Source organism: Rutidosis leptorrhynchoides, chromosome 4 (genome assembly GCF_046630445.1).
Source record: "Rutidosis leptorrhynchoides isolate AG116_Rl617_1_P2 chromosome 4, CSIRO_AGI_Rlap_v1, whole genome shotgun sequence".
Taxonomy (NCBI): Eukaryota; Viridiplantae; Streptophyta; class Magnoliopsida; order Asterales; family Asteraceae; genus Rutidosis; species Rutidosis leptorrhynchoides.
Genome location: NC_092336.1, coordinates 353,198,699 through 353,342,877, shown reverse-complemented (window position 1 = coordinate 353,342,877; position 144,179 = coordinate 353,198,699). Strand labels below are relative to the sequence as shown.

Below are 144,179 nucleotides of genomic sequence, written 5' to 3'. Positions count from 1 at the left end.
ATTCTATTATGCTTAAGAAATTTTAGACCATTGTGGAATGTTAATACGTCACCCATTCGAGTCGCTCAATTGGATGAGCTGTCTGAACGTGTATGCCTGTAGTCAGACTGCACGAGCGTTGGGGGTAAGGGACGTTGCTATCTATTCAGAATCTTCAAGCCTAACGCAGTACCCAGTGACATGTCTTATGACATGGGCATTTAGGACCAGTGTAATGAATACAAGGCCTCTGCCTATTCATGAGCCAGCATTCCATAATCTCGGCAGAATAACTGATGAAATCATAGCATGCACTCATTTTAACCTTATCTGAATTACGAATTTTATCGCATTTACTTTATCTGTCTTATAAATTAGAAAATCCCAAAATTAAGTAACCACTACTCCTTCATAACTATCTTAGGCTTAAATATAGGTTTGATTCTACTGATATCTCAAAAATACGACTCTAGGTCGTACTTCCCTTACTCATGCTAAGGAGTAGTACGATTTAGGCCCCGCTAAATATAAATTTAAAACAGTACCACCCCCTTGGTGGTTGATTCTGGCGTGTTGCGGCCCGACGACACCGCACAAATAAAACCGTCCGTTTCGACCGTATCAAGGGGGAGTCTAGTTTTTTGGTGCCGCTGCCGGGGAACTGGTATCAGGCAATACTACTCTCTATCAAACTTATTTACAAGCATTTAGTGGTGCCTAAGAAAGAGAATTATACACGGACTTGGTTTTTAGATTTTCCGAACAGTCTCCAATTATATTGGGACCAAAAGGATCCTGCCTATCCATAGTAGGCCTGGCCACTTGGTTTGTTGAATAATTCGTGCGGAGCTCTGTTATCGAAATATCAGGGAATCAGTAGCCAGAACCAAAAACATATTCAACCATAGGATAGTTAGTTAGTTAAATTAGATTACCTTAGACTAAGACTATTTTAGATTAGACAACCTTAGACTAGTTAGCCTACCTTAGATTACTTTAGAAATTTAGTTTATTTGCTAAAAATTAAAAACAAAAAGGCATACCCAGTGTATGACCCAACCCCGATCTAGACCAGGGCCATTGTTATTCATACTTGATCCAGACGCAATAATCTCTAAAGTACGCAAGGAAGCACGAATCAGAAATCGAATGGCGTTACGCGTTACTTTAGAAGAAAATACCAAACCCTCGATTGAAGGTCGGGGAGGACCGATCAGATTTCCAGAGATTCAAGGACACTCGTTCGAGTTAAAACATCACATAATCCATCTCATCCAGAATAGCTGTCAGTTTCATGGATTACCGAATGACGATCCTAATTCTCACCTTGATAAATTCATATCTCTTTCAAACTCCTACAAACAGCCAGGGATATGACAAGATATAGTCCAGCTATACTTGTTTCCCTATTCTCTCACTCATCATGCTCAAACTTGGTTCGAAGGACTGGAAAAAGATTTCATCACGTCATGGACGGAGATGGCTACTAAATTCCTAACCAAATATTTCCTTCCTTCTAAACAAACCAAGCTAAAGAATGACATCATTAACTTCAAACAAAGTTATGATGAATCTCTTTACACTACATGGGAGCGATTCAAAACCATGCTGAAGAAATGCCCTAATCACCAGCTAGAACGGACAGCCCAAATATGTACCTTCTACAATGGTCTTACGGTAAATCATAGGATGACGATCGATGCAGCAGCTCAAGGGAATCTGATGAACCAAACCGCAGACGAAGCATGGGAATTTCTCGAGAACATGACAATGCATCATCATGACTGGAACAGTGGTGAAACAACTTCATCATCTGCCCCACTCTCTGCACTTAACAATCAAACGAAGGCCATCAAATCTCTCACAGATAAGAGGGAATCTCTTGCTAAACAACTCGGAGAATTGAAGATGCAGCCGCAGCAGGTCGACCAAACTCAGGCTTGTGTTAATTGTACCAACCCGCAACCTACTGAAGAATATCAAGTTGAGTACAAAAACCCTGACGGTTCAGTCTGTTACGTTCAATACCCAGCTCGTCCACCAAATCCTGGATTCAATCAACAACCTAGGGTTAATCAATTTCAATGAAGCAATCAACCTTTTCGCTATCACTATCTACCTTATCCAGCCCAACAATCTCAATTGACCTACGATCAACCACTTCCACTTACTGGTTCACCGGTCGAGGAAAATTCCCCTACCACCCAGATTACAAAAGCAACTAACCCCACTCTCAGAGCTGATGATCAGTTGACTCAGTTCATTCAAGGACAACAACAGCTAAATCAGAGAACTGCGGCCAGACAATATCAGACGGAGATACTAATGAGAAATCAATTGGCTCTGCTCAAAAGTCTAGAGACACAGCTCGGACAGTTATCACAACGCCTTGAAACCCGACCGCAGGGAAGGTTACCAAGTAATACTATCCAAAATCCCCACATAAAAGAAGCAAAGCAAATGGATTCCGTAATCCCAGAGGAAGAACCACGGAGAAGGTCAGCTAGGCTCAAGAACAAATCGACATATACTCAGAAGCTGACCCCTGAAATTCCAGTTCATGTACCCTATCCTGGAAGGCTACAAGAAGAACCATCCAAGCTTGATTCCTTCAAACTTGATGGAAGATTCCTGGACACTATGTCTAAAGTCCCCAACCAGAAGAGATACATCTGAAGGCTTCTCTCTACAAAGGAAAGGATACTAGATTCTAACAAAATTCCACTGAGTGAAGAATGCTCTGCATTACTCAGAAACTCTCTACCACCAAAGCTAGAAGATACGGGCCGATTCATTTTCCCGTGTTCAATCTACCAATCTGGAACCATTCATGCGCTAGCAGATTTAGAAGCAAGTATCAACCTAATCCCCTACTCTCTCTACAAGAGATTAGAGTTAGGAGACTTGTCACCAACTAAAATGACAATCCAACTTGATGATCACACCATTCGATATCCATAGGGCATAGTTGAGAACGTCTTGGTGAAAGTCAAAAAATTCTTGTATCCTACAGATTTCGTAGTAATGAATATCAAGGAAGACTACACACACCAGTAGTGTTAGGAAGACCTTTCATGAATACGGCTAAGACTGTCATTGATGTGTACAATCAAACATTGATCTTACGATCACATGGGGAGAGCGTTACCTTCAAAATTGACCGACCAACCGATCTTCCTGGACAGGCAGAGATGTTTGCTATTTCCACAAGACGGATCACTTCCAATGACGAGTCTTCACCACCGGCCGACGATATCGAGATGGGTGTCGAATCACAGCCTGTAGACGACCCAAAAACGGAAGAAGAGGATCCCAGCGAAGAAATAGAGGAAGAGGAGGAATCTGAAGAGGAAGAGGAAATGGAAGACGTAAACGAAACTGCGACAATACCACTCTGAGCATTAAGTGTCATGAATAATTAATGAGGCTTGATAAGGAAGATCACAGTTTAATCATTCGCTTAAAGAAGAAGACTGGCAAGGCTGAGGTTAAGGATATAGAAATTGATCCTGCAAGTATCAAAGTGGAGAATCAGAATACTGAAGAAATCTGTCCATCAGACGCATCCTCAGAAGAACAATATACCGATGATGACGAGGAAGAACAACATGAAGACATTCTGAATAACTCACACTCTCCAACTGAACCAGATTAAGGGGAGCCAGACTCTTCTTCAGATCAGATTCCGGTTATATCCACACACACAGACATGATAACCTTCATCAATGATACTGATGAATTTGAAGATATTCTCGAAGCCATCCAAAAATCAACAATTGATTTTACGCTACGCTTAATGGAATGAATTATGGCTATCCGAGAAGAACACAACCTCTATCTCCAAAGAGAAGACAATGATGTTGAAATCCTAGAAGAACGCATTCAAGACTTTATCAATTCTCTTCATGATCATATCTACCAAGAAGAAAGGCAACGAGAGCACAATTCAGTTGTTCGCACTATTCTTGAGACAAGATTCTGCCGAGATCAAAAGATCATTTACTCTAAGGTTTATAATGCCTTAGTCGGATCTGCACTTCCATTCTCAGCAAACCAACGAGCACTACTGATTTGCAAATGATCGAGGATATTCACAGCCTTTTCGCTCTCTTGGAAAGAGATAATTTCGAAAGCACACCAGACAGGCTAGTGATTTACCTAACAATTGATCACCATGCTGATCTGATTATCAAAGAGTTACGAGACGCTGTTATGGAGGAAGTAAGGCAAAACAATCCGTTCTCTCATCTTGAACCAGATTGAGTCAACATTGCCACCTATGTTACGAAGCAGATATTACGTATCTTCCACGAATCTACAGATCCTAGTTTCACATTTAAAGCTGGATGTCGGGAGATATACTCAAAGACGGTGACATTAATGCTCGGGTCAAGATTGCTGTTCACTTCTTTTCAGCTTCGTCATTTAACAAATCTGTGCAAAGCTACAGACTCTTACTGTGGAGATCACCATTCCGAAGACTTCAAAATTCTAAAGATACAGTTTCTAACATTGTTTGAAGACCTCCGAAATGAGCATCCCATCAGAGAAACAATTACCACTAGCACTGCTTCTATGATTGACATTCATGGGTCAACTAGCAGAGCCGTGGATCACATTCTCATCGGACTTCAAGACTTATCAATAGCAGAAACTGTGCACTACTTATCTTTCAGAAGATCTTCAAGAGAAGTACCGGACCTTCTACCACTATTGTTCCAACACTTTCTCAGAATTTACCTGCCAAGACTCACATTCCCTTGAGAAGACCAAGATTACAACCATCAGCAAGGAATGTTTGCTTTTTAAAGCGTCGCTACGGTCGAGCCAACGACCTTAAACAAAAGCGCTCTCAGGAGGCAACCCGTGCAATAAAGTAGAGTAGAAGAATAAAGGATGACAAATGAGCCAATCAATAAAAGACGCAAGGATTGAAAACCAGCCGCATCTGCTAGGGGTATTTCTTTCTTTTCGCTACTAGCTCAAGATTCAAACTATGCCACATTCTATCTTATCACTAAGTGTGCGTTTCCAACCCAATTAAAAACACTAGACAAATACTCCTAAATATTCAACTAAAACCCCTAAGTGTGGGATACACTAGGAACATTGAGGACAATATTCGTCTAAGTGTAGAATGTTGGTATAATCTTTTTATGCTGTATTAAAATAACCCATTACAAAGATTTCAAGTCCTTAAGCCAAATTTTAAAAAAAAAAAAATTGCAAAAGAAAGCCTTTTCGAAAAAGTATTTTTGAAAACCTTAAATGTTTGTCAATAAAAGTAAGGCTTAAGTTAGGTGGAAATCTTGTTAAGTTGAACCAAATCTCTAATATAGCATTGCATGACTAAGGCATTATCGACCTAAATTGATTATGGTGAGGCACCCCAAATAAGACCAGCATTCATTTTTAATGTTTTACTATTTTCCGTTAAGAGTGCCAATGTCTGTACTCAGAATCAGAACTTGCTTTAGATCTACATTTCCGAGCAGCGAAACGTGATTCGGTTATAATCAGAAGAGCTAGCCATTTGTCAAAAATAAGCCTTTCGCACCTCCACTACTTCTACTCCACCACCACACCCACATCATCTTTACTATTACTTGAAAAATCCAAAAAATGAGATTCCTTCCGAAAACCCGATATTATGAACCTCTCAAGTATCATTTTTACCGGCAAAAAGTTTCTCGAGATGAAATCTCCAAAAAAAAAATAAAAAAAAAAAAAAAAAATATTTCAAAGTTCTGAAAAAAGGATCAGAACTTAATAAGAGAAATGTCGAAGAAAACTTGACCGAAAATGATTATCAAATGAAGAAAAGTTCAAAAGTGCTTCTCAAACACTTCAGCACTCCTATCTATCCAAATAAAAGTCTGTATAAAGATTGCATTACCCTTTTTTCTCACCCTTCAAAAACAACTTAACTACCACTCCAAAATTCCTTTTCCATCATTGAAAAATGACCTAGAAGCTAAGATTACTACCGTTCTCGCATTAGCAGCAAGGATTTGAGTCTTTATCAAGTCTATGACGATGGGTGCAGCATGACTGGCTATGAGTGAATTCATTTCTTAGATCTATAGGGAACCCTAAACACTTGTGTGATGTGAGTGACCCGTGAAAGCTAGCCTATGTCATGTAACCTCCTCGCATGCTTGCAGAGATAGTTTCAATCATAACATAGATGACTCACCTTATCTTTTTGCTCTTATAATAAAAGCAAACCGATTAAGCTATTAGAAAAGAAACTCTGAAAATATTCTTAAGGAAATGAGAGTTTGCTTGAGGACAAGCAAAGTCTAAGTGTGGGATATTTGATATCGGCTAAAAAGTCACGTTTTCACCCCGGTATTAAGGCCTAAAAACAAGAAAGATTCGAACTTTGTCGGCAAAATACCCACTTCATCGGTTAGAATTGAAGAACAAGTAATTACGAAGACGGTGCAACAAGAATTAAGAGAATCGAAGCTAAAACAAAGATTCTAGAGCGAAAATGGTGAAAGACAAGAAATCAAGTTACGATCCAAGGAATCAGCAAACCAAACGGGCTGCCAAACGGCCTGCCAATGTGGCAACGGCCTCGTTAAACGGCTTGCCTTAGCAAACGGGCCCTGCAAACGGCTTGCCAAATGGCCTGTCAAACGGCCTGCCAGCCGTTTGCAGGCAAATTTTTTGCTTATTTAAAGGGTCTTTGTCATTCATTCCAACACACACTTCAATTCACTTCTTTCTCTCTCTTGTACAATATTAGTCATACTCTCAAGGCCTTCAACTCCGTGCGGAAAACCTAGTACCCGGAGAAAAACGCTGAAGATTGTATTAGGAGCGGTCTGGAGTCTTGAAGTTGTCACTTTTGTATTCGGAACTCGTTTAATCTACTGGTACTTCTATCCCTTATCTTTATATATTGTCTTCTATCATTATGTTCTATGATATTGTTGCCATGATTAGCGAGAAGTTATCTTTAGTGTACGTTATGATGTAAGCAGTTATAATGCCAAAATAAAGTTATGGTTTGTGTATAGTTGAAATGCTTTTAGATTATGCTTTAAACTCAATCGCTTTTCCAACTAATAGAACATAGTTATTGGCTCTGTTATTGGGAAGTCGCGAACCCCGATTCAGAATACACTATCTGTGTCACCCCTTGGTAAGAAAAATCTATCGGATACAACGTAAGATCGACTGAGACACACCGGTTATAGTAAGTCTATCAAGCTTTGGATTCCGACTAAGGACTCTTTCGTAGTGAAACATCTGACTAGACCCTTAGTACATTGTCGATCCCAGACCATGATAGTGTAGTCACCAAGCATATAAACTTCATACGTGCATGCTGAAGTACAGCGGTTGTTGTAAGCTGTACTTCTGCTAAGTAAGGCCATGGAACCCGGTCAGTGTTGATTAGTACACTGCACCATAATGCGGTCTCAAGCATTGCACCCCGTTTGAAGGATTCTTAGTTAATTAAGGAACTGTTTGTTTAGACACATAAAGGATTGGACTGTTAGGATAACCGAACGTGTTCATGGAAGTCAGCTTGACTTGGCCATGGTGTTCTTTTTGGTTGAACTCTTTGTAAGATCCTAAATATCTTTTAAAACCAATCATTAATGAAAGCATTGAAACACATCACGTCTCTCGGATATGGTAAACCATGTATTCTATTATGCTTAAGAAAGTTTAGACCATTATGGAATGTTAATAAGTTACCCAACCGAGTCGCTCAATTGGATGAGCCGTCTGAACGTATATGCTTGTAGTCAGACTGCAAGGGCATCGGGGATAAGGGATGTTGCTGTCTATTCAGAATCTTCAAGCCTAACGCAGTAACCAGTGACATGTCTTATGACAGGGGCATTTAGGACCAGTGTAATGAATACAAGGCCTCTACCTATTCATGAGCCATCATTCCATAATCTCGGTAGAATAACTGATGAAATCATAGTATGCACTCATTTTAACCTTATCTGAAGTACGAATTTTATCGCATTTACTTTATATGTCTTATAAATTAGAAAATCCCAAAATTAAGTAACTACTACTCCTTCATAACTATCTTAGGCCTAAATATAGGTTCGATTCTACTGATATCTCAAAAATACGACTCTAGGTCATACTTCCCTTACTCATGTTAAGGAGTAGTACGATTTAGGCCCCGCTAAATATAAATGTAAAATAGTACCACCCCCTTGGTGGTTGATTCTGGCATGCTGCGGCCTGACGACACAGCACAAATAAAACCGTCCGTTTCGGCCGTATCACCACCTCACACCAAATCAACGATCTTTAGTTTCACACACAATTATCAAAGTAATATAAGTTACAAGCCAAATTATAAAATTGTTTCATAAATCACGATGGATATTCGTGACCACTTAACCCTGACGTGCCGAGGTTCTTTCACCTTCACAACGTGTGATCGAGTTGCGTGAAGTTCCCTTTAGAATATGCCATTCTTTGTACTTCTTGACACTGAACTGGGTCATCGGAAGCTTCTCAAACCCATCTAAGTCAACCTTTAAGAACTTCGCAAGTCGAGTTACATAGTGACCACAAACATTTGGGAGCTTCGATTTGTCTCCAATTGCATCAAAGATGTAGCTTGCAACGAGGTTAGGAACATGAACATGCTTTCACTTGTGAACCCTATGAACTAACCATATATCGAGCATTGTCATCTTATCCTTGTCCTCCATGCGGTGGAAAACTGTATTTACAAAGAACCTATGAATACATCTAAGCTTAGGACTAGAAAGTGCGCGAGGCACTCGGTTGGGGGTGAGACACGTGCTTGCTTTTAAACAGTTTTACGCTTTAGACACAAGTGCTCAAACTATAAATGTGCTGCCATGCTATGTTTCATGCTAAATATCTGCCATGATATCGTTAGTTGCTATGCATAACGCAAACTTAATTATTGTGAGTAAGCCTATTGAGAGTAACGTCTCTATCCAGGTGACCGTTGGTCAATGGATACATAATAATGATTAAATGACACGAACGAACAAAGTGATATGGGGTAAATTTGTTTAGTTTCGATATCATACACTTCAGCACTACTTTCAATTGATGTGGATATATCAACTATTTTATAACTAAATCTTGTGGTCTAAAAACATTGGTTAATATCGATAAACCTATGAATTCACTAACCATTCTTGGTTGACACTTTAAGCATGTTTTGTCTCAGGTGATGATTGCTAAACTCTACTTGCTACTTGGTGCTATGCTGCTATGGAGTCGCATTTATATTTACATTATTTCATTTAAACAATTACAATTTATATTTTAGATTTTCATTTGTAGTGACAATTAAATTCCGCTACTTTAATACATATGGTTTTTAATAAAAAGTCTCATTTAGAGTCGTTCTCGCTTTTACACTTGTGTTTTGGTATTGGTTAGTCACAGGTCCCCCCGTCCCTTTTAGGGGGTGTGACAGGTTGCGGTCATTTCATCAAGAAACTCAGCATGGCGTGTCTCGATAATTCTCGTACTGTGAGACATGCAATAAAATCGGGAACCCTTTGCTCGTTCTGGGCACCCAATGAAGAATCAACTAATGGTTTTTTAGTCTAGTTTTCGTGATTGAGGATTGTATATCTTTGCTTCAGTTAGACATCCCCAAACCTGTAGATAATGTAAGCTAGGTTTCCTTCATGTCTAAATTTCATATGGTGTTTTTGTAACAGACTTTGAAGGAACTCTATTTAGGATGTGAATAGCCGTTTTCAATGCCTGAGTTCAAAGAAATTCAAGAAGGTTTGAATTTGCTAACATACTTCGAACCATATCCATAAGAGTGTGATTTCTCCTCTCAGCTACACCATTTTGATGAGGGGTACCCGGCATGGTATATTGGTTAATGATCCCATGATCTTTGTAAAATTCAAAGTAACACCCGAGAGCTTGACTAACATCTGTATGTGTACCATAATTTTCACCTCCGTTATCCGATCTCACTACTTTAATTTTTCGGTCAAGTTGATTTTCAACTTCCGCTTTAAAAGTTTTGAACATATTAAGTGATTCATATTTTTCATTAATTAAGAACAGGTACATGTAACGAGAGTAATCATCAGTGAAGGTAATGAATGATTTATGACTACCAATGCCCAAAGGAAAAGGTCCATATATGTCAGTATGTACAAGTTCTAATAATCCAGTACTTCGAGTGGCACCTTTCGTATTCCTTTGGTCATTTTTCCCTTTATGAATTCTATACAATTTCCAAAATTCTGAGAAATCAACACGAGGTAGAACTTCATCTTTCACGAGTCTAGTCATCATGTCTAGTGAAATATGGCCTAAACGTTTATGCCATAACTTTGATGTGGTTTCTAGATCTCGTTTTCTCCTATTTTGAATTTTATTCTAATTAATGTTGTATGATAATAGAAATTCCGAAAATTGATTATCTAAGCATAATTTAAAGAGGTTTCCCTCAAGATAACATGTTCCAACAACACGGAAATTTAAACTAATATACACTTTATTGTATCCAAACATAATTTAAAATCATCAATAATTAGTTTAGATACATATATTAAGTTTCGAGTCATGCTCGGTACATAAAGAGTTCCATGAAGATTTAAACAAAAGCCACCTTCAAAAATTAATGAAAAGGGTTCCTAGAGCTTCAACATTTAAATCAACTCCATTCCCGACTTTAACCGTTTGTTGGTTTCTTTCCAATCTCCAGATTATACGGAATCCCTGTAAAGAATTAGCAACGTGTACCATGGATTCAGAATCAATCCACCATGAATTAATAGGGACATTAATATTAAAAGTTTCATTAATCATAAAAGATTCAATATACCTTTCGTTGTTAACCATTCATTGAATTTCGGACAATCCCTTTAAATATGCCCATTCTTATGGAAAAATTTGCATTTTGGACCGCCTTGGAACTAGTACTTGCACCTGTTTTCAGGACTTTATTTGGAGTATGATTATTTACACTTAAACCTTTGCACTTCCATGAGCCCTTTCTCTTTTTAGAGTTTGTAGTAGTAATGTGAGCGACATCAGGTTTTTCTACTTTAAGGCGTTCTTCCTCTTGCACACACATGGCAATCAATTCGCTCATTGTCCATTTCTCCTTTTGCGTATTATAATTGATCTTTAAAGGACCAAATGACATAGGGAGAGATGTCATAATGAAATAAACTAAAAAACCTTCACTGATTTCCATGTTCATGCCTTTCAGTTTGTTCCTCTACGGAGTTTAAGTATACCTTTGCATTCTCAGAGTCAGGAATGGCTCCTCGAATAACAACGGATATGGAGTTCTTAATGATCATGAGAGATATGCGGTTGGAGCACTGATATGGCCAGAACGGACGGTTTTTTTATGCGGTGTCGTTAGGTCGCAACACGTCAGAATTAGCTATCAAAAGAGTAATAATGGTTTTATCATTTATATTTAGCTGGGGTTTCCTAGCTATAACTTACCTACTTGTCTTCCTTTTAACGAGTAAGTGGTAAATATAACTCAGGTTCGTATTTTTATATGTTTGCTCAGTAATGTGGGATGAAAGTGCCTATATAGTTAACCCTAGTTGACAAGTGGTGATTGTAGTGACCTGAACTTTTCCATGATTATATATTAAATGAAAACTATATTTACATGATTAATGTTTCCAACATGTTAAGCAATCAAACTTGTTAAGACTTGATTATTTGAAATAGGTTTCATGTAGACAATTGACCACACAAGTTGACCGGCGATTCACGAACGTTAAAACTTGTAAAAACGACATGATGATATATATATATATACATATCATATATATATATATATATATATATATATATATATATATATATATATATATATATATATATATATAACATGAAATTATGATAAGCAAATATCTCATAAAGTATATTAACAAAGAGTTATATTCATAAAATGAGACTAATAAGTTAAGAAACTCGAAACGATATATATAACGATTATCGTTATAACAACGTCTTACTAAATACATATGTATCATGTTAAGATATTGTTACACTATATTTAACATGATAAGATGATAATTATATATATCATTAAGTATGTTAACAAGGAACTGCATATGTAAAACAAGACTACTAACTTAAGAATTGCGAAACGAGACATATATGTAACGATTATCGTTGTAACGACATTTTAATGTATATATATATCATATTAAGATATATTCATACATCATAATATCATGATAATGTAATAATTTTACATCTCATTAGATATAATAAACAATGGGTTAACAACATTAAATGAGATCGTTAACTTAAAGGTTTCAAAACAACACTTACATGTAACGACTAACGATGACTTAATGACTCATTTAAAATGTATATACATGTAGTATATTAAGATATATTAGTACACTTTTGAAAGACTTCAAGACACATATCAAAGTACTTCTACTTAACAAAAATGCTTACAATTGCATTCTCATTCATTTTCATCAACAATTCTACTCGTATACACCCGTATTTGTACTCGTACAATACACAGCTTATAAATGTATTTACTATTGGTATATACACTCCAATGATCAGATCTTAGCAGACCTTGTGAGTCACCAAGACATGTGGGAACCATCATTTGGTAACTAGCATAAAATATCTCACAAAATTACAAACTAATGGAGCCTATATGGAGACCCCTAAAATCACGTCCACATGCACCATCCATAACACTTTCATTTCTTAATTTTTATGCATCAAATTACTCTCTCTCAAGTTTTCTATCATTTTTCTAAGTGTTCTTCATCATTTTCTTCATAATCTAGCTCAATCTAACTCAAACTAGTTAAGCTAGATCAACATACAAAACAACTACTCAAGAAAACTTCAAGAACACTTTCAAGTTTGCAAGTCTACTTCCAAGCTTTCTAATCCATTCCAAGTAATCATCTAAGATCAAGGAACCCTTGTTACTTACAGTAGTTTATCATTTTAATTCAAGTTAATACTCATATTCAAACTTTGATTCAATTTCTATAACTATAACTATCTTAATTCGAGTAGAAAATCTTACTTGAACTTGTTTTTGTGTCATGATTCTACTTCAAGAACTTTCAAGCCATCCAAGATCCTTTGAAGCTAGATCATTTATTTTCACTTCTAGTAGGTTTACCTACTATATTTAAGGTAGTAATGATGTTCATAACATCATTCGATTCATATATATATAACTATCTTATTCGAAGATTTAAACTTGTAATCACTAGGACATAGTTTAGTTAATTCTAAACTTGTTCGCAAACAAAGTTAATCCTTCTAACTTAACTTTTAAAATCAACTAAACACATGTTCTATATCTATATGATATGCTAACTTAATGATTTAAAACCTGGAAACACGAAGAACACCGTAAAACCGGACATACGCCGTCATAGTGAAACCGGGGGCTGTTTTGGGTTAGATAATTAAAAACTATGAAAAAATTTGATTAAAAAGTTGTTCTTCTGGGAAAATTATTTTTCTTATGAACATGAAACTATATCCAAAAATCATAATTAAACTCAAAGTGGAAGTATGTTTTTCAAAATGGTAATCAAGACGTCGTTCTTTCGACTGAAATGACTACCTCTTACAAAAATGACTTGTAACTTATATTTCCGACCATAAACTTATACTTTTTATATTTAGTTTCATAAATTTCAGTTAAATATGAAACCATATCAATTTTATTCACTCAAAACGGATTTAAAACTAAGAAATGATGGGTAAAACAAATTGGTTAAATATGGTTAATTTGACTACGGGATGAATTTACAAAAACCTATACTAACCATAACTTAACTAAATTATATTGTATTATACATGTAGTCTAACATATAGTATGTAACCTTGATAGATCATAGACACATATACAATATTTTGACATATCATATCGATGTCATCTATATATATTATTTGGAACAACCATAGACACTCTATATGGGGTAATGTTCGAGTTAGCTATACAGGGTTGAGGTTGATTCCAAAATAATATATATACTTTGAGTTGTGATCAAGTCTGAGACTTGTATACATTGGGTCGTGGATTGATTCGAGATAATATATATTGATTTATTTCTGTACTAATAACTGTGGACAACTAATTGTGGACTACTAATGTGGACTGTTAACTTAACAAACTTAAATCGTTAAAGCATAATAAAATATGTTGTGAATATATTTCGATCATACTTTGATATATGTGTATATATTGTTATAGGTTCGTGAATCGACCCATGGCCATGTCTTATTTTCCGACGAAGTAATAATCTGTGAAAGTGAGTTATAGTCCCACTTTTAAAATCTATTATTTTTAGGATGAGAATACATGCAGTTTTATAAATGTTTTACAAAATAGACACAAGTGATCGAAATTATATTCTATGTTGAATTATCGAACCGAATATGCCCCTTTTTAGCTTGGTAGCCTAAGAATTGGTGTTTATTATAATTGCCACCAATTGACGCGAATCCTAAAGATAGATCTATTTGGCCCAACAAGCCTCATCCGAGTTACGGATGTTTTAGTACTTCGATTTATCATGTCCGATGAGAGTCCCGGAATGATGGGGATATTCTATATGCATCCTGTTAAGGTCGATTACCAGGTGTTCATCATATGAATGATTTTTATGCAGATTGCATGTTATTGAAAAATGGAAATGGAAATCTTGTGGTCTATTATTATGATTTGATAAATATATAGGTTAAACCTTTAACTCACCAACAATTTTGTTGACGTTTTAAGCATGTTTATTCTCAGTGGATTATTAAGAGCTTCTGCTGTTGTATGCTAATTTAAGGACAAGAATTGGAGTCAACATGCTTGTAATATATTGTTTAAAAACTGCATTCGGAGATTTAAATCAATGTGTAATACTATTGTAAACCAATATGTAATGTTCGTGTGTAAAATGTTATCTTTTAGATTATCATTACTTGATAATCTACGTTATGGTTTTTAATTATCAATAAAGGTTATGGTTTGTTTTAAAAACGAATGCAGTCTTTGAAAAACGTCTCATATAGAGGTCAAAACCTCGCAATGAAATCAATTAATATGAAACGTTTATAATCGATATGAACGGGACATTTCAGTTGGTATCCGAGCATTGGTCTTAGAGAACCAGAAATTGCATTAGTCTGTCTTATCGAGTTTGTTAGGATGCATTAGTGAGTCTCGACTTCGACCGTGTTTTCTTTAAAAACGATTACTTAACATTTTTGTTGGAAACTACATATTGTTAACAGGTAAATATTATGTGATATATTAACCTCTTAACGTGTTTGATATTGTGTGATAGATGTCTACCTCTAGTACAAATTCCATCGACTCACCTAATAATAATGAAGAGTCGAATATATATTGGGAAGATTCACAAATTCTTGAAGAGGAACCGGAAGAACAAGAGGTTCCGGAGGAGGAAATATTAGGAACCACAGAAAATCAGATAAATAAAAGAAAATCCTCAACCAATGGACCAAAGTTAAAAATGGCCAATGGTGTTTCCGCCGAGGAAGCAAAATATTGGGAAAATTACCAATTTTCTGATGAATCGGATCCCGATGAGGATTCCGATGATGTATAGAAATTACCCCGACCCAATTTGAAAAAGCAAAAGAAAATAATATGGGAAAAGGCATCAAAATAGAGAAACCTAATTCCAACCCCGATGAACTTTATGTTAACATGAAATATCCTGATGGGAAATACCGTCAACACCCGTATTTCTTAAGTTTTAACTATAACCCGGGGACATCTAAGCCACCAGGCTTTTCTAAACCATTTGTGAAAACGACGGCTCGTATTAGGGGAGCACCATATATCCCTAGGAAATTAGCGAAACGAACCAAGTCCGAAGAGGAAGAAACAAGTGAGTCAAAATGAAGAGTAGTAACCATGATGTGTAATATATGTATTGAAGTGTGCTTGTACTTTTATGTTATATGTAAAAATTGCTTGTATTGTTTGTTAATTATCTTTTACGAATATAATCCTCGTCTATTTTACAGTATAAAAACACACAATGGACGTTAAGGATGGACAACCGAATATTTTAGAAGGCCTACCCGGGGACATGATTGATGAAATCTTGTCTAGAGTCGGTCAAAATTCATCGGTACAATTATTTATGGCGAAATTAGTTTGTCAAATATTTGAAAGACATTCCAGGCATGCCTTAGTTTATAAAAGGCTTTCCTTTGAAAGATGGGGTATATCACATTGGGGAGATTTTATGTTACATCGTGGTTACTTTAAAGCATTTGTAACGACCCAACCCTCGTTATACCAAAATACGACCCAAAAAAAATTTGTTTCAATACATCTGGACGGCGTCTAGCATTCTGGATGGCATCCAGCTGTGAAGGCCAGGACGGCATCCAAACTTTTGGGACGGCGTCCCAATGAACTACCAAAGACTGATCTCCGTGCTCAACTTACATGAGCAGAAAACCCGCTTCCCGACACTTTCGGACGAAACCCTTTTTACAACATGTTAACATAATTAAACTAAGAAGTTTCCACTATAAAACCAAGTTTTACAACATCGGGCCCCCATCGGCCGTTTTACGAGTTTCGTTCAAAAGTACAAGTTCGACCATAAGTGTTTAAGTTCCAAACGACACCTAGAGCATGTTGTTTGGGGTTAAACTACCCACATCTTGGCCCAACTTCAAAAGAAAAACATTCCAAATGCATCCCCTATCAAAACAAAGCGGGAGGCCACTAATCCAACCGAACACCCTTACCCTTGTCCACGCCGAAACCTAAAAAGAGTAAACAACGAGAGGTAAGCAAAACGCTTAGTGAATGCAATAATTATACATATACAAATATAACTTACTTACTTGCAACACTCACCCCAATTCCGCATACATACTAGCAATATAATTAGCATACCCACTTAATGTATAACGCTAAGTCCCCGATAACGCAAGCTAGTATAACAATAGCATATAACAAAAGCAATATAATATGCTACGCCACAATACACAAACATTGATGTTCACAACATCTAATAGTATTCGAATTCCAAGGCTAGCCCAACGAATGGTATCGTCAACATCAAACTTAATTCCCATTCGTCCTAATAATTGTGGTATCATCAACATCGAACTTAAACCCACATATGAGGTATCGTCAACATCGAACTTAAACGCTCATCGAATTTCACTACAATAGCGGTATGGCTTCGTCAACATCGAACTTTAAATCCATACTTGAGGTATCGTCAACACCGAACTTAAACCCTCATCAAAACGAACCAACAATATACTCTAGGATATGGTATCGTCAACATCAAACTTTAACCCATACCCCACAAGCAAATAAATCATATACATACATATATAATTATTCCACTCACCTTAACGATTTGGTGACGATTTTATACTTCCGAATGCTTCAAAGCCGAGTACCTAATACAATAAGTACTCAATCAACACACACACACTAGTTGGACTAATCTCCAACAACTTACTCATGTGCATTTAATGACTTAAATGCATTAAATGCCCATTTACATCAAAATCGACCATTTAAGGTCAAGACCATCATAAATCACTAAAAGCTAGTGATTAATGTCCAACTACACTAACTAATACACATTTAGGGTATTTCATACCCTTCTTCCCACTAGGTCAATCGTTACTCATTTGATCATTTTAAAGCCAACACACCCATTTCGGGTCATCCACTAACCCACATAACACCCATTCATTTAATAACTAGGTGTGCTAGTAATTAACTAACCAATTATGACTCATAAACTCATTTATCATTTCAAATCCCTAGGTTAGCAATTCTTGAGTCCTCATGACTCGATCTTACCCAAGAACACCCAAAATCACCAAATATGGGTTTTATGTTCTTCATTTACCCAAACCCTAACCCATACATAAATCAAAGTAAGGAAATCCAAGTTAGAACATACCACTACAACCAAAACGTAGCTAGAGAGGAGATGAACAACTTTATAACTCGAGCTAAGACCCAAAACTAGCTCCTTCTTCCTTTACTTGAGCTTTCTCACACAAGAATCTCACTCTCTCTCTAAACTTGAAGTGGAAGAGGATAAGGTAGATAAAAGTGAAGTAAAAGCACCCACCAACTGACCCTTGGAGCCTTAAAGTCGTTCCCCAAGTGAAATTACGAAGATACCCCTTTAAAATATCTAAAAACAAGGCAGCAGGCCCGCCAGTACATCTGGAAGGCGTCCAAATTACTGGACGGCGTCCAAATTACTGGACAGCGTCCAGCTCTTCACAATGGGATGGCGTTCCACCATTTTAGACGGCGTCCCAATCAACAGGAAAGTCAGGATCTTACAACTCTCCCCCACTTGAACCGGATTGCATCCTCGCAATCCAAGCCGCATGATAAGAGGGAAGATACACCAACACAAACTCTTCGGGCTTCCAAGTAAACTCGGAACCTTTACTATGACGCCATTGAACCTTATAAGTTCTCACCACTTTATTCCTTAACCTTTTCACCTTTTCGTCGAGTATTGCAATCGGCTCCTCAACATACTCTAACTTATTGTTTAACTCAATTTCGTCTAGTGGCATCCACGAAGAATCATCCGCAAGACACTTACGGAGATGGGAAACATGAAATGTATTATGGATCCCCGCAAACTCTTCGGGTAATTTCAAACGATGCGCAACTTCGCCAACACGAGCCAAAATCTTAAATGGCCCAATAAACCGAGGAGCTAACTTTTCCCGTTTTCGAAACCGGATAATTCCCTTCCATGGTGAAACCTTAAGCATCACCATCTCACCTTCTTGGAACTCAATCAATCATCTACGTTTATCGGCATACGACTTTTGTCTATCTTGAGCCGCTTTCAAATGAGTCCTAATCATCTCAATCTTGCTATTCATCTCTAAGACCAAATCGGTGCTCCCGATTTCTCTTTGACCCACTTCACCCCAACAAATTGGAGTTGGACACCTACGTCCATAAAGCATCTCATAAGGTGGCATCTCGATACTAGTATGATAACTATTATTATACGAGAATTCCACCAATGGTAAGTGCTCGTCCCAACCACCACCGAAATCAATAATGCACGCCCGTAACATATTCTCCAATGTTTGATTCGTACGTTCAGTTTGACCGTCCATTTGAGGATGGTACGCCGTGCTCATTCTCAATTGTGTACCCATATCTTCATGAAACTTATTCTAAAACCGAGATGTGAAACGAGTATCTCGATCCGAAATAATAGATATAAGAACCCCGTGTCTCGATATCACTTCCTTGATAAATATTTTAGCCAAAGTCTCTGAAGATATCATTTCCCGAATGGGAAGAAACAAGGCACTTTTCGTCAACCGATCAACTATCACCCAAATCGAATCAAATTGGGTTCTCGCCGTCTTGGGTAGCTTTGTAATGAAGTCCATGGTAATGTGCTCCCATTTCCATTTCGGGACTTCCAACGGTTGTAACTTACCATACGGCTTTTAGTGCTCGGCCTTAACTTGCAAACATGTGACACATTGTTCAACATACTTTACAACATCACGTTTCATGCCCGGCCACCAATACTCTTTCTTCAAATCAAGATACATTTTCATCGCGCCCGGGTGAATGGAATACCTTGACTTATGTGCTTCATAAAGTAGCACTCGTCGATGATCACCCATTTTAGGCACCCACCCTCTTCCTTGAAAAGATAACAAACCATGCGGACCTAAGGTAATAAACTCCGTTTGTCCCATGATTCATTCCTCATGCTTATTGTTAACAAAAGCTTCGATTTGAGTCTCGCCAAGCTTTACAAGAAAATCGTTAGTAATAATCATGTGTAACGATCCTACTCATATCGCCGGATGTTGACTCTTCCGACTTAACACATCCGCGACCACACTCGCCTTACCCGGATGATAAAGTATTTCACAATCGTAGTCTTTTACCACATCCATCCATCTACATTGATGATAATTCAAATCTTGTTGATCAAAAAGATGTTTTAAGCTCTTGTGATTCGAATAAATCGTGCATTTGACATCGTACAAATAATGGCGCTAAATTTTCAACGCATGAACAACCGCCGCCAACTCAAGATCATGAGTCGAATATCTCGTTTCATGTTCCTTTAATTGTCGAGAGGCGTAAGCGATGACTTTACCTCTTTGCATTAGAACACACCCGAGCCCATTTAAAGGCGCATCACAATAAACCGTCATGTCTTCTACACCTTCCGGCAACACTAAAACCGGAGCTTGACATAACTTCTCTTTTAACAATTGGAAAGCAATTTCTTGCTCGTTTTTCCAATTAAATCTCGCGTTCTTTCTCGTTAATTTCGTCAATGGAGAAGCGATCTTAGAAAAGTCTTGGATAAACCGACGATAATAACTTGCCAATCCGAGAAAACTTCGGATTTCCGTAGGCGTAGTCGGTCGTCCCCAACTCTTCACCGTCTCAATCTTCCCCGGATCTACTTGAATACCATCCTTGTTCACAATATGGCCAAGGAATTGAACTTCCCTTAGCCAAAATTCACATTTGGAGAATTTTACATACAACTTCTCCTTCCGCAACGTCTTCAACACACCACGCAAATGATGTTCATGTTCCTTCATACTCTTCGAATAGACAAGTATGTCGTCAATGAACACAATCATCGACTTGTCCAACATAGGTTGGCACACTCGGTTCATAAGATCCATGAATGCCGCTGGTGCATTCGTAAGACCGAAAGGCATAACTACAAACTCAAAATGCCCATAACGCTTTCGAAAGGCCGTTTTCTCAATATCTTCCTCACGGACCTGCATTTGGTGATAGCCGGACCATAGCTCAATCTTAGAGAAATATGTTGCACCTTGGAGTTGGTCAAACAAATCGTCAATCTGTGGCAATGGATAACGATTCTTTATCGTCACTTTATTCAACTCCCGATAATCGATGCAAATCCGCATACTACCAACCTTCTTCTTCATGAATAAAATCGGAATGCCCCATGGCGAAGCACTCGGTCAGATAAAACCCTTTTCAAGTAGTTCTTGGGTTTGATTTAACAACTCCAGCATCTCCGTTGGTGCTAAACGATAAGGAGTTTTAGCAATGGGAGTAGCTCCCGGAACCAACTCAATGCGAAATTCAACTTGTCTTTCCGCCGGAACACCCGGTAATTCATCTGAAAAAACGTCTTCGAATTCACTAACCACCAGAATTTCACGAATGGATGGTGGCCCTTCATGAGTATCAACTACATGAGCAAGAAAAGCCATGCCACCACTAAAAAGAAAATGACGTGCCCGTGCATAAGTGCATAATGGCACAAGTCTTCTCCGTCTCTCGCCATGAATAATTAGCTCTCCCCCACTTGGGGTCTTCACACGAATAGATTTTTCATGGCATGCAATATCGACTCTATGACGATCAAGCCAATCCATACCAACGACAATATCGAATTCACCCAAGGTCATCGGGATAAGATCGATTTTAAACGTTTCGAAACCAAACACAATTTCACAATCATTATAAACAACAACCCCTAGCACCGTCTTACCATCCGCTATTTCAACTTCTACCAGATGACTTAACTTAGCTAGCGGTTTATCAAGCTTAGAAACAAATCTTGGAGAAACAAACGATAAGTTAGCACCACTATCAAATAGGACCCTTACCGGATTAGAGTTAACCATGAAAGTACCTGAGACAACTTCATTGGATTGCTTGGCTTCATCATTAGTCATCAAATAGTTTCGCCCCCGAGCCGTACCCGCCGCCTTCTCTAGCCTTTTGACATGATCGGTGTTCAAATCGGGACACTCCAACTTTCGGTATCCTTCTTTGTTGCAATTAAAACAAGTGAGCTTGTTTGTTGAAGGAGGCTTTGTACAATCTCGAGACAAATGACCACGTACCCCACAATTGTATCAAGTAGGGATAAAGTTCCCGAAACCACCCTTCTTCACACTATTCACACTTTTGGAACACTTTTTGCTTTTCTTGTTGGAAAAATTCGAATGACTCGAACCTTCAAATTTTCTCTTAGAGAAAGAGAAATCGCTTTGCTTTGGGAGTTCCGGTTTGAAGCCCAGGGCTAACTCAAACAATTTCTCAAAAGACTTAGCCATTCCCCGACTAATCTTACGCTTTAACTCATCGCTTAGTGTACGATAAAAATCTAGCATCAACTTGTGATCATCGCCAACATACTCCAGACAAAAATGAGTCTTTGCCAAAAAGGTCGACTTGAGGGTAACCAAGTCCATTGAACCTTGTCGCAAATTATGCAACTCGTCCTGGATTTTATCAAGGTCGGAAGGAGTTCGGTATTCTTTGAAAAATTCTTTTTTAAACTCTTCCCACGTCAAACTCATGCATTGCTCTTCACCATAAAACTTAATTTTATCGTCCCACCACAACTTGGCCTCTTCACGTAACATGCTAGAACCGTATCTCGTCTTTTTCTCGGGAGGACACTCCACGGTACGGAAAGCCCCCTCGATGTCGGAGATCCAACATGTGCTTTTCAATGGATCCCTCACTCCATTAAACATAGGAGGTTGAGCATCCTTGAAATTTTTGTAATGGAAGTCTCGCCTTCCATATCCACCATTACCATCACCCCCTTCACCCCGAGGATGAATGTTTCTAGCTTCTAATGCCTCTTCAATTCCAGTGTTCATTCGCTCATTGATTAGATCGGTTACTTGCCCATCAACCGATTCTTGGAAAACCTTTCAGACATCGTCATGAAATTCCGCTCTTTGCTTTTTAATGATGGCCTCAACCTTGGCCGTAAACTTGAGGTCCTCGCTCGTACCTCCTTCATTGGTGTCGTGTCCATTTCTCATCTTCATTCTATAAAACGGAAATAGGTTAAACGACGAACGAAAAGACACGTCACATATACATATTCACCTCACCGCCCCATCTTGCTCAACAATCATCGTACATCGCTTGTTTGACACGATTTGAACCCGTAACAATGGTAGCTAATCATTGTTACGCGAGCACGTCACGTTAACTTGCTAGTACAACATCTATCTCGCTTGATGATTGCAAAATACAACATAAAACAATTTGTGCAAAGTTAGTTCACATAAACCTAAGCACTAACCCATCCCGGTCCGACCCGTCTCCTACAAGTCCCGCATAACGTGCATACACAATAAAGTCTAAGTCTAGGCACATATCTCAAGTCGCCTAAATCTCTTAGACCATGCTCTGATACCACTTGTAATGACCCAACCCTCGTTATACCAAAATATAACCCAAAAAAAATTTTTGTTTCAATACATCTGGACGGCGTCCAGACTTTTGGGACGGCGCCCCAATGAACTACCAAAGACTGATCCCCGTGCTCAACTTACATGAGCAGAAAACCCGCTTCCCGACACTTTTGGACGAATCCCTTTTTACAACATGTTAACATTAAGAAGTTTCCACTATAAAACCAAGTTTTACAACATCGGGCCCCTATCGGCCGTTTTACAAGTTTCGTTCAAAAGTACAAGTTCGACCATAAGAGTTTAAGTTCCAAATGACACCTAGAGCATGGTGTTTGGGGTTAAACTACCCACATCTTGGCCCAACTTCAAAAGCTAAACATTCCAAATGCGTCCCCTATCAAACCAAAGCGGGAGGCCACTAATCCAACCGAACACCCTTACCCTTTTCCACGCCGGAACCTAAAAAGAGTAAACAACGAGAGGTAAGCAAAACGCTTAGTGAATGCAATAATTATACATATACATATATAACTTACTTGCAACACTCACCCCAATTCCGCATACATACTAGCAATATAATTAGCATACCCACTTAATGTATAACGCTAAGTCCCCAACAATGCAAGCTAGTATAACAATAGCATATAACAAAAGCAATATAATATGCTACGCCACAATACACAAACATTGATGTTCATAACATCTAATAGTATCCGAATTCCAAGGCTAGCCCAACGAATGGTATCGTCAACATCGAACTTAATTCCCATTCGTCCTAATGAATGTGGTATCGTCAACATCGAACTTAAACCCACATATGAGGTATCATCAAAATCGAACTTAAACCCTCATCGAATTTCACTACAATAGCGGTATGGCTTCGTCAACATCAAACTTTAAATCCATACATGAGGTAACGTCAACACCGAACTTAAACCCTCATCAAAACGAACCAACAATATACTATAGGATATGGTATCGTCAACATCGAACTTTAACCCATACCCCACAAGAAAATAAATCATATACATACATATATAATTATTCCACTCACCTTAACGATTTGGTGACGATTTTATACTTCTGAATGCTTCAAAGCCAAGTACCTAATACAATAAGTACTCAATCAACACACACACACACACTAGTTGGACTAATCACCAACAACTTACTCATGTGCATTTAATGACTTAAATGCATTAAATGCCCATTTACATCAAAATCGACCATTTAAGGTCAAGACAATCATAAATCACTAAAAGCTAGTGATTAAGGTCCAACCACACTAACTAATACACATTTAGGGTATTTCATACCCTTCTTCCCACTAGGTCAATCGTTACTCATTTGACCATTTTAAAGCCAACACACCCATTTCGGGTCATCCACTAACCCACATAACACCCATTCATTTAATAACTAGGTGTGCTAGTAATTAACTAACCAATTATGACTCATAAACTCATTTATCATTTCAAAACCCTAGGTTAGCAATTCTTGAGTCCTCATGACTCGATCTTACCCAAGAACACCCAAAATCACCAAATATGGATTTTATGTTCTTCATTTACCCAAACCCTAACCCATACATAAATCAAAGTAAGGAAATCCATGTTAGAACATACCACTACAACTAAAACATAGCTAGAGAGGAGATGAACAACTTTATAACTCGAGCTAAGACCCAAAACTAGCTCCTTCTTCCTTTACTTGAGCTTTCTCACACAAGAATCTCACTTTCTCTGTAAACTTGAAGTGGAAGAGGATAAGGTAGATAAAAGTGAAGTAAAAGCACCCACCAACTGACCCTTGGAGCCTTAAAGTCGTTCTCCAAGTGAAATTACCAAGATACCCCTTTAAAATATCTAAAAACAAGGCACCAGGCCCGCCAGTACATCTGGACGGCGTCCAAATTACTGGACGGCGTCCAGCTCTTCACAATGGGACGGCGTCCCACCATTTTGGACGGCGTCCCGATCAACAGGAAAGTCAGGATCTTACAGCATTAAATGCGGGGAACACAAATGCAATTTTACGCTACGGGTTGAGAGCCTATTTTGACTCCACATATCCCAACATAGGACTTCGTTCTTTAGAAAGAGCTTCCAACATGAAACTTAGAGAAGCATGTTATGTTTACGGGTAATTGATGTTCGCTTCTCACCAAATTGAGAAAAAGAACATCAGATTGCAACTGCTAAATAAAACATTCCCACAAGTGACGGATTCGGTAGTTGGGGTGAGAAACAAGGTTTTTAGATTGTTACGGGGCTGTTGGGCATTACGTAACCCTCGTCCTTTTGACAACGTTACAACATTCTGCCTAGCCAACGGTCACAACGGTTATTTTCCACAAGACCAAGGATGGAAAATAATACTAGTAAAACCCAAATGCATGACTTGTTTCTGGACTTATGAATTACGTGTCTTTATTACCTTTTCTGAATGACTTGCGTATTAACTAGAATTGTCTTCGCAACTGCCTTGTATCAAAGTTATTGTGTGCTATCCTTCATGCGTTATGTAAAATAGTGGTATTGTAAATTTGTAAAAATATTGTATAAAAGTTTGAACGCGAAATATTATTGTATTTAGTTTTTCATATAGAATCGTAGTAGTTGAATTGTATAGTAGCTACTAAGTATGAACTTAACGGGTAGGTACTACCCGAATTAAAACTATAAAACGCTAATATGAAGAAAAAGCTTTTATAAATAAGTTCATATTATGCTACGAAATACTATTGACTATTCTTAAATTCTATATGATTAACTCAATTCTTTTGGCTATTTTTGAAGGAAATGGCACCGACGACTCGTCAGAACTTGAACATGAATGAGGAAGACTTCCGTGTTTTCCTTGCTGCGAACATAGCCGCAGTGCAGGCTGCAATGCAAAATAATAACAATAATTCTGGTTCTAGCAGTGGAACTAATTCCACAAGAAATCGTGTAGGATGCTCCTACAAAGAATTCACTGCATGTAAACCTTTGGAATTCGATGAAACCAAGGGTCCAATCGGATTAAAACGGTGGACCGAAAAGGTTGAATCGGTGTTTGCCATAAGTAAATGTACTGAAGAAGACAAAGTAAAGTACGCTACGCATACCTTCACAGGTACTGCGTTAACATGGTGGAACACCTATCTCGAGCAGGTGGGACAAGATGCTGCTTACGCACTACCGTGGTCAGCATTCAAGCACTTGATGAACGAGCAGTACCGTCCCAGAAATGAGGTCAATAAGCTCAAGGTAGAGCTTAGAGGATTATGAACGCAAGGTTTCAACATCACCACGTACGAATGACGATTCACAGAGTTATGCCTATTGTGTCCAAGAGCGTTCGAAGATGAAGAGGAGAAGATTGATGCATTTGTAAAAGGGTTACCAGAAAGGATTTAAGAAGATGTGAGTTCACACGAGTCCGCCTCCATACAAAAGGAAAGTCGAATGGCTCACAAACTCATAAATCAGATTGAGGGAAGGATTAAAGAATAGGCGGCCGAAGAGGTTAACACGAAACAAGTTAAGAGAAAGTGGGAGGAAAACAGTAACAAGAGTTACCAATACAACAATAACAACCACAATCGTAACAACTATCCCAACAACCGCAACATCAATCGCAACAACAACAATCGCAATCACAACAACAACTACAACAAACGTCCCAACAACAATAACTTCACCAAACGTTCCAACAACAATAACAACCAAAACAATCCCAATAGCAATCTCAATAGCAACAATGACAACAATAATCAAAGAATTCCATGCTATAGGTGTGAAGGATATCATCCGGGTAAATAGTGTGAAGTAGTATGCATCAAATGTAATAGGAAGGGTCATGGTGCAACGAGGTGTGAAGCTTACGGACCAAGGACTAAAAGAACAGATAATGCCCACATTATTTGTTTCGGATGCGGGAAGAAGGGTCACTACAAAACTATGTGCCCAAATCAGGAAAACAATAATGGGCAAAGCCGTGGAAGAGTTTTTAACATTAATGCAGAAGAAGCGCAGGAAGACCCGGAGCTTGTTACGGGTACGTTTCTTATCAATGAAAAACCTGCTTACGTTTTATTTGATTCGGGTGCGGATAGAAGCTATATGAGTAGAGATTTTTGTGCTAAATTAAGTGGTCCATTGACGCCTTTGGATAATAAATTTTACTCGAATTAGCAAATGGTAAATTAATTACAGCAGATAAAATATGTCGGAATCAAGAAATTAAACTGGTTAGCGAAACATTTAAGATTGATTTGATACCAGTAGAGTTAGGAAGTTTTGATGTGATAATCGGCATGGATTGGTTGAAAGAGATGAAAGCAGAAATTATTTGTTACAAAAATGCGATACGCATTATACGCGAGAAGAGAAAACCTTTAATGGTGTACGGAGAAAAGAGCAACGCGAAGTTAAATCTTATTTGTAACCTGAAGGCGCAAAAACTAATAAGAAAAGGTTGCTATACTGTTCTAGCACACGTCGAGAAAGTCAATTCCGAAGAAAAGAACATCAATGATGTTCCCGTCGCAAAAGAATTTCCCGATGTATTTTCGAAAGAATTACCGGGGCTACCTCCACACCGATCTGTTGAATTTCAAATAGATCTTGTACCAGGAGCTGCACCAATAGCTCGTGCTCCATACAGACTTGCACCCAATGAAATGAAGGAAATCCAAAACCCATTACAAGAACTTTTAGAGCGTGGTTTCATATGACCAAGTACATCACCGTGGGGAGCTCCTGTTTTGTTTGTCAAAAAGAAGGATGGTACATTCAGGTTGTGTATTGACTACCGAGAGTTGAACAAACTTACCATCAAGAACCGTTACCCACTACCGAGAATCGACGACTTATTTGATCAACTACAAGGCTCGTCAGTTTATTCAAAGATTGATTTACGTTCTAGGTATCATCAAATGCGGGTGAAGGAGGATGATATTGGGAAGACTACTTTCAGAATGCGTTACGGTCATTATGAGTTTATGGTTATGCTGTTTGGATTAACTAACGCACCAGCTGTGTTCATGGACCTCGTGAACCAAGTGTGTGGGCCATATCTTGACAAGTTTGTCATTATTTTCATCGATGACATACTTATTTACTCAAAGAATGAACAAAAGCACGGAGAACATTTGAGAAAAGTGCTCGAATTGTTGAGGAAAGAAAAATTGTACGCTAAGTTTTCAAAGTGTGCATTTTGGTTGAAAGAAGTTCCATTCTTCGCTCACATAGTAAACAAGGAAGGTATTCAGGTGGATCCATCAAAGATTGAAACCGTTGAAAACTAGGAAACCCCGAAAACTCTGAAGCATATACGCCAATTTTTAGGACTGGCTGGTTACTACAGAAGGTTCATCCAAGATTTTTCCAAAATAGCAAAACCCTTGACTGCATTAACGCATAAAGGGAAGAAATTTGAATGGAAGGATGAGCAGGAGAAAGCGTTTCAATTGTTGAAGAAAAAGTTAACTACGGCACCTATATTGTCATTGCCTGAAGGGAATGATGATTTTGAGATATATTGTGACGCCTCAAAGCAAGGCCTCGGTTGTGTATTAATGCAACGAACGAAGGTAATTGCCTATGCATCCAGACAATTGAAGATTCACGAGCAAAATTATACGACTCACGATTTGGAATTGGGCGCTGTTGTTTTTGCATTAAAAACTTGGAGGCACTACTTATATGGGGTCAAAAGTATCATATATACCGACCACAAAAGTCTCCAACATATATTTCATATATTTAATCAGAAACAACTGAACATGAGGAAGCGTAGGTGGATTGAAATGTTAAATAATTACGATTTTGAGATTCGTTACCACCCGGGGAAGGCGAATGTGGTAGCCGACGCTTTGAGTAGAAAGGACAGAGAACCTATGCGGGTAAAAGCTATGAATATAATTATTCATACTAACCTTACTACTCAAATAAAGGAGGCGCAACAGGGAGTTTTAAAAGAAGGAAATTTGAAGAAGGAAATACCCAAAGGATCGGAGAAACATCTTAATATTCGGGAAGACGGAACTCGATATAGGGCTGAAAAAATTTGGGTACCAAAGTTTGGAGATGTGAGAGAAATGGTACTTAAGGAAGAACATAAAACCATATACTCAATACATCCCGGAGCAAAAAAGATGTACAAAGATCTCAAGAAACACTTTTGGTGGCCGGGTATGAAAGCCGATCTCGCTAAATACGTAGGAGAATGTTTGACGTGTTCTAAGGTAAAAGCTGAACATCAGAAACCATCGGGTCTACTTCAACAACCTGAAATTCTAGAATGGTAATGGGAAAACATTACCATGGATTTCATTACTAAATTGCCAAGGACTGCAAGTGGTTATGATACTATATGGGTAATAGTAGATCGTCTTACCAAGTCAGCACACTTTCTACCAATGAGAGAAGATGATAAAATGGAGAAGTTAGTACGACTATACTTGAAAGAAGTTGTCTCCAGACATGGAATACCAGTCTCTATTATCTCATATATGGATGGGAGATTTATTTCAAGATTCTGGCAGACATTACAACAAGCATTGGGAACTCATCTAGACATAAGTACTGCCTATCATTCACAAACCGATGGGCATAGTGAAAGGACGATACAGACTTTTGAAGACATGCTACGAGCATGTGTTATTGATTTTGGAAACAGTTAGGATCGACATCTACCGTTAGCAGAATTTTCCTACAACAACAGTTACCACTCAAGTATTGAAATGGCACCATTTGAGGCACTTTATGGTAAAAAGTGCAGGTCTCCGATTTGCTAGAGTGAGCTGGGGGATAGACAAATTACGGGACCGGAGATAATCCAAGAAACTACTGAGAAAATCATCCAAATTCAACAACGGTTGAAAACCGCTCAGAATCGGCAAAAGAGCTACGCGGACATTAGAAGAAATGATTTGGAATTTGAAATCGGTCACATGGTCATGCGTAAAGTAACACCTTGGAAAGGCGTTGTTCTTTTTGGAAAACGGGGAAAACTAAACCCGAGATACATTGGGTCATTCAAGATTATTGATCGTGTTGGACCAGTAGCTTATCGACTTGAATTACTTCAACAACTTGCCAATGTACATAATACTTTTTATGTCTCGAATCTGAAGAAATGCTTAGCCAAAGAAGATCTCACTATTCCTTTAGACGAAATCAAGATCAATGAAAAACTACAATTCGATGAAGAACCCGTCGAGGTAATGGATCGTGAGGTTAAAAGACTTAAGCAAAATAAGATATCAATTGTTAAGGTTCGATGGAATGCTCGTAGAGGACCCGAGTTCACCTGGGAGCGTGAAGATCAGATGAAGAAGAAATACCTGCATCTATTTTCAGAAGATGCGTCAACACCTTCAACAACTTAAAATTTCGGGACGAAATTTATTTAACGGGTAGGTATTGTAGTGACCCGAACTTTTTCATGATTATATATTAAATGAAAACTATATTTACATGATTAAATGTTTCCAACATGTTAAGCAATCAAACTTGTTAAGACTTGATTATTTGAAATAGGTTTCATGTAGACAGTTGACCACCCAAGTTGATCGGCGATTCACGAAGGTTAAAACTTGTAAAAACGACATGATATATATATATATATATATATATATATATATATATATATATATATATATATATATATATATATATATATATATATATATATATATATATATTTAACATGATATTATTATAAGTAAATATCTCACAAAGTATATTAACAAAGAGTTATATTCATAAAATGAGACTACTAAGTTAAGAAACTCGAAACAATATATATAACGATTATCGTTATAACAACGTCTTACTAAATACATATGTATCATGTTAAGATATTGTTACACTATATTTAACATGATAAGATGATAATTATATATATCATTAAGTATGTTAACAAGGAACTGCATATGTAAAACAAGACTACTAACTTAAGAAATGCGAAACGAGACATATATGTAACGATTATCATTGTAACGACATTTTAATGTATATATATCATATTAAGATATATTCATACATCATAATATCATGATAATGTAATAATATAACATCTCATTAGATATAATAAACAATGGGTTAACAACATTAAATGAGATCGTTAACTTAAAGGTTTCAAAACAATACTTACATGTAATGACTAACGATGACTTAACGACTCAGTTAAAATGTATATACATGTAGTATATTAAGATATATTAGTACACTTCTTAAAGACTTCAAGATACATATCAAAGTACTTCTACTTAACAAAAATGCTTACAATTGCATTCTCATTCATTTTCATCAACAATTGTACTCGTATACACCCGTATTCGTACTCGTACAATACACAGCTTATAAATGTGAGAACCATAATTTGGTAACTAGCATGAAATATCTCACAAAATTACAAACTAATGGAGCCTATATGGAGACCCCTAAAATCACGTCCACATGCACCATCCATAACACTTTCATTTCTCAATTTTTATGCATCAAATTACTCTCTCTCAAGTTTTCTCTCATTGTTCTAAGTGTTCTTTATCATTTTCTTCATAATCTAGCTCAATCTAACTCAAACTAGTTAAGCTAGATTAACATACAAAATAACTACTCAAGAAAACTTCAAGCACACTTTCAAGTTTGCAAGTCTACTTCCAAGCTTTCTAATCCATTCCAAGTAATCATCTAAGATCAAGGAACCCTTGTTACTTACATTAGGTTATCATTTTAATTCAAGGTAATACTCATATTCAAACTTTGATTCAATTTCTATAACTATAACTATCTTAATTCGAGTATAAAATCTTACTTGAACTTGTTTTTGTGTCATGATTCTACTTCAAGAACTTTCAAGCCATCCAAAATCCTTTGAAGCTAGATCATTTCTTTTCACTTCCAGTAGGTTTACCTACTATATTTTAGGTAGTAATGATGTTCATAACATCATTCGATTCATATATATAACTATCTTATTCGGAGATTTAAACTTGTAATCACTAGGACATAGTTTAGTTAATTCTAAACTTGTTCGCAAACAAAGTTAATCCTTCTAAATTAACTTTTAAAATCAACTAAACATATGTTATATATCTATATGATATGCTAACTTAATTATTTAAAATCTGGAAACACGAAGAACACCGTAAAACCGGACATACGTCGTCGTAGTGAAACCGGGGGCTGTTTTAGGTTAGATAATTAAAAACTATGATAAACTTTGATTTAAAAGTTGTCCTTCTGGGAAAATGATTTTTCTTATGAACATGAAACTATATCCAAAAATTATGGTTAAACTCAAAGTGAAAGTATGTTTTTTAAAATGGTCATCAAGACGTCGTTCTTTCGACTGAAATGACTACCTCTTACAAAAACGACTTGTAACTTATATTTCTGACTATAAACTTATACTTTTTCTGTTTTGTTTCATAAATTTTAGTTCAATATGAAACCATAGCAATTTGATTCACTTAAAACGGATTTAAAACGAAGAAATGATGGGTAAAACAAAATTGGTTAAAAATGGTTAATTTGACTACGGGGTGAATTTACAAAAACCTATATTAACCATAACTTAACTAACTTATATTGTATTATACATGTAGTCTAACATATATTATGTAACCATGATAGACCATAGACACGTATACAATGTTTTGACATATCATATCGACGTCATCTATACATATTATTTGGAACAATTATAGACACTCTATATGCGGTAATGTTCGAGTTAGCTATACAGGGTTGAGGTTGATTCCAAAATAATATATATACTTTGAGTTGTGATCGAGTCTGAGACTTGTATACACTGGGTCGTGGATTGATTCGAGATAATATATATTGATTTATTTCTGTTCTACTAACTGTGGACAACTAATTGTGGACTACTAACGTAGACTGTTAACTTAACAAACTTAAATCGTTAAAGCATAATAAAATATGTTGTGAATATATTTCGATCATACTTTTATATATGTGTATATATTGTTATAGGTTCGTGAATTGACCCGTGGCCAAGTCTTATTTTCCGACGAAGTAATAATCTGTGAAAGTGAGTTATAGTCCCACTTTTAAAATCTATTATTTTTAGGATGAGAATACATGCAGTTTTATAAATGTTTTACAAAATAGACACAAGTGATCGAAATTATATTCTATGTTGAATTATCGAACCGAATATGCCCCTTTTTAGCTTGGTAGCCTAAGAATTGGTGTTTATTATAATTGCCACCAATTGATGCGAATCCTAAAGATAGATCTATTTAGCCCAACAAGCCTCATCCGAGTTACGGATTCTTTAGTACTTCGATTTATCATGTCCGATGAGAGTCCCGGAATGGTGGGGATATTCTATATACATCCTGTTAAGGTCAGTTACTAGGTGTTCATCATATGAATGATTTTTATGCATATTGCATGTTATTGAAAAATGGAAATGGAAATCTTGTGGTCTATTATTATGATTTGATAAATATATAGGTTAAACCTATAACTCACCAACAATTTTGTTGACGTTTTAAGCATGTTTATTCTCAGGTGATTATTAAGAGCTTCCGCTGTTGCATGCTAATTTAAGGACAAGAATCGGAGTCAGTATGCTTGTAATATATTGTTTAAAAACTGCATTCGGAGATTTAAATCAATGTGTAATACTATTGTAAACCAATATGTAATGTTCGTGTGTAAAATGTTATCTTTTAGATTATCATTACTTGATAATCTACGTTATGGTTTTTGAACCTTTATTGATAAATAAAGGTCATGGTTTGTTTTAAAAACGAATGCAGTCTTTGAAAAACGTCTCATATAGAGGTCAAAACCTCGTAACGAAATCAATTAATATGAAACGTTTATAATCGATATGAACGGGACATTTCTGTAACATCCCGCGTTTTTCCGTTAAATTTATTTTAACACCGTCTTTTTTTTTTTTTTTTTTTAAAATAATATCTTTCGTCATTTAATTTGGCATCTTTCGTTAACTAACGTTCATAATATCCTCGTTATTTAATTATAAAGTCATCCGTTACTCGAACGTTTTTAAAATATTCGTTGGGTTAATTCCCGCACCCGCTTTGAAACTCGAGGGACCGAGATTGCCAAATGGGCAAACTAGTTGACTAGGTCAACTAGTCAACCCACTTACCACATCCATTCATTTCATCTCCACCTCCCACCTTCATCCTCCTCTTTCTCTCTACTTCCCATTTTTGAACTCAAAACCCTCAAACATAAAATCATCATCTAAATCCGATTGGAGAAGCAAACATCAAAACAAATTACATTTTCGTGATCCTCTCTTCATCTTCTACATTTTGATACCAATATCATCAAGTTTGGGTAACATTTCTAAAACTCTAGATTTCTCTAAATTCGTGTTTTTGACTTGAAATGGTGTTAGTTAGTGTCTATGGCTCATTGTGATGTCGTGTGTGTAATTTATATGCTCGATCTCGTTGTTTTTGGTGTAACTAGTTCAATATAAAAATTACTTGCTAAATCCTTGATTTTGGATGATCAAATGTTGTTAGATTGTTAAAGTGCATGTTTTAAAAGTGTTACTAGTATCATTAGCTTCGTTTTGATGTATAGGTTGATTAAGGAAACTCCAAGAACATGATTAGTGATTTTGTGAACTTGGATTAGGGTTTGATAAGCTTTAGATGAACTTTTGATGCACCAAATGCTATGAAATATTGTAGATAAGAATTTTGTTGCAATGTGTGTATGATTACCTTCGAAACGGCATATCATACATGTAAATTGGTTGCCCGAATCATAAAATGCGTTTTAGAACTTGAAACTTTGATTATGAACGTTTAATGCGGTTTTTGGTTGTTGTTAGTGATGAATTGCTTGATGAAATGTGCTTAGTTGTTTTCCTTGTCAAATTACCTTTCTAATGATATAGGTTATGCGTTTTAAGTGTTTTCGGTGCATGAAATGTGTTATATTGTATTTTGGTTCGTGACTTGGACCATTTTTCTGCAAACTACATGATTCCCAGGTATTGCGCGCCGCGCATTTACCCGCGCGCCGCGCAGAATCAGAGATCCCAGATGTTTGCCTTCTTGGTTGGGTTCTGACCAGAAATTGCACTTGGGTGCGCGCCGCGCAACCTAGTGCGCGCCGCGCAAAAGCCCCAGGCCACTCTCTTTTGTTTTTAAATGTCACAAAAATGTTTCCGCTTAACTAAAACTCCGTTTAACATGAAACTTGACTATTAGACTCTTATATGACTTCTCGTCTTGGGAAAATTGTCGGATACCCGACCCGACCCCGTTGACTTTGACTTTGACCAAGTTTGACTTTTAGTCAAACTTAACCAAACGATTATACAATCGTTCTAACATACTTAACTACTTGTATTGTGCATGAAACTTGACAAATTGATTCACATGCTATATTAATCGAGTCGTAACGAGCCATAGGACTAATTGAACATCTTTGACCGTTTGTGTTTACCGTTATTGATACAACCTATATGTTTAGGTCAAGACTAGCCTTGTCTTTGCACGCGTTTACTCGTTGAAGTACTTTATTAACTCTCGCGCTCAAGGTGAGATCATAGTCCCACCTTTTCAACAACTTTTATACTTTTAAATCGTGGGCTGAGAAAACATATACTTTGTTACATCTTGTACTACTTACTTTTATGTTTTGAACACAAGTGTGAAAACAAACATTCCACGTGCGAGTTAGAACAAAAATGCCTCAATTCGATTATCATTAGTTACACTTGCAGGGTGTAAGCGAGAACTTATATTGTGTGGCCATACGGGTTTAACAAACCCTCATTCGGACGGTTCGCTACCGTTATATGGATGAAATATATTTTTGTGTTTTAGTGTGGGTTCTAGCACTGTGTGATGGGGTAACGTTGGTTAAGTTTTGATAATTGAGTGCTCGCGTATAACAACACTTTTGGAATGCAAATGATTTGGATAATCTACGTTATGGAAATACAAAATCTTGTGGTTCAAAAACAACGTTTAATACTTACTAAACCTATGATTTCACCAACGTTTTCGTTGACAGATTCTTCTATGTTTTCTCAGGTTATGAATGCTTAGTGATACATGCTTCCGCACTCTTTTGATACTTGCTTGGATGTCGAGTATACATGCACTTTGGAGCATCTTTTGAACTTATTTAAACTGTGTCGCATAGTTTTCATTTGTACTTATAACGTTGTAACTTAACTTGTGGTCAATTATCTTTGTAAACTTTGAAACAATCTTTACACTTGAATGGATGCGACATATTTTGGGTCAAACGTCTGTTTTAAAGACTTATGACCAGGTAATGGGACCTACGTAGTCGACGCCGTCACTTGACTATTTGTCGGGGTCGCTACAAGTGGTATCAGAGCCTTGGTTGTAGGGATTTAGAGTTCATTTGTGTCACCCCGAGTCATAGGGTACATAGGTGAATCTAGACTACAACCGGCATATAGACTGAAGTAGGAATTACTTGACTATTTGTGCATTCATACTCGAACTCTTCTATCATATCTAACTCGTATTCGATCTTGATCTTACGTTGATAAATTTTGTTGACGCGCCACCTTGACTTTATGAGGTAATGTTAAATGCACATGAGAATCAGGGTAATATAATTTCCGGGATTATATTACGGTGATTCATATGGACATTCCGACATTATGACATAAAGAATTTAAGGCGAGTCAAGGAAAATTTTCTCTACATCATCATTCCCTATCATGATTAGTATTATTGAGAATACTAATCAACGATATTCTTGTGTCTTGAAGGAACAATGCCTCCCCGTCGCGGGCCACGTAATGAAACTTCCGAACAAGCTTTTCAACGCATGATAGCCACCGCCATAGGTGCGGCTATGGCTAGTATCTCCTCCGACATCAATAACAACCACAACCACAACAACCATGGAGCCGGTAATTCAAACGAGGGTTGCTCCTACAAAACTTTCATGGGGTGCAAACCTCACACCTTCGATGGGACCGGAGGACCGGTTGTGCTCACCCGATGGTTTGAACAAACAGAAGCCGTTTTTAGCATAAGCGGTTGTCGGGACCAAGACAAAGTCAAATATTCCACCCACACTTTTGCCGGTATCGCCCTCACATGGTGGAATACGTATGTGCTGTCGGTGGGTATCGATGAAGCTCACACTCTCTCATGGGCCGACTTAAAGAAAAAGATGATCACTGAATACTTCCCGCGCGAAGAGACCCGTAAGCTCGAACACGAACTAAGAACTTTAAAAGCGGTCGGGAATGACCTAAAGGCATATAATCAACGATTTTCTGAGCTATCCTTGATGTGCCCAAACCTCGTGACCCCCGAACCTCTAAGAGTTGAACTTTACATGGATGGTCTTCCCAAGAGCATCAAACAAGGAGTAATGTCATCCAAACCCAGTAATCACCAAGAGGCCCTGAATATGGCCCGTCAATTGATCGAAACGGTAGACGAGATTGAAGTGCCGGCACCTAAAGCCGAGGATGAGTCGGGTGACAACAAAAGAAAATGGGAAGCCCCCCAATCGAGTAACTACAACAACAACTTTTCCAAGGAACCTCTCACCCCCGTCGGCAAGAAAAGTTATGCCGGGACACGACCTTTTTGCAACAAATGCCACAAGCATCATTTTGGTGAATGTGGCAAGCTAATTTGCCATCGGTGCCAAGGTAGTGGTCATATTGCCAAGTATTGTGGAAGTACCGCCCCCGCCACTCAAAAGGGGCCCGACGCACCAAAGCCGAGTATTTGCTACAAATGTGGCCAATCGGGTCATTTTAGGAATGAATGCCCAAAGAATAAAGCAAAAACCAACGCGCGCCGTTGAACTTACAACATCGACACCTAGGATGCCCGAGACGATGATGGACTAGTCACGGGTACGTTTCTTCACAACAAACCGTATATTTCATACTTATTCGATTCGAGTACCGTTAGACGTTTTATAACCAAGGATTTGACTCGTGCTCTTTATATTCCACCTCTTTCCCCCAAATACTACTTAGACGATTTAAGCGACCAACGGAAAAATATTGTGTGCCTATAAATATTATCGGAGGATATACGTTAAGAAATTGAACTCGACACCAATAGAACTAAGGAACTCAAAACCTATTCATTAAGGAGAAATTGTTGCCCTACATTTATGTATAGATTATTGTGAACTAAGAAATTTTCGGTTGGAAACCGATACCCTCTCCCTCGCATCCATGACCTCATGATTATTTGCACGAATCCCGTATGTTCCAAATCGACCTCCGTTCCGGTTATCATCAATTGGGGGTTAAGTGAGACGATGTCTCCTAAGCCATTTCCGAACTCGCAACGTTAGTTGTAAATCTCTCTTAGTACCGTTTGATTTATTTAGGACTCCGTCCGTATTCATGAACCTCCTAAACCACGTATGCAACTTATCTAGACAAATCTGTTATCGTATTTATAGATGACATCTTAACTTATTTAAGTAAAGAAGAAAAACGAACAACATCACCATCTTACGCTCGAACTTTTGAGAAAAGAGCAACTTTATACCAAATTCTCCGAGTGAGAATTTCTGTTGAACGAAGTCCAATTTTCTAGACCATGATGTTAATGGTCAAGGCATTACAATCAATCTCGAAATCAAGCCACATGTAATCAGGAAACTCTCCCAACTCAGACTTGTATTCGTAAAATCTTAGATCTCGTCTATTTTTACCGAAGATTCATTTCTGACTTTTCTCGTGTTACACGACTTTTAAACTCGTTAACTCACTAAGGAAAACTTTAAACCTCTCCGTGTTCGAACCTTGAGCGTGATTCTTCACACCAACAATTCTAGTTAAAATCGTATAGCAACAGATGGAACTCAAACATGGAAATATTTCTACTTGAACGCCGAAAGGCATACTCTCTCGTCTCAAAAATCAACATAACTAAAATTCGTTATTTTGCACGAAGAATTCGAATCCTAAATTGTGGATCCGATCAATTTTCTCGTCATCCCGTACCACACTACCTACCTCTGTTATTTCACCGTCACCGTCTAATATTACTGGAATTTAAGATAACACACAATCCAACGATACTTCACTCTTCTTTGACTTAACGCCCTTGTGTTTCTGATAATCGGTCAACTATTATTCAACCCCGAACTATACAACTACGTGTACTACCTCGTTTCTCTTTCAGACTTCAACTTTTGACAACTAGAGGCACGTTATGGCAACCCCGAGATGTAAGCTCATCCTATTCTAAGTCCTCATTTCACTCCTATCTTTATCGCTCGCATTTCCGTTTAAGGAAACTCCTTGTAACATTTCTCCATGGATAGAGAAACTCTTCATATTACAATAGTATTCGCCACGAGGGTGAATAGTCTTAACGAACATATTTCGAACCCTAACTGACTGGTTCAAACATATCTTAAGAGATTCTATTCCAGTACGGTGTATCTTCGTCATTTATCCTGTATCGAAATACTCGTTTCACTTCTAGTGTTACAAGAAACCTTGGGAACTCGCTTAGACACATGTACCGCGTATCTCCCACAACCGACGAACCGAGCAAATGTACGATTCAATCTTGGAAAGACATGTTACAGACTGGTATTGTCACCTTTAGTAGTTCCTCTTACAACGACAGCTATCACTCGTATATTAACGCCGCACCTCCGAAACCCTATATGACCGCAAATGTCATACCCCTGTTCATTTAACCAAAGCATGTGGCAAGCAAATCACCGAATCCGAACCCCATCAAGAAACAACAATTGAGATCGTTCAAGTCCGAGAAGGGCTCGAGATGACCCGTAGTCGCCAGAAGAGTTATACCAAACTTAGATGAAAACCTCACCAAACCCAGTGTGTAACCGCGTAATATTGAGAAACCGCACCTTGGAAGGGTGTAATCCATTTTGGGAAATCGAGAAAGGCTATATCCGCAATATTGAACCTTTTGAAACCTTGGGGCGTATTGGAACCGCTTCCTACCGTTTAGAACTTCCGACTCAATTAAGTTTCCGTTTACCCTACATTTCGTGTAACAAACTTAGAAACGTGTCCTGCGGAACAGGAACGTGCAATCCTGCTAGATACACCAACTATCGATGACAAACTTCTCTTCATAGGAAAACCAGTTGAAACCGGGGATCGTAAAACCAAACCTTAATACAACGTAAAACCCTGACTATCCAAATTCATGAGAACACTCAAGGACGTACCTACACTTATTCATATCATGAACAACGTAAAGTCTCGAGTAAGAGATATCGACTACTACTTCCAACTAAATTTCGGGACGAAATTTCTTTTGAGGTGTGGATAATGTAACATCCCGCGTTTTTCCGTTAAATTTATTTTAACACCGTCTTTTTTTTTTTTTTTAAATAATATCTTTCGTCATTTAATTTGGCATCTTTCGTTAACTAACGTTCATAATATCCTCGTTATTTAATTATAAAGTCATCCGTTACTCGAACGTTTTTAAAATATTCGTTGGGTTAATTCCCGCACCCGCTTTGAAACTCGAGGGACCGAGATTGCCAAATGGGCAAACTAGTTGACTAGGTCAACTAGTCAACCCACTTACCACATCCATTCATTTCATCTCCACCTCCCACCTTCATCCTCCACTTTCTCTCTACTTCCCATTTTTGAACTCAAAACCCTCAAACATAAAATCATCATCTAAATCCGATTGGAGAAGCAAACATCAAAACAAATTATATTTTCGTGATCCTCTCTTCATCCTCTACATTTTGATACCAATATCATCAAGTTTGGGTAACATTTCTAAAACTCTAGATTTCTCTAAATTCGTGTTTTTGACTTGAAATGGTGTTAGTTAGTGTCTATGGCTCATTGTGATGTCGTGTGTGTAATTTATATGCTCGATCTCGTTGTTTTTGGTGTAACTAGTTCAATATGAAAATTACTTGCTAAATCCTTGATTTTGGATGATCAAATGTTGTTAGATTGTTAAAGTGCATGTTTTAAAAGTGTTACTAGTATCATTAGCTTCGTTTTGATGTATAGGTTGATTAAGGAAACTCCAAGAACATGATTAGTGATTTTATGAACTTGGATTAGGGTTTGATAAGCTTTAGATGAACTTTTGATGCACCAAATGCTATGAAATATTGTAGATAAGAATTTTGTTGCAATGTGTGTATGATTACCTTCGAAACGGCATATCATACATGTAAATTGGTTGCCCGAATCATAAAATGTGTTTTAGAACTTGAAACTTTGATTATGAACGTTTAATGCGGTTTTTGGTTGTTGTTAGTGATGAATTGCTTGATGAAATGTGCTTAGTTGTTTTCCTTGTCAAATTACCTTTCTAATGATATAGGTTATGCGTTTTAAGTGTTTTCGGTGCATGAAATGTGTTATATTGTATTTTGGTTCGTGACTTGGACCATTTTTCTGCAAACTGCATGATTTCCAGGTATTGCGCGCCGCGCATTTACCCGCGCGCCGCGCAGAATCAGAGATCCCAGATGTTTGCCTTCTTGGTTGGGTTCTGACCAGAAATTGCACTTGGGTGCGCGCCGCGCAACCTAGTGCGCGCCGCGCAAAAGCCCCAGGCCACTCTCTTTTGTTTTTAAATGTCACAAAAATGTTTCCGCTTAACTAAAACTCCGTTTAACATGAAACTTGACTATTAGACTCTTATATCACTTCTCGTCTTGGGAAAATTGTCGGATACCCGACCCGACCCCGTTGACTTTGACTTTGACCAAGTTTGACTTTTAGTCAAACTTAACCAAACGATTATACAATCGTTCTAACATACTTAACTACTTGTATTTTGCATGAAACTTGACAAATTGATTCACATGCTATATTAATCGAGTCGTAACGAGCCATAGGACTAATTGAACATCTTTGACCGTTTGTGTTTACCGTTATTGATACAACCTATATGTTTAGGTCAAGACTAGCCTTGTCTTTGCACGCGTTTACTCGTTGAAGTACTTTATTAACTCTCGCGCTCAAGGTGAGATCATAGTCCCACCTTTTCAACAACTTTTATACTTTTAAATCGTGGGCTGAGAAAACATATACTTTGTTACATCTTGTACTACTTACTTTTATGTTTTGAACACAAGTGTGAAAACAAACATTCCACGTGCGAGTTAGAACAAAAATGCCTCAATTCGATTATCATTAGTTACACTTGCAGGGTGTAAGCGAGAACTTATATTGTGTGGCCATACGGGTTTAACAAACCCTCATTCGGACGGTTCGCTACCGTTATGCGGATGAAATATATTTTTGTGTTTTAGTGTGGGTTCTAGCACTGTGTGATGGGGTAACGTTGGTTAAGTTTTGATAATTGAGTGCTCGCGTATAACAACACTTTTGGAATGCAAATGATTTGGATAATCTACGTTATGGAAATACAAAATCTTGTGGTTCAAAAACAACGTTTAATACTTACTAAACCTATGATTTCACCAACGTTTTCGTTGACAGATTCTTCTATGTTTTCTCAGGTTATGAATGCTTAGTGATACATGCTTCCGCACTCTTTTGATACTTGCTTGGATGTCGAGTATACATGCACTTTGGAGCATCTTTTGAACTTATTTAAACTGTGTCGCATAGTTTTCATTTGTACTTATAACGTTGTAACTTAACTTGTGGTCAATTATCTTTGTAAACTTTGAAACAATCTTTACACTTGAATGGATGCGACATATTTTGGGTCAAACGTCTGTTTTAAAGACTTATGACCAGGTAATGGGACCTACGTAGTCGACGCCGTCACTTGACGATTTGTCGGGGTCGCTACAATTTCAGTGATAAATCAAGATTAACTACTAATACTATAACTATAAAGATAAAGTTGGATAGGTGTAAAGAATAAGGTTCTGATGGGAACTATCACAAGAGTTCAACTTCCTAGAATAAACACTAAACCTCAATCAACTGGGCTATGAACCTAATTGATTTGTCACTAAGAGTTTAGGTCTTGAAGATTCTGGCTATGACGGATATCCCTACTCCCAACGTTAACCTTAGAAGGTTTAAACGACCTTATGGATAGAATCCTAGGTACATGAATAAAGTGGTATTATCCCTAAGGAAAGTTTCAGCTTTTCTTAATCCTAGTTAGTCTAACTAAAGCAATATTCCACCACTTTAAGTTATGCCTTAACATTAACAGATGTGCAGCCTTAGATATTCTAAGGTACTGCTAATTGGATTAGAGGTCTCTCCTTTGCGATCACTTATTCAACCCTGGATCATCTTACAACATCTCAAGAACGTTGCTTCTGACGCGAGTCATGCTTTTGAGCAAGCCAGTGTTCGCTGAACTCTATATCGCCTACTCTAATCACAACCTAAATTGGCAGCTCTTCTCTGACGAATAAATGATTATTCGTACGTAGGTACTATATCCCTATTGTGATGTTAAGCACACATAACTACTTACCCATATTGTAGGGTTGATCAGGTCCTAATACTAGGTTATAGCCACGTGAATAAGTGAAAAGGGTGATCCGTAAATTAAACTTCTAAACCGTCAAGGTTTCAGCATAACAGTAGCATAAGTTTCAGATAAAGTATTCAACATATAATAAACATTTGTAACAGATAGAAAAGCATGCAAGATGAAAGCAACTTAAGATAACTTTATTAAATTAAGGAAAGCATTCACCATTTACATACGAGATCCGGACCATTACAAGTGCTGACATCCTCTAGAGTGCTCCTATTACAATCTTCGGCGTTCGCCTCCGGGTACTTAATTTCCCGCTCGGAGGTGAGAAGGCCTTGAAAGCTCTAGTGAGAGAAAGTGTATTGTAGTGAGAGAGTGAAGAGAGGTGTGTTGAAAATGGATGACAAAAAGCCTTTAAATAGAAGTGAAATTGGCCTGCAAACGGCTGGCAGGCCGTTTGCAAGGGCCGTTTGCCAGACCAGCCCGTTTGCAAGGGCCGTTTAACTTGGGCGTGTGGCAGGCCATTTGAAAGCTAGGCAAGCCGTTTGGCAGGCCGTTTGGCTTGCCTGGTCAGCTGATTTTACTGGGTCGTAACTTGATTTCTTGTCTTTCACCGTTTTCACTCTAGAATCTTCGTTTTAGCTCCGATTCTCTTGATTCTTTTTTAATCATCTTCGTAATTACTTTACCTACAAATTTAACCGAAAAAACGATTATTTTGCTGATAAAGATTTGAACTTTTATGCTTTTGGGACTTAATGCCGGGGGTAAAATGTGACTTTTTAGCCGATATCAGCACTCCCACTGTTTATAAGCATGTTTCTGATCTGATGTACTAGCATCAGTAAGTGCAGCGGGAGGATCAGTACGAAGTGCATGATCGAGATCCATTACTCTGAGAGTAAGTTTCACTTGAACTCTCAATGTTGAAAAATTAGTACCAGTTAACGGTTCAATTCCGGATAAGTAACCCATATTAAAAGTTGAGGTAGATGATGAAATAGATTGACAATTAAATGTATGCTCAAATAATATTAGTAGGATATACATGAGTAAAGTCAGATATATTAGTAAAAACGTAACACCTATTATGAACACCAAAATAATTGGCATATAAGATGTTGTGCTCTATTATTAACTTCACGTTGGTTTAGTTGATAATAGGTCCATGAGACATTTTTAACTAAACTAAACATTCATGCATATTACATAGAAAAATGATTTATCCTACTACCTTGTATGCATACAAATTATCCTACCCACTAAAATAATGACAAGTGTATTTACTTTTTTAATTAGTCAACACTAAATAATCTACTATGCCTAAATTACCCTCTCTTAATTAATTACCCCATTATTCTATTTTCTAATTAATTATTAATTATAGTAGTTATATCTTTATGAATTAACCCTAATATTTAAGTTATCGTCTACACCGACGGCTATCGAAGCATTCAATTACTTTCTGCAGCGATTCAACTTTAATTTTTTTTTTTTTTTTTTTGGAAAAGTAAGTGATATTATTAAGATGAGATAAGGTTATTAGTACATTAGGTTGCCAACTAGCAGCAAACACAATAACACGAATAGATTCACAATATACATAATGACACGAAAGCTATAGGCTGAAGCATGCTGCTGAGAGTGCAGCAAACGACAGTCGATCTACAACGCATAAATACTAGGATTTGATAACCATTCTTGCCACACAATTCTTGTCCCTTTAATCCGATGTGATATCCATTCAAAAGATTTGACTTGTATTTCTCTTAGTGCGACCGGCGGGTTCCAACCATTACCTTTAAAAACCATATGATTCCTATTTTTCCAAATCAAATAACCGGTTGTCCACACAACCGCTTGCCACAAAAGCCTACCAAATGAAGTCAACTGCACACGATATTGACCACGAAACAGCTCCCCGATACTAAGGTTAGACACGTTGCCAAGATTCCACCATTTGTATATCTGATCCCATATATCCATAGCATGTTTGCAAAAAAGCAGAGAATGATCAACGGTCTCCAAGTCATCATCACATAAGGGGCATCTCATAGTGTGTAGATCAATGCCCCTTTTGTCAAGCTCGACTCTAACCAGCAACCGTTTCTTCTTGGCTCTCCATACAAAAACCTTCACTTTTTTCGGGAGCAAATTATTGCGTTCAGTGGGTGTATTACCTGATACCGTGTTAACACTATGATCATCAATTATGTGAGTAAGGTTGCGGACCGTTAATACTCCACTACTTGCTAAGTTCCATTTCCATGAATCCTCTTTAGTATTGTCGAACCTAAAGGAGGAAAGTAAATTCAGCAACTCAGCTAGTTCACCTTCAGTACGTCCCCTCGATATGATTCTCCACCTCTAATTCCAACTCTCATCCGATCCGTTGCAAGGTTGTGATGACCCGGAAATTTCTGACCAAATTTAAACTTAATCTTTGTATGATTAACATTTCCGACACGATAAGCAAAGTCTGTAAAACTGAATCTCAAAATTTTTGAACTACTTTTATATATTTAAATACCCTTCGGTTGTTTTCGACGATTCGCGAACAATTATATGTAAATAGATACATATATACTATAACTTTAAAAGGTAACAATGTATTAATTGTTTGATACCGTACATTAAACTTATTGGTTTAAATATCTATTTGAATATATATGATAAGTTGAAATATTTATTATTAAAATTTATTTATATATAACTTTCAATGTGTATTTAAAAACTGATTTATATATTAAAAAGATATATACATATATATAATTTCAAGTTATTTAGTAAACGATAGTAACATTCGTTTATTGATTCGATTGATATTTAGATAAGTTAACTAAAGCATTTAAGATGAACCAGTAAAACACTAATTTGCTACAGTATTTTCAAATTGCTACAGTACCCAAAATGCTACAGTATTTTCGAAAATCACTATTTGCTACAGTGAAATTGACTTTGCTACAGTAAAAATTGACTTTACTACAGTAACTTTGCTACAGTAACTTTGCTACAGTAACTTTGCTACAGTAAACCATTTTTGATATGAAGTAAATGACCAAAACACTTAAATGTATAAGTTATACCTTGAGTGGTATAGTTTATGGATGATTTAAGACTATATTTTGACAAAGGTACGATTCACGAAACGTAAAGTACAAGTTTTCTCAGTATACGATAGGACGTTCGAAAAACCGGAACCGGGACATAAGTCGAGTGATGACGTACAACTTATCGGAACTAAAATTACAAATCAACTATGCACGTGAATTTAATATAATATATAATTAATTATATAAATTATTATATATTATAAATATTATATTAAAATATGTCGATAAACTAGAGGCCAAAACATTGTGAGCTGTAAACCCATCCCATGCGATCGCATGGGAAATGGGCTGTAAAGCCATGCGATCGCATGGCAGTCATATCCAGGCCACATCTATAAATTCGAGCGATTTCATTTCATTTCAGCACACATATCTACTATCTATCTCTGTATTATTATTATTTATATTATTATTATTATTATTATTATTATTATTATTATTATTATTATTATTATTATTATTAAGATTAATATTATTATTAATATTATTAATTAGTATTATACATAAAATACTACGACGAGGTTATGAGCGTGTCACTTTCAAAATGGTTTTCAAGCGGGATAGAGCTAAGGAAATTATGGGTTATTGCCAAGGAGGTTATGGGTAATGTTCGGAGGTATATTTGTGAGTCAAACCTAGTGTTTATCATCTCTGTTGCGTCTACGTACTTTTCTGAAATATTGAATCACAATATTGATACGTTGAGATCTACGATTATTTGGTAATCCGAGTTTCGGTCACATTACGATGAACAACTTTATATGCTGCTAAGGTGAGTTTCATATGATCCCTTTTTCAAACTATATTTTTGGGCTGAGAATACATGCAAATGCTTTATTAACCAATATACAATATTTATATACGTGAGTTTCATATGATCCCTTTTACTCAATATATTTTTGGGCTGAGAATACATGCGACTGTTTATAAATACTGAAAATACTAGATTTATATGCGTGAGTTTCATTTGCTCCCTTTTTAATTGCTTTTGCAATCTATATTTTTGGGCTGAGAATACATGCACTTTATTTTAAACGCAATGGATACAAGTACATACTAAATTCTACACCGAGTTTGAACCGAAAATCCCTTAGCTTTGGTAACTAGTAACTGCCGGTTATAAGAACTGGTGGGCGCGAGTAGTTATATATGGATCCATAGGGCTTGATATCCCCGTCCGAGCTAGAGCACTAGCCTTTTAACGGACGTATACTATTTGAGAAGCGTACACGTTGGTTTGCGTGTATTTTTAAGATGATTATACAAAGGGTACAAATTATATATACGTTAAGTTTAGTTACCAGGGTGCTCAATTTCGTAGAATATTTTGATAAACGTTTCTGGATTGAACAACTGAAATCTTGTGATCCACCTTTATATACAGATTATGCGAAACACTAAAACTATGAACTCACCAACCTTTGTGTTGACATTTGTTAGCATGTTTATTCTCAGGTTCCCTAGAAGTCTTCCGCTGTTTGCTTATATGTTAGACAAGCTATATGCATGGAGGCTTACATGGCATATTTATCAAGGAAACGTTGCATTCACCAAATCATCACCATGTATCTTATTTTGACTGCATTGTCAACGGAATTACTATTGTAAACTATTATTTACGGAGATTGTTTATATGTAGAAATCATCAGATGTCGAAAACCTTTGATTTAAATATTCATTTATGGTGTGCCTTTTCAAAAGAATGCAATGTTTACAAAACGTATCATATAGAGGTCAAATACCTCGCAATGAAATCGATGAATGACGTGTTCGTCCATATGGATTTGGAGCGATCGTCACAAAGGTAATCTGTCTTTTATCATCACGTTCTTTTTGATTTCAAGGTGATTGATAAGGCTAAAAAGGAACATATATTTCATAGCAAAATCCCCCAAGAAAGACAAGATTTTAGTTGCAATTGTTCCATTTTCAAGTAATATTCGTTTATTTTAAATAAGTGCGAAGACAAAAGGCGAAAATGACGAATTGAAGACACAAAGGTCCAAAAAGCTCAAAAGTACAAGATACAATCAAAAAGGTTCAAATTATTGATGAGGAACGTCTAAAAATGACAAGAGTACAAGTTACAAAACGCAAAGTACAAAATATAAAATTGTACGCAAGGACGTTCGAAAATCCGGAACCGGGACCAGAGTCAACTCTCAACGCTCGACGCAACGGTGTAAAAATTACGAGTCAACTATGCACAAGAATAAAATATAATATTTAAATAATTCATAATAAGAATAATATTAAATAATAAAAAGTTGTTAATTGAGCATAGTTCAGGGGTCATAAGTGAAAATTCAATTTCTAAATTCGCCTATAAAAGGCTTTGTAATCGTAATGTAAAAACACACCTTTTTCTATCTTTTTCTTATTTATCAATATCAATTATCAATATCTATATTCTATATCTCTATCATAATGTTAACTTAATAAGATATAACAATAATCTTAATTTTAATTTTAAATTATGATAATAATAAGATTTATGATAGAGATCGTTTGAGTGTGTAAGTCGAAATTCTGTCCGTGTAACGCTACGCTATTTTTAATCATTGTAAGTTATGTTCAACCTTTTTATATTAATGTCTCGTAGCTAAGTTATTATTATGCTTATTTAAAACGAAGTAATCATGATGTTGGGCTAATTACTAAAATTGGGTAATTGGGCTTTGTACCATAATTAAGGTTTGGGCAAAAGACCGACACTTGTGGAAATTGGACTATTGACTATTAATAGATGGGGGGTATTGTCTAATTGAGTGACAACTCATTGGAGTCTGTCGAACCTATCTTCAAATTAATTAACCTAATAATTAATAATGATTATGGTTGTCCTATTTAGTGATGTTCATATGGAATCTGTTATAATCATTTAATTAATCAATTGGGTTGGGTAATTGATTATTCATTCTGATCAAGTGGATGAATTAATATTCATAAACTAATTAAAACAGGGGTGGATTACATACAGTGATAACTGGTGTAATTGTTGACAGAAGTGATAACTGCGTCACAGTTTAAATCCTTAATTAGTTGGAATATTTGACTTCGGGTATAAGGGTAATTTGACGAGGACACTCGCACTTTATATTTATGACCGATGGACTATTATGGATAAAAACCAGATAGGTATCAAATAAACCATGACAAAGGACAATTAACCCGAGTAACAATTAATTAAAATCAAAACGTCAAACATCATGATTACGGAAGTTTAAATAAGCATAATTCTTTTATTATATTTCTCATCGTATCTTTATTTACTATCATTTTATTACTCGCAATTTTATTTACTGTCATTTTATTTATTGTCATTATTTTACGCACTTTAATTATCGTCATTTATCTTTACGCTTAAAATATATAATCGACAAACCGGTCATTAAACGGTAAAACCCCCCTTTTATAATAATATTACTACTTATATAATTATATATATTTTGTATAAATATAGTTAAAAATATAGTAAGTATCACCAGCTCCCTGTGGAACGAACCGGACTTACTAAAAACTACACTACTCTACGATTAGGTACACTGCCTATAGTGTTGTAGCAAGGTTTAGGTATATCCCATCCGTAAATTAATAAATCTTGTGTCATATTTTGTAGTATTTTGTATTAAAAATAATACTATTTCGTACCCTCCCGCTACATCATCAAGTTTTTGGCGCCGCTGCCGGGGAGCGCTAAAACGCTATATTTTTAATTATAATAATATTGAAATAAAATATAATAATATAATAATATTGAAATAGAATATAATAATATAATAATATTGAAATAGAATATAATAATATAATAATATTTTAGAATATATTTTGAATCGTAAAAGTTTTAAAAAGTCGTATTTATTAAATACTTCAGGGGTATATTATGTAAATTGTAATTAATAATTTCTATCATGTCGCTTTCATGTGAATAGTAAATTAATTAATTTCTTTTCATTTACTATTCATAAATAGTAAATGAATTAAAAAAAAAAGTTTTGAAAAAAAAATAATAATTATAAAAAAAGTATTAATTTGTAAAAAAAAAATCATTTTTAAAAAAAAAATTCGTTTGTAAAAAAAAATTCGTTTGTAAAAAAAAAACGTAAAAAAAAAAAAAAAAAAAAAAAAACTTAAAAAAAAAAAACGTAAAAAAAAAACAAAAACGTAAAAAAAAAAAAAAAAAAAAAAAACGTAAAAGAAAAAAAAAAATTATTAAAAAAAAATATATTTTTTAAGATTTTGTCTATAAAAAAAAATTGTTTTTTTTAGTTTTATTACCTTTAGATTTTTAGACTATAGTCGCAACTTTTAGTATTAAGTTTAGTTTTGCCATAGTTATTTTTACTTCTAGAATTTTTAGGCTTTGCCGTAAAATCCCTTAAGTGCTTATTCCTTAGACTAAGATTTAGGTGCTTTAGAATTTTGCGACGCCGTTTTTCGCGTTCTTATTTTTATTTTTCGACGCCTATTTTTCGACCTTTTATTTTTCGACCTTTTTCGACGCGCAATCTTTTTCTCTCTTATTTCTCGCTATTCTAGTTTTAGGATAAGATTTTTATTCTACTTCTTATCTAAATTTCTTAAAATTACGAAAATTTATTTTAAGTGGTTAAATTGATAGACATCAAAATTTTCTGGTTCGTAGTAATAGTTGGATTTGTACGTGGACCGGGTTATTGGAGCCAAACAGTACTCAATTATATTGAGACCAAACGAATCCTGCCCCTCTGCTGCATCTTTTGGCTATTCGAAACGTGGGCAAAATCAGAAAAGTCTATTAATTGGATAACTTATATAATTTTTCTTTCCTTTTAAAAACTAATAGGATATTCTGTGAATGCACCGAGTAAAACGTTCACCACCTTTCATACGTTCACCACCTGTAACTCGATCAAGACATCTAGCAAATATTTTCGCCGTTGATTTTTCTTTAGAATCGTCATCCAGTCGACCAAGTACTTCAGTTCAAATTTCCGATAACCCAGTTTTTGAAACAAACCTCACAATTGAGAATCCGGAGAATACTCAGGGACAATTCCGAGACCCTGATCCACTAATTATTCCTCCAGAACCACCAATCATTCAAACAGAGATTGTTGAGGAAGAAACCATTAAATTAGAAACCTCTAGTGATTCGTATTCAACAAATTCAATTATGGAAGTAACGGAACATCTAAGTATGGAAGATCGAATGAGAGCCACACGCACGGGCCAAGGTCACGCCATTATTAAGCCAGAAGTTAATGCGCCAGATTATGAAATCAAAGGACAAATTCTACACATGGTAACTAACCAATGCCAATTCAGTGGTGCACCGAATGAAGATCCTAACGAACACCTTCGTACGTTTAAAAGAATTTGTACACTATTCAAAATCCGAGAAGTGGAAGATGAGCAGATCTATCTCATGTTGTTTCCCTGGACTTTAAAGGGAGAAGCCAAAGATTGGTTAGAATCGTTACCTGAAGGGGCGATTGACACATGGGATGTTTTAGTTGAGAAATTTCTTAAAAGATTCTTTCCGGCATCTAAAGCCGTGAGACTTCAAGGAGAAATTGTTACGTTCGCGCAAAAGCCAAATGAAACATTATATGAGGCGTGGACAAGATTCGGAAGGATGTTGAGAGGATGTCCTCAACACGGTTTAGACACTTACCAAATAGTACAAATATTCTACCAAGGTGTCAACGTTGCTACACGAAAAGACATCGACATAACAGCTGGTGGTTCCATTATGAAGAAAACCGCAACTGAAGCTTACAAAATTATTGATAACACAGCCTCCCACTCGCATGAGTGGCACCAAGAGAAAGATATATATCGTTCATCTAAAGCGGCTAGAGCCGATTCTAGCCATAACTTTGATTCCGTTTCCGCAAAAATAGATGCTTTCGAGAGACGAATGGAAAAGATGAATAAAGATATTCACGCAATACGAATTAGTTGTGAGCAATGCGGTGGACCACACTTAATGAAAGACTGTCACATTGAACAAACGATGGAACAACGTGAGAATATTGTCTACATGAACCAAAGGCTGGAAAATAGTTATCAGAATAATTATCAACCGCCAAGGCCAAACTTCAATCGAAATCAAAACATTCTTTACAATCCAAAAGGACCCGACAATAACTCGTATAACCAACAAGGTCCGAATAACCAACCAACTCAAAACAACACTTTCAATCAACAAAGACCTGGCTTATATAAACCACAACAACAAACCGAAGAGAAAAAGTCAAATATGGAAGACGTGGTATTCAAGCTAGTTGAATCTCAAACACAATTTATTGAAACTCAAACCCAAACGAACGAGAGGTTTGATCAGTCATTAAGAACTCAACAAGCTTCCATTTTGAATCTAGAAAAACACGTAGGTACTCTTGCTAGCATGATGAGTGAGAGGGAACAAGGAAAGCTACCGAGTAATACTGAAGTAAATCCTCGGAAAGAGAATGTTAATATGGTTTCAACAAATTCTGAAAAACCAGCTCCGGAAGATGGGAAGGTTTTAGATGAGAGTAAAAATGAAGAAGTTACACCACCACCACCAGAGTATGTAAAGCCAGTGGTGGCACCATATAAACCACCCATCCCGTTTCCAAGAAAAGGAGTTGAGTATGAGCAAATAATAGGTAATAAAGTTGGTGATACCATTGGAAAGAAGAAGAAGAAGAAGAATAAGAAAGTGCAAGAAACAAAAGCCGTAAATATAAACCCGGTGAAGACAGTTTCACCAAAACCTCCACCTAGGGTAGGTGATCCGGGTGAATTTATTGTTCCTTGTCTACTTAGTGATTGTGTCATGTATGATGCACTAGCAGATTTAGGTGCAAGTGTAAGTGTTATGCCTCTTTCCTTATATAAGAGATTAGGTGTAGGTAAGTTAAGTCCAACGGATATGAGTGTTCGACTCTTTGATCAAACCATTAAGCACCCAGTTGGAATTGCTAACAACCTACCCGTTCAAGTAGGCAATTTAACCTTTCTAGTCGAATTTATTGTCATTGACATAGAAGAGGACCCAAACATTCCTCTAATTTTAGGTCGGCCATTCTTAGCGTCCACCAAGGCGTTATTTGATGTAGGAAATGGAAGAATGACACTTAAAAGTGGTGACAAATCGATCACCTTTATGATTCGAAAGTCTAAATCTCCACCAGCCAAAACCGTTGAACCAGTAAAAACAATTGGTAAGAACCATGTGCTTTTACCAACTCCAACGGTAATACTTAGCAATAATGAAACGCCTAAGTGTGGGGAAAATGAAGTAACACCTAATGATGACATGATAACAAAGAACCCCGTTGTTGATACGAAATTAAATGATCCCGTTATTAATAGTTCAATGAAGAAACTTATTAAACGGATTCGCGATGCTAGAACCAAGGGGAACTTTAAGTTATGTAACCGGTTAGTATCCAATCTATCACCTAAAGAAAAGGAGAAACTAGTTGAAATTGTGGATATTACACAGGAATCCAACCAATGGCTTAAAGAAAAAGTCACGGATATGCAAGTTGATTATGGACCAAGAGAAATTAACGATGAAGTTAATCACAATTTTGACACCACGGCTACCTAAGTGTGGGGAGATTCAAATGTTCTAAAAAGAAAATGCTGTTTGGAGTTAGTTGTTCTGTTCTCGTGTAGTTCCGAGAATGGAATTCGATTGGTCTTTTCCGCTAGCAGACACTAAAGAACTAGTTTTCTCCCCCCATTCTGAATTTTTTTGTTTTTTAGGTTTTATATGAAATTAATATGTTTTTTTTAATTTAAGTTTTGTGTGAATTTTAAAAACAAAATTTACTTTAATTCATTAAGTTGAAAAAAATGATTTCTAAAATTCGTCGTGAGTTGAAGACTAGGTCATTAAGCCGAAATTACTTTACCCGAGGGCGGGGCGACAAATTTTGTTATCATTATTTTTAATTTTATTAATTTAAAGTATGCCAAAAATATTATACTTTATAATTTTTTGAAAAGTGGGGTTATAAACCAAACTTCAAAAATATATATATATATATATGTTTGTATTTTATCTTATGTACAAAACAGGGTAAAACAGCGCACTTTCAAAGACTGTCATGAAGTTCAGCAAAAGCTACTGATTTTGACAAGACGCAAAAAATCAAATGTGAAATAACAATATGTTTGCAAACTCGGTATTTTTAATCACTTTTCTACGCTAATCACCCTCATGAATTTAAATTATAGTCTGATTTCATGCAAATGAGGGCATTGCATGATCTTAAGTGTGGGGAAGGGTTATAAATTCTCTCAGGTTTATACTTGGTTTATTTGCCAAATTTTGTGAAAATTTGAAAAATTTTCAACTAAATGAACTCAAAATCATGTTTATACATATTTATGAACGATGAAAACTAGGTATTAATACCGAAATTATCGTTACCTCGGAAAGGACATAAATTGAGAAACAACTTAAAATGCTTGAATTCATTTAAAATGGAATAAAGGAGAATAAAAAGGCAAAGAAAGAAACTAAATGTGGGGAGAATGTACCAAGTTATTCAATTAAAAATTATCTATCACATATCTTTGTACAAGATTATTGCAGGTACTTTTGTTTTGGATGATACTAATCAGTTTTACCCGGTTTACTGTAATATATTTGAAAGAAAGATGGATCTACACGATGAATCAATTCCATCATTAAAAGGAAGTAAAGTCTTCCGAAAAAGACACGCGCTTCTTGATTTAGGTCAAGAAGTTGTCGTCCAGACCAGCTGTAGGTTGACGAAAAATCTAGAAAAGTCATCTCTAAAATCAGCAGGAAATCCACGGACCTCAGCATCAAACAGGGTCGCCATGTGGTCAGATTTATCCTAACCATGAGAAGGATTTATCTCGTACAATGGGGAGGCACCGTGCAAATTAGCTTGATAAGACTAATGAATCAGATCCCCAGAAAGGATAATCTCCTTAAAGATTAAAAATCAGCTTTTAAGACTGATATTACTCAATCCTTGAGATTGACCTTAAAGATTGAGAATTCAAACTCATGGAATTCAATGATATCTAAACTCGAGCTTGAACGAGAAAATATTTTGATCAAAAATACAAACCGATTTGTTTTCTGAAAACCCATTTTCAATGCGTTCATTACCATTGAACGTAAAATCCTAGGAATTCACCTGGAATTCATTAGGTCACCTGAACCAAATCGGGTGTCAACCGTAAGAACGGTGGTTGCATAGCATGGTCGGAGACAGGACCTTGTGCCAGACCGAAAAATCATAGGATGATCTTTACTATCGCTCCTACCAAGGATAGTTCTAGCATCCGACACGTTAAAAGACCATAATCATCTGCATGTCACGGGACATTGCCTTAACAGTTTCTTGTTCATCGCTTTCCTTTACAACCGGACGGTAGTTTACCGAAAGATAATATACGGAACAAGTAAACTGGATGTGTACTTTCCGATACCAGGATAGCAGTGGATTACACGAACCTAAAAGTTTTAGCCAAAATATTGATCCACAAATATATTTTGCAACACCGATGATGGATCAAATCAGAAAACTTGTCTAGGGTAAAATCTAGCTTGAATTTTCAAAAGATCAAATGTTTTCATAAAGATCCAATTTCCTTAAAGGATCTAAATTTTTATAGTCATGTGGGACTGTAAACCGCCTTTCAAATGTGCACTTTGCTATGGAAACCGAAAGTAAATCGGCTATTTGATTGCAAGTGTCGTTGTCCTAAACCCAAGGCAACTGTGGATGACACACCCACCTTTAACCATATCGTTACTATCATTGTTTATACCGCTCTATCAAAATCACTGATGTACAAAGTGTGAAGAATAAAGAAGTGATTCGTGTGATGTATTATATTATTTCAAGACTGTATTGCTTGAGGACAAGCAACGCTCAAGTGTGGGGATATTGATAAGGCTAAAAAGGAACATATATTTCATAGCAAAATCCCCCAAGAAAGACAAGATTTTAGTTGCAATTGTTCCATTTTCAAGTAATATTCGTTTATTTTAAATAAGTGCGAAGACAAAAGGCGAAAATGACTAATTGAAGACACAAAGGTCCAAAAAGCTCAAAAGTACAAGATACAATCAAAAAGGTTCAAATTATTGATGAGGAACGTCTAAAAATGACAAGAGTACAAGTTACAAAACGCAAAGTACAAAATATAAAATTGTACGCAAGGACGTTCGAAAATCCGGAACCGGGACCAGAGTCAACTCTCAACGCTCGACGCAACGGTGTAAAAATTACGAGTCAACTATGCACAAGAATAAAATATAATATTTAAATAATTCATAATAAGAATAATATTAAATAATAAAAAGTTGTTAATTGAGCATAGTTCAGGGGTCATAAGTGAAAATTCAATTTCTAAATTCGCCTATAAAAGGCTTTGTAATCGTAATGTAAAAACACACCTTTTTCTATCTTTTTCTTATTTATCAATATCAATTATCAATATCTATATTCTATATCTCTATCATAATGTTAACTTAATAAGATATAACAATAATCTTAATTTTAATTTTAAATTATGATAATAATAAGATTTATGATAGAGATCGTTTGAGTGTGTAAGTCGAAATTCTGTCCGTGTAACGCTACGCTATTTTTAATCATTGTAAGTTATGTTCAACCTTTTTATATTAATATCTCGTAGCTAAGTTATTATTATGCTTATTTAAAACGAAGTAATCATGATGTTGGGCTAATTACTAAAATTGGGTAATTGGGCTTTGTACCATAATTAAGGTTTGGGCAAAAGACCGACACTTGTGGAAATTGGACTATTGACTATTAATAGATGGGGGGTATTGTCTAATTGAGTGACAACTCATTGGAGTCTGTCGAACCTATCTTCAAATTAATTAACCTAATAATTAATAATGATTATGGTTGTCCTATTTAGTGATGTTCATATGGAATCTGTTATAATCATTTAATTAATCAATTGGGTTGGGTAATTGATTATTCATTCTGATCAAGTGAATGAATTAATATTCATAAACTAATTAAAACAGGGGTGGATTACATACAGTGATAACTGGTGTAATTGTTGACAGAAGTGATAACTGCGTCACAGTTTAAATCCTTAATTAGTTGGAATATTTGACTTCGAGTATAAGGGTAATTTGACGAGGACACTCGCACTTTATATTTATGACCGATGGACTATTATGGATAAAAACCAGATAGGTATCAAATAAACCATGACAAAGGACAATTAACCCGAGTAACAATTAATTAAAATCAAAACGTCAAACATCATGATTACGGAAGTTTAAATAAGCATAATTCTTTTATTATATTTCTCATCGTATCTTTATTTACTGTCATTTTATTACTCGCAATTTTATTTACTGTCATTTTATTTATTGTCATTATTTTACGCACTTTAATTATCGTCATTTATCTTTACGCTTAAAATATAGAATCGACAAACCGGTCATTAAACGGTAAAACCCCCCTTTTATAATAATATTACTACTTATATAATTATATATATTTTGTATAAATATAGTTAAAAATATAGTAAGTATCACCAGCTCCCTGTGGAACGAACCGGACTTACTAAAAACTACACTACTCTACGATTAGGTACACTGCCTATAGTGTTGTAGCAAGGTTTAGGTATATCCCATCCGTAAATTAATAAAACTTGTGTCATATTTTGTAGTATTTTGTATTAAAAATAATACTATTTCGTACCCTCCCGCTACATCATCAAGTTTTTGGCGCCGCTGCCGGGGAGCGCTAAAACGCTATATTTTTAATTATAATAATATTGAAATAAAATATAATAATATAATAATATTGAAATAGAATATAATAATATAATAATATTGAAATAGAATATAATAATATAATAATATTTTAGAATATATTTTGAATCGTAAAAGTTTTAAAAAGTCGTATTTATTAAATACTTCAGGGGTATATTATGTAAATTGTAATTAATAATTTCTATCATGTCGCTTTCATGTGAATAGTAAATTAATTAATTTCTTTTCATTTACTATTCATGAATAGTAAATGAATTAAAAAAAAAAGTTTTGAAAAAAAAAATAATAATTATAAAAAAAGTATTAATTTGTAAAAAAAAAATCATTTTTTAAAAAAAAATTCGTTTGTAAAAAAAAATTCGTTTGTAAAAAAAAAACGTAAAAAAAAAAAAAAAAAAACTTAAAAAAAAAAAAAAAAAAACGTAAAAAAAAAACAAAAACGTAAAAAAAAAAAAAAAAATTATTAAAAAAAAATATATATTTTTTAAGATTTTGTCTATAAAAAAAAAATTGTTTTTTTTAGTTTTATTACCTTTAGATTTTTAGACTATAGTCGCAACTTTTAGTATTAAGTTTAGTTTTGCCATAGTTATTTTTACTTCTAGAATTTTTTAGGCTTTGCCGTAAAATCCCTTAAGTGCTTATTCCTTAGACTAAGATTTAGGTGCTTTAGAATTTTGCGACGCCGTTTTTCGCGTTCTTATTTTTATTTTTCGACGCCTATTTTTCGACCTTTTATTTTTCGACCTTTTTCGACGCGCAATCTTTTTCTCTCTTATTTCTCGCTATTCTAGTTTTAGGATAAGATTTTTATTCTACTTCTTATCTAAATTTCTTAAAATTACGAAAATTTATTTTAAGTGGTTAAATTGATAGACATCAAAATTTTCGGGTTCGTAGTAATAGTTGGATTTGTACGTGGACCGGGTTATTGGAGCCAAACAGTACTCAATTATATTGAGACCAAACGAATCCTGCCCCTCTGCTGCATCTTTTGGCTATTCGAAACGTGGGCAAAATCAGAAAAGTCTATTAATTGGATAACTTATATAATTTTTCTTTCCTTTTAAAAACTAATAGGATATTCTGTGAATGCACCGAGTAAAACGTTCACCACCTTTCATACGTTCACCACCTGTAACTCGATCAAGACATCTAGCAAATATTGTCGCCGTTGATTTTTCTTTAGAATCGTCATCCAGTCGACCAAGTACTTCAGTTCAAATTTCCGATAACCCAGTTTTTGAAACAAACCTCACAATTGAGAATCCGGAGAATACTCAGGGACAATTCCGAGACCCTGATCCACTAATTATTCCTCCAGAACCACCAATCATTCAAACAGAGATTGTTGAGGAAGAAACCATTAAATTAGAAACCTCTAGTGATTCGTATTCAACAAATTCAATTATGGAAGTAACGGAACATCTAAGTATGGAAGATCGAATGAGAGCCACACGCACGGGCCAAGGTCACGCCATTATTAAGCCAGAAGTTAATGCGCCAGATTATGAAATCAAAGGACAAATTCTACACATGGTAACTAACCAATGCCAATTCAGTGGTGCACCGAATGAAGATCCTAACGAACACCTTCGTACGTTTAAAAGAATTTGTACACTATTCAAAATCCGAGAAGTGGAAGATGAGCAGATCTATCTCATGTTGTTTCCCTGGACTTTAAAGGGAGAAGCCAAAGATTGGTTAGAATCGTTACCTGAAGGGGCGATTGACACATGGGATGTTTTAGTTGAGAAATTTCTTAAAAGATTCTTTCCGGCATCTAAAGCCGTGAGACTTCAAGGAGAAATTGTTACGTTCGCGCAAAAGCCAAATGAAACATTATATGAGGCGTGGACAAGATTCGGAAGGATGTTGAGAGGATGTCCTCAACACGGTTTAGACACTTACCAAATAGTACAAATATTCTACCAAGGTGTCAACGTTGCTACACGAAAAGACATCGACATAACAGCTGGTGGTTCCATTATGAAGAAAACCGCAACTGAAGCTTACAAAATTATTAATAACACAGCCTCCCACTCGCATGAGTGGCACCAAGAGAAAGATATATATCGTTCATCTAAAGCGGCTAGAGCCGATTCTAGCCATAACTTTGATTCCGTTTCCGCAAAAATAGATGCTTTCGAGAGACGAATGGAAAAGATGAATAAAGATATTCACGCAATACGAATTAGTTGTGAGCAATGCGGTGGACCACACTTAATGAAAGACTGTCACATTGAACAAACGATGGAACAACGTGAGAATATTGTCTACATGAACCAAAGGCTGGAAAATAGTTATCAGAATAATTATCAACCGCCAAGGCCAAACTTCAATCGAAATCAAAACATTCTTTACAATCCAAAAGGACCCGACAATAACTCGTATAACCAACAAGGTTCGAATAACCAACCAACTCAAAACAACACTTTCAATCAACAAAGACCTGGCTTATATAAACCACAACAACAAACCGAAGAGAAAAAGTCAAATATGGAAGACGTGGTATTCAAGCTAGTTGAATCTCAAACACAATTTATTGAAACTCAAACCCAAACGAACGAGAGGTTTGATCAGTCATTAAGAACTCAACAAGCTTCCATTTTGAATCTAGAAAAACACGTAGGTACTCTTGCTAGCATGATGAGTGAGAGGGAACAAGGAAAGCTACCGAGTAATACTGAAGTAAATCCTCGGAAAGAGAATGTTAATATGGTTTCAACAAATTCTGAAAAACCAGCTCCGGAAGATGGGAAGGTTTTAGATGAGAGTAAAAATGAAGAAGTTACACCACCACCACCAGAGTATGTAAAGCCAGTGGTGGCACCATATAAACCACCCATCCCGTTTCCAAGAAAAGGAGTTGAGTATGAGCAAATAATAGGTAATAAAGTTGGTGATACCATTGGAAAGAAGAAGAAGAAGAAGAATAAGAAAGTGCAAGAAACAAAAGCTGTAAATATAAACCCGGTGAAGACAGTTCCACCAAAACCTCCACCTAGGGTAGGTGATCCGGGTGAATTTATTGTTCCTTGTCTACTTAGTGATTGTGTCATGTATGATGCACTAGCAGATTTAGGTGCAAGTGTAAGTGTTATGCCTCTTTCCTTATATAAGAGATTAGGTGTAGGTAAGTTAAGTCCAACGGATATGAGTGTTCGACTCTTTGATCAAACCATTAAGCACCCAGTTGGAATTGCTAACAACCTACCCGTTCAAGTAGGCAATTTAACCTTTCTAGTCGAATTTATTGTCATTGACATAGAAGAGGACCCAAACATTCCTCTAATTTTAGGTCGGCCATTCTTAGCGTCCACCAAGGCGTTATTTGATGTAGGAAATGGAAGAATGACACTTAAAAGTGGTGACAAATCGATCACCTTTATGATTCGAAAGTCTAAATCTCCACCAGCCAAAACCGTTGAACCAGTAAAAACAATTGGTAAGAACCATGTGGCTTTACCAACTCCAACGGTAATACTTAGCAATAATGAAACGCCTAAGTGTGGGGAAAATGAAGTAACACCTAATGATGACATGATAACAAAGAACCCCGTTGTTGATACGAAATTAAATGATCCCGTTATTAATAGTTCAATGAAGAAACTTATTAAACGGATTCGCGATGCTAGAACCAAGGGGAACTTTAAGTTATGTAACCGGTTAGTATCCAATCTATCACCTAAAGAAAAGGAGAAACTAGTTGAAATTGTGGATATTACACAGGAATCCGACCAATGGCTTAAAGAAAAAGTCACGGATATGCAAGTTGATTATGGACCAAGAGAAATTAACGATGAAGTTAATCACAATTTTGACACCACGGCTACCTAAGTGTGGGGAGATTCAAATGTTCTAAAAAGAAAATGCTGTTTGGAGTTAGTTGTTCTGTTCTCGTGTAGTTCCGAGAATGGAATTCGATTGGTCTTTTCCGCTAGCAGACACTAAAGAACTAGTTTTCTCCTCCCATTCTGAATTTTTTTGTTTTTTAGGTTTTATATGAAATTAATATGTTTTTTTTAATTTAAGTTTTGTGTGAATTTTAAAAACAAAATTTACTTTAATTCATTAAGTTGAAAAAAATGATTTCTAAAATTCGTCGTGAGTTGAAGACTAGGTCATTAAGCCGAAATTACTTTACCCGAGGGCGGGGCGACAAATTTTGTTATCATTATTTTTAATTTTATTAATTTAAAGTATGCCAAAAATATTATACTTTATAATTTTTTGAAAAGTGGGGTTATAAACCAAACTTCAAATATATATATATATATATATATATATATATATATATATATATATATATATATATATATATATATATATATATATATATATATATATATATATATATATATATATATGTTTGTATTTTATCTTATGTACAAAACAGGGTAAAACAGCGCACTTTCAAAGACTGTCATGAAGTTCAGCAAAAGCTACTGATTTTGACAAGACGCAAAAAATCAAATGTGAAATAACAATATGTTTGCAAACTCGGTATTTTTAATCACTTTTCTACGCTAATCACCCTCATGAATTTAAATTATAGTCTGATTTCATGCAAATGAGGGCATTGCATGATCTTAAGTGTGGGGAAGGGTTATAAATTCTCTCAGGTTTATACTTGGTTTATTTGCCAAATTTTGTGAAAATTTGAAAAATTTTCAACTAAATGAACTCAAAATCATGTTTATACATATTTATGAACGATGAAAACTAGGTATTAATACCGAAATTATCGTTACCTCGGAAAGGACATAAATTGAGAAACAACTTAAAATGCTTGAATTCATTTAAAATGGAATAAAGGAGAATAAAAAGGCAAAGAAAGAAACTAAATGTGGGGAGAATGTACCAAGTTATTCAATTAAAAATTATCTATCACATATCTTTGTACAAGATTATTGCAGGTACTTTTGTTTTGGATGATACTAATCAGTTTTACCCGGTTTACTGTAATATATTTGAAAGAAAGATGGATCTACACGATGAATCAATTCCATCATTAAAAGGAAGTAAAGTCTTCCGAAAAAGACACGCGCTTCTTGATTTAGGTCAAGAAGTTGTCGTCCAGACCAGCTGTAGGTTGACGAAAAATCTAGAAAAGTCATCTCTAAAATCAGCAGGAAATCCACGGACCTCAGCATCAAACAGGGTCGCCATGTGGTCAGATTTATCCTAACCATGAGAAGGATTTATCTCGTACAATGGGGAGGCACCGTGCAAATTAGCTTGATAAGACTAATGAATCAGATCCCCAGAAAGGATAATCTCCTTAAAGATTAAAAATCAGCTTTTAAGACTGATATTACTCAATCCTTGAGATTGACCTTAAAGATTGAGAATTCAAACTCATGGAATTCAATGATATCTAAACTCGAGCTTGAACGAGAAAATATTTTGATCAAAAATACAAACCGATTTGTTTTCTGAAAACCCATTTTCAATGCGTTCATTACCATTGAACGTAAAATCCTAGGAATTCACCTGGAATTCATTAGGTCACCTGAACCAAATCGGGTGTCAACCGTAAGAACGGTGGTTGCATAGCATGGTCGGAGACAGGACCTTGTGCCAGACCGAAAAATCATAGGATGATCTTTACTATCGCTCCTACCAAGGATAGTTCTAGCATCCGACACGTTAAAAGACCATAATCATCTGCATGTCACGGGACATTGCCTTAACAGTTTCTTGTTCATCGCTTTCCTTTACAACCGGACGGTAGTTTACCGAAAGATAATATACGGAACAAGTAAACTGGATGTGTACTTTCCGATACCAGGATAGCAGTGGATTACACGAACCTAAAAGTTTTAGCCAAAATATTGATCCACAAATATATTTTGCAACACCGATGATGGATCAAATCAGAAAACTTGTCTAGGGTAAAATCTAGCTTGAATTTTCAAAAGATCAAATGTTTTCATAAAGATCCAATTTCCTTAAAGGATCTAAATTTTTATAGTCATGTGGGACTGTAAACCGCCTTTCAAATGTGCACTTTGCTATGGAAACCGAAAGTAAATCGGCTATTTGATTGCAAGTGTCGTTGTCCTAAACCCAAGGCAACTGTGGATGACACACCCACCTTTAACCATATCGTTACTATCATTGTTTATACCGCTCTATCAAAATCACTGATGTACAAAGTGTGAAGAATAAAGAAGTGATTCGTGTGATGTATTATATTATTTCAAGACTGTATTGCTTGAGGACAAGCAACGCTCAAGTGTGGGGATATTGATAAGGCTAAAAAGGAACATATATTTCATAGCAAAATCCCCCAAGAAAGACAAGATTTTAGTTGCAATTGTTCCATTTTCAAGTAATATTCGTTTATTTTAAATAAGTGCGAAGACAAAAGGCGAAAATGACTAATTGAAGACACAAAGGTCCAAAAAGCTCAAAAGTACAAGATACAATCAAAAAGGTTCAAATTATTGATGAGGAACGTCTAAAAATGACAAGAGTACAAGTTACAAAACGCAAAGTACAAAATATAAAATTGTACGCAAGGACGTTCGAAAATCCGGAACCGGGACCAGAGTCAACTCTCAACGCTCGACGCAACGGTGTAAAAATTACGAGTCAACTATGCACAAGAATAAAATATAATATTTAAATAATTCATAATAAGAATAATATTAAATAATAAAAAGTTGTTAATTGAGCATAGTTCAGGGGTCATAAGTGAAAATTCAATTTCTAAATTCGCCTATAAAAGGCTTTGTAATCGTAATGTAAAAACACACCTTTTTCTATCTTTTTCTTATTTATCAATATCAATTATCAATATCTATATTCTATATCTCTATCATAATGTTAACTTAATAAGATATAACAATAATCTTAATTTTAATTTTAAATTATGATAATAATAAGATTTATGATAGAGATCGTTTGAGTGTGTAAGTCGAAATTCTGTCCGTGTAACGCTACGCTATTTTTAATCATTGTAAGTTATGTTCAACCTTTTTATATTAATGTCTCGTAGCTAAGTTATTATTATGCTTATTTAAAACGAAGTAATCATGATGTTGGGCTAATTACTAAAATTGGGTAATTGGGCTTTGTACCATAATTAAGGTTTGGGCAAAAGACCGACACTTGTGGAAATTGGACTATTGACTATTAATAGATGGGGGGTATTGTCTAATTGAGTGACAACTCATTGGAGTCTGTCGAACCTATCTTCAAATTAATTAACCTAATAATTAATAATGATTATGGTTGTCCTATTTAGTGATGTTCATATGGAATCTGTTATAATCATTTAATTAATCAATTGGGTTGGGTAATTGATTATTCATTCTGATCAAGTGGATGAATTAATATTCATAAACTAATTAAAACAGGGGTGGATTACATACAGTGATAACTGGTGTAATTGTTGACAGAAGTGATAACTGCGTCACAGTTTAAATCCTTAATTAGTTGGAATATTTGACTTCGGGTATAAGGGTAATTTGACGAGGACACTCGCACTTTATATTTATGACCGATGGACTATTATGGATAAAAACCAGATAGGTATCAAATAAACCATGACAAAGGACAATTAACCCGAGAAACAATTAATTAAAATCAAAACGTCAAACATCATGATTACGGAAGTTTAAATAAGCATAATTCTTTTATTATATTTCTCATCGTATCTTTATTTACTGTCATTTTATTACTCGCAATTTTATTTACTGTCATTTTATTTATTGTCATTATTTTACGCACTTTAATTATCGTCATTTATCTTTACGCTTAAAATATAGAATCGACAAACCGGTCATTAAACGGTAAAACCCCCCTTTTATAATAATATTACTACTTATATAATTATATATATTTTGTATAAATATAGTTAAAAATATAGTAAGTATCACCAGCTCCCTGTGGAACGAACCGGACTTACTAAAAACTACACTACTCTACGATTAGGTACACTGCCTATAGTGTTGTAGCAAGGTTTAGGTATATCCCATCCGTAAATTAATAAAACTTGTGTCATATTTTGTAGTATTTTGTATTAAAAATAATACTATTTCGTACCCTCCCGCTACATCATCAGTGATCTAGCCTGCTAAATTTCTCTTTCAAAATCATGTTATCTAACCACAAATCACTCCAGAACGATGTACCCTCGCCATTACCAACCACTTTGACGAACGAATTAGTAAACGAGATGCCTAATCTGTCGATGTCCTGACCTGCAACAATGATTTTAGACCACGTGCTCCCCGTAGGAAGCTGAATAGTATCCTGATACGAAAACAGCCCACCATCAACCCCATATATGCTTTTGATAATTTTCACCCATAAAGCCCTGGTTTTGATTTTGAACCTCCACCACCATTTACCCATTAAAGCAAGGTTTTTGTTTTTTAACGACCCAATGTTCAACCCCCCATCCCGATACGAAGAAAGTAAGTGCTCCCATTTTGCCCAAGAGATTTTGTTACCCGAACCCGACCCTCCCCAAAAGAAATTTTTCCTCACACACTCGAGTTTTTTAATGACACATACCGGGGCGTGGAAGAGTGAGAAGTAGTACAAGGGGAGGATATTAAGAACCGATTTCACAAGAGTGACACGTCCACTGAAGGACACCGACTTAGCTTTCCAATCAGACAATCTCTTCTCAAATTTTTTAATGACCGATGCCTAATCACATAATCTATTCATCCTGCAACCTACCGGTAATTCGAGGTACATAAGAGGCAGACTCCCTACCTGACAACCGAAATATCTAGCCATATGACCCACCTCCTCATTTTTGACACCAATACCAAACAAATGACTCTTATGATAGTTTATTTTAAGACCGGAAGTCAACTCGAAGCACTTTAGTAACATCATAAGATTGTTGACATTTTCCCTGCTCCATTTCCCGAGAAAGATGGTGTCGTCAGCGTACTGTAGGTGGGAAATTTGTATTTTATCATTACCCACCTCAACCCCCTGAATAATCCCCTTTGGACCGTTGAATTCGCTAACAAATTTAATCCCAATTGATGCTGTCGAATGCCATTTCAAAATCCACTTCGAATAAAACTCCTTTTTCATTTTTTCCCGAAGATAATCAATAGTCTCATTTAAAATTAACGCACCATCAAGAATATACCTACCTTTCAAGTACGCGCTTTGTTCTCCACCTACTAACTTGTGAATAATCGATCTTAGTCTTATCGATAGAATTTTAGCAATAATCTTATAATAGCTACCAATAAGACTGATAGGTCGATATTCGCCAAAATTGATCGGGTCCTCTTTTTTAGGAATTAAAGTCACGAAGGAAGCATTGCAACCCTTTGAGAACTCGCACTTCGACCAAAATCATCTGATAGCCTCTATAAGATCGTCTTTCAGAATGTCCCAATATTTTTTAAAGAACCCCAAATTAAAACCGTCAGGACCCGGAGCCTTTGAGCTCCCACATTCTTTAATTGCATTTAGAATTTCTTCTTTCGAAAATGGAACTTCCAAAGAATCTGCTTCTTTCAAAGTTAGCCGTGCGAAATCTAAATCTGAAAGACTCGTTCGATTAGCATTATTTTCCTCAAAATTCTTCATGAAGTGTTGAACAGTAGCTTCTTTGATGGCATGGGGTTCTTCATTCCATACTCCATTTATGATCCCCCCTGATATTCGATTTATTGTATCTCCTTAGCATAGCGGCATGGAAATACTTTGAGTTCTCATCCCCTTCTACAATCCACCGACTCTCGCCTTTTGTTTATACATGTTTGTTTTGATCCTCTCCTTCTCGAACCACATTTTTCTAGCATTTAACCACTCCAATCTTTCAATATCACTAAACACCCCATTTTCAGCTTTTAGTTCAAACTCAATGGCCTTTGTTTTGAAAAGTTCGATTTCGTCGTCTAAGGAGTGAAAAACCGACTGACTCCAGGATTTGAGCACAAGCTTCACCTTTTTCAATTTGTTCCTGAAATTGCAGTCTTTACGGTTACCTGATACCTTTTTAGACCACGCATCACCAATTATTTTTTCTACCCCTTCGGTTACAAGCCATTCGTCGAAAATCTTAAAGGGCTTGGGCTCAAAGTCTACGACGGTATCTCTTAGTATAATCGGACAGTGATCTGAGCGGTCTCTGTCTAAGGCAATAGCAGACAGATTGCCCCAGAGATTATGAAATTTCTTCGACACAAGAAATCTATCCAATTTGCTCATCTTGATCCCGTAATCACTTATACGCGTAAATTTCCTTCCCCCAAGAGGTATCTCGATCAGCTTATTATTTGCGATATATTCATTGAAACGCCTAGCTCTACTAGCAATGAACTCGTAGTTCAATCTCTCGGAAACATCTCTGACTTCGTTGAAGTCGCCACATAAAATCCACGCATCTTCACCATCATTTAACAATTTATCTAACGAATCCCACATTCTCCCTTTACTTTGATCATCATGGGGGCCATAAACGTTGATTATCGTAACCTCGATGCCTGTAGGTTTCCAAATACCTTGCACACCATTAAAGAAATCACACGATATTTCATTAGTAGCATCAAAAACACTCAAATCCCACAATAGAATTTTCCCCCTGATTTATCGACACATTCTTTTTTTAATATAACCACAGTCATTAGAATGCCATAGAAGATGAAACCACTGCTCATACCTCGTGTGTGTTTTAGATTCTTGAATGGCCAAGAAATTTGGTTTTTCTTTTGAGCAAATACCCTTTACCCAACCAAATTTTCTTTGTTTCCCAACCTCGAACCCACGAACGTTTAGAGACACTATCTTCATAATAAAACTATATTAAAACGAAGGGATGAAGGGGAAGACTTCCTGTTGTGCCTGGTCAGGCCATTTGAGACCCAGGCGAATACCAAATTCTCTTAATCCAACACTATCTTCTGAAATCTCACGCCTCAATCCATCACCCATGTTATCAGTTTTTTCGATTTAGAATTATCCTTTGATTTTGAGCAGGATGATTTTTTAACCTGTTTAGATCTTGCTTTCCTCTTAATGTGCATAATTCTTGAAGACGCCCTCTACTTCATCATATTTATCCAGTTTTCACTCGAATTTGAATTTGAATTGCACTTGCACTGGTGTATCTTTCTCAATTGCAATCTTGAACTGGTGGGGTTGGTTTCCGAAACCCTTGAAGTGTTTGAATATTCTGTTTGGGTATGACGAGATGAGTTAGAAACTTTTCCATTAGTGGTGGTGTCGATTGGTCACACCTTACTGGACTTGGGAACCGATATGTAACTTGATGGGCTAGAATGAGTATCAAAGTTATTTGCATTAGGTAGACTTGTATCTAGCCCATTAGGCCCAACATCTTCTGCACTATTGGGCCCAGTATTTACTCTTTCATTCTTTTGAGTATGATGAGCCCATCATTCCCAATTTTATCATCGTTAGATACAGCATTAATATTGTCAGCCCCACCTTCATAGGTTATCCCAGGCTTCGAAAGAAAACATGGGGAATTGACATTACATGGGGAATTAGATGTAACGGTATTGTCAGTGCCGCCTACTTTTCCATGCCCGAAACCACAATCATTATTTTCTCCAAAAAGTTCCCCAATACCCATGTAAGCAGACTCCTCATCTTCCAATTGAACATCTGCTGGATTCCTGCAATCTTCATCTTCATCAGCCTTCCTGTGTTGAACTTCATCTTCTTCATGAATAGGGTTTAGATCGAACTCCGAAGAGTAGATACTAGAACTATCAGAATCATGATCCATATCTTCATCAGTGTTAATCCCAGGCTCCTCATCAGGAGTAAAATCAGGATCGTCTTAAGGGTTGTAATTACTATGATCATCATCCAAAGTAACTAATTCAAAGACTTTAGATGAATCCTCTTTGACATTAACATAGAGACACTTTACTCCAGCAACCAATCTGACAGTACCATTAATATGATCAACCTCACCCGTGAGGATGAGGACACTTCCCATAAGAAGATTCTGGTTATTGTTGGGATCAATATTACAGTTCTTCATGTCTACAACATCCCCCCACCATTCTGCAATTGACCAGAACGTACTGTCCTTCCAATTACCCACCGGAACCCCCCTAATATTAATCCACACTAATCTCTTAGAATCCCAGGAAGACCATCGGTTTTCCCATACTCTTAAGTTGTTGAACCACATCTTGAATATATGATTGTCTTGTCGATGAACGTTTTCTGCCCACTCATGATTCTCTCTAATGATAAGCATCTCCAGACCCCCTAAATATTTGAAACTGAAAACACCATGATATTCTGCCTTGCTTAGTACATCAATCTGATCCAGTAAACCAATGTTATTTAGTTCCCCAATCAAGGTCCTTCCACTTAAGTTATCATTTATCTCTTTCTCATCTACATTGATTGTTCTCACATTCTCATAGTCGTCCACCATCATATTCCTCTTTTCCTTACTTCTTGATAACTTCCCACGTAGATCTTCACTTTGCTTATTAGACTTGTCCGTTTGATCTACCTTCTTTTTTGTTAACTTGTCTCTTAGATCTTCAGCTTTCTTTCCCACCACTTCTCTGTACCTCCTTTCATCACAGAATGAGTTTCTGTTGATGGTGTTTTTCCTATTTTCCTAGTTACGTTGGAATCTCTTGGCTTGGCCATCGATACTGAACCCATCTCTGCCATCAGCCCTAGAAGCCCTAGAGTTAGCCTTAAAAATTCTGATTGGAGATGAGTCAAAGCTGATGTTGCTTAACAACCTGAGCATACGATCTGCATCAGCGACACCTTCGTACCTTACGAATGCGAATCTCTGTCCATTTTTCAAAGTTTTCCTCGCCAAGTAGATGTCCCTTAAGTCACCATGAACCTTGAAAGTTCTCCAAAGATCAGCCACACCCAAGGTTGGAGATCTCGGATCTCGGAGAGATCTCGTTCGGACATATTTGGGGAGATCTCGGCATCTCGGAAAAATCTCGGGGAGATCTCGGGCATTGACTTACCTTGACTTTTTATTTTTTTTAATATAAATGTATATAAATAAATATATATATATATATGTACATTTATATACATTTTTACGAGATTTTACAAGTAAATCGAAGAAATGAGAGAGAAAATCCGAAAAATCACGTGACCTTAATAGAAAATTCAAGAAATGAGCGAGAAAATTTGAGAAATCGTGGCTTTGACCAAGTTTTACCTCGCTGAACGAGAAATCTCGGGAGATGGACATCTCGTCTCGGCAGCCTTTCAAAAACGAGATCTCGGGGAGATCTCGGGGAGAAATAAGGAGATTTACAACACTGGCCACACCCCAATTGTTCGGAAAGTTGAAAAACATAAATGATGTCCATCGATGTTCGTTGCTCCTCGCGTGTTGGTTCACATAGCCCCCGTTGTACCAATCTCTATCCTTTGTCGTGCTCGAATTCTTGGTGTAACGACCTACAAAAAACTCTCTCTCTCTAAATTCTCTTTCACACATTTCTCTCTCTTTCAACTTTAATTTTTGGTACACTTTCAAAACTCATTTACAAATCATAATTTATTAATTCCGTATCTTTTTATTAGCCTTAATCCACACAACTTTTAGGTTTTATAAGCAATCTTCATAAGTACGACAGTGGCATCTTTAATATATTCACTAGACGTTACGAAGTATAATGTAACATGAATGCACTTATTAGCATATAATTTAATAGTTTGTTTTACAACCTGTTCATTATTTAGGATGGCAAATTTAGGGATGGAATCATCAGATATGGTACAAGAAACTTCCAAAGACGTTCCCAATGTTGGGATGAAATTTGATTCAGAAGAGGAGATTTATAGTTACTACAACAATTATGCATATCAAATGGGACATGGAGTTCGTATATCGAGTACAAGAACAAAGGGTGACAAAAAAAAATATGCATTTGGATGTTATAAAGGTGGTGTGTATGAGCCGAAGTCAGAATCCAACAAACCAAGGAAGTCAAGCAAAACAGATTGTAAGGCAAAAATAAGTGTGATAGTTGATTGTGATGGAAAATGTACTATCTCCGGTATTTGTTTTGAGCATAATCATGCATTAAGTCCCAAAAAATCACGATATCACCGATCTCATAAGAAAATTGATCCTTATTCTAAGAGAAGACTAAAGTTAAATGATTATGCTGGGATTTCAGTAGCAAAAAATTTAATTCTCTAGTAGTAGAAGTTGAAGGATATGAGAACTTGACATTTGACGAGAGAGATTGTAGAAATTACATTGCGAAGGTAAGACAACTTCGACTTGGAAAGGGGGATGCTGAAGCACTTCGTGATTATTTTGTTCGTATGCAAAAACGAAGTACAAATTTTTTTATGTGATTGATATGGATGATGAAGGTCATTTAAAAAATGAATGATAATACACGTAGGCGACCTAACAACTTTGACCTTAATCATTGATCATACAAAAGCTTTATGGAACATGTAGGGATTTTGTTACTTGATCGTTTATGACAATTATTGTTTTTATTTTTATTTTTATTTTTATTTTTTTCAAAGGCAGAATTATTGTTTTTATTTAGATTTTGTTACTTGATTGTTACTTGATTGTTTATGACAATTATTGTTTTTAGGCCAAATGGCCCAAAAAGGTAACATAAGTTACTAAATTTGACAATCAAGGTAACTCCCAAAAAAAGATGCCCGAAAAGGATTCCAATTTAATTTTTGCGCAAGAAAAGGATTGCGTGTTTAAAATTTTTAAAATTGAGGTAATATCCAATGAAAAAAAATCTAAAATCGCGAATTACTTCAAATTGAAAGTTGGAACAGATTCGTAGTGCTTCGATTAGCATTTGTTGTGAAGCAACTAGATCCAAAACATCACGAAAAACAACGAATCGAGATGAATAAGTCGTTTGAACAAAACAACTTGTTCATCTCGATTCGTTGTATTCCGTGATGTTTTGGATGAACTTGCTTCACAACAAATGCTAATCGAAGCACTACGAATCTGTTCCAACTTTCAATTTGAAGTAATTCGCGATTTTAGATTATTATTTTTCATTGGATATTACCTCAATTTTAAAAATTTTAAACACGCAATCCTTTTCTTACGCAAAAATTAAATTGGAATCCTTTTCGGGCTTACACGATTTGGGGTTACCTTTATTTGTCAAATTTGGTAACTTATGTTACCTTTTTGGGCCATTTGCCCTTGTTTTTATTATATTTTCGAATGATCGCACTAACAGTAGACAAAGTATTCATTGGGAGCAGGGGCAGATCCACCCTAGTAACACTGGTAGCACGTGCTACCAGTGGATCTTGGTCGTGAAGGGTAAATAGGTATAGCCATTGGGGTGGTGCAACCGTGACTCGCCGCTACCTGAACTCGAAAATGAATCAACCGTGGTGCACCCGCAACTCGTATCAGAAGATGTGGGATTATGAAGGAGAATCCATTTCGAAGAAGCTTTTGGAGTTGCAGGAGTAATATAAAAACGAAAGAGTTCCATGGAAGCTTTTGAAGGTGAGGAGACGAATGAAATTATGGAAGAGATAACACTTCAAGGGCCCACTTGTTTACATCTATCTATATTATACTCCGTAAAAAGTTCATATAATACCTCTATTTTTTTGTTAAAGCTCCATTTCAGCTCTCTGTCTTGTTTCTTATTTTTATTTTGAACATACACTATGCAAAACTCAAACATCATATCTATCTACATTTTAGTTATTCTACCATTAGTTTGATTCTTTTAATTATTACGCTTTCGATTCCAAAATAAATAGTATTTGTAGTTGTATTTGTATCTGTCCAAAGTAATTATTCAATGATAAAAAAAAATTACTACTCCGTATTAAATAATCGTATCATTAAATTTATTATTTTACCTTAAATTATTTCTATCAATTATGTAGTTATTAGATAAATTCGGTCAAATTCACCATGATACAAGGGTAAGATTTCGTTCAACTCATCTTAAATTCAACAAAAAAAAATCTAAAGAACATTTAAACTGTAATGGGGGAGTATGATATTTATCGGCGTAGATCAACAAATTGAATAATATTTTAATATAGTATATTACATCACTATTGAGATTAATTTTTTCTAATTAATTTTTCAACCCGTCAATAAAATTTTGAAGAAAAAGTAGGACTAACCTTGGTGCTACCAGTGACTAAGGATCCTAAATCCGCCATTGATTGGGAGTTCATTGTACATTATTCAGTCTTTTGAAGGATTGCTACTCATGTAAATCTATACATATTATCAGTGTTGTAAAAGTCGACCGACTTGGCCGACGCGTCGGCCGATGCGTCGTTTTTTTTGGGTTCTCCGTCCCTTTTTTCTAAAAACGACTCAAAAGACGGTCAAAGCTAAAAGTTCGGTCAAAGTCTGTCAATGACGGTCAAAGTTGGTCAACAACGGTTAAAATCAGTCAAATTTTCGTCAAGATGTGATATGTTTTAAAATTAGGGTTTGTTTTCATTTTTTGAGCCGCTCTTTTCTCTGTGTCCTTACTGATTATGTACTCGGTAACATTAATTGAGTTTGAAGTTTGATTGTATTTAAATTAAAGTTCTTATTTAAGAAATTTATGGTACATAATAAACTATTTTATACATATATAAATATATATTTAAGAAATTATTAATAAAGTCAACGTTGGTCAACGACCGATGCGTCCCCGATGCGTCCCCGACTCGGCCGACGCGTCCTTTTTAGGTCTCGACCGATGCGTCCCCGACTCGCGACTTTTACAACCTTGCATATTATGCCTTCTGTAAAATAAATATAAAACAAAAATATAATATATATCATGATATAAAAAATAAAAACACAAGTTTTTTATCATCTACAAGTCCTTAAAAATATGTGTTCAATTAATCCTTACGCATTAACTAAAAAATAATGGGGTCATTAAATAAGAGAGGGTAAATTAGGCATAATAGATTAGTAAGTGTTGATTAATTAAAAAGGTAAATACACATGTCATGATTTTAGTGGGTAGGACAATTTGTAGGCATACAAGGTAGTAGGATAAATCATTTTCATATATATATATATATATATATATATATATATATATATATATATATATATATATATATATATATATATATATATATATATATATATATATGGGCAGGATCAATGGGGAAGTAACCAAGCGGGGGAAGCAAAAAAAAATTCGTTTTTTTGAAAAAAAAAATTTCCGGCATCAAGATCACACGAAAATATGAACATTTAGAAGAGACACTTCGTGATGAATGTTATTATTTAGGCGGGAAAACGATCGACAAAAATAACATTCAAGATAATATTGTTCGTGAAGAATATGAACGTTTTTTTTCTATGTTTTGTGAAGTAAAATTTAGCCCGATTTAGAGTTTAGGGTTTAGGGTTTAGGGTTTAGGGTTTGGTGTTTTGGGTTTATTCCATAAACCCAAAACACCAAACCCTAAACCCTAAACCCTAAATTCTAAACCGTTCGTGTTAAAAACTCAATCTAAATCCTAAATCTAAAGCCTAAATCTAAACCCTAAACCCTAAATTTCTAAACCCTAATATCTAAACCCTATAAACCCTAATATCTAAACCCTAATATCTAAACCCCAATAGCTAAAACCTCAAAATACGCTCGAAAAACACGATAATTGTTATATATTACTTCTTCGAGCGTTTTTTTCGCCAAAATAAAAACATTTATCACAAAGTGTCTCTACTAAATGTTCATATTTTCATCTCATCTATAATATTCGTGAACAAAGTTTTTTCAAAAAACGAAAAAAAAAAAAAAAAACTTTTTGCTTCCCCCCGCTTCCCCCCGATTGGTTACTTCCCTCTTGATCCTACCCTTATATATATATATATATATATATATATATATATATATATATATATATATATATATATATATATATATATATATATATAGGGTGAGGATCCATGGAGAACCAAAGGTAGTAGAGAACTCATGGAACTCGTGCAGATTCACTAAATCTGCGTGCAGATTCACATTTTTTTTTTTTTTTGCAGATTTTTTTTTCTTTTCAGATTTTTTTTTGCAGATTCAGTCAATCTGCGTGCAGATTGACGATTTTTTTCAGCTTTTTTTTTTTTTTACAAATCGATTTTTTTTTTGTTTTTTTTATGCAGATTGAGTCAATCTGCGTGCAGATTGAGTCAATATGCGTTTTTTTTTTGCAGTTTTTTTTTTTACAGATCGACTTTTTTCTGTGCAGATTTGACTTTTTTTTTGTGCAGATTGATTCAATCTGCGTGCAGATTGACGTTTTTTTGCAGTTTTTTTTTTTTTTTTGCAGATTCACTTTTTTTCTGTGCAGATTCACTGTCTTTTTTTTTGCAGAATTTTTTTTTTTTTTTTTTGCAGATTGTATTTTTTTTCCATAGATTGAAGCTCAATCTCCACATAGATTGAAGTTCAATCTATGAGTTCTATGAGTTCTCTACATACTATAGTTCTCTAGGAATCATTTCAATATATATATATATATATATATATATATATATATATATATATATATATATAAGGGTAGGATCAAGAGGGAAGTAACCAAGCGGGGGGAAGCAAAAAGTTTTTTTTTTCGTTTTTTGAAAAAACTTTGTTCACGAACATTATAGATGAGATGAAAATATGAACATTTAGTAGAGACACTTTGTGATAAATGTTTTTATTTTGGCGGGAAAACGTTCGAAGAAGTAATATATAACAATTATCGTGTTTTTCGAGCGTATATTGAGGTTTTAGCTATTGGGGTTTAGATATTAGGGTTTAGATATTAGGGTTTAGAAATTTAGGGTTTAGGGTTTAGATTTAGGATTTAGATTTAGGATTTAGATTGAGTTTTTAACACGAACGGTTTAGAGTTTAGGGTTTAGGGTTTAGGGTTTGGTGTTTTGGGTTTATGGAATAAACCCAAAACCCTAAACCCTAAACCCTAAACCATAAACTCTAAATCGGGCTAAATTTTACTTCACAAAACGTGAAAAAAAAAAATGTTCATATTCATCACGAACAATATTATCTTGAATGTTATTTTTTTCGATCGTTTTCTCGCCTAAATAATAACATTCATCACGAAGTGTCTCTTCTAAATGTTCATATTTTCGTGTGATCTTGATGCCGGAAAAAAAAATTCAAAAAAAAACGAAAAAAAAATAAAATTTGCTTCCCCCCGCTTCCCCCCGATTGGTTACTTCCCCATTGATTCTGCCCCTATATATATATATATATATATATGTGCTAATAATGCTTATAACTAGAAAGAATTCGGACCGCGCGTTGCTGCGGTTGTATTTGGATATACGTTGTTTGCTATCTAGTATATCTAATGGCCCGCGCGTTGCGATGAAATATTTTAACGTCTTTTATAAAAACTAATATTGAGTGAGAACAGATAAAAAAATAAGCGAACAAAATGGGTTAAAGTACTCGAACTCATGTAATATAAGTGGTTTAGTTTGTTTATTATCATATGTTTCACTTTTTTATATAAAAAAACCCTGTTTCGAATATAATTAGTTGCGTTTTGTTCGTAAAATTATTTTGAGTTGAACGGTGATAACGTAGAAATCTAACTCGCGGCGAGAAAAAAGACAAATTCCGTTAAAAATTGGGTGAGTTTTAATTAATAATTATTATATTAAGTTTGCTATCTAGTATACCTAATGGCCCGCGCGTTGCGATGAAACATTTTAACATCTTTTATAAAACTAATATTGAGCGAGAACAGATAAAAAATAAGCGAACAAAATGGGTTAAAGTACTCGAACTCATGTAATATAATTGGTTTAGTTTGTTTATTATCATATGTTTCACTTTTTTTATTAAAAAAAAAATCTCCGTTTCGAATATAATTAGTTGCGTTTTGTTCGTAAAATTATTTTGAGGTGAACGGTGATAACGTAGAAATCTAACTCGCAGCAAGAAAAAAGACAAATTCCGTAAAAAAAATTGGGTGAGTTTTTATTAATAATTATTATATTAAATTAAAGAGTTACATTTAAATCTTCAAAGTTATCTTTTATGCCCCACTGTTATCCCTAAACATTTACAAATATTACCCCTTAACTATAAGTCATATGACAATTTTCTTCCTTGGCCAAAACTAGATTGCACTCTATACACAAATTGGTCTAAAACGGCCAAATTCTTGATAAACATTTACAAATATTACCCCTTAACTATAAGTCATATGACAATTTTCTTCATTGGCCAAAACTAGATTGCACTCTATACACAAATTGGTCTAAAACGGCCAAATTCTTGATGAGGTTTAGTAGATATATTAATAATTAATATTAATTAATAATTAATTAATAATTAATTAATTAATTAATTAATTAATAATAATATATTTTATTGTATAAGTTATCATAACTGTAAAAGTCAATAAAGAATGCATACAATACGTCGATGTACATCATCGTTAATCCACGTCAAGGTATATTATAAATATAATCATCATCAATGATCAATTATGACCACCTTACATACATTAATTGTCAATTTGTCACCATTACATACATGTCCACCATTATTATATACGTCACATGATGATGTATGATAAATCCGCATTAATTCTTAGTTGACAAATTCTGATCAATTATAACTTATGAATGGCAAATCATAGACATCTAAATTTGATGTTTTCATTCTGAACGATGATTCATTGATGTGTTCATATTAACTCATCGACAAAATAATTGATCAGTTTATCATATAAAACTTTCAAAGTTAATAAATGGTTCATTATTTCGTTCATATTAATTCATAGTAAGCTATTGAATTAATTAAAGTTACAAATTAAAATCATGTATATCAAAGGTGGACTCAAGGTGAAAGGAAAGGCAAGGGCAAGAAGAGGAATGACAAGGATGGGGCGTTTTGTTTACAAGATTGTAGTGATGATGAGGAGGTAGATATCGAGATTCAAAGGAGATCCATGGACGGTAGAGAGTTTAAGGAGGTTAAGGGGATTCGCATAGGAGTGGCGTCGGGTTGTGAAGGAGGTTTTCTTGATGTGTTTAGGAATGGAGGGTTTAATTCTCCGGAGACGGGATGTTCCAAGGATGGAGAGTTAGGGATCGAATCAACTTTTACCTTCAAGGCTAATGTTGAAGGCGATGTCAACAACAATAACAATGGAGACTAATTGGTCCATTCTTGTAGAGTTTGGTATGGTTAGTGTGGTTGGTGTCTTTTGATTATTTGTGTATTCATGTTTATTATCTTGTTTAGGTTTGGTTAGGGTGTTGTCGAGGCTCGTTCTTAGATAATGGTTGCTCGCTTTCTTTGTATGTCCGAGTTTTCTGCTGTCGAGCCTCGTCCTTTAGATTTCGATTGTATTCTTGTTTTCTTGTCTCTTTTTTGAGATTAAGATTGGTTACCAAAAATAAAAATTAAAAAATTAAAAAAATAATGTATATTCAACATTTATCCATTCAGTTTATGAACCAATATTGAGGTATTATAGGCGTTTGTTATGAGTAATTTACGGATGAAAGGTTGTACCGAAACATTAATTCACCATTCATTAACAAATCAATTTCAATTGATATAACGGATATCTCTTTCTATCAAATTAAATTCATCGAAAACACATAAACATTAATGTGCATTTGACAGACTATTGAAAACCAATTGGTTATTCCTTTGTTAATGAATAACTAGATTTCGACAATATTAATTTAAACATGGGAGTCAACTGTATTTAATAATGATTATGAGATTTAATTTTAACTGCTCATAATACCACATGTTAATTTAATTTATTAATCACATACAGGGTCAAACCATTTTGACCTGTTATCCAACCTGACCCGTTTGTCAGATATAATTACAGCTATGTAAAACACCCTAGACGCAGCTTGGCGCAACCGAATTTTTAACTAGTTTAATAAAATAGAAGCATAAAAAATCAAACAAAGAAGTGATGAACTGAAAAGTTATTGAATATTTAAGTATTTTTTTTTAGTTATGGTGTTTTTTTTTAGTTATGGTGTTGATAATAGATAGATAGATAAATTCATATTTGTCTACACATTTATGTTGTGTTTTCGAGTTTTTTTCTGGTGAAAAAGAATGAGATGAAAAGGTGAAGAGTTGAAAAAAATTGAAAAGAAAGTTATATAAAATTGTTTTAGTGTATTATCGAGTTAAAAGGAAAGTAAAAAGAAAAGAAAATAATATTTAATGATTGATTGGTTTCAAAAAAACTAGTATACATATAAGCTATTAAAGAGGGGTTGCAAGTCTTTGATATGTATTCGAGGTTAAATAATGTGAAGTAAATAGAGGTCCTAGGGTCACATCAGTTGTTACACAAATATGTAGATAGATTGTTTTCATTAATTCATAATACCCAAATATGAACGGAAAAAATTTATAGCATTCTTAATCTCTTTTGCATTCCTTTTCATCTTAAAAAAACTCGAATATCTTTAAAGTATTTTTGTACCAGTCTCATTTCATTTCCATAAAAAAACTCGAAAATGTAGGTTTAATGAAATAGAAACATAAAAAAGCGGACAAAAGAAGTGATGAAAAAAAAAAGTAAAATAGAAATAAATAAATAAAAAAAAAAAAAAAGACTCAACGTCGCTCAAAGCGATGTTGGAAGTAAAACATCAGAATGAGACCTCGGTCGGGAGTGGGGCTAACGATCGGATCATGCCGTTTCACGTGGTTTCATGACTATGATAAAACGCAACCACTCTTGATGTCTTGTATGTTTCCTTGTATAACTTTTTATTGACATATCTTTTTATCTTAATACAAACATCACTTGTTAAAAAGTTAAAAACCATAACACGATATCCTAACATACACCCCGCAGTAGCTAGTTCTGATCAAATCAACAAAACAAACAAACCAATTAAACATAACATCATATTACTCGAATTTCAATCTTGCATTGCACCTTCATCAATCCAGTATGGTAAATTAGCATATGAAAGGAGAATCAACATGTTTATCATCACAATAAAGGCCAGGTCGTTGTTTGAACCCTTGTTTCTTTAACGAATTCCTTGCTTTCACCACAAGCTCCCGATTACTTACCTTACCATCCGTTTCCTGAATAATCATCTGAATCGCATGGCTAAGAGCGCCAAAAGGTTCAGCCCTATCCGCTGATGGTGTAGCATCAGCCGACGTTTGATCACTTTGGCAACCACTAATCAAAATTCCATTTTCAGGCAACTTGTTTTTCTTTGACCCTGCATACGCATCTTGTTTCCCACCAACTTCTGTTTCCATTGCGGGCTTCCCATAATCCGCGTTGTTCTCAAACTTTTCCTTCAAAAAGTCTTGAGCCAGCACTCCAATTTTCCCTAGAAAACCGCCACCATCTTCAGCTCCAGCTCCAGTACCAGCACCAGCACCAGCACCAGCACCAGCACCACTACCACCTTTGAAGGTATCCATAAGAACTTTCATGAACTTTTTGATCTTTGGAGTCGAATCTTCGCCAAATACATCAAATAAAGTCGGCCTAACATTTCCAACGTTGATATTGTGATTACCCGTTTTTTGTTTTAGTATATCTACAAGTGTATCAAGAGGCAGAGAACGGTTTGTGAGCGTTGAATCTTCGGCAATATTGTCATGGCTAAATGCAGATTGTAATGCATCTCCAGTCTTTTGTATAATAGTTCCAACAAAACCCAAACCGGAACCATTTTCTTCCTTATCTTCACAATCATCTTTGCAGCTTTCACCAATTTGTTCTTTGGCATCATCAATGAGTCCGCCACTGTGGCATGAATCGGATACAAAAGTTATTCTGCAACCTTTAGGTACTTTATCTACAAGCTCCCTAATGTCATCATCTGAAAGCTCCCACACAAGTTAATCAATGTCAAAATATAATGTACTCAAAAATGTTATTTGTATCAAACTTTCCATCCGTCCTACTACACTTGTTCCTTGTTGACTTTTCAAAGTGTTTATTTTGTCAAAGAACTTTTATGAACTTCTTGATCTTTGGAATCTAATGATTGAAAATTATATGAATCATAATACAATTTAAACTTAATTCATTCATATATTTTTTTTTATCAAATATTATATAACATAAAGAAAAATATTTACAGTCAAAATTGTCAAAGAATGACTTTGAAAAGTCAACAGTGGACACTTGTAGTGGGACAGAAGAAGTAAATCTCACGTCATATGGGTGCACACCAAAAGATAGTTTAAAAGTTTAGGTGTTCTTTCCTCCTTCAAACTAGCTTTTGGGAGTGAGTTTTGCACTTAAGCTTAAGACTTGCGATACTCTTAATAAGAAATCAAGTATATGCAATTATGCAACAAAAATTATTAAAAGTTCGAATATAAATGCGATTTTTGGATTACATTAGGATGTGGATAGAGTTCGAAACAGTCTCATACACATATTTTCCGAATTTAATAATAATAATAATAATAATAATAATATGTTATAATAATAATAATAATATAGATATGGATAGTCAATTTTGGTGTATACATATAGTCAATTTTGGTACACAAAGTATGTATTTTTATATTGAGATTTTAGGCTATAAATACTCATGAATGCAAGCATTAAACTTGCACCATTTCTCACACTTACAAAGTGTTTCTTTCTTTCTCTCCATTATCATCTTTGTTCTTACACTTCATTATTAGTATTCTAAATCAAGAATCAAATCACTAAAGGTAGTTATAAGCCTACTGAATTATAACATCAAGAATCAAACCACTAAAGGTAGTTATAAGCCTACTGAATTATAACATCAAGAATCAAACCACTAAAGGTAGTTATAAGCCTACTGAATTATAACACGTTATCAGCACGATAATCTTAATACTAAATATGGTTGGCTCTGCCACCAAAATGATATATGGTCGGTTATACCACCAAAATGATATATGGTCGGTTATACCACCAAAATGATATATGGTCGGTTATACCACCAGAATGATATAGGTCGGTTATACCACCTGAAAAAATATATGGTCGACACTGTCGCCAAATTTTCATTTATGTTTACTAATATTTATATTTTTGTTATATAACATTTATTTATGATTGCTTACACATGGTCGACACTGTCACCTACTTATCATTTATGTTATATTAAATTTATGTTTAATGTTTATATACTTATGAATATAAATTGACTCTAATTTATCATGATGTTTGTTTTAATTTTTGATAATAGAAAATGTCGAATCTGGAAAAGCTTAAATTTACTCCTTTAGAATCAACTGGAAACAACTACATGCCATGAGTTATAAAAGTAAAAATGCATCTTAAATCAATGGGCATTCTTGAAACCATAAATGAAAACAACACTTGTTCTGAAAAAGAACAAGCTACGGCATGTTGCTTTATTCATCAACATATTGATGAATGCTTACAAAATAATTATGTGACTGTAGAAGATCCCCATGTTTTATGGGAAGGTCTCAAAAGCAGATTCAATAATCAAAGAGAAATTTTACTTCCAGCTGCTATGGAACAATGGAGAACATTAAGGTTCCAAGACTTTAAGAAAGTAAATGAATACAGCTCAGCTCTGTATAATACATGTTCACAACTTAAATTCTGTGGACATGAAATTAGTGATGCAGACATGATGGAGAAAACTTTCTCCACAATGAATGCTGCAAACATCACAGTGCAAAGAAATTTGAGAATGCTAAAGTTCAAAACATATCCTGAACTTAATTCATATCTCTTAGTTGCAGAGCAAAATGATGAGCTATTAATGAAAAATCAGCAATCCCGTCCTACTGGTACACTTGCAATCCCTGAAGCAAATACTGCAAATAATTATAAACAGGGACAAGGACGCGGGCAAGGTCGTGGTTATAATAACCATCACCATCATCATGCCAAAAGCCATAACTATGGTAGAAACCATCCTTATGGTAATGGTAATGGGCGTGGACGTGGTCGTGGTCGTGGCCGTGGTGGTCAAAGAAATAGTAATCCACGAAAATATAAATATCAACCACAAAACAAGCCCATTAAACAAGATGTTGAAGAAAATTCTTCTAAAAATTCTGAAGAATCTTGCTACAGATGTGGTAGAATGGGCCACTGGGCTAATACTTGCCGAACATCTAAACATCTTGTTAAGATGTATCAGGATTCGCTGAAAGGTAAAGAAAAGGAAGTAAATTTTGTGGATAATATTGATCCAACAGTCACTGAGAAACCATCTGATTTATATGAAGATTTCTTGAATGTTTAAGTTGTGTGTCTTTTGAAAAATAAATGATTTAATATCGTCTGTCTTAGTCATTATGTTTGCTAAATGTTTCAGTACTATCTATTTGCGTTTAAAATATTGTGTAATATTAATGTACTCACTATTTATTTCTTATATATGAAGTTCAATATGAATTTTGCTGGAATACAACATCAATCAAGTGGTGGAGATCTCTGTATAGCAGACAGTGGAACTACACACACTATACTTAAATCCGAGAAATATTTTATTGATCTAAAACCAACGGAAGGAACTATACATACAATATCAGGACCTGCTAACTTGATAAAAGGGATAGGAAAGGCAAATTTCATACTACCAAATGGTACAAAATTTTTAATAAATGATGCCTTATTTTCTCCCAAGTCAAGCAGAAATTTATTGAGTTTCTCCGACATATACCTTAACGGGTATGATTATCAGTCAGTGACAACAGAAAATGAGAAATATTTAAGTATCACTGACAAGAGTCATGTGGTTGAAAAACTGCCAAGACTTAGTTCTGGATTACATTATACACATATAAATGTACCAGAAATACATATGGTAGTTAACGAAAAATATATTGATCCTGGTGTATTCAGTTTATGGCATAACAGATTAGGCCATCCAGGATCAACAATGATGAAAAGGATTATTGAATGTACTCATGGACATCCACTAAAGGATAGAAAAATCCATCATGATACAATGGTTCCATGTACATCTTGCTCTCTTGGAAAATTGATAACTAGACCCTCACCACTTAAGGTTGAGAAAGAATCACCAATGTTTCTTGAAAGAATTCAAGGTGATATATGTGGACCAATTCATCCACCATGTGGACCATTTAGATATTTCATGGTTCTAATAGACGCATCTAGCAGATGGTCTCATGTTTGTCTGTTATCAAGCCGTAATGTGGCATTTGCAAAATTTCTTGCCCAAATTATTAAATTGAGAGCTCATTTTCCTGATTACACCATTAAAAGGGTGAGACTTGATAATGCTGGTGAATTTACATCTCAAGCATTTAATGACTATTGCATGTCTATAGGAATTGTTGTTGAACATTCTGTTGCTCATGTGCATACACAAAATGGTTTAGCCGAGTCATTGATTAAACGTTTACAGTTAATCGCTAGACCATTGATAATGAGAACAAAACTCCCTGTATCTATATGGGGTCATGCAATTTTACATGCTGCTGCATTGATTCGCATCAGACCAAGTGCAAGTCATAAATATTCCCCCCTACAACTTGCTTTTGGTCAAGAGCCAAATATTTCCCATCTTAGAACATTTGGTTGTGCAGTGTATGTTCCAATTGCGACACCACAACGTACAAAAATGGGTCCTCAAAGGAGGTTGGGAATATATGTTGGATATGAAACATCTTCAATATTAAGGTATATTGAACCTATGACAGGTGACGTTTTTACAGCACGTTTTGCTGATTGTCATTTTAATGAAACATTGTTCCCTAGATTAGGGGGAGAAATGAAAAATAAAGAAAATGATGTTTCATGGTGTGAACCTCAATTAAAGTATCTTGATCCTCGCACAAAAGAATGCGAGACAGAAGTTCAAAAGATAATGCATATACAAGAACTTGCAAATCAATTGCCTGATGCATTTACAGATACAAAAACGGTGACAAAATCATATATACCAGCAGTAAATACTCCAGCTCGAATTGAAATTCCAAAAGCTGGCAATAACGTCACTCATGAATCTTTGCCACGTCAGAAACGTGGAAGACCAATCGGTTCAAAGGATAAAAATCCTCGAAAAAGAAAATCAGCTGATAATGAAGTAAAAGAAAGTGTTCAAAAAGAACCACAAATCAGTACTCCTACTGCAGAGGAGATTGATGATGTCAATACAGAAATTGCAATCAATTATGCATATTCAAAAATATTATGGAACCGAAATGAAATGAAAAATCTTGATGAGAAATTTTCATTTAATGTTGCATATGACATCATGAATAATGATGATGATCCAGAACCAACATCTATGGTTGAATGTCAAAATAGACATGATTGGGCTCAATGGAAAGAAGCAATACGAGCTGAATTAGAATCACTCAATAAAAGAAAAGTTTTCGGATCCATCATTCTCACTCCTAAAGATGTGAAACCTGTAGGATACAGATGGATTTTTGTCCGAAAAAGAAATGAGAAAAATGAAGTTACAAGGTATAAAGCTAGACTTGTAGCTCAAGGTTTTTCTCAAAGACCGGGAATTGATTATGAAGAAACTTATTCTCCTGTTATGGATGCAATTACTTTTAGGTACTTAATCAGTCTGGCAGTTTCTAAAAATTTAGAAATGCATCTCATGGATGTTGTGACTGCTTATCTATATGGATCACTTGATAGTGATATATATATGAAGATACCTGAAGGATTTAAGGTACCAGAAGCATCAAATGCAAAACCCAAAGAAATGTATTCGATTAAATTACAAAGATCTTTATATGGGTTAAAACAATCGGGACGTATGTGGTATAACCGATTAAGTGATTACTTGATAAGCAAAGGGTATACAAATAATCTTACTTGCCCTTGTGTTTTCATTAAGAAAACAACATCCGGATATGTGATCATAGCTGTTTATGTTGATGATCTTAACATCATAGGTACAAATAAAGAGATCCATGAAGCCATTCAACTTCTAAAGAAAGAATTTGAAATGAAAGATCTCGGAAAAACCAAGTATTGCCTTGGTTTACAAATTGAGCATATGCCTAATGGTTTACTTGTACATCAAACAACATATACTGAAAAGATTTTGAAACGTTTCAATATGGACAAGGCAAAACCATTAAGTACTCCTATGGTTGTTAGATCACTCAATGTTGAAGCTGATCCATTTCGTCCATGTGAAGATCAAGAAGACATTCTTGGACCAGAAGTACCATATCTTAGTGCAATTGGAGCTCTTATGTATCTTACAAATTGTACAAGACCTGACATTTCTTTTGCAGTTAATTTGTTGGCAAGGTTCAGCTCTGCTCCTACCAAAAGACACTGGAATGGGATCAAACACATATTTCGATACCTTCGAGGAACTACTGATTTAGGATTATTTTATTCTAACGAATCAAAACAAGATTTGGTTGGTTATGCAGATGCAGGTTATTTATCTGATCCACATAAAGCTAAATCTCAAACTGGATATGTATTCCTAAATGGAGGTACTGCAATATCATGGCGTTCTCAAAAACAAACACTTGTTGCTACATCGTCAAATCATGCCGAAGTGATTGCATTACATGAAGCTACTCGAGAATGTTTTTGGTTGAGATCAATGACACAACTCATTACTGATTCTTGTGGACTAGAACGCGATAAAAGTCCAACAACTATCTATGAAGATAATGCAGCTTGCATAGCACAGATGAAAGAAGGGTATATCAAAAGTGACCGAACAAAACACATACCACCTAGATTCTTCTCATATACTCAAAATCTCATTAAGGACAACCAGATTGAAATGAGATATGTGCAATCTAGCAAAAACTCTGCTGATCTTTTCACGAAAGCACTTCCAACTGCTATTTTCAGAACACACGTTCATAACATTGGCATGAGACATGTTCAAAAGATGTAACAGCTGAAGCGATGTCTACTTGAGGGGGAGTCAACTCCATGCTGCACTCTTTTTCCCTTAGCTAAAGTTTTTTCCCACTGGGTTTTCTTTAGCAAGGTTTTTAACGAGGCAGTAATTTATAGTTGATCTTCAACAAAATAAAATTGCTATCCAAGGGGGAGTGTTATAATAATAATAATAATATAGATATGGATAGTCAATTTTGGTGTATACATATAGTCAATTTTGGTACACAAAGTATGTATTTTTATATTGAGATTTTAGGCTATAAATACTCATGAATGCAAGCATTAAACTTGCACCATTTCTCACACTTACAAAGTGTTTCTTTCTTTCTCTCCATTATCATCTTTGTTCTTACATTCATTATTAGTATTCTAAATCAAGAATCAAATCACTAAAGGTAGTTATAAGCCTACTGATTATAAGCCTACTGAATTATAACATCAAGAATCAAACCACTAAAGGTAGTTATAAGCCTACTGAATTATAACATAATAATAATAATAATAATAATAATAATAATAATAATAATAATAATAATAATAATAATAATAATATAATAATAATAATAATAACAATAATAACAATAATAATAACAATAATAATAATAATAATAATAATAATAATAATAATAATAATAATAATAATAATAATAATAATAATAATAATAATAATAATAATAATAATAATAATAATAATAATAGTGAGGTAAATTTAGAGTTTTAGACCAAAAGTCATTGGCTAGCGGTATCAATGTGTCCTTCTAACCATTTGGTCATGCATGGGTTTGGGGTGGAAAATACGTACATATTCATAAAAAATGTGTTGGGTAAATTTAGTGTCCTATTCTAAATTGATCTTAGGAAAACAATCCATACATATGTCAAATATAGGTAGCATTAGTCGATTCGCAAAGTGGATCAGAAACTCAAGCATACCCTAATATAATATAGGTATTCATACCAGTTATTAGATTCATATCGCATGGGACAATGCACTCATCATAGCCGGTGTCATCCTCTTCACCGGTCTCAGCTGGAAGTCGAGTCCCATGACCACTATAATGAACAAAAAGAACGTCTCCAGTTTCGGCTGATTTTATAAGAAGAGCAAGGGCATTACGTATGTTACGCCCTGTGGGTTGAGTATAAGAATCATCTGTATCGATTAGAATCTTAATGTCACCTTCTGAGAAGCCATAACGATCAATCAAACAACGTTGCATTTTCTTGACATCGTTGGAACATCCTTTGAGCTCTGCCTTTGTTCCCGTGTAATTACATCCAATCAACACAGCCTTTTTCCCCATTTCTTATTCTTTCAATGTTTGTATGAATATGAAATATGAAATAAATGAATGAATGAATCATGAAGAGTTAATGTTATTATGTGGTTGGTAATTGTATGTGTTATTCCCGAATTTGGATATGTTTACCAATTATTTCGGTCTTTGAAAATGTCTAATGTCCTAAAGTAAAGCATCAACTACGTACACAAACATTCTAGATGGCTTAGAAATCATTTGTTAAGTAGCCATTGATATGAAATATTAACAAACAAACATGCACTATGAAGGTAGGGATGTCGCTTGATCGGGTATGGGGCAAGTATAAGTAATCCTGGACTCAAATCCGACTAAAAATACTCATCCCGAGCCCGGACCCATACCTGACGTCTCTCCATTTAAAAACCAACTAGCAGATAAATAAATATCCCCATAGGTATCTGGGTTCCCGTTTACTTACTAATATATTTATATTTATGCATATTATTAACTTTATATCCTTTATTATCAAGAAATATACGTGCGTATATTATAAAATAATTTATGTATATTATGTACTTCAGATTTAAATGGGTCGCGTATATTTTTTCGGATATACGGGCCAGATAACCGAGTTTAAATCTAAAACTGTTCCCACACCTGAACCTTCTTAAAAAGCTAAAATCATCCCATACCCGACTCTAAACCCAACCCGAAAATACCGGGCTTCGGATTTCCCCATTGGGTACGAGTATTTCTACAAATCCAATGTGAGAAGCCTAATAATAACATTTAAACAGGTTCTTGGTGAACCCCCGGGAAGTTCTCGTGTTGCTCCCATTGTAAAAGGCTCAAAAACTATTAACGGTCTAAACTGGTTAGGCCCTACATCTCACTAATCCGGGTTAGCCCGAGCAGTGAAAATTTTATCTATTTACCCGTCAATCATGGGAAAACACGGTTATGCCGCATATCCGTGTAACTAGACTCAATACACAACAGAAGAACCTAAAATCAATATGCTTGTGAGCAAATAGCATCATCATCATCTATATATTATTCACACGTGTATCTTGTTGTCATTTTACATTCCATGTATGATGGTGATCACTAAACTTGTGATCAGTAAAGATAGGTATATACAATGACTGACAGTGTTACTCTTTGCTGTTGGAGGATTTGTCTTTCTTCTGTCCACCACCAAGAATACGAGAAATCTGCAGACCTCTACTGAAGGCTTGGTTGAATAACATACGTGTTTGAAATTCAGAAACAAACGGAAACCAGGCCAGAAACGCAACTGGAGTGAACAGCAATAACCCCATGATTATTTCATAGTATTGTGCTAAGGTTCTGATTGATGACCAAAATCCAGATTTTCTTAAAACTGGTCTGAATGCTTGCGCAATCTGATATATTAGATTAGATAGAGTGGATTAGATTAAATAACATCAACATAATGCTAATGTTAATAAACAATAGAAATACAAGTTAGTTGATGTAAACAGAAGAAGCAGAGATGGTAAGCTTACCAGTAGCATCCCCCAACCAGTAGGCAAAAACGCGAGAATGCATATAATTATATCCTTTAAAGTCATATGAGGTAGTGCAATCAAGATAATCAAAGTAGAAGCAAACGCAACAACGATTAAACCGTTGATCATTCGGAACAGAAGCTGATAGTCAGCACTAAGAGTTTTTCTCCAATATGACATGGCCTGAAAGCGAATACAAAAAGTCATCCGGATTTAGTATTTTTATAATTTAAACCGAGAGTAACACACAACAATTCTCTGTAACAGTTTCGATTTCTTATGGTAAGTTTAATGCTAAGTTAATAATTAACAAATAACATTAAAATATTAGGTGGCATATACAGTATACACACCTTCATTACTAGTAATGCTGCAATTATAACAAGCCATGAAATTCCATAAACCTGCAATGAAGTAGCGAACATTACAGTATTTGATACGAGTTTAGTGCTATTCAATATTAGACGTTTATTAAAAAAACAAGCAGAGACAATAAGAAAGATGAAAGTACCATAAAACTTTTGCTATCTGTTAAGCTGAGATGATACACGAGACCAAATTGAAAAATAAAGAACCGAACCGCCAACAAAGCTTCGGTAATGGTACCGCGTACCCCAGAAGATATGAGATGCTCTTGTTCTTTTTCCCACCATGACTCCCAACTTTTATCAACCGAAACACCGATTCCTCCACGGTTACTTATCCACTTGCTCCAGTCGGTCCAATCATCAACAATCTTTTGCCACTCGAACCCTGACGGATTAAAAAGAAACGGGGCAAAAAGCCATGATCCCACCATAAACCACATGGATATCGTAATCAAAATATATGCAAGTGAACCTCTATACGATTGAGCGAATATTTCGTATACAACAAGTAAGATCAAAAGCTCGATTCCTTTGACAAAATGACTCCGGGAGTAAAGTCGATAATTCTCGGCAAACTTGGCATGAAACACAACGAATCCACGGCCAGTAGCTCGATATTGTGCACCCCCATGAAGTAAAGTTCTTCCATAATAATGTGTTTTTGTTCCAAGTGAGAAAGTAAAAAATACCGAAGCTAATTGTAGTTGCATGAGCACAAAATCGGTAAATGCTCGGTTAAACCCTCGTTCGAGACCTATTTCCATCATCATTGGAAGGGCCATAAGAAAACCGATTTGAACAAAAGATTGAGACGCAAGGGCTACTTGAAGAGGTTTATCGTTCACGGTTTGCCTATTTGTACTTAACTCTTTCTCTAGTCCACTTAGAACAAGATAAAGTCGTCCATAGAGAAACACGTATACAATAAGCACGGTGAGCTGCCATTAAACATAAGTTAATGGTCAGACTACTATCGACTATGAAAATTAAGAAGAAAAAAAATGTATATTTGGTATCTTACCAGTGTATTAAAATAGAATCCTACGGTAGTGAAGTAGCATGAGAGCATGCGAAAGAAATCGAAACGGTGCCCAAGCCTGTATATATCACGACTCATTGTTTGTTCACCGTTTCCGTTTGCTATTTTTGCTTCAAACAAAGAGATTTGGTTAAGACCAACGTCTCTTCCTTTACCAACTTGTATGTATTCATGATGTGTAACGTTTCCTCCACGTAATGTAGAATTGAAACCTGAAAAAAAAAATTGTAAATATATAAATTAAGTTATAGTGAAGTACAAATGAAATATATTAAAAGTATCTTTGTAACAAAGACGCACCTGCAAAGATATCCTCGCTCAGGTTAACGATTTTGGAAGCCTTGCTGACTCCTCCTCTAGTCAAGTGAAATAGTCTTTCAAACACATCAGGATGCCCGTAATGAAATCTAACTCTGTATGAACAAGAATACATGAACCACATAAGTACGTGACGAAATGAGAGAAAAATGATACATAAAATAAAATGTTAAAGTTAACAAAGATTCCCACCTTTTTTATAAGGTGTAAATCTACAGATTTTCGAGGAAGGGAGTAACTCTATTTTGCACTGAATTGTTGTTCCTTACCAATGAATTATGCCACTTAAAATTGTATAAATTAAGTTAATATTTCACTTAATATTGTTAATACTATGAAATAGGAAAATTATATCATTTAAACCACAAAATATTTGTGAAAAATGTAGATCGTTTTGACACTTGAAATGGGCTAGAGCTAAATATTTAATAACATGAATATCAGTAAGACGAGATGATCGGAAAGCTTACTTTAACGGGTTAGCCAACAATCTCTGCCCAATAGTAACAAAACTTGTCTCTTGCATTGACATGAACCACGCAAGGGAAGAAACACTGAAAACATACATCATATTAAGAAAGGTTAATAACCACAAAGTAGACTAAATCATTAATGTACATAAGTTACTTCAGAAATTTGTACAAAATTTTAAAGATTCTTAGTAAACTACGTTTCAAGTCAAATACTGAAATTGTTTTATTGATCGAATATATATAATAAATGTGACATATATTAATAATAATAATAATAATACAATAATAGCGAGAGGCTAATGGGTGGATACAGACCTGCCAGTAAATATATGCTCCCTAAGGCCAAGTATGGTTGGTGTGCGGACACCATGTGTGACAAGGAACTCTTGGAGCAAATTTCTCATTTTGAAGGCTTCTTCCATGTAGTTGTCCTGTTGATATGATGTAACATCCCCAAATCCAACTATTAGTATAACTTAACTATCATATTCAAATTAAATGATAACAAGGTTTTATTGTTTTGAAATGTGGTAAACTTTAAACTTTTTACTGTTGTGTTTGGCGAACTTTCGGAAGTTCTATTGTATGTAATGAAGTTCTAAACACGTCCATTGGACTTACCAAAAAATGTCCTTTTATGTATCAAATACAGCAAATATGCATACGGTAGACGCTTTTGGATCATTATTACATAGAATAGTAAGTTTCAAAGTTCGGCTCATACAAGAGTAAAAGGTGTAAAGTTTAATTGTCAGAACGTAGCATAGAAAACCCAGCAAAAAAACGTACTTGGTTCATATCTATTGTTTGCAGGCCCTCTCCACGTGTAAAAATTATTGCATGGTTTTGGTTTTCTGGCTTTCCCTCGCCCAATATGGCTTTTCCAGGAAGTTTTATACGATATATAACCTGAACAAACCAACAAAAAGCGTAAGTATCAAAACCATGGTTGCTGAACTCCGAATTACTCGTCGAGTACTCGGTTTCTGGAGAGCTCTGAGTCAAGTAATCAAACACGGTCAAACTTGGTCAGACTTGGTCAATCTCGGCCAAAACTTGGGATCACTCAGACAATTGGGGCAAAACTCGGTCACGGTCAAACTTGGTCAGACTTGGTCAATCTCAGCCAAAACTTGGGATCACTCGGACAATTGGGGCAAAACTCGGTCACAGTCAAACTCGGTCAATATCCGAAGAACTCACCGAGTACTCCCTTAGTAGCAAGATTTGTAAGCCTGATCAAGACTTTACTTTACATAAAGTAGTCAAATAAAAACTGTAAATTTCGTTTTTTATTCTGACTATACTACAAAATCCTACCTTAGTCCGCTACTAGTTGCTTAATGTAAGTTTGTTATTATTGTAGATCATAATAATAATAACCATTTATTTTTACAACAATAAGGTGGGCTTTCTTTACTTAGCAATTAGTAATCACCTTTTAGCCTAGTTATTTCACTCTTCTAAAGCATTAAACAATCTAACCTTAACTTTTTTACCCAATGTGTTTAACAATATTACAATTGTTGTTATGTATAGCAAGCATAGCAATTCATGATGCTGATTCTGAACTATTTTGATCTATAATCATCGATTATATGTAGTATCGTATTTCTTGTGAAGATTGAAATAAATGCACATAGAATAATATCTGAACTGAAACTTGTTTGCAATAACAACTACAACTTTCCCCTGAGATGGTAAATTAACAAAACTATTAACAATTTAAAAGGATGTCCTAAGACAAAGGAGATATATAGCAACTTTATATGAAGGTTCTACGGTGACAATTTTAATCCAGATGCGTAGTGAAGGATCAATCTGATTATGTTAGGTCTCTAATGGTTCAAAAGGTAAAACAGAAACATAGATAAAAAAGAAACGGGCCAAATAAATGAGGTGGGTTGAAAGTAGCCCAAATAGTGTGGTAATGCAATCCTCCTTAGAACACATTTTGATTCAAAAAGTTGATAATTACCGAAATAAATAATGGTCAAATTTGACAAAACCTGAACCATACAAAAAAAAAATATAGTTTTGACTACCCATTACCTATAGCACTCGTTTCTTTTAACCATTAAGAAGTTCCAACAACCAAACAAATCTTTGTCATGTATTAATTGAGTCATTACAGGGGGAAAATGGAGCTTATACCTGATCTTGGTTTTGAACTGGGTCTGAGGAGTCACCAGACTTAGGCACAGCTTTCACAAGAACTGAATAATATGAAACGCGGTCAACCACCTTTTTCAACTTTTCATCACTCGTTTCTTCAACCTCATCAATATATGCAACACGAAGAGAAGGATACCTGTTCATGAATGTAAAAGATGTTCAGAAAACATGCTAGTATAGACAATAACACATACTTTCTACCTTACAATAAATAATACAAAGAAAACAAATTTAAAAACTTTTTGAAAGAAACTACGTTGTCATGAGCCTCAGAATGTCATGGGCACGAGCATCCGCAGATCGTTTTTGAATGCCATATTGTTGGCAAGATACCACATACGAGAACTTCATATCAACCACTGCCTGACATTGTGTCATTAACGATCTTTCATTGCTTAAATATTCTTCGGTATTAGATGCAGCAGCCTTGTAACCTTTCATCAACTCTGCAAACAAGAAGCATATCTATACATGTTAATATAATTATAATTATATAATATATAATGAAGAAAACAATAGAAGAATGTGCACTTCTTATACATACCTTCATCTTTTGCCATGTCAAGGAAAGCCTGAAGTTCCAAAGCTTGCCGATAATACATCATACCTCGTACTATTTCATGTTTTTAGTACATAAATAAACAAACAAAAAAAATCATACTTCAACAAAATAAAAAAAGTTAATGCAATGATCTCATCACTAGCTTAATCACTTACCGGTTTTAGTTAGTGTTTGACCTCTATATGATGCCCAATGGCGAAGCTGATCTTCCATATCCGGAAGACCTTTTAGTTCATCTTCATTTTTGCAATCTACTCGTTGAAGGAAATTGTCCCATTCATCTGTGTATCATATATTAACAACTCAGTATCGTAGCACCGATATATAACGAAAATTATAAGAGAACTAAGAAAACAAACTAGCCTGGGAAGATTTTCTGCAAATAAAAGAGGATCGAAACCCCGTCTTCATTTGGCCTTTCCAAGATTTCCATGGGGAAAAGGACATCCTCATTGTAGTACGGGGTAAGAACCCTTAAATAAAAATAAACAATATCCCAAAAAATCAGGTATTAGAATGATTAATTATTAACGTTAACTTTAAACCCAAGGACAAACTTATTCACGAGACATCTACTGATAACGAGCACTATTTATGTAGGACACACCATGTTATAATCTCTATTAATATTGTTATTGACCATTTAATTACTGAGTTTCGACCAAGTTTTGAATAACTTTGACCAATTTTGATCGTTATTAAGCCTGAGTAAGGCCTAAGTGTATCGGTCTAGGGCCGAGTAGCGAGAACTCGACTGCATAGGCGAGGTTTACTGCATTGTCTGGGACCCGAAAAGCGGAAGTGCTATCGGTACAAGAGAACAAAGGGCATATTGTGATTATATTGTTTGAAATAAAATTTCAGAATACTTTTAGAGTTATGTTTAGCGTTTAAAAAAAAAAAAAAAGAAACCACTATATGAATGGTCCATGGATCCGAAAAGGCACCAATAATGCATAACATTGATAAACCAGAAACAAACTTACGAGAAAGATATCATGTTTCGAACTTTAGGTGCCGGGGGCATGTCCATAAACAATGAATTTGAGAAGAAAGAGATGCGCCTTCTGGCTTCTATGTTTGATGGCACATCCATAGCAGATTCCTTTTCGGTGAGCAACAGATGAAGCCTTCTTATCTAATGGCAATGAGAACATAATTTACATACGCATACACTTACATAACAAATATACATAAATTACATTTATTGCTAAAGCAGAATCTTGTTCGTTACCGATAGTGGAAGAATAATAGGGTAAAATTTGGGAGCAAAGAACATGAACATACTTTCTCTTTCCATGCTTCTGTTTCTCTTGTAACAGGAAAATTGAGAGATGCAAAGAACTTTTGATAATGTTTATCTTGCAGGCCTTCATTATTTCCATAAGAACCACCATGGCTCGGTTCTGTCAAACTGCAAGTAGAGAGTCAAATGAATTCCAATAATTAATGTTACTTTATTGAGAAGGCAAATGATGCTACTTCATTATACCTAGAAATCGGCTCGTTTACTATTATGTCTCTTGTCACTACTTCCAGCATGTTGAGTAACACAATGACAACTTCATCCTTGTCACTTTTGTCATTTTTTATCTGCAAAAAAACAAAGATATTGACTTAAAAGTCAACAATGATCACATTGAACAACAGTTGCTCTGACCAATTTCCATTTTGGGAGGTCCGCCAATGGGTCGGATTCAGGGCGGGTAACATGATCCCCATACCCGAAACCATATACCCAAACCAGCCTCAATTTCCATTGGGTATCTTATCGCAGATCCCCATTGGGACCCAAAGGTCCCTCAAACCAGACTCAATCCCCTTATCAGTACTCCCCAAAATCCGATTCAACTTTTTAATATCGTTATTGTTGATTTTTCTATTGCTAAAAGTCTCTTAAAAAGTATATGATGATATGTAATAATATATAGAAATACATAGAATTATTTCTACTGAACTAAAACAAATAATAAAATAAAAGTATACATAAACATACATAAAAGGTAGAAATGATCAATTACATATGGAATATAACATATACACTAACATTAAATTTAAATATTTATATAATTTTCAAGTGGGGCCGGATGGGGCCGGACAGGGCGGGGATGTTGTGCAGAAATACTATACCGGTGTTCCCATTATTTGAATGAAAGAAGCATATTTACCAAAAACTCAATAAGCTTAACAAAATTAACAGTGAGGCTAGACAGTTCACTCATATCAAACTCGCTTAATACATCTCCCTTCTCTATATGATCATCAACTATCGCAAATATCTCGGTCAGGACACTGAGAAAAAAGTCAAACCACATTTAATAACTAGATAGTAAAATACGAGTAATATCAATCTGGTAAATGATTCTGATTAGAGATTTACGTACGCCTTCTCTCGATCCCCTAAAACCAAAAACATCATTATATTTTTGCACGAGGCATAGCATTCGCGAACTGCATAAACCATATAACCGTCAGACGCGAGCCTCTTTTGCAGTTCAGAATCCCTTCCACTACTATCTTTTGCCATATCCAATGCTATAGGAAGCTGTAAAATAACAGTCAAATAAGTCATTAGCCACACAAGAGATGGCTATTTCAACCAATTTACTTATGAATCGTTCAATCTATGATAAGTTTTATGTCTAACGGTAAAAAAATAATTAGCTTAAAAGGAAATGGGCCAAAGGTGTTGAAATTCTACCAAGTGTAACTTCATGAATTGCAATTCATTAAACATTTTATTTAAAAAAAATGAAAAGAACAAAAAAAAAAAAAATATGAGACAATCAATCTTCTACCCTAGAATAAAATGAATTGTTTCACGACTTAAGGGCAGAAGAGACTTTTAATATCAAAACATGAGGTTATAACTACCATAGGGCCATTGGCCTAACGGTATCGAGGTGACTCCTTCAACCTTAGGTTGGGGGTTCGAGTCCCGTGGTGGGCATGTTTAAATTCGTGTATGGGTGTGTGTGTTTGCCTTTCAAAAAAAAAAAACATGAGGTTATAACTAATAAGAATTAATAAGATAAAATAAATTTCCGACAAATGTGTTTCGGGTGAACCCGGCACATCTAGTCCAATATCAAAAGTTATATGTTAGACCCAATCCGCGAAAATCGAGACCGCCCACTTTGCCACCTCCAATATGTCCATAAAGAGTCAAGAATAAACATTATTTCATATGTAAGAAACCTTGCTGGCAAGTAAAAAAGGAGGCCACTGAATGAGATCCAAATCACGGTCTGCCCAATATGGCATGAGTAATAGGTCCATTTCCCTGATAACCGTCATAAAACATGTGGAGAAATCAGCACAAACAAATAAAAGAAGATTTTGAAGATATATGTATTGAACCATCATTCATCATACCGATTATTTATTAAATCCTCATCCCTGAAACTTGTAATTATTTTGTTCCACATCTGAGCAAACCTTGCTGCATCCTCTTTCTTAGATGTAACCTGAAATAGATAACCAAATACATAAATACCAGAATATAAGCTGAAATCTTGTAATATGGATTACTAATGACAAAATAGGAAAGTAAACCTTTGTGAATCTGCGTGATAGGGTAGCCTTTAGTCCCTTTTTAGTCCTTTCACTTCTTTCAGCTGGAATTAAGTTACTGTTAAAAGCAAGTGGTAGTTGCTCAAACCGACTTCTCAACATGTCCAAAGTTCGTATCTGGAAAAAGAGAAACATTTGAGAAAGGAGCTTAAAGCATAAAATTCATGGAATCCAATGCCAGAGGACCAACCTCTCCAAGACGTCGAAACGCGCCATAGAAACCACCGAATAATGTGGAAAAGATGGCATACCAAATTTGAGTATCCATGAAATACACCTGGGGGGAAAATAAAGAAAAGAAATATTCAATTTGCATACTTAATAGACACTTGTTGTAGAGGAGGAAATACAGGCGGGCCGGGCAGGATGAGTAACGGGCCAAAACAGGTTCGAGCACATTTTGTCTTTTACTTCTGATTTAATAAGTACAATATGCTAAATATGATTACAAAAATTGTATACTTATAATTCACGTCGATAACTATATATACTTGGACATGTATACATTTTACCCATTTGGCTATCTAAAATGAAAGATAACCCAAATCGACCCTTTAGCCTAAAATTGGGTAGAACTGAAATTATTTAGTTTGTAAAATAGAAGTGTTTAAATGTATAACATACAAGAATAATAGGAGCCCAAACTGCAATAACGACACCGATATTGTTTCGAGCTGAAAAAATGAAAGAACAATGTCAAGTCAACGTCACTATATGGCGTAACTTACGAACTTATATACATAACTTATGAACTTATATACAGAGCTTCCAAGCTTTATTACCTTGAGGAAAGAACTCGTGCCACTGGTAACGGTTTACATGAACACTCATAATACCTTTTGTTGGACCCACTAAAGGCTTTATCTGCAATTGACGTTCCACAAGTTATTTGGAAAAGCAGTTTCAAAAATTGTATTTTATTTACAAGCATGAAATAATCATTAGGTTAAAAGCATTAAAAATTGACACTAGCGAAAGAAGACTAGCACCTCTAAATAGAAGCTGAAAGCTAACTTCGCCACTATAAGGACAACCCAGAAGAATGTATATCTGAAACACAACATTTAATGTTACGCATATATCGAAAAACAACCAAGTAAACTAATAGTCACAAGTTGTTTAATTAAGAATGTCCTACTTAATGAGGGAAAGAGGATCCTCGTGCATTCCCCTACCGACGTAGAGTGGAAGCTGCAAATTTTCATATAGCATCATAAATATATACTAAATTACAACTCGATAAACGTAAATTTCTCTATCTAAGAAACATAACCTTAGGCTTGTAATAGTTAGCAAAACAGGGAGGTCGGGTACAAGCTTAAAATATATAAATTGATGCAAGGCTGCAAAAATCGCTACTCCCCAGTACTCGGTCGGAACATTTTTAAGGAGTACTCGGCAACTATGCGAATACTCAGATGTTGACCAAGTTGACTTTGACCGAGTTTGACTGAGTTTTGACCAATTTTGACCGACTTTCTAAGTAATCCCAAGTTATGGCCTAGTTTTGACCGATTTTCCTAGTACTCCCGAGTTTTCGTTGAATTTGACCGAGTTTGACCAAGTTTGATCGAGTACTTGCCGAGTACTCTCCGAGTTACAAAAACCGAGTACTCGGCGAGTAATTCCGAGTTTTGCGTACAAGACATAAATTGACAAAAGGTTTCATGTACCTGTGACCACCACATAATGAACCTCACTATTCTGTAATCCGATCGTTCAAGATATCGACGGAGAAAAGGTAGGAGGAACAATAACGCAGAAAGCATGTTTGGAGCCAAGTAAACAAGAATCGCAAAAATGAATAGAGACGAGGAACTTGTTCCTTTGCCTAACCAGTTTTTCATGGTCTCTCCAAATCCTGAAGGGTTGTCCAAACTATAAGAATACGTAACCGGTAACACTATAACCCAAGCAGCTGCAGTAACCGTCTTCAAAACGTAACGAAGCTTCACATGAAATGGCATGCTGAACCTTGCTTTCCACATCATCACCAGATCAATGATAGCTGAAATTATCGGATTTGCATATCACTTTACCATTATATAAATTTTAAGAACCTTTTTGTGTGGAATATCTTCTTTAGTTCATAATTTTGATGTGATATATATATATATATAAATGAGTTTGTTGTTTTAAAATGTATTAAAGTTTACACAGTCTACTACTGTATGTGGTGAACTATGAAAATTAATGCAAGTATATTAATTCTAAAAACATCTATCGTTGGCATTTTACTGACTATTGAATGTACAGTGTATCAAGAAAACAACTTTTGTATGTAGCAAAAAACATAGAAATATATGTTTTAGTACTTGAATCTTCTGTTTGAATTACATAGGCCAGATTTTATACCTAAAAAGAGTAAAAAGTGGACATTCGTGTGAAATACCTTGTGCAAGCTTCAAAATGGCTGCTGTGATGAAGATGCTCAACACTTTAGTGAATACTTTTCCATCAAAGATGGAACCCAGATTACCAGATCCGTTCCATGCTATAATAATCATTGCCTTGAATTGAGGGTTTAGTTTAGTCACCATGAAAAAAAAATAATCAATAAGACGAAGTTGTACAAAATAAAACAATACGACACCAATGAAATAAGAAGATTATCAACCTGTAAACATAATATGAAGAAGCTCCACATCCTATCAAAACTCCTAAATATATGCCAATATGAATCTATTTCAACAAAATTAATCTTTCCTATCCAACGACCCCTAGTAGCTGGTTTATCCCCCTGAAAATAATAAATATTTCGAATATTATCGATATAAATATATAAGAACTATGATATGTGTCTACCAATCAAGATGATTGAACGAAATATTTCTTATTTGTATGCAGTCAAGATTGAGGTTGAGGAGACGATAAAACGTATATCAGTTGTATAAAGGAACCATAAAAGAAGGGAAGTTGTCCAAAAGCGATGTAATACTCACATCATTATCTCTAACTTCATCGGGCACATGAAAGAAATCAGCATCAGCACGCATTGGCCATCCTATACGGAAGCAGTCCACTGACCTACAAGGTTATATTAAATATATATATATATATATATATATATATATATATATATATATATATATATATATATATTAATATATTGGAATAATAACACGAATCAACCAATGGAATTGGGTTAAAAGGGCCACTGAAAATTAAAAGAATGTGACAGTAGACGGGTAAGAAATTGTGCCATACCAAAAGTACTCATTTAGGTCATCATAATTTCTCCATGTAGAATGTTTTGTCTTCCCCCCTTTGCTTTTTTGAGCTTCCTGTTTTGGGAACGATAATGGGATTAATACTTGTAATTTACAACATTATTGACAAGTGTTGACCAAATTCGATATACCTTTGCGATTGTATTGTAGATAGGAGTCACGACTTTCTTCAAGAATGCTTCCTTTTCACCCCCATATGCAGGCTTAATATTTTCACCGGTCACAGAACTCACACTACCAGCTAGCATACCGTAAAGTTCAAATGCCATCTGGAAACCAAGAAAATTTCAGCTTGAATCGTACTAACAGGTTCAAATTAATATTGTAATAAAATAATATTGCTTTTGTAATCATAACTAATACATTTATTTATAATCTATAGAATACTGGTAAAAGGGACAATAAGTGTCTAGGATGAACTCGACCCACCCAGTTTCAACCTACACTACAAAAGACCCGTTTTTACCCAAACTCAACCATGGACAAAAATTGCAACCTCATTCATACTTTTTCCTACAATTGCAAAATTCTTTTTTCCTGGTTGACATCCTCCAAAAGTCTATTTAAATGCAAACAACTTTCTAAATCCGTTTTATTAACAGATGAAGTTTATTATAGTAATAATATAGTCTTTGTAATAATACATAGTACTTCTGTACTTCTATAGTTATAGAATTATGTAAAAGGAACAAAAGAATCTATGGCTGAACCCGCCCATAATTTCAACCTGTACTAAAAAAGACCATTTTCAACCATAACCTGTTTTGGTATATAAACGAACCCACCCATAATTTCAACCTCAATCATAATTTTCCTACAATTACAGAATTACTGTCCCTTTTGTAAAAGTTACTCATGAATCACCACATTTAAGCTCTTAGGAATTACTTTAAAACAAACTACATAAACAACATTAGAGAAATAGAAAGAAATAGTGAAATAGCATAATAGATTCATAATACATACGTGGTGATAGATGTAACAAAGACATTCGGGCATGAATCTCAAGTTTGCAGCTTCACCCCATATAAGAAGATACAAACCCATGTATAACAGTTTCCTTTGTTGCACTTCTTTTTGAATATTTGGGAACCTGTGAATGTCAAATATTAGACTCAAAACAAAATTCTTTTACATTTTATGTGATCCGTGTACAGGTATGCAGATTAAGGTTAAAATAATAGCATTGCAATTTTGAAACTAATGATATTATTCATCATGATATACAATACAATAATATATTACATGAGATCAATTAACCATGAAAATATCTCAAGGAAACTAGACTCACCAAAGACTATGTTTGCGACCAAGATATTCGCACCACTTTTGGTAATTTTTGAAAAGTTTATTCATAACTTCATCAACCGCAGCATCATCCAACTACGAATATAAAATGTCATCAGCAACAAATATTTATATGTGCACATATTAACTTCATGCCAAATTATGAGCATAATACCATAGGTTGTTGGCCAAGCTTAGGAAATTGTCGAATATGAATATTTGCCAATAGCAAGATCAAATGCTCCCTTTGATTTGAGACGTTATCTTTCTGCAATTTACACAAGTCAGAGTAAGACTTATTACATGTATTATGTAAAGAGAACAGGTCAAGTGAATAAAAATAGATTGTGTTAGTCAATAATTTTAAATTATTATTAAACAGATAGCTTTAGTATTCATAATCATTATTTTACATATTCATAAAACAGTTTGAATGGACAAAAAGAGCTCACAGGTCAACCCAAACCATCCAACTTCGACACAAGCTCAAAATGACCCGTTTCTACTCGACCCTCTTATGACCCAATACCCAACACGCACCTGAAAACCAAACATGGACTGCAGCCAATCCAAAATGTCTTCATCCACTTTCTTATTGTAGCCTTTTGGCCATGGCAGACCTCTTGTATTACGGAGAGCAGAGACAGAAGCTTGTATCTGAAAATCAAACAAGTGAAATACCATCATACGAAACAAATTAGAAATATTTTTTGAAAATTTTTCCGAAACGAACCTCTGGATATCTCATAATTGCTTGATTTTTACTGTCGGGATCAAGAGGAAGTATATTATAAGGAGCATACATCTCTGTCTTCTCCTGAACCTTAATCTGTGCCTCCAAAATCTGTAAATAATCATAAAAATGTATAATCAGGCACTAATGCATGTACATATATTAGTAAAACATTACTAAACAAGTTTCTTGGAGGAAGCGGAATATGGAATACAAACCTCATCTGCCACCTCAACAGATTCTGTGAGATTGACAGCCTTTAAAACCTCAAATAGAACAGCAGCAGTTTGGTAAGCTTTTGTAAGACGTGTACTGAGATTAAGATTGAATTTAAGCAATCAGAAAAAGGAAGAAAAAAAGTCAAAATACAAAACACTAGAGGTTGAAATTTAATCCATTTACTTATAAATGGGCTGATTTGGGTCATGCTACATATCAAAGGGATAAATTCATACGATTAGCTAGAAAGTGAACGAGCTGAAAGTCATTCAAACTGGATTACAAATGCACATTTTATTATAAGATTATAATTATATTATTAAAAGTATTGTGTGTTTTATTTAAGTATAAAAGAGATTTAAAAATTGTAAAAACATTTTGTAATTTTAGGGATAAAATGTATTTCAGACAACCCAGCCTGTTTTGAACTTGCCCAGAAAACTACATGTTTGACCCGATCCAATTTGACCTAAATCCCCTGACCAGACCCATGTTTCCACCTCCAGCAAAAACAACAATGAAAGATGATTACCGGTCAGCTTTATCAGCATTTTGCAAAGCTTGAATGTATTTCCCATAATAATGTCGATAAAAGCTCTGCATTTCTCGAGCATCACTCTTTGTTCGTCCTGCTAAAGTTGTTTCATCTTCCTACATAGCGTACACCATTGGAGTTCATAATTAACGCAAAAAATATTGTTTTAATCTATACTAAACATTTAACATAATATGAAGAAGAATAATAATGTTAATGTTTGTTTCGACTCTACTGGAGTACACCGATTAAATAATTGAAAACCCATCCATAAATTATTGCTTGATGAATTAGTAATACAAAATAACTATTAGTACATACCCTTTCGAGACGTTGAAGTAAGGCAGTCTTAAATTGACGAACACCACGGCCACTTGAGGTTGGATCTAGTCTATGCGCTTTCTCAAAGGCATAGAATCGACCTGATTATTTATGCAACAAAAATAACAATTAGTTCTTCCTACAAAACTAAAGCAATAACAACATATTGAGTCACCTCCAATTCTGATAAGTCTAATGAAATCGATGAACGTGACATATTAATTATTATTACAAATACAAAGACTTACAGAGATAAGCAACCCTAGGGTTGCTTGGTTCAACTTCATTAGCAACACGAAGAATAGGCGCAATTTCAACAAGTGATGATGGGACCACTTCACTATCCATCATCGCCTCACCGCCCAAATTACCAGCTGTCTGAGTCCGCAATAGCCGCCCTGGCTGCGGCTGACCCGACCCTTTTCGAGCATAAGCCATACTACTTTTTCTTTGTAATTCTACTACTCAACAACAAAGCTTAACCTCACTGTTGTACAAATAATCAATCATCATACTCATATTCATATATCATTATATGTAAATATTACAACTACAATTACAGGCAATCAGTAGACCTAATCATAACTAAACTAATTGATAAAGCAAAATTGAATCCAATTTTCATCAGAACAGTTGAAATTCAATTCAAGTATACTAATACTAATATTGATAAAATTACTGAAATAATAAAGATATGGACGATGATTACAACTATGAACTTACGAAAGTAATTGAAAGCTTTAAATTAAAATTAAAATTCCATATGAAACGAACTTCTGATCAAAAGTACTCCTTTTTTGATACTTACAAGAGTGTGTGTGTGTGTGTGTTTACGTGTGTGTTTGGATAAGGGGAAAAATTATTAGTAAAAACATAGAGACGCAACAGAGAAGCTGAAGTAGCTTGTTTGTGAAAGAAAGAAAGTGATGATGTTACATTAAACAAAAGGTTAATGACTTTACTAAATTATTATGATTATATATTGACTTTGCTACTAAATGCTAACACCACTAATCATAGATGCGTGATTTGTAATTTAAGGGAGGTAAATTTGAATTTTGTCACAACTACCCCCTGTATAATTTAAAAGGGCAGAGAGTATTTTTTTGTCATTTGATATTTGTTGCTCTCTCTAAACGTTATCATTGTTTTTATCATTGTCAATATTTTACTCATTGTGATATATGTTAATTAATAAACATATGTAAAAACTGAGTTATTTTGTTGACTATAGTACAGTGAAACCTCTATAAATTAATAATGTTGGGACCGGGATATTTTATTAATTTAGCGAGATATTATTATATCGATAAATTAATAAATTATCAATTTAGAAAATTGGCTTATATTTGTGAGCAAGTCTTAAATTAATTTATCGGCATTCAAAATTATCATGTCCGTTCACTTTACCTATATGAATAAAACATAAACAATGACCTTAAAAATTTTCATGTATGTACATTTACACATTAATGAACTTGTCAAGTTTAATGCATATTGAAATTTAAAAAAAAAAATTAGTATTTATTAATTTATAGTTTTGCTGGGACCAATATATTTATATTAGAAATTCAAAAAAATTATTATCTTATTATTTTATCGATTGGGGTCTAAATTTGTACTGGTCCCAAGTTGGGACTGGACAAATTATTAATTTTATCGAGGTTATTAATTTATCGAGTATTAAATTACAGAGGTTTTACTGTACTTACAAAAAATAATTAAAAGAATCTGGTAGTTGCAAAAATATTTAACAATGTACATGAACATGATATATATCGACTTGTCTGGTACTTTTTAGGAATGGGTCGACTTGTCTTACAATCTACATTTCTACATGATATTTATTTAATCTTTTTTCTTTTCTACATGAACATATATATATCGACGAACATATTTCACTTCAAATATCTAGATAGATTTACTTCAAAATTACAAACCTAACTAAAATCGAATTTGTATTCAATTCAGTTATGCTTAAAATCAAGATAACATAATCATAATCATATAATTAATTTCTTGTATTAATCTATCATTATCATTATCTTGGTTAAATGAAAATTATTTTGGTTTTAGTCACAACAAAACCGAATTATAATTAACTATATTAGTTATTTGGTCTTCGGTTTAACCAATTCGTCAAAGTAAAACCGAAAACCGTACTAAACACAAAATTCATTTTTACACCAAACTGAAAACCGAGTTTAAATTTGTTTGGTTTATTTTTTTCCGATTTGAATTTGACTGTCATTTTTGACAAAATATATCATGAACATCTATTGTTAGATAGTAATTAGAATTCAGTAAATTAAAATGAAACAAGAAATTTTGAATGGGCAAGGTTGAGCTATTGGGTCATTTCCTAGTATATAATATAATTAACCTCCAAAATAGGAAAATAAACACTATGTCTTTCTAAATATGCTCCAAAGTTTCATATTATTAGGTTTCATATGTTCTACATACTACTTAGCAAAAACCACATCGGTGCCATAAAATTAGAGATAAGAGATTTTTATAAAAACATTAAATTAAAATTGTTTGGGTATTGTAATTATAAGTGCACAATGCTAAAAAAAGAAAAGAAAAAAAAAAACCGTCCATTTTAATTGACGATGGCTAATTTAGGGGAAGTGATATTTACACAACTCATGTTTGTTATGTACACAACCATCATGCTTTACGGTGTTGTACTGTACAATATTGTAAAGCATAATGGTTGTGTACATAACAAAAAGTGGGTTATGTATATATCATTACCCCTAATTTAGTGCTTGAAACATTGATGGTCGGTTGTTATGTGAGGATTTTAACCCATATATTTTATTACTAAAATTGTACAGTTTTAAGTAAAAGAAAAATAAAAGATAATAGCAAAATGATAAATATGTTTGAAAGCACGTCATTTTCTTATATAAGTTTTTAGAATATAAGTGTCTCTTAAAAGAACTCTTTAAAAACTTGTAATCCATTGTTCCCATAATAAGTTTTTAGAATATAAGGTTACTTACACTGACTTTGAACAAGTTAATAAGTTCATTGATTCGCTTCCAGTGAAATGGAAATCGGTTACTGACCCTCTAAAGACAACTCAAACTTTGAAAAATTTTGATATGTCTTCTTTCTATGGCACTCTTTGGAACTATGATAAGGCAGAAGCTAAACTTGAGTTAAATCTTAAAGTAAATTTCAAATCTGCTCCCACTTCTTCAAAATCTTCTAAGGTTGAAGATTCTAGCAGCTTCCAATAGAAAAGCACAAAAATCTCTTCTAGCACAAAAACTTGCTGGCCCAAGAAGAGACAGCAGAATAAAGTGAGACTAGGTCTGCAACAAGTAATGACATTGATGATGTAGAAAACTTTGCTGAAGGTATGGCTATGATTGCTAGGTGGTTTAAAACTTATAATCGTAGCGAAATCAGCAGACCATATAAATTCAGTAAGAGGCCAGCAAAGGGTTATTCTAGCAAGTCTACTGCTACTCCTAAGTCAAAATGTTACAACTGTGGGAAGCTTGGCCACTTTGCATCTGAATGCATGTACAAAAAGCAATCCACTCAAGCTAACTCATTCTCCAAGGCAGAAAAGTACATGAATAAGTATAAGGCTATGAAGGCCCAAATGAAACGGCAAAGGCAAATAAGATGGAAAAGAAACAGAAAAGGTTTTGGTAGCTGAACATCATGATTAGGATGAGATCAGTTCATCATCTTCATCTTCAGACAATGATAGTGAAGAGAATTGAAATGGTTATACATCTGGTCAAAGGTTCTGTTTGATGGCCAAGGAAGTTGACGAGGAAAATAATATTAGTACATTCATGGCTGACATGAAGGAAGCTAATTCCAAAGTGGATTCTCCTCAATGGAAATCTCACATGCTGTATAAGGTAGAAATTTTCAAACATATATAGATGATGAAAAGGTCGAAATGTTTGACTATCTGAGAACTGATCTCAGCAGAGGCAGCAAACGTGAAGAAGAGTTGACAATGAAATTAAAGTTTTAAAAGAAAATGTTAAAGACAAATCTGTTAAAACTGAAACTTTAAATCATGAAATTCCTAATCTTGAAAATCAAAATTTTGCTCTTAGAGCTCTTCACGTAGAACCAACAAAGCCAAAGCCCAACTGGTTGAGCTTAAAAAGGTTGTAACCTCTTGGTGCACATCTGCTCGACGCACTACTAAGTTTGTCAATTAGCAGGTCCCCGCCCAAGTAGAAGCACTATTTGTTGGTGACTATGCTGCTGCTGCTGCTCAGTGTGTCAATGAGCAGACCTACTGTCACCCCACCACCATCCATGAAGGAGATAATGAAGAATGAAACAGACTCTAAGGAAACCAGCATCTCAATCTATGAGTCCGCTAATCCTAGTAGTGATTTCTACATGTCTCCCAAAGAACTTAAGATAAAGATGGATGTACTCAACAAAATAATGGTCCACTGGTTACATATGGATAATCACGTGGTTACGCTAAGGGTTTTGGTAAATGTAATCTTCTCAAAATAATCCAAATGACAAACAAAAGGAATATAGTCCAATTTAGAAGAAAAGTTGGCACTATCTTTGACAAGACAGGGAAACCCTTGCTGAATGCAAAGAGGCATGAAAACATGTATCATATTAACATGAATACAACTGCCACAACAACTGATACTTGCTTCTACTCACAGTCAGCTGACAACCTCAAATGATTATGGCACAAGAGACTCTCACATCTCAACTTCAAAGATATTCATAAACTTTCAAGCAGAAGTTTGGTGTCTGGTTACCCACAATATCTTATGTGAAGGAAAGACTTTGTCATGGTTGTGAAAAGGGAAATCATCACCATGCATCATTCAAATCCAAGCAAATCTCATTTGTTGATAAACCATTTCACCTGCTTCACATGAATCTTCTTGGTCCAGTCATCTGTAGTTGAAAGAAATATACACTGATTATTGTTGATGAATATCAAGATACACTTGGGTATTATTCTTAAGATCAAAGAGTAAAGCTGCTGATGAATCATTGATTTTATTAAAAGAATGGAGCTACTGAATGGACAATTGGTGAAGCAACATAGAAGTAATCATGGAACAAAATTCAAAAACTCAACAATTGAAGAATTTTGTGCTAACAAAGGTATTTCACAAAATTTATCTGTTGTGAAAACACCACAATAGAATGGTGTCGCGGAATGAAGAAACAGAACCCTCATTGAAGCAGCAAGGTATATGTTAGCTGAGTCTAGGCTGAAAAATTCCTACTGGGTAGAAGCTGTTAGTACTGCCAGCTTTATCCAGAATAGATCCTTGATTGTAAAAAGACATCAGAAAACTGCATATGAGGTTCTGTAAGGTAGAAGACCCTCAATTGGATTTCTCCATGTATTCGTGTGACGACATGCCAAAATCGCTATTGACGTGGTACATCAACATACGTTCCCACAACGAGGTGATGCCCTCTATATGCAACGTTTAAATAAAAGTTTGCATTCATTTTATAAAAAATTCTTACAAGTGGTAATCACCACTAATAATAGTAAATCCCATCAATAGTAAGATGCTAAGAATAGTGGTTTTCAAACAAGTAGATATATTTCCCAAAGTGGAAAGTTTCCAAAATAGTAAGTTTCTAAAAATAGAAACTTCTTTAAATAGAGAATTTGACTAGAAAGTCAACATTATTCAAATCCAACATGAGTAAATAATAAATGAATGCTAAAGTAGTTTGAAACATGGCATGTCAGACTTCATGCAACACCTTGTCAACTAGCAAGCAAAAAAACAGTGGAAGCACCTTAGGAACATGAGAATAAACATATTGAAAAGTCAACTGGAATTTTGGTGAGTTATAGGTTTAAAATTTGCAAAAATAAATAAAGTAGACCACAAGATTTACCATGTTCAAAAACATTGTAAAAGATTCTACCAAAAATTGAGCACCCGGTAACTAAGCTCAACGTAAATAATAAATACCCATGAAATAATATACACTGATACATGTGTACCACTCAAATACTATACATTCGTTAGTTGTTGGCGCGACCAAATCAAACGGGATTTGTCAAACCCCATGGATTCATATATACGCACTCGTGCCCACTAGTTCAAACCCTATGGATCCGTATATACTAGTTACCAATGCTAATGGATTTTTGTATTAAACCCAGTGTAGAATTAAGTTATGCACTCGTGTCTATTGCGTAAAAGAAAAGCGTATGTATTTCCATCCCAAAAATGTAAAGTAAAAGTGGGGTTACAACTTACTTTGAATGTACAACAAATAAATCGCGAATACTAGTGTAAACGTGTGACCCAAAACATTTAACCTAAAGTAGTTAGGCTGATCAGTCGTCATTCAACACCTTTATAAGTTATCTCAATATATATATATATATTTATATATATTAATTCTTATATCAACCATATTAAAATCTGATGGTGGATTGGTCCAAGAAACTAAGGTAAGTATATTAAATTTGTTCCCCTTTTCTTGTAATTTTGTATATACATATGTGTAAATCATCATATACAATATTCGTTGACTATACATTAGTTCTATTCTAAAAATAAACTAGGAAGTGGCCAGTTGGCCCACTTCGTTGGGCCGGAATATTTGAATCGAAAAAACTAAGTTATGTAAAATAAAAAAAAAGTACTGTAGTGGGGGTACTATTCATAGCTGGTGGCTAATATACTTATTGTAAATGTAAATGTAAATGTAAATGTATAACGTTAATGGGATAAACAGTCAATGTGAGATTCTCTTAAATTGTTTTTGTAACACTAATTAAAAGTGAGGGACTAGATCCGTAAATTTGAACTAATGTGTCGACATATACATATATGTACAATTCGAAATTTTGTTATTTTGTTATAATTCAGTAGGCTTATAACTACCTTTAGTGGTTTGATTCTTGATGTTATAATTCAGTAGGCTTATAACTACCTTTAGTGATTTGATTCTTGATTTAGAATACTAATAATGAAGTGTAAGAACAAAGATGATAATGGAGAGAAATAAAGAAACACTTTGTAAGTGTGAGAAATGGTGCAAGTTTAATGCTTGCATTCATGAGTATTTATAGCCTAAAATCTCAATATAAAAATACATACTTTGTGTACCAAAATTGACTATATGTATACACCAAAATTGACTATCCATATCTATATTATTATTATTATTATTATAACACTCCCCCTTGGATAGCAATTTTATTTTGTTGAAGATCAACTATAAATTACTGCCTCGTTAAAAACCTTGCTAAAGAAAACCCAGTGGGAAAAAACTTTAGCTAAGGGAAAAAGAGTGCAGCATGGAGTTGACTCCCCCTCAAGTAGACATCGCTTCAGCTGTTACATCTTTTGAACATGTCTCATGCCAATGTTATGAACGTGTGTTCTGAAAATAGCAGTTGGAAGTGCTTTCGTGAAAAGATCAGCAGAGTTTTTGCTAGATTGCACATATCTCATTTCAATCTGGTTGTCCTTAATGAGATTTTGAGTGTATGAGAAGAATCTAGGTGGTATGTGTTTTGTTCGGTCACTTTTGATATACCCTTCTTTCATCTGTGATATGCAAGCTGCATTATCTTCATAGATAGTTGTTGGACTTTTATCGCGTTCTAGTCCACAAGAATCAGTAATGAGTTGTGTCATTGATCTCAACCAAAAACATTCTCGAGTAGCTTCATGTAATGCAATCACTTCGGCATGATTTGACGATGTAGCAACAAGTGTTTGTTTTTGAGAACGCCATGATATTGCAGTACCTCCATTTAGGAATACATATCCAGTTTGAGATTTAGCTTTATGTGGATCAGATAAATAACCTGCATCTGCATAACCAACCAAATCTTGTTTTGATTCGTTAGAATAAAATAATCCTAAATCAGTAGTTCCTCGAAGGTATCGAAATATGTGTTTGATCCCATTCCAGTGTCTTTTGGTAGGAGCAGAGCTGAACCTTGCCAACAAATTAACTGCAAAAGAAATGTCAGGTCTTGTACAATTTGTAAGATACATAAGAGCTCCAATTGCACTAAGATATGGTACTTCTGGTCCAAGAATGTCTTCTTGATCTTCACATGGACGAAATGGATCAGCTTCAACATTGAGTGATCTAACAACCATTGGAGTACTTAATGGTTTTGCCTTGTCCATATTGAAACGTTTCAAAATCTTTTCAGTATATGTTGTTTGATGTACAAGTAAACCATTAGGCATATGCTCAATTTGTAAACCAAGGCAATACTTGGTTTTTCCGAGATCTTTCATTTCAAATTCTTTCTTTAGAAGTTGAATGGCTTCATGGATCTCTTTATTTGTACCTATGATGTTAAGATCATCAACATAAACAGCTATGATCACATATCCGGATGTTGTTTTCTTAATGAAAACACAAGGGCAAGTAAGATTATTTGTATACCCTTTGCTTATCAAGTAATCACTTAATCGGTTATACCACATACGTCCCGATTGTTTTAACCCATATAAAGATCTTTGTAATTTAATCGAATACATTTCTTTGGGTTTTGCATTTGATGCTTCTGGTACCTTAAATCCTTCAGGTATCTTCATATATATATCACTATCAAGTGATCCATATAGATAAGCAGTCACAACATCCATGAGATGCATTTCTAAATTTTTAGAAACTGCCAGACTGATTAAGTACCTAAAAGTAATTGCATCCATAACAGGAGAATAAGTTTCTTCATAATCAATTCCCGGTCTTTGAGAAAAACCTTGAGCTACAAGTCTAGCTTTATACCTTGTAACTTCATTTTTCTCATTTCTTTTTCGGACAAAAATCCATCTGTATCCTACAGGTTTCACATCTTTAGGAGTGAGAATGATGGATCCGAAAACTTTTCTTTTATTGAGTGATTCTAATTCAGCTCGTATTGCTTCTTTCCATTGAGCCCAATCATGTCTATTTTGACATTCAACCATAGATGTTGGTTCTGGATCATCATCATTATTCATGATGTCATATACAACATTAAATGAAAATTTCTCATCAAGATTTTTCATTTCATTTCGGTTCCATAATATTTTTGAATATGCATAATTGATTGCAATTTCTGTATTGACATCATCAATCTCCTCTGCAGTAGGAGTACTGATTTGTGGTTCTTCTTGAACACTTTCTTTTACTTCATTATCAGCTGATTTTCTTTTTCGAGGATTTTTATCCTTTGAACCGATTGGTCTTCCACGTTTCTGACGTGGCAAAGATTCATGAGTGACGTTATTGCCAGCTTTTGGAATTTCAATTCGAGCTGGAGTATTTACTGCTGGTATATATGATTTTGTCACTGTTTTTGTATCTGTAAATGCATCAGGCAATTGATTTGCAAGTTCTTGTATATGCATTATCTTTTGAACTTCTGTCTCGCATTCTTTTGTGCGAGGATCAAGATACTTTAATTGAGGTTCACACCATGAAACATCATTTTCTTTATTTTTCATTTCTCCCCCTAATCTAGGGAACAATGTTTCATTAAAATGACAATCAGCAAAACGTGCTGTAAAAACGTCACCTGTCATAGGTTCAATATACCTTAATATTGAAGATGTTTCATATCCAACATATATTCCCAACCTCCTTTGAGGACCCATTTTTGTACGTTGTGGTGTCGCAATTGGAACATACACTGCACAACCAAATGTTCTAAGATGGGAAATATTTGGCTCTTGACCAAAAGCAAGTTGTAGGGGGGAATATTTATGACTTGCACTTGGTCTGATGCGAATCAATGCAGCAGCATGTAAAATTGCATGACCCCATATAGATACAGGGAGTTTTGTTCTCATTATCAATGGTCTAGCGATTAACTGTAAACGTTTAATCAATGACTCGGCTAAACCATTTTGTGTATGCACATGAGCAACAGAATGTTCAACAACAATTCCTATAGACATGCAATAGTCATTAAATGCTTGAGATGTAAATTCACCAGCATTATCAAGTCTCACCCTTTTAATGGTGTAATCAGGAAAATGAGCTCTCAATTTAATAATTTGGGCAAGAAATTTTGCAAATGCCACATTACGGCTTGATAACAGACAAACATGAGACCATCTGCTAGATGCGTCTATTAGAACCATGAAATATCTAAATGGTCCACATGGTGGATGAATTGGTCCACATATATCACCTTGAATTCTTTCAAGAAACATTGGTGATTCTTTCTCAACCTTAAGTGGTGAGGGTCTAGTTATCAATTTTCCAAGAGAGCAAGATGTACATGGAACCATTGTATCATGATGGATTTTTCTATCCTTTAATGGATGTCCATGAGTACATTCAATAATCCTTTTCATCATTGTTGATCCTGGATGGCCTAATCTGTTATGCCACAAACTGAATACACCAGGATCAATATATTTTTCGTTAACTACCATATGTATTTCTGGTACATTTATATGTGTATAATGTAATCCAGAACTAAGTCTTGGCAGTTTTTCAACCACATGACTCTTGTCAGTGATACTTAAATATTTCTCATTTTCTGTTGTCACTGACTGATAATCATACCCGTTAAGGTATATGTCGGAGAAACTCAATAAATTTCTGCTTGACTTGGGAGAAAATAAGGCATCATTTATTAAAAATTTTGTACCATTTGGTAGTATGAAATTTGCCTTTCCTATCCCTTTTATCAAGTTAGCAGGTCCTGATATTGTATGTATAGTTCCTTCCGTTGGTTTTAGATCAATAAAATATTTCTCGGATTTAAGTATAGTGTGTGTAGTTCCACTGTCTGCTATACAGAGATCTCCACCACTTGATTGATGTTGTATTCCAGCAAAATTCATATTGAACTTCATATATAAGAAATAAATAGTGAGTACATTAATATTACACAATATTTTAAACGCAAATAGATAGTACTGAAACATTTAGCAAACATAATGACAAAGACAGACGATATTAAATCGTTTATTTTTCAAAAAACACACAACTTAAACATTCAAGAAATCTTCATATAAATCAGATGGTTTCTCAGTGACTGTTGGATCAATATTATCCACAAAATTTACTTCCTTTTCTTTACCTTTCAGCGAATCCTGATACATCTTAACAAGATGTTTAGATGTTCGGCAAGTATTAGCCCAGTGGCCCATTCTACCACATCTGTAGCAAGATTCTTCAGAATTTTTAGAAGAATTTTCTTCAACATCTTGTTTAATGGGCTTGTTTTGTGGTTGATATTTATATTTTCGTGGATTACTATTTCTTTGACCACCACGGCCACGACCACGACCACGTCCACGCCCATTACCATTACCATAAGGATGGTTTCTACCATAGTTATGGCTTTTGGCATGATGATGGTGATGGTTATTATAACCACGACCTTGCCCGCGTCCTTGTCCCTGTTTATAATTATTTGCAGTATTTGCTTCAGGGATTGCAAGTGTACCAGTAGGACGGGATTGCTGATTTTTCATTAATAGCTCATCATTTTGCTCTGCAACTAAGAGATATGAATTAAGTTCAGGATATGTTTTGAACTTTAGCATTCTCAAATTTCTTTGCACTGTGATGTTTGCAGCATTCATTGTGGAGAAAGTTTTCTCCATCATGTCTGCATCACTAATTTCATGTCCACAGAATTTAAGTTGTGAACATGCATTATACAGAGCTGAGCTGTATTCATTTACTTTCTTAAAGTCTTGGAACCTTAATGTTCTCCATTGTTCCATTGCAGCTGGAAGTAAAATTTCTCTTTGATTATTGAATCTGCTTTTGAGACCTTCCCATAAAACATGGGGATCTTCTACAGTCACATAATTATTTTGTAAGCATTCATCAATATGTTGATGAATAAAGCAACATGCCGTAGCTTGTTCTTTTTCAGAACAAGTGTTGTTTTCATTTATGGTTTCAAGAATGCCCATTGATTTAAGATGCATTTTTACTTTTATAACCCATGGCATGTAGTTGTTTCCAGTTGATTCTAAAGGAGTAAATTTAAGCTTTTCCAGATTCGACATTTTCTATTATCAAAAATTAAAACAAACATCATGATAAATTAGAGTCAATTTATATTCATAAGTATATAAACATTAAACATAAATTTAATATAACATAAATGATAAGTAGGTGACAGTGTCGACCATGTGTAAGCAATCATAAATAAATGTTATATAACAAAAATATAAATATTAGTAAACATAAATGAAAATTTGGCGACAGTGTCGACCATATATTTTTTCAGGTGGTATAACCGACCTATATCATTCTGGTGGTATAACCGACCATATATCATTTTGGTGGTATAACCGACCATATATCATTTTGGTGGTATAACCGACCATATATCATTTTGGTGGCAGAGCCAACCATATTTAGTATTAAGATTATCGTGCTGATAACGTGTTATAATTCAGTAGGCTTATAACTACCTTTAGTGGTTTGATTCTTGATGTTATAATTCAGTAGGCTTATAACTACCTTTAGTGATTTGATTCTTGATTTAGAATACTAATAATGAAGTGTAAGAACAAAGATGATAATGGAGAGAAAGAAAGAAACACTTTGTAAGTGTGAGAAATGGTGCAAGTTTAATGCTTGCATTCATGAGTATTTATAGCCTAAAATCTCAATATAAAAATACATACTTTGTGTACCAAAATTGACTATATGTATACACCAAAATTGACTATCCATATCTATATTATTATTATTATTATTATAACATATTTCATATTTTCATTCTTTTGTAAATTTTTTTTGTAAGACTAGTTATAGATTAGGGACTAGAAACGTAACCTTATAAATCATCAAACATTCCTGTGGGTTTTTTAGTACGTACGAAATAGTATATATACTAGATTTAAGAGCCCGTGCGTTGCACGGCAGCTCTATAAAATAACATTCAAAAACATTCATATTGATACCGATTAGGTGTATAACACAATTACAATGAATCTAAAATGTTACACATGATTTCAGCTTGTAACATAACGTAATGAAAGTGAATACTTAAAAATTTTAGTCACTCTCCAAAAAACACAAATAAAAGCATGGTGTATGTTGTGTTCAATCTCCCACCGGTTAGTCCGCCCATATTGCCACCTATAGGAATAAGAATTTATAAATAATCCCACCTGTATGTAAAGGTTAAACAAATTAATAAACAATCAAATCAACAGTGACAATTTTAATACAAATAGGTACACAATTACAATCAACTCCTCAACTTTACATTAAAGGTGCTAAGTGGCTGTCAAAGTATTATTTCTCTGCTGCAGCTCTAATCCCATGGCCTACCCAAAGCTGTAATAACACAAGTTTAAATACACATTTGTTGAATTAAGTTTGCAAAAGTAAATATGCAAAGAAGTTATAAAAAACAATGTTTATATCTTCTCGGGATTTGTCTCTTATTTAAACGTAATAAAGCCTGAACTAAAGAAAAACGATTGCCAGTGAGGATCATGATACAAGAACTAAAGTTTTGGCAACCCATGTTCCATATAACCTCCTGAAAGTTGATGTCAAACTAACATTTGAGGTACTTTTTTTGTGGAATATATAGACAATTGGTAATAAAAGTTCAATGCATTTTGCTTGCAAGGATTTTACTATTCATGATATCTTAGCTAAATTCTCGTGCAGCCTACCTCAATTGAGACAAAAGTCAAGCAAAAAATAAATCTAATCATTTTAAAGGATGATATAAAATACTTAGCTCTCGTTTAGATAGATTTATCACTCCCTATTAGTTCAAGAATGTGTGATATGTAAGTACAAAATCCTCGCAAGCAGAGGTGACAATTTCAACCCGTTAATACCACCTGATTGTAAGAACATAGTAAATCCCTGCAAGCATTCATAGCAAATGTTTTGAGTTAAAGATGAAGAATGTACATTGTAAAAAAAAAAAAAAAACCAAATGTATTCGAAGTTTGACTAAAATATAAAAACTATGCTTAAGTAAAAAAAAAAAAAAAGGTGTTGTAGCGATTTTGTTGAAATGATTTGCCCACAATAACTCAATAGGTGATATATTATACTCGTAGTAAACAAAACAACATAATCTCAAAGGTAACTATAAAGAATTATCCAGTAATACAAATCCATGGACAATACACATTCAATAACCGAATTCCATAAGATCTAAAGAGAGATAATAGTTGAACAACGAAAATCAATCTCAAAGGGAAAATTGAGTGTGTTAAGCAATGTAAGTGTGATGTTTATATGAGTAAGGCACGTAAAGACGAACATGGGATGATGGCACATGAATGAATGTCTGTTGTAGTGGCAATTTTAAATATGTTATGTCAAGTGGGCCAAACACGTAAAAATGTTTAGATTGGGGTACAAAGAATACATGTACCAGCCACCGAAAGTGTATTTCTTATGCACAAAGCCTTTTAAATAATTTTATTTAAACAAATTCTATTATTATCAAATTAAAAATGTATTTATTGTATTCGAACAACAATAGTTTAAAGAAAAGCTTGGAAAAATGTATTTTTGCTCAATCTCGTCTGTCAAGTACCAACAAATTACAAATTTTGGCCCACACCTCAACTTTCCCAATTTGACACCTCTAAATGTCAGCAAGAAACATATGATTTGCTGAAAATACTAACATAGAATGTACCTGAAAAACATTGTTTACCAAAAGAATGGAACATAAACCATTTTGGGTCAAACCAAACTGAAGCATTTTCATGTGTTACCCAATGTGTACAGGTCAAACAGACCCAAGAATTTTGCCATTTAGAAGAAGTAGGAGACCCATTCACATCCACATGCACATACATGTGGCCTTTTTAAATCAATTTATTATTCACCTTAGGTTCACTGAAAAATAGAAGCACACCATTATTTTGTTCTCACAAAATGACATGAATTACCTTTTGGAACAGATGGCTTTAGGTTTTATGGTTGCTTAATCAATACAAATCAACAGGCTTATATACCATGAGAAGATACTAATCATACTCACACCATTGGCCAACATAGCTCGTAGCTCCTTTCACCTTAGATTGTATACCAAATCACCTGATCAATTTACCTTGCAAATAGTAATACATATGTATTAAAGTGTAACATACGAAAAAACAACACTGATCTTATTATATTGGTATTTCAAAATAAAACACTGCCATTGGTCATACCTGTACACATGAAGATTACCATTTGATATTGAGAGGGGCTAGAGTACTCCACCATGGACTCTCTGGGTTTGACTTAATAGTAAAAAAGTACCATGAATATTCAAAAAGAACTTACGTTGGCGGTGTTGATAAACACATTATTGCAGGAAGAGTGCTAATTGAACATTATGGATGTGGATATGAAGCATTCCGAAACAGTAACGCCATCTCGTGCCTAGTGAGTTTTATAAACATCAGCCTGAGAAAGTAAATAGTTGTGATTATATCAAATAAGTAGTATTATTAAAATATGATTTGCAGGTAACAATGAAAACGAATGATATAAAATATATGGTTTGCTATAAATAGATACAGATCATAACCTCCTATAACAAAAATCTCGTGTTGACCCGAAAGAAAGACCCATGTTAATTTACCTGTAAAAAAACATTTCAAAAACATTACAATTACTATTCAAATGAATCATTGTCGAATATCCAAGAACGAATTTCTATTCAAAATATGCACTTTAAAAATTACTGGGAAGGAAATTTTTATTCGAAAGTACTAATAATTCGATAAATCAAATACCTGTTATAATATAGAATATATATTATATAAATGGATAGTCAATTATTGATACACAAAAGTAATATTATTGTATTACATAAACTTGTGATATTTTTGCTATAAATAGCCATGAATGCAAGCATTAAACTTGCACCATTTCTCACACTTACAAAGTGTTTCTTTCTTTCTCTCCATTATCATCTTCGTTCTTACACTTCATTATTAGTATTCTTAATCAAGAATCAAACCACTAAAGGTAGTTATAAGCCTACTGAATTATAACACGTTATCAGCACGATAATCTTAATACTAAATATGGTTGGCTCTGCCACCTAAATGATATATGGTCGGTTATACCACCTAAAAAATATATGGTCGACACTGTCGCCTAATTATCATTTATGTTTACTAATATTTATATTTCTGTTATATAACATTTATTTATGATTGCTTACACATGGTCGACACTGTCGCCTACTTATCATTATTATCATTATGTTATCTTAAATTTATGTTTAGTGTTTATATACTTATGAATATAAATTGACTCTAATTTATCATGTTGTTTGTTTTAATTTTTGATAATAGAAAATGTCGAATCTGGAAAAGCTTAAATTTACTCCTTTAGAATCAACTGGAAACAACTACATGCCATGGGTTATAAAAGTAAAAATGCATCTTAAATCAATGAGCATTCTTGAAACCATAAATGAAAACAACACTTGTTCTGAAAAAGAACAAGCAACGACATGTTGCTTTATTCATCAACATATTGATGAATGCTTACAAAATAATTATGTGACTGTAGAAGATCCCCATGTTTTATGGGAAAGTCTCAAAAGCAGATTCAATAATCAAAGAGAAATTTTACTTCCAGCTGCTATGGAACAATGGAGAACATTAAGGTTCCAAGACTTTAAGAAAGTAAATGAATACAGCTCAGCTCTGTATAATACATGTTCACAACTTAAATTCTGTGGGCATGAAATAAGTGATGCAGACATGATGGAGAAAACTTTCTCCACAATGAATGCTGCAAACATCACAGTGCAAAGAAATTTGAGAATGCTAAAGTTCAAAACATATCCTGAACTTAATTCATATCTCTTAGTTGCAGAGCAAAATGATGAGCTATTAATGAAAAATCAGCAATCCCGTCCTACTGGTACACTTGCAATCCCTGAAGCAAATACTGCAAATAATTATAAACAGGGACAAGGACGCGGGCAAGGTCGTGGTTATAATAACCATCACCATCATCATGCCAAAAGGCATAACTATGGTAGAAACCATCCTTATGGTAATGGTAATGGGCGTGGATGTGGTCGTGGTCGTGGCCGTGGTGGTCAAAGAAATAATAATCCAAGAAAATATAAATATCAACCACAAAAAAGCCCACTAAACAAGATGTTGAAGAAAATTCTTCTAAAAATTCCGAAGAATCTTGCTACAGATGTGGTAGAATGGGCCACTGGGCTAATACTTGCCGAACATCTAAACATCTTGTTAAGATGTATCAGGATTCGCTGAAAGATAAAGAAAAGGAAGTAAACTTTGTGGATAACCTCGATCCAACAGTCACTGAGAAACCATCTGATTTATATGAAGATTTCTTGAATGTTTAAATTGTTGTGTGTCTTTCGAAAAATAAACGATTTAATATCGTTTGTCTTTGTCATTATGTTTGCTAAATGTTTCAGTACTATCTATTTGCGTGTAAAATATTGTGTAATATTAATGTACTCACTATTTATTTCTTATATATGAAGTTCAATATGAATTTTGCTGGAATATAACATCAATCAAGTGGTGGAGATCTCTGTATAGCAGACAGTGGAACTACACACACTATACTTAAATCTGAGAAATATTTTATTGATCTAAAACCAACGGAAGGAACTATACATACAATATCGGGACCTGCTAACTTGATAAAAGGGATAGGAAAGACAAATTTCATACTACCAAATGGTACAAAATTTTTAATAAATGATGCCTTATTTTCTCCCAAGTCAAGCAGAAATTTATTAAGTTTCTCCGACATATACCTTAATGGGTATGATTATCAGTCAGTGACAACAGAAAATGAGAAATATTTAAGTATCACTGACAAGAGTCATGTGGTTGAAAAACTACCAAGACTTAGTTCTGGATTACATTATACACATATAAATGTACCAGAAAGACATATGATAGTTAGTGAAAAATATATTGATCCTGGTGTATTCAGTTTATGGCATAACAGATTAGGCCATCCAGGATCAACAATGATGAAAAGGATTATTGAATGTACTCATGGACATCCACTAAAGGATAGAAAAATCCATCATGATACAATGGTTCCATGTACATCTTGCTCTCTTGGAAAATTGATAACTAGACCCTCACCACTTAAGGTTGAGAAAGAATCACCAATGTTTCTTGAAAGAATTCAAGGTGATATATGTGGACCAATTCATCCACCATGTGGACCATTTAGATATTTCATGGTTCTAATAGACGCATCTAGCAGATGGTCTCATGTTTGTCTGTTATCAAGTCGTAATGTGGCATTTGCAAAATTTCTTGCACAAATTATTAAATTGAGAGCACATTTTCCTAATTACACCATTAAAAGGTAAGACTTGATAATGCTGGTGAATTTACATCTCAAGCATTTAATGACTATTGCATGTCTATAGGGATTGTTGTTGAACATTCTGTTGCTCATCTGCATACACAAAATGGTTTAGCCGAGTCACTGATTAAACGTTTACAGTTAATCGCTAGACCATTGATAATGAGAACAAAACTCCCTGTATCTATATGGGGTCATGCAATTTTACATGCTGCTGCATTGATTAGCATCAGACCGGGTGCAAGTCATAAATATTCCCCCATACAACTTGCTTTTGGTCAAGAGCCAAATATTTCCCACCTTAGAACATTTGGTTGTGCAGTGTATCTTCCAATTGCGCCACCACAACGTACAAAAATGGGTCCTCAAAGAAGGTTGGGAATATACGTTGGATATGAAACATCTTCAATCATAAGTGAAACAACCCGGCCCGTATTAAAACCGGCCCATAAATTTTTTTCCTTTTAATACGCTTTAAATAACACTTTAGGTCCCAATTGTTTTTCCATAAACATCTTTAATTACAATAGAAGGTTTAATAACCTTAAAACATTTAATACATTAGTTAATTGTCCAAACGGACATACACGACCCGACTAGTTTAGTTTCCAACAAAACCGAGCATGGTCCAAATCCTAATCGAGTACAAAAGCAAGATCTTCTAAGCAACCTAGCCAAGATCTCTAATCCCCAAGCTTACCCGAGCCGCCAAGCATGCGAACCTATAAAAATATCAATAACGAGAGGGTAAGCTAACGCTTAGTGAGTGAAAATATACTACATACATATATATGCATAAAATGGGCACGCCACATAAATAAACAAATACCGCATACCGGAGCATCCAAGCATAAAGGCAAGCTAATCTAAGCATACCGTACGATCACTAAGCAACAAGCTAAAATGCATCAACAAAGTATAAGTTCACCAACGACGATGTGAACAACGCCAATAAGCTACTCCCGGAGGGTTAGCTACAACACATACATTACATTAATATATATAACAATATAAAACGAATAAGGTTAACCCCTTAACCCATTACCGAATACCAAACGCCACAATGAAGATTGGTCGAACTACACGAGCCTTAGTAATTCGAACCCACACGAGATTACTAACTTCACAACATCGAGGTTGGCCGAACTACACGAGCCTTAGTAATCCGAAACCACACGAGATTACTACCTCAATAAGATGACCGAACTACACGAGTCATCGTGAATCCGAACTACACGCGATTCACTTCTCAACATCAAAACCTACGGTCACGGGATTATAAAATCCACCACATCGGGGTCATCCACTTCACAACAATATCAACCCTTCGCCATTGGGGTTATAACATCCAAATCACAACCACGTGTGATAACGTACACACAAGCGTGTACCTTGCCAAAGGTGGTCAACCAAAATGCACAAACGTGCCAATTGGACTCATATAAAAGTCCATCAAATCCACCTATATGTGAAGTGAGCTCTATAGCCGAGAATCACTTCACCCGACCAGCACCCATCCTACACATACATATGCACATAGGATATTAACACTCACCTTGTCGCCTTGATGAATGCTTCCAAATAATCCGCAACTCGTCAATGGGAAGTACCTATTCCATTATCACAAATTCAACAACACACTTAGATTGGATTTACAAACCAACCCAATTTGACACTTAATGCAAATTCGACCCAAATGCACTTCCAAGGACAAACCGCGCCCAAACTAACCAATAATCACTAACACAAGTGATAATGGTCCTAATATGCCAATTAAACCCGAACACAAGTGTTAACACTTATCGTTCTCAAAATCGCCCATAAACCCTAATTTTGACCCATAAGGTCAAAATCTCACCATTTACAAGTTTTGACACCAAAACATGTTTAACTCGATTTTATACTTCAACTTAATCCATTTTAAGTTTACAAACCTCATCAAATCGACATTCGGGTCACAATCATCGCCAAACCCTAATTTTGACTCTAGTCAAAATTAGTCAAACATGAGAACCCTAAAAGTCTCCAAAACACCAATAATCACTAATGCTAGTGATTATACACCCTTTACAAGTCTTAAACATGGTTAAATCATTAACCAACTCAAAACCCGCCTTTAACACTTATAAACCCGAATCTTGGTGTTAATCTTCAATTAACAACTAAATGGGTTCCATCTATGAATCATACAATCAAAAGCCCCAAATTTGAATGATGAACATGAAAATGAAATTCGGAGTTAGAGCTTACCACTAGTATCACCGTGTAGCTAAGAACGAGGAGAACAAACTTGTCAACTACGCCAAAGATCAAATCCCGCTTCTTCCTTTCCAAAAATCCCTTTGAAATCAAATGGGTGTTTGAGTTTTTGAGAGGAAAATGAAATGAAAAGCGAAAAGAAATTAGGAAATGAAAGGAGTGGATGAGGTTAAAGCCTCAAATCTGGCTCAAACGTGAAATGACCAAATTGCCCTTGAACCTTATTTAAAATTACAAGAATCTGGTACCAGTTTGCCCGTATCGCTGCGCCGCGGCCTTAAATGTCGCGCCGCGACATTTGCCTAGTTCTGGGATCATTTTTAATCAAGCTTATGATCTGGATTCCAGTTAAATGCCGCGCCGCGGCCTCCTTTTTCGCTCCGCGACGTTCAACGTGGTCTGACTCATTTCCTTGCATACAAGACCTTAACACCCGAACATGTCCTGAACCCTTCATACGCCTATCGTACATACACAATACACTTATAAATCATATACGGAGAAAAACGGGGTGTTACAACTCTCCCCCACTTAGACTCGATCACGTCCTCGTGATCCTAGTCACGAACCCAAACGGACCCACACTCAATGGTCGTCGAACATGCATTTCAAACCGACTTCTACCACAAATTCGCTAACCCGATGGTTAATCCAATGACAAATTACACACTTGATCGCATCCCGAGACGTACAATACACGCAACAACCGAAGTCTACAACGATCCCTTAGACAATTCTTCTCAAAGAGTTACCCTTAACAGCTAAATCGTCACACGCGATTTATCAAATTCCATAATTTCGAGCACTAAAACCATGCTCATTCCCTAACATCGGGAAAACTCAACCAATCTCGTACCGAGATATCAACCCCTTAGCGTACCCTTACCGAGTACAATGCTAAAAGCAACCAAGTCTCAACCTAAGGTCAACAATCCGAAACGATGAAGACCGAACCAAACGAATCCTGACGGATAACACCAATCACTAAACATCCCTTGTAGTGCGCAATACGACCAAAACGCAACTACCGTAACATCATAATCCAACGGCTAGAACTGATAGCGCCCAAAACGACTATGGCCACGCTAATCCAAAGGTGTACCAAATCGACTATTGTCACACCCGTAACAACATGTGAGCGAAACACGGCTATCACATCACTAATCAGACAACACGGTCCTCACGACCCCACCATCGGCGTATAAACAACTGATAGTTCACACAACATGGTCCTTACGACCCCACCATTGGTGTATCAAACAACCAATAGATCACACGACATGGTCCTTACGACCCCACCGTCGGTGTATAAAACAATCGACAGATCACACAACACGAAGGCTGGCCGAAAACACACGTGCCTTAGTGAATCCGAACTACACGCGACTCACTACCTTCACCACAACAACAATCGGGATTGGCCGAACTACACGCACCTTAGTGAATCCGAACTACACGAGAGTCACTATCCCGGAGGAATGACCGAACTACACGAGTCATTTGTGAATCCGAACTACACGAGACTCACTCCTCAATACAATGACCGAAACCACACGAGTCATTTGTGAATCCGAACTACACGAGATTCACTTCCACAATAAGATGACCGAAACCACACGCGTCATCGTGAATCCGAAACCACACCCGATCCACTACCATGATGAAGTCAGCGGACCCGAAGATCATGCTTCACCAATCTCAACACCGGATGAAGTCAGCGGACCTCGTCAACGGTCATGCTTCACCGATATAACACCTCGCTCATGATGAAGTCAGCGGACCCCGAAGGTCATGCTCCACCAATCGCATACTCCCATGATGAAGTCAGCGGACCCTAAAGGTCATGCTTCATCAATCACCAATACCATGATGAAGTCAGCGGACTCCGAAAGTCATGCTTCATCAATCAACGCCCTTTTAGCCTCGAACGACGAGTAGCGTAACATCGCGCTCTGCTACGCCATAGTGAATCCTAACGGATACCACTAACCATTCACACACTCGAGCAAGAACCACCTATATCAAACATAGGCACAAAACAATAATTCTCTAGAAGAGAATCCGACACACACCTCCCTTAACCGAAGGATTTCACCTTGCTCACCAAACACGTTCATTATCTCTCAACGAGATTTACCACATTACCACCTCGGTGATAATTCAAATCCAAACCACAAGTACAATTTATCCGAAATTGTAATCTACCACAAATCAACCAAAACCAGGTCTCGACAACATTTTCCGGATCTACCAAAAGCATCATCCGAAATCTCACACTAAAACTTCCTCGTGCGAGAGTGTAACTCCCCCACTTGGAACTACGTCCCATATCCACAACTCGTACAACCGTACAATGCTACCAAGGGTACACTTTACAAACGATTGGGCTCACACGACCCATCACCATATCTTGCTCCAGCCTTGAGCACATGAAGGATTTCAATCAATCCTCAAACACTTCGATCAAAAAGTGTACCACGATTACACAAACCACACCCTCGCAATCATCCAATTGCTCTAGTTTGTCAATTTCCACCTAGTCACTCATGTACCTAAGGGTTTCACTCCGGTACCCTAAGTACAATGTAACCACAACACAATCAGAGTCGATCACCACGCTAGTAGGTATAAAAGAGGCACCTAATGCCGCGTCTTATATACTCCATTACCAACATACATCGAGATTCAAAATACTCAATCTCAAGGTTTTCAGCCCACCCGTCGAACCTCACGGTTCATCGACCTCCACACAAAAGCGAACACGCGCTTAACAACCGAACACCAAAACCCATTTCCATGGCTTGGTAGAAACATTTCCCAGATACTAAGGAATAGTTGGTGGCACCAAGTCTTACGCCCTTCGCCCGACAATCAACGTCACCATTGGGTACTTCCATTAGGAATGTCACCCATAACAACAATATGAACAACACAAGGCATTTAATCAACTCAAATTCAAACGGCACTTAATAAATAATCAAAGGGCATATTTACTAAAACGAAATGTACCTTAACATCTCCTTGCCGCACCCGTCCCCGCTAACTTGGGACATTCCGACTTACGATGTCCTTCTTCTTGGCAATTGAAGCACACCATGCCATCACCCTTTGGTACCGAACATCCCCAAGACTTGTGACCCCTCATGCCACAATTGCAACATCTAGATGCACTAGAATCCGGTATACCCGTCCGCGTACCACCCGTGCTCACACTCGGACCCTTAGTCCTCTTACTCGGAGCACCATACGAAACAACCCTTCTCTCACTTGAAGGTTCACCAATCTTTGATCGCGTATACGACTCGAAACCTCTAGCCACGGCGAATAATTCCGCAAATGATTTCGCGTGACCCCGGCTAATCTTATTCTTCAAGTCATCATTCAAGGTTCGATAGAAATCTTGCATCAACAAATTATCATTCCCCAAATACTCCGGGCAAAAACGAGCCTTCGCCATAAAGGTCGTCTTGAGAGTATTCAAATCCATATAACCATGTTGCAAATTTCGTAACTCATTACGCATTTTCGACAAATTGGCTAAAGTCCGGAACTCCTTGAAGAATTCCTTCTTAAACCTGTCCCACGATAACGCCATAAACGGTTCACCACCGACAAGATCAATCTTACCATCCAACCAATCCTTTGCCCTACCCCGCAACAAACTAGTAGCGATTCTTGTCCTCTTCTCAGGAAGGCATTCAATAGTACGAAAACACCCTTCAACATCCGAGATCCAAGTTGTGCTTACCAAAGGATCCGGTTTTTCGTCGTGCATCAGGGGTTTAGTCCTCATGAAGATCTTAAGACAATGCTCCATTTCACCACTACTCCGAGATTCGGAATACTTCCTATCCATTTCTTCTCGAAACGCACTCATTTGCTCCGCAACTGCGGCCACAACTCTAGAGTTATACTCCACGTCGTTCGTCTCGATCCCATTTCCCGTTGCCATTCTAAGGAATGCAAAGCGATTAGATCACGAACGTATAAAGCACACACTCCACACCGGTCCATCTTGCTAAACACTCGTCGTACATCACTTGTTTGACACGATTTGCACCCGTAATAAGGTTTGCAAGTCCTTATTACGCACACACGCCGTATCAACTCGTTAGTACAACGACTGCCTCGCTCGATGATATAAACAAACACAAACAAAATTCTACGCGATATACACATACGCGAGAATTATTATCACAACACAATTAATATATTAATAATATCCGCATTACCAATATCGACGTCAGTCCACCTACAACAAGGCACTAACTATAACCTATTCCGACCCGTAATCCTACAAGTCCCGCAACAAATAAGCACACACAAAAGTCTAAGTCTAGGCACCTATCTCAAGTCACCTAAATCCCTTAGACCATGCTCTGATACCACTTGAAACAACCGGCCCGTATTAAAACCGACCCATAATTTTTTTTCCTTTTAATACGCTTTAAATAACACTTTAGGTCCCAATTGTTTTTCCATAAACATCTTTAATTACAATAGAAGGTTTAATAACCTTAAAACGTTTAATACATTAGTTAATTGTCCAAACGGACATACACGACCCGACTAGTTTAGTTTCCAACAAAACCGAGCATGGTGATTTGGGACTACGCTACCCAAATCCTAATCGAGTACAAAAGTAAGATCTTCTAAGCAACCTAGCCAAGATCTCTAATCCCCAAGCTTACCCAAGCCGCCAAGCATGCGAACCTATAAAAATATCAACAACGAGAGGGTAAGCTAACGCTTAGTGAGTGAAAATATACTACATACATATATATGCATAAAATGGACACGCCACATAAATAAACAAATACCGCATACCGGAGCATCCAAGCATAAAGGCAAGCTAATCTAAGCATACCGTACGATCACTAAGCAACAAGCTAAAATGCATCAACAAAGTATAAGTTCACCAACGACGATGTGAACAACGCCAATAAGCTACACCCGGAGGGTTAGCTACAACACATACATTACATTAATATATATAACAATATAAAACGAATAAGGTTAACCCCTTAACCCATTACCGAATACCAAACGCCACAATGAAGATTGGCCGAACTACACGAGCCTTAGTAATCCGAACCCACACGAGATTACTAACTTCACAACATCGAGGTTGGCCGAACTACACGAGCCTTAGTAATCCGAAACCACACGAGATTACTACCTCAATAAGATGACCGAACTACACGAGTCATCGTGAATCCGAACTACACGCGATTCACTTCTCAACATCAAAACCCACGGTCACGGGATTATAAAATCCACCACATCGGGGTCATCCACTTCACAACAATATCAACCCTTCGCCATTGGGGTTATAACATCCAAATCACAACCACGTATGATAACGTACACACAAGCGTGTACCTCACCAAAGGTGGTCAACTAAAATGCACAAATGTGCCAATTGGACTCATACAAAAGTCCATCAAATCCACCTATATGTGAAGTGAACTCTATAGCCGAGAATCACTTCACCCGACCCGCACCCATCCTACACATACATATGCACATAGGATATTAACACTCACCTTGTCGCCTTATTGAATGCTTCCAAATAATCCGCAACTCGTCAATGGGAAGTACCTATTCCATTATCACAAATTCAACAACACACTTAGATTGGATTTACAAAGCAACCCAATTTGACACTTAATGCAAATTCGACCCAAATGCACTTCCAAGGACAAACCGCGCCCAAACTAACCAATAATCACTAACACAAGTGATAATGGTCCTAATATGCCAATTAAACCCGAACAAAAGTGTTAACACTTATCGTTCTCAAAATCGCCCATAAACCCTAATTTTGACCCATAAGGTTAAAATCTCACCATTTACAAGTTTTGACACCAAAACATGTTTAACTCGATTTTATACTTCAACTTAATCCATTTTAAGTTTACGAACCTCTTCGAATCGACATTCGGGTCACTATCATCGTCAAACCCTAATTTTGACTCTAGTCAAAATTAGTCAAACATGAGAACCCTAAAAGTCTCCAAAACACCAATAATCACTAATGCTAGTGATTATACACCCTTTACAAGTTTTAAACATGGTTAAATCATTAACCAACCCAAAACCCGCCTTTAACACTTATAAACCCGAATCTTGGTGTTAATCTTCAATTAACAACTAAATGGGTTCCATCTATGAATCATACAATCAAAAGCCCCAAATTTGAATGATGAACACGAAAATGAAATTCGGAGTTAGAGCTTACCACTAGTATCACCGTGTAGCTAAGAACGAGGAGAACAAACTTGTCAACTACGCCAAAGATCAAATTCCGCTTCTTCCTTTCCAAAAATCCCTTTGAAATCAAATGGGTGTTTGAGTTTTTGAGAGGAAAATGAAATGAAAAGGGAAAAGAAATTTGGAAATGAAAGGAGTGGATGAGGTTAAAGCCTCAAATCTGGCTCAAACGTGAAATGACCAAATTGCCCTTGAACCTTATTTAAAATTACAAGAATCTGGTACCAGTTTGCCCGTATGGCCGCGCTGCGGCCTTAAATGTCGCGCCGCAACATTTGCCTAGTTCTGGGATCATTTTTAATCAAGCTTCTGATCTGGATTCCAGTTAAATGCCGCGCCGCGGCCTCCTTTGTCGCGCCACGATGTTCAACGTGGTCTGACTCATTTCCTTGCATACAAGACCTTAACACCCGAACATGTCCCGAACCCTTCATACGCCTATCGTACATACACAATACACTTATAAATCATATACGGAGAAAAACGGGGTGTTACAATAAGGTATATTGAACCTATGACAGGTGATGTTTTTACATCACGTTTTGCTGATTGTCATTTTAATGAAACATTGTTTCCTAGAATAGGGGGAGAAATGAAAAATAAAGAAAATGATGTTTCATGGTGTGAACCTCAATTAAAGTATCTTGATCCTCGCACAAAAGAATGCGAGACAGAAGTTCAAAAGATAATGCATATACAAGAACTTGCAAATCAATTGCCTGATGCATTTACAGATACAAAAATGGTGACAAAATCATATATACCAGCAGTAAATACTCCAGCTCGAATTAAAATTTCAAAAGGTGGCAATAACGTCACTCATGAATCTTTGCCACGTCAGAAACGTGGAAGACCAATTGGTTCAAAGGATAAAAATCCTCGAAAAAGAAAATCAGCTGATAATGAGGTAAAAGAAAGTGTTCAAGAAGAACCACAAATCAGTACTCCTACTGCAGAGGAGATTGATGATGTCAATACAAAAATTGCAATCAATTATGCATATTCAAAAATATTATGGAACCGAAATGAAATGAAAAATCTTGATGAGAAATTTTCATTTAATGTTGCATATGACATCATGAATAATGATGATGATCCAGAACCAACATCTATGGTTGAATGTCAAAATAGACATGATTGGGCTCAATGGAAAGAAGCAATACGAGCTGAATTAGAATCACTCAATAAAAGAAAAGTTTTCGGATCCATCATTCTCACTCCTAAAGATGTGAAACCTGTAGGATACAGATGGATTTTTGTCCGAAAAAGAAATGAGAAAAATGAAGTTACAAGGTATAAAGCTAGACTTGTAGCTCAAGGTTTTTCTTAAAGACCAGGAATTGATTATGAAGAAACTTATTCCCCTGTTTTGGATGCAATTACTTTTAGATACTTAATCAGCCTGGCAGTTTCTAAAAATTTAGAAATGCATCTCATGGATGTTGTGACTGCTTATCTATATGGATCACTTGATAGTGATATATATATGAAGATACCTGAAGGATTTAAGTTACCAGAAGCATCAAATGCAAAACCCAAAGAAATGTATTCGATTAAATTACAAAGATCTTTATATGGGTTAAAACAATCGGGACATATGTGGTATAACCGATTAAGTGATTACTTGATAAGCAAAGGGTATACAAATAACCTTACTTGCCCTTGTGTTTTCATTAAGAAAACAACATCCGGATATGTGATCATAGCTGTTTATGTTGATGATCTTAACATCATAGGTACAAATAAAGAGATCCATGAAGCCATTCAACTTCTAAAGAAAGAATTTGAAATGAAAGATCTCGGAAAAACCAAGTATTGCCTTGGTTTACAAATTGATCATATGCCTAATGGTTTACTTGTACATCAAACAACATATACTGAAAAGATTTTGAAACGTTTCAATATGGACAAGGCAAAACCATTAAGTACTCCTATGGTTGTTAGATCACTCAATGTTGAAGCTGATCCATTTCATCCATGTGAAGATCATGAAGATATTCTTGGACCAGAAGTACCATATCTTAGTGCAATTGGAGCTCTTATGTATCTTACAAATTGTACAAGACCTGACATTTCTTTTGCAGTTAATTTATTAGCAAGGTTCAGCTATGCTCTTACCAAAAGACACTGGAATGAGATCAAACACATATTTCGATACCTTCGAGGAACTACTGATTTAGGATTATTTTATTCTAACGAATCAAAACAAAATTTGGTTGGTTATGCAGATGCAGGTTATTTATCTGATCCACATAAAGCTAAATCTCAAACTGGATATGTATTCCTAAATGGAGGTACTGCAATATCATGGCGTACTAAAAAACAAACACTTGTTGCTACATCATCAAATCATGCCGAAGTGATTGCATTACATGAAGCTACTCGAGAATGTTTTTGGTTGAGATCAATGACACAACTCATTACTGATTCTTGTGGACTAGAACGCGATAAAAGTCCAACAACTATATATGAAGATAATGCAGCTTGCATAGCACAGATGAAAGAAGGGTATATCAAAAGTGACCGAACAAAACACATACCTCCTAGATTCTTCTCATACACTCAAAATCTCATTAAGAACAACCAGATTGAAATGAGATATGTTCAATCCAGCAAAAACTCTGCTGATCTTTTCACGAAAGCACTTCCAACTGCTATTTTCAGAACACACGTTCATAACATTGGCATGAGACATGTTCAAAAGATGTAACGGCTGAAGCGATGTCTACTTGAGGGGGAGTCAACTCCATGCTGCTCTCTTTTTCCCTTAGCTAAAGTTTTTTTCCCACTGAGTTTTCTATAGCAAGGTTTTTAACGAGGCAGTAACTTACAGTTGATCTTCAACAAAAAAAATTACTATCCAAGGGGAAGTGTTATAATATAGAATATATATTATATAAATGGATAGTCAATTATTGATACACAAAAGTAATATTATTGTATTACATAAACTTGTGATATTTTTGCTATAAATAGCCATGAATGCAAGCATTAAACTTGCACCATTTCTCACACTTACAAAGTGTTTCTTTCTTTCTCTCCATTATCATCTTTGTTCTTACACTTCATTATTAGTATTCTTAATCAAGAATTAAACCACTAAAGGTAGTTATAAGCCTACTGAATTATAACATCAATAATCAAACCACTAAAGGTAGTTATAAGCCTACTGAATTATAACAATACCAACATTACATACCTTCAAATATATATGTTGTATGATAATGACATTACAATTACAACTAAGATGATTAAGAAGGCGTAAACATACATTTATCTAAAGTGAATTGTAGTATTGTACAAAACTAAAGAAATGACAGTAACTTTCTGAATGATTTCTAAGCTGTGCTTTCATATTTCATTATGTATCATTGAAAATTTTGTAACAGGTTTCACAAACAATTGCTCAATACTTATTTAATAAAAATAATTTGAACAGAGGTAAAACAATTTGAGATTTCATACATACACCGACAAACAAAAAACCGTAATCAACTTAATTCAACCTCGGATCCATCAAATCGCAAATAGAAATTGTAATTTATCCAAATTAATCAGCTAAAAAGTACAACATGTATCAAAATCATCAAAACAGAATAAAGTCATAACAGAAAACTAAAGGTAATTCACCTTAACATGTGTATTTATAGAATTAAATCACTCATTACAGAAATTAAAACCCTAGGATCAATTTTACGGAATATTTAATAAATTAACAATCAAATTACAGACCCGATGGAGATTAACAAACAAATCACAGACCATATTAATATATTAAACGCACCTGTTTAAACCGCCGCAAGCCATCGGTCAGATCCACCATAAACCACCGAAGCCGCTAAAACCACCAGAAACCCTCGATTTTCTTGCCATCGAAACCATCGATTACGAATTTATCGAGTATAGAACGCAAAAAATCAGTTATATCAAGGATTAAAACCACCGCATCGGTTAAAATCACCACAAACCTCCTCATGTTTGGCGACGGAAAGCTTCGATTTACCCATCGACAACATCAATAGGATGAGTCAGTTTGTGAATTTTGGAATTTGAAACCCCTAATTAATTAAGGTTAGAGGCAGATTGAAGTATTTTGAGGCAGATTGTAGCAGATGGGAGATGAAATTTGTAGGAAATCTTCTGCGTATTTTTTCTTCAGAAATTTAGATGACGACGTGGATTTTATGTTGATTAATTAGTGATAATTAGGATTAACTTGGGATTAACATGTCAGCAGTAGTGTTTAAGGACTGATTAAGGAGTGACACGTAGGATATAGCTTCACGATTTATAGGATGTAATAGATATATATATATATATATATATATATATATATATATATATATATATATATATATATATATATATATATATATACATAGGGAGAGGATCAAGTGAGAACTTTTTTAGTGTAAGAACTCTAGGAACTCCAAAATACACCTAAATACACTAAAATTCGAGAAAAAAGGGGAATTCGACCAAAAAAAGGAAGTCGAGCAAAAATTAAAAACACGGACGAACAAAAAAATCATAGTCGAGCAATTTTTTTTTCCTAATAACAAAATGTAGAACACAAATTGTTAGAATATCGCATTTTTTGTTAGAATATCAACGTGTTCTACATTTTTTGTTCGACTATCCAAAATGTAGAACACAAATTGTTCGCCCGCCTTTTTTTTTGTTCGAATATCATGTTTTTTGTTCAAATTTCTTGTTTTTTGCTCGACTATCCCCTTTTTTGCTCGTCCGTGTCCCTTTTTGCTCGAATTTCAGTGTATTTTTGAGTATTTTGGAGTTCTCAGAGTTCTCACACAAAAAAAGTTCTCATTTGATCCCTCTTCTATATATATATATATATATATATATATATATATATATATATATATATATATATATATATATATATATGAATCCAACTTCTAAGTTGAGATTCAAGGAATCAATCAGAGTGACATGTGACGCGACAATCACATGTGATTGAAAAAAAAATCGAAAAATTTTCTTTTTTCCAAAAGCTTTTTTTTCGAATTTTTTTTTTCAATTTTTTTCAATCACATGTGATTGGTTTTTTACATGCAGTAAATCACATGTGATTCTGCATGCCAGTCACATGTGATTCTGCATGTTAAATTTAATCACATGTGATTCAAAAAAAAAAATTTGGAATTTTTTCTTTTAATCACATGTGATTAGATTTGACATGAAAAATCACATGTGATTGGGTTTTACAATCACATGTGATTGGATTTGACATGCTAAATTTAAAAAAAAAAAATCAAAAACAAAAAACAAAATTCGAAAAAAATAAATTTTGAAAAAAAATTTCTTTTTAATTTCTTTTTTTAAAATAGCCAACTTTTTGAAAAAAATAATTTTTTTTCAATTATATGTGATTGTCGCGCCATCTTAACACCTATTTCCTTATGAGGCCCGGCTTAGTGTGTCAAAACGATACTAGAAGTAATCTAGCTTTAGGTGGGCGAGTGTTGCCGATTGATGTTTGCTCTTGGAAAATAATCCCTGCAGACCCGGTTCACAAGTGTAGAAACTTGTGGGGTGGCTTTATCAATCTGTCGTCCGTAGAGCGTAGAAGTGCTAGCCGGATGACTTCTAGTGAGAGAAAGTGCTCTAGAGAGAGATGAAGTCTCAGCTCTCAAGTTTATCAGAATGTCTCAACTGTGTAAAATGACGACCCAAGGAGTTTATTTATAGTGTCAGATCCTCCGGATTGTTCGAGAACACGTGTCAGATGATGATACGTTCTGTTACTTGTGATCCGAAATTCATGCTGAAAGTGGCATTTTCCGGCCAGGGCTTAGGCGCTAGGCGGCCTCCAGGGCTTACGCATGACGGAGCAGCCTGTACAGCGGAGAACGCTGGACGGACAGTCTCATAAAACCGTTGTTCTCAGTGCTTCTGATGGTAATTTTATGCGATCATTATGCCTTTTATGCGTGTATACGATAGGATACACCATTAAGTCCCCCCAGTTTAATGACTTAAGCGTTTGAAAAATGATTAAGTTATTAAACTTTCGATAACGCATGCTAAACTAGCCTGTTCATCGCCCATCCGTACACGTGTCACAATCGTGTCCATAAAAATTGCATCAACGAACTCCTATATAAACCGGCATAACCCTTTTATCTTCACTTTTTACCTTTACCAAGATCTAAAAAGCACATTTCTTCCCAAATCTTCATCGCTTTCTTCATCCTTCAACTCTTTAAGGTTTATCATCTTCCAAGGTCAGTGACACTTCATCTTACTGCTATTTCTTTCCTGTTGATATCTTTTTACTTTATTACCATGACTTTTACACCGAGTACTGGCCAAGAACACGCAGAGCCCTCTTCTTCAAAGGCTGCTGACATTCCAGAAGTTAGCACGATGGCTTCATCACTGACAGGAGAATATTTAGACGGTTTGAAGATTGCCTTTCACCATCTTAATCAATTCAACCCTGCTCTTCCTACCAATAGGCAGACTGCCAACCATCCTCCCGACGGTAAAATTACTTTATACGCCTTACAACTTACTCACGGCAATCTCCGTGTTCCCCCTACTAACTTTCTCCTTCGCCTTCTTAGATACTATAAAGCCTGCCTTAGCCAAATGCATCCCCATGGACTTCAAAAAATTATCCTTTTTGAAATGTACTGTAATGCCAGCAATATTAAGCCTCGCATTAAAGTTTTTATCTCTTTATTTAGAATTCGTACGATTAGCGACCGCTGGCTTACTATTGATAGTAAACGAAATACCTATTTTGTTGGTACAAATAGAGTATCAAATTTGAAGGACTGGAAGAGTCCGTTTTTCTTTATTGATGAAACTGTTATTCCGGAGGAGTTTTCCGTTGTCCGGAAATGGGGTGCTATTGATGCTGGTGTAGGAAAGGGTGTTAAAATTTCTACCACAGAGCAGCGGATAGTAAATAGTTTGAAAGAGCTCCGCCTTTCGCCCAGATCATACGAGAAGTATGAGGGGATTCTTGTGCTGTGTAGAGTGAGTCAAGAATGGCCAAGCACTTCTGTGCCAGTACTCCGTGAGAAGAACCAGGGTAGGATGTGATATGATCATCCTAATATATATATAAATGCTTGTCTATTGTTTACCATATTTGCTTATATTGCTGTCCATGTTTAATTTTTGCAGCCAACTCCGAGATGCAGGTTCGCTCTGCTCTTTTATCCCTCGATCTTGAGGATGAAGTGGAAATCACTGACCGTGCTGAAACTGCTGAAGAGCTAGAGGTAGAGAGGGCTGCAACTAAGGCTAAGGCTGCTTCTGATACTGCTTCTGTTGAAAAAGGGGAAGAAATCATTGTTAGCAGCTCTGACAGTGAGTTCGGGTCTGAACAGACAGACACTGAACGGATAGCGGATGACACCACCACCACAGAGCAGCAGACATCAGGTTCGGTTGACATCACGGGTGAAACAAACCCCACTCCTCCTCCAACCCAAAAGACAAGGAAGAAGAGCATAGGCTCTAAGAGGGCAAAAAGTACAGAGGGGAGCCAAAAGCAGAAACCCAGTTTAATGACTTAAGCGTTTGAAAAATGATTAAGTTATTAAACTTTTGATAACGCATGCCAAACTAGCCTGTTCATCACCCATCCGTACACGTGTCACAATCGTGTCCATAAAAATTGCATCAACGAACTCCTATATAAACCGGCATAACCCTTTTATCTTCACTTTTTTACCTTTACCAAGATCTAAAAAGCACATTTCTTCCCAAATCTTCATCGCTTTCTTCATCCTTCAACTCTTTAAGGTTTATCATCTTCCAAGGTCAGTGACACTTCATCTTACTGCTATTTATTTTCTGTTGATATCTTTTTACTTTATTACCATGACTTCTACACCGAGTACTGGCCAAAAAAATTAAATTTTGCTTCCCCCCGCTTCCCCCCGATTGGTTATGATGTGTGCAGCGGTGTATACGAAATACTATTATTGTTTACTACGAAATACGACGAAATATTACACAAGTTTTATTAATTTACTGATGGTATATACCTAAACCTTGCTACAACACTATAGGCAGTGTACCTAATCGTAGAGTAGTGTAGTTTTTAGTAAGTCTGGTTCTGTAGCGACCCGTCAAAATCGCTATTGACGCGGCACGTTAATCATTGATTCCACAGTGAGGTTTTGACCTCTATATGATACGTTTTGATAAAATATTGCATTCATTAAAATAAGTGACTTTCTAAACATAGAAAGTTATAAGCATGTGCGCGAGTGCATAGGTATAAGCAAATCCTCAAAATACATAAGTTTTTATCATACAGGTTGACATCACAGTCCAATTATTTATTACACAACGTAGTTTTATTTCGAATGTAATAAACATTATTCAAAGCATGAGAGACTCCATGCAGGCAACAAGCACATCACAGTGGAAGCAGTCTAAGGACCTGAGAATAAAACATGCTAAAAAGTCGACACGAATGTTGGTGAGTTATAGGTTTAATTGCTCGAGTCATAAATATATATAAAGATAGACCACAAGATTTCATCAAAAGTTTATCAATAGATTCTACGTAACAGAGCACCCTGGTAACAAAACGTTAACGTTATAATGATAATTACCCCATTCGTTTTAATACACGCAAACCAACGTGTCATAAACTCAAATAACATACGTCCGTTAAAAGGCTAGCGCTCTAGCTCGGACGGGGATGTCAAGCCCTATGGATCCATATACAATTATTCGCGCCCACCAGTCAATATCCTATGTACTGGCAGCTACTAGTTACCAAAGCTAAGGGATTTTCGGTTTAATTCAGTGTAGAATTTAGTATGTACTTGTGTCTTATTGTGTTTAAAATAAATTGCATGTATTCTCAGCCCAAAAATATTTAAAGTATTTAAAAAGGGAGACTATAAACTCACTTTTAAATATTGAGGTTCAATATTGTAGGCAAATTACGTAGACGTAAAGATAGTGGATGACCGTATGGTTGGTCTTGGATTCACAAACAATACCCCGAACAATACCCAATATTTCCTTAGCTTAAAACGGTTTGAAACCCGAATTAAAACACCCTCGAATATACTTTATTATTATTAAAATTAAAATTAAAATTAAAATTTAAAATTATAAATATAAATTACAGAAGAAGAGTGTGAAGATGAGTCGAGCAGAATCTGGCGTATTTATAATACTTTTTCATTTACTGTAGCCCATGCGATCACATGAGTTTTCAGTGTTTTTGCCATGCGATCGCATGGCCGCCTGATCCGCTTTTGTTTGCTAGTTCGTCGACATCAAATAGTATTTTACGGTAGCAAATAGTGGTACTGTAGCAAATAATGTTCACTGTAGCAAATAGTGTTTACTGTAGCAAATAGTGTTTTACTGTAGCAAAGTCATTTTTACTGTAGGAAAGTCATTTTTTTACTTGTACATCTTATAATATATATATATATATATATATATATATATATATATATATATATATATATATATATATATATATATATACACACACACACACATACATATAATTGTTCATGAATCGTCGAGAGTAGTCAAAGGTAATTGAATATATGAAATAGTTCTAAAATTTTGAGACTCAATCTAACAGACTTTGTTTAACGTGTCAAAATAATAAATCGTATAGAGAATTGGTTTAAATAAGTCGAAATTTTTCGGGTCATCACAGTACCTCCCCGTTAAAGAAAATTTCGTCCCGAAATTTTGAGTAGTACCTGTTTTATGAGCGATATCAGTGAACAAATTTGGATACTTTTGCTTCATTTGATCCTCACGTTCCCAAGTAAACTCAGGTCCTCGTCTAGCATTCCAACGAACCCTAACTATCGGTATTTTGCTTTGTTTTAATTGTTTGACCTCACGGTCAATGATTTTAACAGGTTCTTCGATAAAATGGAGTTTATCATTGATTCGTATTTCGTCAAGAGAAATTACGACATCCTCTTCAGCTAAACATTTCTTTAAATTTGATACGTGAAATGTGTCATGAACACTACTAAGTTCTTGCGGTAGCTTTAATCGATAAGCAACTGCTCCAATTCTTTCGGTGATTTCAAAGGGTCCTACGTACCTAGGACTTAGCTTTCCTCGTTTACCGAATCGTACAATGCCTTTTTAGGGTGACACTTTCAACAAGAATTTGTCGCCTACTTGAAATTCTAGCGGTTTTCTTCTTACATCAGCATAACTCTTTTGGCGACTCATGGCCGTTTTCAATCGCTGTTGTATTTGAATGATCTTTTCGGTGGTTTCATGAATAATTTTTGGTCCAGTAAGTTTTCTTTCTCTTACTTCACTCCAACAGATAGGAGATCTGTACTTTCTACCGTAAAGTACTTCAAATGGTGCTGCGTTGATGCTCGTATGATAGCTGTTATTGTATGAAAATTCTGCCAATGGTAAGTGTCGATCCCAACTGGTTCCAAAGTCAATCACATAAGCCCGTAACATGTCTTTCAATATTTGTATTGTTTTTTCACTTTGACCATCTGTCTGTGGTTGATAAGCGGTGCTCATATCTAATCGAGTTCCCAATGCTTTTTGTAATGACTACCAAAAACGTGATGTGAATCGGGTGTCGCGATCAGATATGATGGAGATAGGTACACCATGCCTGGAAACTACTTCCTTCAAATATAGGCGTGCTAATCTCTCCATACTGTCTGTCTCCTTTATTGGTAGGAAGTGAGCTGATTTAGTTAGACGATCAACTATCACCCAAATAGTATCATGACTACTTGCAGTCCTTGGCAATTTCGTAATGAAATCCATGGTTATTCTTTTCCATTTCCTCTGTGGAATTTCTGGCTGTTGCAGTAATCCTGACGGCTTTTGGTGCTCAGCTTTGACCTTCGCACATGTCAAACATTTGGTTACATAAGTAGCAATTTCTGTCTTCATATTAGGCCACCAATAGAACTTCTTGAGATCGTGGTACATTTTCCCGTTTCCTGGGTGAATTAATTACCTCATTTTATGTGCTTCATCCAGTACTAGTTGCCTTAGGTTACCATGTTTTAGTACCCATATCCTACCAGCAAAATACAGGGTTCCATTGGCTTTTACTTCAAGCTGTTTTTCTAATCCTTTGCTCATTTCGCCTTTTTCATTTTCTTCTTTTAAAGCTTCTAACTGTGCTGCTTGAATTTGCTTTGTGAGATCAATACGAATTGTAATGTTCAAAGCTCAGACCCTAAGAGGTTTTACTCTTTCTTTCCGACTTAGGGCATCAGCTACAACATTAGCCTTTCCGGGGTGGTAACGAATTTCACAATCGTAATCGTTTAACAACTCTACCCAGCAATGTTGTCTCATATTGAGTTGTTTTTGATCAAAAATATGCTGAAGAC

The 144,179-nt window shown here is 35.3% G+C and overlaps 3 protein-coding genes across 12 annotated transcripts; all 3 read right to left on the bottom strand.

Moving 5' to 3' along the window:
- Positions 1-68,236: 68,236 nt before the first annotated feature.
- On the bottom strand, positions 68,237-69,448 carry LOC139841771 (uncharacterized). The gene is made up of 3 exons (XM_071831975.1): positions 69,379-69,448; positions 69,177-69,297; positions 68,237-69,098 (listed from the first exon to the last, which is right to left on the bottom strand). Exons 1-3 carry the CDS (start codon positions 69,446-69,448, stop codon positions 68,237-68,239), a joined length of 1,053 nt encoding a protein of 350 aa, XP_071688076.1.
- A 12,005-nt stretch (positions 69,449-81,453) lies between these two features.
- Positions 81,454-89,661, bottom strand: LOC139844018 (metacaspase-4-like). Of its 10 annotated transcripts, XM_071834223.1 has the most exons (4): positions 89,316-89,661; positions 82,215-82,340; positions 81,915-82,154; positions 81,454-81,866 (listed from the first exon to the last, which is right to left on the bottom strand). In XM_071834223.1, exons 1-4 carry the CDS (start codon positions 89,659-89,661, stop codon positions 81,454-81,456), a joined length of 1,125 nt encoding a protein of 374 aa, XP_071690324.1. The 10 variants fall into 10 exon arrangements, with proteins under 10 accessions (XP_071690324.1, XP_071690315.1, XP_071690316.1 ...); XM_071834214.1 differs by having other exon boundaries at positions 81,454-81,860; positions 81,894-82,340; XM_071834215.1 differs by having other exon boundaries at positions 81,454-81,860; positions 81,900-82,340.
- A 949-nt stretch (positions 89,662-90,610) lies between these two features.
- Positions 90,611-106,915, bottom strand: LOC139904594 (callose synthase 2-like). The gene is made up of 43 exons (XM_071886528.1): positions 106,708-106,915; positions 106,233-106,471; positions 105,985-106,085; positions 105,661-105,779; positions 105,128-105,221; positions 104,910-105,020; positions 104,717-104,833; positions 104,352-104,444; positions 104,181-104,272; positions 103,856-103,982; positions 103,021-103,158; positions 102,867-102,943; positions 102,602-102,686; positions 102,277-102,399; positions 102,052-102,169; positions 101,333-101,667; positions 100,798-100,850; positions 100,649-100,709; positions 100,442-100,523; positions 100,284-100,333; positions 99,850-99,936; positions 99,642-99,776; positions 99,462-99,553; positions 99,285-99,369; positions 98,471-98,631; positions 98,255-98,378; positions 97,579-97,679; positions 97,374-97,500; positions 97,073-97,224; positions 96,450-96,559; positions 96,242-96,367; positions 96,069-96,137; positions 95,781-95,970; positions 95,504-95,660; positions 94,139-94,258; positions 93,665-93,780; positions 93,347-93,430; positions 92,859-92,971; positions 92,541-92,770; positions 91,663-92,457; positions 91,505-91,555; positions 91,149-91,334; positions 90,611-91,025 (listed from the first exon to the last, which is right to left on the bottom strand). The coding sequence occupies exons 2-43, from the start codon at positions 106,420-106,422 to the stop codon at positions 90,774-90,776; spliced, it is 5,829 nt and encodes a 1,942-aa protein (XP_071742629.1). The 5' UTR covers positions 106,423-106,471; positions 106,708-106,915; the 3' UTR covers positions 90,611-90,773.
- Between the last annotated feature and the right edge of the window lie 37,264 nt (positions 106,916-144,179).

Coding starts and splice junctions, on each gene's coding strand:
- LOC139841771 (XM_071831975.1), bottom strand. CDS start 69,448: ATGGGTGATGGATTGAGGCGTGAGATTTCAGAAGATAGTGTTGGATTA. Junction 69,298..69,378: donor AGAATTTGGTATTCGCCTGG/GTCTCAAATGGC, acceptor TTATGAAGATAG/TGTCTCTAAACGTTCGTGGG. Junction 69,099..69,176: donor GAATCTAAAACACACACGAG/GTATGAGCAGTG, acceptor TCGATAAATCAG/GGGGAAAATTCTATTGTGGG.
- LOC139844018 (XM_071834213.1), bottom strand. CDS start 89,661: ATGGGGAAAAAGGCTGTGTTGATTGGATGTAATTACACGGGAACAAAG. Junction 82,341..89,315: donor CGATATGAATCTAATAACTG/GTATGAATACCT, acceptor GGGAGCTTTCAG/ATGATGACATTAGGGAGCTT.
- LOC139904594 (XM_071886528.1), bottom strand. CDS start 106,422: ATGGCTTATGCTCGAAAAGGGTCGGGTCAGCCGCAGCCAGGGCGGCTA. Junction 103,159..103,855: donor TTTGTTACATCTATCACCAC/GTATGTATTATG, acceptor CTTGGTTTCCAG/ATGGCATTTGAACTTTACGG. Junction 99,937..100,283: donor TTTGGGCTCCTATTATTCTT/GTATGTTATACA, acceptor TTTTCCCCCCAG/GTGTATTTCATGGATACTCA.